This window comes from Cibotium barometz, chromosome 36 (genome assembly GCF_041138505.1).
Source record: "Cibotium barometz isolate CiBa-2024 chromosome 36, ASM4113850v1, whole genome shotgun sequence".
Taxonomy (NCBI): Eukaryota; Viridiplantae; Streptophyta; class Polypodiopsida; order Cyatheales; family Cibotiaceae; genus Cibotium; species Cibotium barometz.
The window spans coordinates 33,398,772-33,542,950 of NC_141081.1; the positions used below are offsets into that span (position 1 = coordinate 33,398,772).

Sequence of the window (144,179 nt, forward strand, 5' to 3'; positions counted from 1 at the left end):
TCGAAGAAGAGTAGCATTTGGTGGAATCATTCTTGCGTTATCGCTAGGGTCAATGGTTTCCACCGATTCTTGGTCTGTGCATGTATCTCACATTGATGTATGGTGAATTTTTGTACAGCCCCCATTATGAGGAGAAGCAATTGGTACACACATCTTTAGTGGGAACCCGAGCTTAGATGCTAGAAGGGGTTGTATCTGTGATCATTGATGATTAGGAGATGATGAGGGGTACAAGCGTTAGCTGGGGTCCAAAAAGGTATAAGGAATATTCCTTAAAATATTCCCTTAGATACTAATTTTATCATTAGTGGGCAGTGGTCAGTTGGGATGCATTATGAATACGTGTGCAGTGAGCCATATCAATGCAGCATAGCCGTCCATATCTTGGATGTGTTCACTGCACTACCTGCAATACTATAAATGGACATAGTTGGCAGCACAAGCTAAGGCATCCAATGCTTGTGAGCATATATTCCCTATATTTGTAGTATGCCCTCCATCAAGAGTCTGTCTAGATCACCACATCTAAGATCTACATTAGAGTGCACGGGTGGACAACACCATCATATTGTACCTATCTCTTGTTTGGAATAATCAAAATTTTAAAATTCTCTCTATTGCATTGTCTAGTGTACTTTCTCTTACTGTATCTTTTTTTGCTGTGCCATATTCTTGCATGGTATCAAAGCTATTGATTCTCTTAGCAGCAATAGTATATAAAGTCTACTCTTTCTTTGCATAGAAGTAGATTGGAGTGATGTATGGTTTAGGGTCCTGTGGTGCTGCGCTGTTGTGCTGTTATTCCAGTGTTGCACATCCGCCCAGGCAGGCATTGAACATATACTAACAAGCTTGAGTTCCTTGTTGTTTGCAAGAAAAACACACACACACAAGAGAGAGCAAGACACAAGATAGACATGGTTGGTTGAATTTTCTTCTATCTTCTTCTCTTCTCTACAACCATATAACTAAAAATATAAGAGTACATACTATAAGGGAAAGTACTCTCCTATAATAATATACAATGGTCGGTCTATAGTGTAAACTCAACTATATGAGCTGACGCTATAACTATGCCATAAATCTAGTACTTCAAAGTGGCTATCACATAGACTGTCATCCACTAGTGTCATATCAACCATAATATCACCAACAATGCTAGTGGCAGAAGTGCAGAAGCTATCACCTAGGAGGGTCATCAATGTCTACCCACGCAGTACTAGTTGAGCTTGATATCTCAGCAAAGAGCCCTGCTCTCTTGCTATGCATGTGGTGGACCTCATCTTAAACATGAGTATCCAAGTATGATTTAAAAAGATTCCCCAGTGGGCTACAAACCCTATTCCTTTAGAAAGATGCCCCAATGGCTACAAATCCTATTCCTTTGGAAAGATGCCCTAATGGCTATAAACCCTATTCCTTTGAAAGATGCCCTAATGGCTATAAACCATGTTCCTTTTGAAAGATGGTGTAATATGATATTTCTCAAAGATTGCCCCTACTATTCCATTCCACCATCAAGAAGTGGACCTTTGGGACCAACAATGGCTTTGAACATGTTTAGTGTCTTGCAAGGAAAAAAGATGGATTCTATATTTCACCTATTAAATCTATTAATGACAAGAACACAAGCCAAGAATAAGAAATAAAAGCATGACAAAACTAAATACTTATAAGCCCAAGAATGCAAAAATAAGGTTGAAACAAAAGAAGAAGAGCATCCAAATTGGAAAAAGGGATGACAAAGTCAAAATCTTAGATGGAAAAAATTCTTCTTCCTCAAGATCTCTGCCTTTCTATTCTTTATAGGATGAAACACTATGCTACACTAAGAAACATTGTATATGAAAACACTATGCTACACTAAGAAAGGAATAGAAGGGAATCTCAAGGAAAACCCTAGAGCACTGTATAAGAAAAGTTAGAGCAATATCCCAACCCAATTTTGGAGAAAGATCTCCTTTTTGTGTCTCCAAAATTAGTTAGACAAACTCATATAGAAGTAGAGGGTGTATTAGGACTATTCAACATGATGCTTAAGACTTTTCCTCTAGCACCTCTCTCCTATCACACTAGAGGTTGACAATGAATCCTTAATTATACTAGACTTTGAGATAAGATCCATTGGTAAGGAAGAAGATAAAACTAGGTACTTTAGAGGAAATGATGTAGTGATTAAGAACTTTTTCAACAATTCCAAGGAAGCACATCCTCTAGAGGAACTTGAGTCTCTTCCTTATGGTTTCTTTGGACCCTAACACTAAAGATCTTGGGCAAACTATGAATCCTAAATCTCCATCGAGATCTATAATTTCATCTGTTATTGATATTTTTTTGTTGAGATATCGAGCTCACCTAGTGTTGCTGCGGATGACCCACCTAGGTGATAGCTTTTACACTTATGCCACTAGCATGGTTGGTGAGATTACGGTTGATATGCCACCAATGGATGACAGGCTGTTTGATAGCCAGACACAAGTTCATAGTAGCATTGGTAAGTGCCCTACGATAGTTGTGTTCTATTGTTGTAAGACCCCTACCCTATAGTTTAACTGAAAGATAGGCAGCGGAATAACGACTATGTAGGGTAGAGCAACTTAATCGGGGCCTCGCCCCCACAAATGTCTGGGCAAGGGACTAGTCCGGCGGCTCTTCCAAATCCAAACCCGAAAAAACTTTCCTCGCCTAGAAAGCATAGGCAATTCCTCCAGGAAAATCTTCTAACAAAAATTTATCTAACAGCGTCAAGAGCCTTAAATATCCTTTGTATTCCAACCGAACCAGCGGGTCACATGGCCAAATCAAAGGAGGAACTTGCACTTGGTTCATAGAGATCAATGCTTTTTTCCCCTCAAGTGAGACACAACCATTGATTCTTTCCCATAGAATAAGAATTATCCCGTGATTTACTTCAACTATCGTAACTTGAATAGAATTGAACTTTATTGTAGGAATCCACCAGTCCAGCCTAACCCCAACCGCGGCCCATGGGTTAACCAACCGCCCAACCACTGTATTGCGGGGATCCCTCTTTATAAACATTTGGTTGTTTTTTGTCCCAGGTACCAGGGAGACGAGTTCCCAGGCCCCCTAGCCGGCACTCATGCAAAAATATTAACCACTTATGCACCCAATATAAAATTGCCTTTTTTCTTATTCAACTATTTTCAAGACAGAATTGCAATAAAACCATAGTGTTTCCATCATAATCCTCAGTATTCCAGTTCCAGGGTCACAGTTCCAAATTTTCCAATTTCCAACCATAAAATCCAAATTCTATTCATACCTTCCTCACCATACCTATGGCATCATCGCGGCAACCAGAGCGTCCACCACCTGGTCAATCCCTCTAGGTTCATCTAGTACTTCACTTAGGGGCCATTTCATGGTTCCTAACTCATAGTACCCATGAGTATGATCTCTTTTATCCATAAAATCCATAAGGACTCTTCGTTGAAGATCAACTAGATCAACCAAGGAGATCCAGTTTACCAAAAAGGAGCCATGGACTCATCCGTTGAAGACCAGCAAGGTCAACCAACCACCAGATCTAGGCCTGTGTTCAGAAAACAACTCCAACTCAATGTTCCATTCTTCCTCGACGCATACACCTCCACGGCATACATTTCTTTTTTCCAAAAACCTCCACAGCATACATTTCTTTTTTCCAAAAACTAGCATTTAATTTAAAACTTTTATACATCAAAATGTACTGAAAAACATATATACTGAAGATCATATTGAAACTTTGAGTACCATCATCTAACTATTAGATAAAACAATGTCACATATATCCAAAATATCTCCTCGTGCCACACCTCTACTCCTTGGACTAGGAAGATATACACCACTGAGCTCAAGTACTCCAACTTGTGCAATCGTTCTCGGCGAGGAATCCCTATGTCTCGCATCCCAAATCGTTCTCGACGAGGAATCCCTATGTCTCGCATCCCAAATCGACATGAGCCACTTTTGATGGCTAAACCATTTCCAAGGCATGAACACTCTAGGTCATGATTGCACTAGAGTCTAAAGACAAATGTGTACATCTAGCCAAGAGTATGCTTGGCCCAATGACACTCAAGAGCCACCTATGTTCTCACACTAGGCATGTCAAGAGCACACCCACATTCGTTGAGATGGGTCAACAAGAACTCAAATGACCATCTTCATGATAAGAATAACCACTCGGATGACATCCACTGCATCACATCAGCTTGTGTGGTACCTTCACAAGATCCACCTCAAAAAGTATTAAATAGTATCTCAAAAAGTCTTAAACATGATTAAAGAACCATGCATCACACATGTATCACAAAATGAGGTAAACCATCGTAAGCTCTGATAAAACAATCTCGAAGCTCTATTAAATCTTTGAATGCATATCCTAAGCTGATGACTCCTTGATCAGTTGTTTTTGGTTGAATAAACCCAGGTTGAAGATATAAAATGGGAGAAAATATAAGCTAATCTTAATCATAAACTTTTCCTCTATAGGACGATGAGGCCATATAAGGAGTTCTTGGTAAGATTGTCCAAAGTAATAATCTCTAAAACTCGAGAAAATACATAGCCATCCTTACTTTATCATTTAACATATATTAGAAAGTGATGCTAATAGCTTGATACTCACCAATCAATGATCAATTAATCATGAATTGATGTTATGTCACATAGCTATATGTTTAATATTGTGAATTTAAAAACAATTCCCAATAAAAGAAAAAGCTTTATTTATATATCAATCTTATTTTTGTATAACACTGTCAACACTATCTTTTGCTTCCTCAGATATATCTTGGGCTTAGTACTCCATTTCTTGCACGATGAGTCTAATAATTCCATTTATTTCTTGCTTCCTCAGATATATCTTGGGCTTAGTACTCCATTTCTTGCATGATGAGTCTAATAATTCCATCTATGGTTACTAAAATTAGGAGAAGTAAGGATCTCGAATCTGAGGATAAAGAAGTTAATAGCTCTAAAAGGTATACCAAATATGTATTGTATACCGAGAAGAAGAGCTCTACAAAATGATCCTTTTGCATCGAGATTACATAAAGATAAAAGATGTTCAAAAACAAATGCGATCCTATCATCTTCTCGGGATAATCCTTGTATATACCAGACAGGTATGGTTGGGTCATCTATTATGCCATTCTCCAATTATCATTTACTCAATTTAACTTAACAAGATAATTTTAAAATAAGATAGAAGACAAAATGAAGATGTTTTTTACAATTAAAAAAACAATGTGTGTGTGTGTGTGTGTGTGTATATATATATATATATATATATATATATATATATATATATATATATATAAAGATTATTTATGTGCAATAATGTGGAGTTGACTATAAATTCAATCCCCTCACACAAAGTGTGCATCCTCCCCAAGGATAACTATCCTTATAGGGTTACTTAATCCCTAAGCAGTCTATAAAATTTGTGCCTAAGGATGTGATCTAGAGTAAGGGTAGAGCATAACACTAGTTCACGTATAACTCCCAGTCTCATGAGTACCATCGTCAATGTAACATTCTCCTAAAATCTCGAAGTTATGGTGCAATAGGTGTAGACTCGCCCTCGCTCGCCATAGTATCAAAAGTAGTATATCGATCCTCTTGAGTCGAGATCAGTATAAAGGTAGTTGGTAATACGATCCACCTCCTCGATAATATGGGGTACTCTGGTAATCTAAATGGCAAAGATTTGCTGAGCCATCTCAAAAAAGAAGAAACTATATAAGTTTACATTCCTTTTTCTAATCTAGCTAGCTAAAATAATCATATTGACTAAATCTATACTCTACTCCACACTCTAATCTCTCAAAAAACTACCTACATGATGCTGATACCATCTGTCGTCGACTCCCACCCCCTCTATAGAATAAAATACATCTTCCCAAAGTATGGTAATGATGTTGTGTGGTGGCTGGGTGATGGCCTCTACTACACCACCAACAAGCACACAAGAAGAAGACACAATGGGATCAAAACTAGGGGACACCAGAAACCCAACTCCATACACCATATTCTTCACAGAAACAAACAAACAATCTCAACATCCCTGAGACTTTGGGCTTCAAGAAAATTGAAGAAAACACAAGAAAATGTTAAGGGCCCTCCTGAGACCTCAACATAAACTCTACAAGATTCAGCACTCAGATTTGAATTAGATCAAGTGTCTAACAAAGGTGCTATACACAAGCCCAAGGGAACACGCATCCTTGTTGAATCTTTTCTGTGGCCCTTCCTCTACTCTGACCCAAACAAGCCTTCTCACTCTATGTTGTTCTCTATGACCTTCAACATCTTCGAATTCTATAGGATCACCAACCTGCAACCTCAACCAAGAAATTGGAACTCTAGGAGTCCACTCCACTACCATCTATGACTCACCCTCTTCTCTAGTGGTGTCTCGCCCCACTGTCACTTGGAGAGTCCTCGAAAACAATCTTGATTCTCCCTCTTGAACCCTATTGCACCACCTTGACTTCCTTCCAGAAAACTACACCGCCTGGTCCTTAGATCTCCCATGTTCTTGCTATTTTGATTTCATGCATCTACGCCTTATCCACTTAGTCATCACGTTGCTTTCGCCATCTAGGATACGCACCACACCACTATATACACTTTACATCTATCTACACATTGTTTTTTGGGTGAGCTCGAGATTCCCCTCACATATAGCCCAACCCCCCTACATGAAAACATTCATGTTTTTGTATCCTATTTATTGCAAGTCTCCTTCTTGGCAACTTACATTTCCATCTTTCCAAGACCATATGCCAAAATGTCACTAGTAACACAATTTCCAACCATACACAAAGAACCTTTGTTGCGGCCCATCCCCAAAGGACAAATGGCATCATCTTGCCAACCTAAGGCACACATCAGTGAAAAAAATCACACTAATTTTCCTCTTCATCATGGCCCACCACCACCTGCTCTCTTTATACCTCTAAATCCTCATAGGTACCCACACCCCGATCACCACTGTGTTTTTACCATTATTACACAAAAATAAATCCTTTAAGCTCTCTATTGCAATCACACCCTGACAATCCATCATGGGGCACATCTGCAAACTCTTCATTCACCACACCATCCCCGGCATCATCCTTACACACCAAATATGGCCCATATGAGTCAACAATTTTACAACACTCACCTCACGCTCAACATACTCTGCGTAATCATCCTCCATACTCTCTCTTTCAAAGAAATCACCTCTCAAAATACCCAAATCGTTAACATCACATAAAGAAGGAAAATCCACAAAACACCTGTCAACCATGTCCACATCTACATCGCTCTCTACACTTTCAAACACTTCTATGTCTTCTCTACCACTTTCTGGCATCCTCATCTCCAAAACCTTAGGTTGTTTTTCAATCTATCCAGGCTCTCTTAACTTGACTCTACATCAACATATGCACCATCTCCCACATCAGGTAGCTGGTCATCATCGCTCTCAACAAAGCCTTGACTCCCTTCACACTTAAATTATGTACTAGCATCAACTTCCTCATCATCAAAATTCAAATCGCATGTCTCTGCATCCAAGCTCACAAATACAAGAGGCACAACCTGATCCTCCACCACATCTGGAATTCCAATTTTTCCCTATATCTGCAAATATTTCGACTCCAACACTCTATTACAAGCTGCATCCATAGACTCTAAATCTTGAATAACTGGCGAGAGCGACTCAAACCTGCACAGAATCTCAACTTTTTCTCCTTCTTGCAAGAAATCTTAAGAGCTTCTTTCAAACTCTAAGGTCCCTTATTGTTATATGTACATTATGTGTGCTATGTTATATGCACATTATGTGTGCATATACTAGGAGGCTAACCCACATTAGGCTTGTGAGCATGGGAGCATGGGAACAAGCTCTAGTGGAGCATGGATTAGGACTAACCTTAAGGGTTAAGGTTAGGGTCATGCATCCAAGGATCACACATGGGAAATAGAGAGTCAAGAGTCACTTGAGGGCCCTCCTATAATAGGGGCATGGGGCACACTCAAGGGAGGCTTGGAGGCTTGGGCTTATGAGGCCAAGGCTATGTTATGCTCTCTTGTGTAGAGGTTCATATCTACTCATCTACCATTTCACACTATAGCTACATGCTATTGGATTGTGTTATACCTCTTGATAGTATGGGACATCAAGGTAGAGGTATGATGTATTTCATTTATAATTCATGTGTGCATCCCTTGGGCTCGGGGGTGGTTGGGTGGTTGAGTTTATGCCTGATTTATGCATGTCTATGCATAACAATTATCTAGAGAGATCTTAGGATTTTAACAGTGATATCAGAGCAATCTTTATTTAATTGTAGTGTAGCATGGGTTAGGACTAACCTTAAGGGTTAAGGTTAGGGTCAAGCATCCCCAAGGGTCACACATGGGAAATGGAGAGTCAAGAGTCACTTGAGGGCCCTCCTATATAATAGGGGCATTACTAACAAAAATGTTATTTTGTTGATTTGTGTTGATGAATTGCAGGTGGATCGTCGATATGGCGATTGGAATGCATGTTACTTCAATTCAATGGACGAATCGACGTTGCGGGGGAATTCCGTGAGTTTAATGCTATTTTTCTCTATTTTTTATGGTTTAAAATAAGCATTAATAGAATTTTTTACAAAAATACCACATATTTTATGGTGGATATTTTTGGTAGAATGGATTCCCTAAATTTTTAGAATTTTTGAGAATTTTTAGGAATTTTTTCCTAAATTTTTAGGAATTTTTCCCTAAATTTTTAAGAATTTTTTGAGCATTTTTATGATTAAAAATGTATTTTTTAATACATTTTTCCGGGTTTTTTCGCGGGTTTACGATCAAATTTCTATCGATTTTCTACTGAAATTCAGTAGGGGACAGCGTGTTGATGCATGAAATGCTCCCCTGTGTGTGTGGGGTTCTCTCCGCCTCTCAAATTTGATTTTTTCTTCTTTTTTCCGTGAGAAATTCTCTTAAAAATGATTTTTTTAAACATTAATTATAATTAATGTTAATTATGATTAAGTATTGTTTAATTGAAAACTTTAATCAAAGATTAAAGATAATCCCCTCTTAACAGAGAGAGAGAGAGGGGGGAGGAAAGAGAATGGAAGGGAGAAGAAGGAGGGGAAAGAAAGGAGAAGAAGGAGAGGAGGGAGTTTTTTTTTAATCCCTCCCTCTCTCCTTCCTTGTGCGCAGACGGTGGGGGTGAGGGGCTGCGCAGCAGCAGCAGCCGGCGGGGAAAAAAACAGCCCCCCTTAAAAAAATCAAAATCAATATAAGCTAATATTTTTTATTTTTTTAAAAAATGAGTTTTTTATTATTTAAAAAAAGCGTTTGAAATCTTTTTTCAAAAAAAGCTTGGAAAAAAGCCAGAAAATGTGAAATTTGAGATAAAAATTCTGAAAATTTCTTCTTGAAACTTTTTGGCTTTTCATCTTCCGGAAAACTTTTGACTTTTCGTTTTCTCGAAACCTTTCGGCTTTTCGAATTCCGGAAAAACTTTTGACATTCCGTATTCCGGAAACTTTTGACCTTTCACATTTCGATTTTTTTTGTCTTTTCATTTTCGCAAGAAACTTTTGGCTTTCCATATTCCGGGAAAACCATTGGAATTCCGAATTTTTTTGACTGTTCGTATTCTAATGCGTTCGGGGTTGATTAAAATTTTTGAAAAATTCTTAAAAATTAGTGGAAAATTAGACAAAGGTTATTTTAAATTTTGAAAAAATGTGGGGTTGGTCTTTGGCATGTGGTGTGTCCATTCGGGCGCCTGTGACCATTCAAATTCCTTTAAAATATATTTTTTGACCCAGAAAATTAAAAAATCCATTAAAATTAAAAATTTTCATTGGATTTGAGAATTGTCGGGCAGAATTGGAAATTTTGTGAACGATGGGATTCTCAAGAAAAATTAGGAATATTCTAGATATTATTTTTAGAAATCCTAAAAATTGGTATTTTTAAAATATCAATGGTATTTTGACAAATTTAATTGCTATTTTTTTTTTGAAAAAATATAGGTTTGGAATGCCATAAGATAGGTTTGGTGGAATTCAAAATTATCATATTTTGAGGCCCTATAAAATTAGAAAAAATTAGGAAAAAATCATGATAATTCTTTTTCTCGAGAATTCAATATTTTCAAGGATTATTTAATGTTGAAGTACATTTTCTCATGCTGACATTAGATAGATGCGGGTTATTCGCATATTATTAATACGATTATATCTCGTATTAATGGATATTTATGTTTGGACTAATTCTAAACGATGCGGGTTATTCGCATATTATTAATACGATTATATCTCGTATTAATGGATATTTATGTTTGGATTAATTCTAAACGATGTATTCATGATTTTTTACCATTGTTTAGCCATTCTTTTTGGACATGTTCCTTAATTTCTTTTGATGGCTATAATTTGCGTTCAAAGTGTGTTTCACCTTTGACACTTTTCTATGATAATATTTTGCACTTATTTAAGTGTGGATTGTGCTTAATTTCTTAAGCCTAAGACAAATTCTATCATGGGTTAGTTGATCGGTTTGTTTTGGTGGATTTTTATTGGATGTTTTCCAAGTTTTATATGGACTCATCAGGTGCTGCCTAGATCACTTGTGTCTAGGGGTTTTTTATTGAGTGCTACACACATGTGTTTCACTTGTTTACTTTGGAGTTTTTCTTGAACGACACCACATTCATATACTCTGGGGATTGATGAGTTGGCCACCAATTTTAATGCTTCTTTTGGCATGATTAATGTCCATTAGATGGTATGCATTGATTTTTATGATCAACTATGGTCTTTATGGATTCGAGGAGCTTCTATGCTTTTATCCATGGTTTTATAAGGATCTTTTGATCTTTTGGATAATTACATGTGCTTTGAAGGTAGCATTTGCCTTCATTTTTTGCACGTAATTTTGGAGTATATTTCTTGTACTCTTGTACATATTCTAACTCGGGTACCTAGTTGCTTATATATCTAGGTGAGTTATTTTTCTACCCTAACTTTATTGTGTTTTGGGTAGTTATCATTAAAAAGGCGCCAATAATTCAATTTCTTTTCTAATGATGTACTCAGAAGGAGTTATTCCTTGATGTAGTCTCAAGTATACAAACACAGGTTTAGTATGTGAAAGTCTGGATAAGGCCATCTTATTTCTTTTATACAGGATTTTATTCATATTTCCTAGACGGCATCCTAGGGAGTTTCAAATTGTTAAGGTATGTATGGGTGGTATCAGGGTGGTATGGGACGCTAGTGATCCCTCACATATATTATCTCATGGGATAATTCGGGCTCAAGATTTTATCTTTAGCCTGCATGTTTTGATGAGGGGAATCTCGTTGGCATTTTCACTTGTTGAAATCTCTTTCTTTAGAGTTCAAACAAGTTTATCTTGTTGTGTTGTTCGGATAAGGAAATTTGGATTCTTCCTTTGTTGGCATTTCTTTCTCTAGTTCCGTACTTTAGGTGATTTATACAGTCAACTTGATGGTTTACTGATGGACATAGGATTTCTTGTGAGATATGCAGGAAATACTGACCGAAGCTCGGGATTCTATCAGGAGTGCTCAAGATAGGGCACGTTTTTATGCTGATAGGGGACGCTCATCTCGGTCTTTTGAACCAGGAGTGTTGGTTTATTTTAATGTTCCTAAAGATTTTCAGACTTTGTCAAAGGAAAAATGCTCGAGTTTATATCCTAAATATTGTGGTCCATTTTCGAGTTATACATCGGATTGGCATGGTTGCGTTTGAACTTAAAACTACCTCCACATGTTAGATTTCATCTAGTCTTTCATATTAATAGATTGAAAGGGAAACTGGGAGGTGAGGATAACACGGTTACTCCTCAAGAACTCCAAGAACTCGTTGTGAAGTCGAAGATTCATCCTATGATCCACATAATCCTGATAAGGTTCTTGAATTCAGGGAAAGGAAACTTTCTAGTTGACTAATCCCTGAGGTTAAAATTAGGTGGAAAGATAAGGAAATTGAGGATTCGACTTGGGAGTCGGTTGAGATTGTTCAGCGCAGTTCTCCTTCTTTTCATTGTTGCAAGAGTGCAATGTTTTGAGAGAGGGGAAGTATGTTATATGTACATTATGTGTGCTATGTTATATGCACATTATGTGTGCATATACTAGGAGGCTAACCCACATTAGGCTTGTGAGCATGGGAACAAGCTCTAGTGGAGCATGGGTTAGGACTAACCTTAAGGGTTAAGGTTAGGTTCAGGCATCCAAGGGTCACACATGGGAAATGGAGAGTCAAGAGTCACTTGAGGGCCCTCCTATATAATAGGGGCATGGGGCACACTCAAGGGAGGCTTGGAGGCTTGGGCTTATGAGGCCAAGGCTATGTTATGCTCTCTTGTGTAGAGGTTCATATCTACTCATCTACCATTTCACACTATGTCATATGAGGCCAAGGCTATGTTATGCTCTCTTGTGTAGAGAGTCAAGAGTCACTTGAGGGCCCTCCTATATAATAGGGGCATGGGGCACACTCAAGGGAGGCTTGGAGGCTTGGGCTTATGAGGCCAAGGCTATGTTATGCTCTCTTGTGTAGAGGTTCATATCTACTCATCTACCATTTCACACTATAGCTACATGCTATTGGATTGTGTTATACCTCTTGATGGTATGGGACATCAAGGTAGAGGTATGATGTATTTCATTTATAATTCATGTGTGCATCCCTTAGGCTCGGGGGTGGTTGTGTGGTTGAGTTTATGCCTGATTTATGCATGTTTATGCATAACAATTATCTAGAGAGATCTTAGGGTTTTAACACTTATACTCCAGCTTCTCCCTCAGAACTAGACTCATCTAAATGATCAAAGTCTGTATCTTGATGTTATGGCTCACCCTGGCCCTCATTGAAACACATCCAAAAGAGATTACCTAGTGAACCGCAAGTGTCGTGGAGGATCTTTCCAATGGCTGAGCTCATAACCCTTGAGGTCTCCAAGCTCTACAACTCCTTAAGAAGTAATTCCACCACGCCTCCCGCGAGCATTGTCACACCGTCACATTGCACTATGGGTACTTGTCCCTTCTCTCACCTCACTTCACTCACACACACTCACTAGCATGCATTAGGGAGAGACATTAGCAAGAGCAAGACTCAATTGCACAATGGGAGAGTCCCCTGTATTATGAGAGATATTCACTTATATACATGGCCATAAGTGTTCATACTCACTTAAATTGTGGCTGGTCAGGCACTTTAGGCTCATAAGAGGCCTAATGCTATTATAATGACTAATGCTATTATAATGACTACTCTCATAATATATCCATGAAGTACATCACGTAGGCCTAATGCTATTATAATGACTACTCTCATACTATATCCATGAAGTACATCACGTAGGACTTTAGCCTAACTTGCTACCACATGCTCTTGAAGTAAGAGTCGCCATAAATACTCCGTCACACCATTACGGGCACCCGTCCCAAGTTGTAGCTTTGGACACTATTGCTTCATATCTTGAATGTGTGACCCTTTGGTGTATCTATCGTCGTGACTCCTTGATGTAAGATAATGGCGGTAGATCTTGTTAACCCTAGGAATGGGTTAACATCCTCCCCTTCTTGATGGCGATCGTGTCCTCCGTGATCGTGTTGAAGACCTTTGTGTGGGGAGAATGGAGAAGCTTTGTCGATGGCTTTGATGTTGATTGACGCTCAATGGTCTTTGTCCCTCCGGCAGGAATAGGAAAAGCTAGTTAGTGAATAAAAAGTTTAGTGATTTATTGGGAATTCCTAACATGGTGTGGGGTTGGGTTTTTTGTGAATAATTGCATTTTTATATTTGTGCGAGCATATTTTTTTTGTGGCTTTTTATTCACTTTGTTTTTGGCAATCATAAGCAATGTTACATGTGCTTTGTGTTAGTGGGTATGATAAGAGATGTTAATACTGTGAGAGAAGAGAGGGAATGATCCACAAGAATGTGAACTTAATCATCAGAATGAGATGGTGATTCTCAGTTCCTCATTTGATTCGTTGAAGTGGCATTCATCATTTGAAGAAATTGGCCTTTGATGATGTCCCTTTGTGTGGCAGGATTCTTGTCAAATGTTGTTGAGTAGGATCTGTTCCTGCTTTCTTCTACCCATGTGCTTTTTATGTTTTTATGTATATTTAAGTGTTCTTATGAAGTAGATATACATGAAGTACAAGAATTGAGTCATATAGACTCTTATTGAACTGCTCTGTGTTGAAGTAGCCATTGTTGGTGAGGATTGGAAGAATTATGTCGACTTACGGCTAGTATAAATATCTTCACTAAGGATTGAAGATCATTGATTTGTGAAGATAATAGCATCGTTTGGAGAGGTTTGTAATTTGAAGGAAAATTTTAGATGATGGTTTGTACCATTGACCAGGCTTTCGCCCACCATGGCCCCCCATCGAGAGATATACCTAGAAGTTATCGATGGTGAGGCTTTGGTGCGAATGTTCTCCAGTGCATGAGTATGGATATGTACTCATGGAGTAGCTGCTACATTAATTTAGCCAAAAGAATATGTACTCATGGAGTAGCTGCTACATTAATTTAGCCAAAAGAATATGTACTCATGGAGTAGCTGCTACATGAGTATGGATATGTACTCATGGAGTAGCTGCTACATTAATTTAGCCAAAAGAATAGTAAGCAATCATCTTAACAATATATAATGGCAATTGAAGATCGTCTCTAGAAGGTGTTAATGTGTGAGATGGCTTAATTCGTGATATGGCGTAAATCATGAAAGTGTAGGTTCTTAAGCCGTGAAACTATGAACTCGTGAGATTGCAGGGTTTTTTTATCGTGAAGGGATATTCCGTGAAGCGGCCTAAACTTGTGAAAGTTATTCTCGTGAAATGGTGTTTTTGTGAAATTACAGGCCATGAAATGATCTAATCCCATGAGATTGCTGGTTTTTTGGCCGTGAAGGGATATTGCATGAAATTGCAGGTCGTGAAATGGAATTTCGTGAAGTAATTCCGTGAGATGGAATTCCGTGAGGGTAATTTTGTGAGATGGAACTCCGTGAAATTGTAGGATTTGACCTCGTGAAGTTACAGGTTTGACCTCGATGGTTTTTTTATTATAATTGATTTTATGGGTCAGCTAGGACATGACTTGCGAGCAACAGGTTCTTGTACACTTATTTCTTACATCCAGTTAGGTGACAAGTGCATTGTTATTTTGTCCTTGATGGGCTCATAAGTCTCCGTTGCAAACGTGGGTATTGATTCTTGAATTTGTTGCTCAAGTGTTGTTGAGGCAGTAGGTAAGACTACTGGTTGTTTGCTTAAACACACAAGCTCATGTTAGTGCTGAATGCATGAGAGTGGTTGAGTGATTTGCTTGTTGTTTCTTGGGCCTCCATTCTTGTCAAACTTTAGGTGAAGCTATTGGGGCTGAAGTTGGTGGTGAGGCTTTCTTCACAGTGTTTGATTTTGGCAATGATGGGATTACCATCATAGTATCCTTGTTATTGAAGCACATGCACATGCACCCATCTTTGATAAACATTATAGACAGGTGGTGGATGTGCTTGGTGCTGAGGCTTTCTTTCTTTGTGCAAGCTTAGGGGACTTTGGGATGCGCTTATGGATCCAAGCTTTGGTATTTCTTTGGTAGTACCCTTGTGCTGGCAACAATGTTTTTGGTATCCACACTTTGTTGACTCGATGGAGTTCTTTGAGGAACTCGCATAGGCTTTAGTGGACGGTGTTGTGGAGTACTTTTCTTTTCCCTTGGACTCTGAATGTTGCGTTGAGGAAGAGACTTTGACTGTCGAGGCACCCAAATTTGATTGGCACCCTCATAGTAGCCTTGAGCTACAAGTAGTTGTTTCTCCACCCACATCTTGATACTATTAAGATACCTCGATTGTGGTTGTCTTGGTGGAGTTTTCTTTTGGGTTGATGTGGAAGATTTGGGGCCCTCCTTGACTTTGGTTGGTGCGGAGGCTACAGGTTTAAGACTCATGGGCATTGTTGACGATGATGAGGCTACAGTCTCTTGTGGAGTGGCTGTCCCAACCTTCAAGCATGTGGTTGTCTCCTTTGGTGAGGTTTGTCTTTGAGTCCCTTGTTAGAGATAGATGGTTGAGCTGTGGGAACTTCTTTAGGAATAGCTGTTAATTGCAAGTTTTGGCATCAAACTTCATAGGTGAGGATGGGGTTGAAGGAGTAGATGCTCTAACGGAGTTGGTTGTAGACTCAAATGGTAGGCATTGTATAGAGGGGCTTCTATGGAAGAGACTTGTAACTTTTTGCTATCAGCATCGTAGAAATCCATTAAAGTTGGATGGGGTTGAAGGAGTAGATGCTCTAACAGAGTTGGTTGTAGATGCAAATGGTAGGCATTGTATAGAGGGGCTTCTATGGAAGAGGCTTGTAACTTTTTTGCTGTCAGCATCATAGAAATCCATTAAAGTTGGATCCTCTTCCTTCTTGCAGTATGGTATTGTCAACTTTTGGTCGTTGACCATCATGATGACTCTATTGCTAGCAAAGCACAGTGGTGTTTAGGCATCAATAGTCCATTTATGTCCCAAGGTCAAATCTGCTTCCAACACATAACCAAAAAAAACTTGCAAGTAAGGGGGTTAGTTTCAATATACATTGTATGTTCAAAGTACCCCAAACATGGTATGTTCTTGTGTAAAGGGAATTCTTTCAGGATGTGCCATGAGTGTTGGTTGACCTAACAAATCCCATAGCTCGAGGGTCATGAGATTGTGCTCTTGTGTTGGATAAAGCTGAGCTTGAGGTGTGGTGACTTTATTTGAAATATCCAATCCAACTAGAATCCTAGGAATCTTTTCAGTAAGATATGTTGGAAGTTCCAGCTCCTCTATGGTCTCGTTCTCCCGTAAAAGCAATTGTACAATGTCTACAGGAGTGTTTAAGGTGATTGTTTACATGGATTGATCTATTGAATACAATGATTCACCTATCCAAGTCCCACCAAGGATAACATCATACTCAAGGGAATCGAAGATAACATGGAATGTAGATTCCATATCGCCACCGATTGTGTGAGTAGTGTAGCTAAAGTAACCTAGAACTTCAATATATTGTTCATTGGCTCCTCTTTGCAAGACTATTGTCTATAGGGGTGAGTTTAGGTTGTCCCAATGACACCCAAGTGTCTATTATCATGATGTTATGACTAGCTCAAGAGCTAAGCAATGTGCGTTTGCGCTTAACATCATTGCCTGTAGGGAAATCTAACCATACTAGGATAGAATCTTCCAAAGAACCATGGATGTTTTAGTGTTTGTTTCATTTTCAGATCCTGTTTCTGTTTCATATTCCCATTCACTTTCATCCCCTCTATTTGACTCTCAGCTTTTTCAAGAGTATCCAATGTATACACTGGCACACTTGGTCCTCTGACAATTTTTAATGAGGTCTGTTTGGAAACTTGCGAATCCTCCCAATCCTGTTCTATGGAGTTCTTTATGTCTTGATATAACTCATGTTGAGCCCTTAAAAGGTACAAGTGCTGATGTTATGCTGGCTTCATCTCATGAGATAAGAGCATTCCTCCAAATGAGGTTTTGAGAGATTGCTTTAATCTTGTAAGGGAATTATCGAATTCCTCACGTGCTTTCTCAAGCATATAGTTTGTGCAATCTGTAGAGAGTATGTCTTCCTCTTGAAAGGGAAAGTGGTACTCCTTTGGGCTTTGCATTTTGGTCAACCGGTGACCCTGTAAGACATTCAACCAAGCTAAGCATGCTCTTCTGAGCTTGCTTTTTGCGTTCCATGTCATATGATCATAATTTTCTATTTGGGGTAGTTGGGTGGGTTCTAGTTTCTTGATTGGTCTATGAGGTGCACTAAGTGAAGAGTCAAAACTTGTTTCATCCTCATTAAGTGACGTACTAGAACTTGTTTCATTTTCTGACTTTCTTTGGATTGTCAGTTTTTCATTATGGTTGCCCATGCCCCGACGAGATCAAAATTTCTTTTGGGCTTTTGTACCCTGTGTCACACCTATGGGTTTGTGGTTTGTGTGGTAGCCTTTGAGGTGGATGCTTCTGCATCATGTGTAGCTTTTGGCTCTTTTGGGTTTATGTCCCCTTTTGGTTTTATGTCCTCCACCACAGGCTCCTTTTCCCTATCTTTTAATTCAACCTTGGTTTCGAAAGTTTGTTGTCCCTTGTCTTTCTTGTGTTAGAAGGTTTTGTTTTTTGTTTTGGGTTATGTTTTAAAGCATGTTCTTCTACCCATGTTGAGGTATAGTCTTTTGTGTTCTTTTTTACTATCTCTTGTGCCTTAGCTTGTAAGCGTGTACGCACATTCAAGAGTACCGTGAATAGTTGCTCGTTTTGTACACTTAAGATGTTAAGAGTTGTATTGAAGCAACTGATCTTGGACAATCTTGGAACATATAATCAATGCCACATCGTTCACACATGGGTCGTAAAGTGTCAATGACTATGGGCATGGACATATTCCAAACTGTGCAGTCTGCCACTTTGTGAGGTCCACGACAATAGAAACACTAAAGTGTTTAATTAACTTCTTCCTAAGAAATTTCTACCCTTTGGACTGTTTCTATTTGGTACACGAGAGATGGAAGTTTTGAGTCAATTGTGGATGAAGTGGGACACTTTTTAGTATCATGGTCAAAGGTTTTACAATATATGCAGTATAGAAAAACAGGTGCCTTGTATGCACAATGGGGGTTGGGATGGTCGTGTGATTACATTCAACATAAGGCATTTCGTTCCTCACATGTAGAGGCATAAGGGATGTTTGGTTTTGAAGGAGCTCATCTTCTCTTAGAGAGATGTCAACTGAAAGGTTTTAAGCAAGGCTGCATAGAATTCGAGGAATGACAATTCCGAGATTGATCGGTCTTTAGCCATTGCTTCACTCTGTTAAGGAACATCTCGTAGCGTGATCATCTTCCAGCATGTCATCTAAACATATTGCTTCGTTACAAAATTAATCGAATGTTTCCGGATTAGATACAATGATCAAGTTATGTAAGCTGTTATTCTTCAGGCCCAACATGAAACATCTTTTCAATTGAATATCATTTAATTTTTCCCATGACTCACATCATGAGTCCAAGAGTTTTATCCGAAGGATAAAGTCTCTAATGGATTCATTTGGTTGACGCTCAATTGAATAGATTTTTGTTGTTGCACTCCACCAATCACCTTGTCTGGAAAAGCCATGTATAAAGGTTAATTTCAAGGTTTTGAAGTTGTGATCGTCGACATCAATGTGATGAACCATCGACTAACTTTTTCCTCTAATAAGCATAGGTTCAATGCATGTACCTTAGTGGGGAGGTTGGGAACAAAGGCTTCACATCTCTGTTCAAACATTTGAATGAATTGAATAGGGTCTATTGTTCCATCGTATTTGCCTATAATTTTGGAAATTTGTACGGCCGTATTTCGTATGAGTCACTGAGGTCGTATGTGAGTGCTTTTGTTAGTAGGAGAGACTCATTGAGTCCTTGGGCTACCCCCTTCTTAGAGTAGTCAGTATGTCCAAGGTGTGGGCATCTAGGAAAGGGTTGGTCTTGGGGGGCTCACCTCAAAAAATGTTAGTGTACCACGTGAGTTCAGTCGGAGGGGTTTTTTAATTAGATACATTGAGAAAATTTAACAGGATTACATTAACAGGAGGGGTTTTTTTATTCAACTTAAGAAAAAAATCCATTGTTCATAAGTAAAGAGGAGTTTTTTTATCAGGAGAAATTTTTTAGTTAAGGGGTTTTTTAGGAATCGAAGTGACAGGGGGTGTAAAACTCGATGACACACTTGTTATAGGCATGGCCAATGACATTGGGAGGTGCATTTGTGGCATACATTTCAAACAAGGCCTTCATCGGATATATGGTTTAGGAGATACGGGCCTCCAAACAGGGGTGTTTTCCAGAGTCGTGAACTAGCAGGGTGCAGTTCACGCCGTGAACCGAAATTGATTAAAAAATTTATTTTTTATTTTTGGTCACGTGAACGAAGAGTCTCACGCCGTGAACCCTTAACGGTCCACATCGTGAACCGAACTTCAGGAAAAAGTTAAATTCGATTTTTTTTTCCTGATGCGGGTTCCTAGGGTGTGAACCCTTAGGCCGTGAATTTACAAAAATGGTTCACGACGTGACCATTTTTTTGTTTTTTTTTTACGCGGGCTCCTAGGGCGTGAACCCTTAGGTCGTGAAGTTGCAGAAATGGTTCACGGTGTGAACCATTTTTCGAAAAAAAAATTGTCTAGTGGGGGGAAATACAAATTTCCCTTTTTGGGGGGAATATTTTTTGAATGTAAAATTAAAGGGATATAGGCATTTTCCCGAAAAGGTAAGTGGGAATCAAAAAAGTCAACCTTTTTATGATACCCCTTACACCCTTCATAAATGACACCCAAAATGGACAATTTGACAACTCATGAGCATCTACTCATTGAATGCTCATTAGCCTTAATGAGTTATGTTAAAAAGTGATTAAGAATTAATCCAAGATTAATACTTTCACTAAATTTTCTCTCTTTTATACTAATCAAGGACTCTAATTAACCACTAATCCCTAATTAATTCACACAGACGAATCATTGGATAGAGCAACGGAATGCTAATCTTTGTACATCAACAAATGTGTAAATTAATCTAAAATAGGAGATTAATTAGATTCTTAATTGTGGTCCCCTCTTTTAAGGTAAAATTAAGCAAAGATTAATGAAAAATTTGATATAATTAGTTGTTTTTGAGACTTTGGGCTTCAAGAAAATTGAAGAAAACACAAGAAAACTTTAGGTGCCCTTCTTAGATAGACCTCAGCATAAAGTTTACAATATTCAGCACTCTGCTGCTGCTGCTGCTGCTGCTGCTGCTGATAGAAAACAGCCAGTTGAAGTAGATTTGAACTAGATCAAGTGTCTAATAGAGGTTCTATACAGAAGCCCAAGGGAACACACATCCTTGCTGATTCTGGTCTCTAACCCTTCCTCTAATTTGACCCAAACAAGCCTTCTCACTCTGCGCTGTTCTCCGTGACCTTCAACGTCTTCGAATCCTGCAAGATCACCAACTTGCAACCTCAACCAAGAAATTGGAACTCCAGGAGTCCACTCCACTGCAGTCTGAGACTCACCCTCTTCTCTAGTGTTCTCTCGCCAGTGTCACTTGGAGAGTCCTTAAAAACAATCTCAATTCTCCCTCTTGAACCCCGTCGTTACCTTGACTTCCTTCCAGAAAACTACACCACCCGGTTCTTTAGATCTCCCATGTTCTTGCTATTTTGATTTCATGCATCTGCACCTTATCCACTTAGCCATCACATTGCTTTCGCCACCTAGGATACACACCACACCATCATATACACTTTACATCTATCTACACATTGTTCTTTGGGTGGGCTCAAGATTCCCCTCAAAACATCTACACGTATCGAGTAAAGAGTCCCACCTAGGGATGTCATACACAATGGCCTAGTGTTTGGCTAACTAACAACATGTATCTCGTATCTGCCAAAAAATTCTTATACCAGGAAATGCATATGAATCCTCCTACAACATGTGTCCGTTCATGATTCGCACAAGTAAGAGGCCATTGACGGCTACATACAGCACACACATTGATGTCTTACTCCTCAATAATGAAGCAAACGGCCTCTACACCTCTAGACTGAGAATCCATCGTTTCCTAAAGTCAAATTTCTTCGTTTATGCATTTTTTTCTAAGTTTTTCAAATAGATTTTGTTTTTTTTTGGAAAGCACCTGCTTATTTAGGTCCACCATGCCACTCACTTTTCAATGGTGTATCCATTTTCTACTTCGACCACATTCATATAGGCACAGCCCAAACCCCATCTAGGTCAGCCTGACACCTTATCACATTGGGGGCCTATGGAGGTGGCATGAACTCACGCACCCATAATTGATATTCCTGATTCATTACTCACACACCCAACTAAAGCAATGAAAAATAGTTCACACATGCACTCCATGGCATGCATTTCCTTTTAAAAAAAACTAGCATTTAACTTAAAACTTTTATACATCAAAATGTATTGAAAAACATACATATTGAAGATCATACTTAAACTCTGAATACCATCCTACTATCAGATAAAACAATGTCACATATATCCAAAATAACTCCTCACATCACACCTCTGCCCCTCAGACCATGAAGATATGCACCATTAAGCCCAAGCACTCAAAATTATGCAGCATTGATCCCAAGCACTCAAAATTATGTTGCCGTTTGGCGAGGAGCCTCTATGTCTCGCATCTGAGATTGGTAAGAGCCACTATGTCTATAATGAAGGGATTTTAGTGTGCACATACATATGGGGATGGGTCTAGGCACATGGGGGCTTAGGGGCATTTACACATATGTTGTGTAGGTCATATGGGGCCTTGGGAGTATAAAAGGCACCATCCCTAGGATATTGTACCTTTTTATGACCTTTGATATCTTTTATGATATACATTACCTTGATGCCTATGGCTCAAGCTTCCATCGTGACCTTCATGTTAACAATCCTAATATGGGATTGATCATGGTGTTAGACACAAAATTAAGCATAAGAATTAAGGTGGATTAAACCACACAAGAAACTCCATGACTAGAGAGAGAGAGAGATTGCACACTCAACAATAGCTCTATTGCATTCCCTAATGAACCATACAATGAGGGTTCTAATATAGATAGCCCTCATCTCACTTTACATGTGTGCATCCATGTGGACACTCTTTTCCACTCTTTTGGTCGACACTCACACACCATACAATATCACATGTGACATTCTTATCTTACCACAATATCTTGTACCTCTAGGGTGCTTTCCCACACACTCAAACACCAAAGATTACATCTCTCAACACCCCCTCTTAATCGAGGTGTTCTACAATTCACTCATCACCCAGGCGATAATAGGCATTGCGCCTTTCTACACTCCCCCTCAATGCTATCGGAGTGCATGGGGAAAAATGTTTTACAAGTCCATTTTGACCGCAGACAGGGCAAGGGACCCATGTGTGAACACATATGTTTGTCTTTACATTTTCCAAAACAAATTTGATCACTTATTATTAAGGTTCTCAGTTGCCTTTGGAGCATGTGAACAAGGTTTAATTTTCAATGGTGTGAATGCACCCTTATAATAAATAAGGATATTTAAAATTTTGCAGGTCGTGCTAGCTTAAAAGTTCCATAAATGCTCGTCTCGTGGTGGCTGCATTTGCATCACTTGCTCTATAAAAGGTCTTTTACTCTCCTGCTGCCTACTATTGGGACCGGTCTTCTTATTAACGCTTGACATTAAACTTGATAAGGACCTTTGATGAGAACACATTGTCATCCACCTAGAACACACAGGTGTAGCTTGCTTGCCTCACCATCAGAGACGCGGTCTTTCCCTTGGCCTAAGTGGTGTGGCATCGACCCTACACCAGTAAGGTCTGACCACTCAAGCTTGCATCCAGCTGAGAGACCTTGGTCCAACCGTCCATACCCACCATCTGATCTCCTTGGACTATAGCACCTCCAAACACATCACCTTTGTAATTTGTTGCCTGCTTTGTCACACACTTGCCACTATTATCAACTGTCGATTCAACATTCTTTCAACTTTCTTCGTGGCCTTCTGGGATGCCTTCTTGCTCACCATCGCCTGCCTCCTTGCTAACCATCGGTGCCTTCTTGCTTACCATAAAATTACGCATGGCTGCTCTTTCCTTGATTCATTTGTTGTGGCTGCCATCTTCTATGGTCCTTTGGACTCTTGTCGTCTCTTAGAAGACTCCTTCTCTTTTACATAACCTTTCAGGTTTCTCATCAGAAGACTCTTTTTTCTTCTTGCATTGGAACACCCATACCTCTATTGTTGTCTTTTTATAACTGTAGTCTCTACTAAATGCAATTCCTTTTTTAATGCCGACTCGACTTTCATTTCTAACCTAGCAATGTCGGGCTCATTTGTAGCTGTATTTCTGTAAGCTACTTAAATTGTTGCAATTTTATTGTCATGGACTTGGTGGTGCTGGCTCTTTCCAGCTCTACATCTAATTCCCTTGCCTTAACCTAACCTTCCTATAGTGAGGTTTCCACAGCCATGTGCATGGCTATCAAAAGATCCTAATTTAGATTCTAACTTGCATGCTCCATTTGCTTGCATGCTCCACTCTAAAGGGTGCTTCTCCATTTTGGTTTCTCTCAAGAAACCACAACAAGTGCAAACCTTGTGAAAGCCCCAATTACTTTCACCCAACATTGCCCATACTTCATGAGCATAACAATGAGCATCATTCCTTTCCAATGTGCTCAACCATGGACTTCTTCTAAGCCCATAGCCACTTTTCCCCTTGGACAAGCATTCCACCTACTTATGATCTTTGCCCAAGTGTAAAGAACCATGGGATCCTCTTATCCAATAAATCAGCAACCCTTATTTTCATTGAGCATTCTTTCGTGCTCTCAAACCAAAAACTAATGAGGCAAATAATCACAAAATACCTTCTTTGGTAATCTTCTTGGCACACCGAAGACTCCATAGCCTTCATACTTGCAAAAAATCCTTATTTCAGCTTCTTTGATGATGAGCAAGCTCTCCATGTTGCAAAACTCCCATTTGCAACTCTCTTGGGTAGCTTCTTTGATTTTGATGTAAAGACTTCATAGTCTTTATATTGTTGAAATCTTCATTTTCAACTTCCATGGCAGCTTCAAGACTCTCTTCAATCATGTGAGCAACATAATCTCTCTCCAAATGCAATACTAATGGCAATGAGTGTGCTAATTTTTTTTATAATAGAATGAAAATAATGTTTAATCAAATGAACACATAATCAAGAAACTATATATAAGTATTCACCATAACCAAGAAACTATATATAAGTATTCACCACATGACCAAGAGCCCACCCTAGCTCTGATACCATGTTAACAATCCTAATATGGGATTGATCATGGTGTTAGACACAAGATAAAGCATAATAATTAAGGTTGATTAAACCACACAAGAAATTCCATGACTAGAGAGAGAGAGATTGCACACTCAACAATATTTCTATTGTATGAACCATACAATGAAGCTTCTAATATAGATAGCCCTCATCTCACTTTACATGTGTGCATCCATGTGGCACACTCTTTTCCACTCTTTTGTCAACACTTACATACCATACAATACCACATGTGGCATTCTTATCTTACCACAATATCTTGCACCTCTAGGGTGCTTTCCCACACACTTAAACATTGCTTTCCCACACACTTAAACATTGAAGATTGCATCTCTCAACACTTCACCCATGTCCTTAGACTCCATGTAAATGATGTCTAATGTGTCTAGACTCCACATTAATGGGTCCCTCCTCCCTCCTTTATTTCATTGATATCAGATCTCTTAGCTTAGATCTTGATGCTTTGATTAAGAGATGATCATTTTTAGATTACTTCTATTTTTTCACAATGCATTATCTTGAGCATGATTAGTGTTAATCATTTTTGAAATTGATTCAGGTTTGCTAATTTCTTAACTTAAGATTAGTAATAAAATTTATGGTAATTATTTTTAAATTTGTATTAATCACTATTTATTGTTTGATTTCTTGAAGTTATTGATGTTCTTGATCTTGATTTCTTGAAATTTTCTTGATTTTCAAAATTAAGGTTTACAAAAGTTTAAGCTCTAGTTTTGAGTGATTTCTTACATTATCTTGCTTAGGGGGACCATCCTTTTATTTCCTCAAGATTGAAACCCTAGATTGCCAAATCTTTGAGTTCTTATGAAGGAATATTACAAGAAAAAGGTTGCTATGCAGCAAAAATTTAGTACAATTTCAAGAAAGTGAGTAGAATCTTGCTATAGTTTCAAGAAAGTTTGCCGAATGCAGTTGCAAAATACAATTCTTATGCAGATTTAAGTGTATAGTTGAAGAATAGTGTAGATTTGCAAGATCAATCCAAAATTAAAGATTATAGTGCATAATATTATTCTACAGTGCAAAACAAAGCAGTTTACAGATTATGCAAAGTTTATTGTGCTGAGATCAAATCTTGATGCTGAACATTAATAGTAGTAAGTGATTCTTGATCAAATCTTTCTAATCTTGTCACTTTCTTGAAAAGAAATTGGACAAAGATTACAAATCAATTGGATTGGTACAAATCTATATAGATTAGTATAAATCTTGATGTACTGCAAGTAAAGAGAGCAAGAAAAGTGTTGAGAAAATACTATTTGTAAGCACACATTCTGGATTACATCATTTTAGTACATTTTTATCAAGAAATATATAGCATGCTGCTCTATTACAGATCTAGACATCAATTTTATTCAGAGAGCATGTTGATGAATAATTGATGCAAAAGTGTGCAAGTTTAACCATTTCAAGTACAATTCAAAAACTTAGCTTGCTAACAACTCTGTTTGCAAGTATGGCCCTGCTAGGAATTGAACCTAGTCCATTAGTGTGAGCCAGTGTGCCCCATACACCACAAGGTTCTCCCAACTTGCATATAAGGCTTCTTAAGTGCAAAGATCCCTTGCAAATTATTATAGACCTTCAATCTATATAACTTGGTGTGCAAGTGATAATGCAAAGATTCATTGAGAAGGCAAACAATTGGTAGCTGAGATCTTGGCATCTTAAATCCTTGATTGGCCAGCTCTGTAGAACATCATCGTGGACAAGACAAGTGAGCAATCTACTCAGCATCAATACAAGCAAAAGATATTTGAACCTTGACAAGGACAATAAATGTAACAACATTCTACAAGTTAGCAATAAAAGGAAGTTCAAGCAAACCTATAGCTTATGCCTTACAAAATCATCAATAGGGATGGCGACCCTTACATCCAAGTCAAGAAGATCAAAATGAAGGAAACAATTAAAGATAACAGTGGTCATTAATTCAGCCTTTTTGAATGATACTTAATGGCAAGTCACCAAGGATGTGTATAAGAACATATAGTCTATCCTAGGATGTTTGCATCTTTGCTAAGATATGAAGTGGAGGCATAAATCAATTATTTGGTGTCAATTGAAAGCTATTTAAGATCATGGCTATGGACATGATCTGAATGGCTATAGTGATTTCCAGTGCAATTCAGACCCCAAACAAGCTTTAAGTTTTGACAGAAACATGTAGAAGGATTTGCAAGTGGAGCATCAGTATAAGGGTGCACTGAAGAAAATACTCAAGATGTTGGAGCTTATATTAGATTCGCTGCTCCAAATAGCTAGGATGGAAGGCATAATGGCTTCAACGTTTATCGTGAGCTAACACCATGATGCAATGCTTCATCACACTTTTCTCTATCAACTTTGCCTCAGTAGAGCAAGGTTCAAGGAAGGAAAGTTGATAACACCTAGCAGTGTTGTGCCTACAATGCAGTTACATCCTCTCAAAGGTTCATCATGTGTAGCGGGGAAAAATTTGAGAAGTCGCCAAACCATTAGTGTGAGGAAGAAAAAGAGAAGAGTTATTATTATTATTTTTTAAAACTTTAGTTCTAGGGTTTTACTCATCTTCTTTTCACACCCCTTGTCCAGCCACACTTTATCCAACCCATTTTCTTTGGCCCGTACTCCAATTGTCCACACCTAATTTCTTTTGGCCCATCCACACTCCATCCCATTATTTTGTCCAACCTCTTTACCTTTCCACATTCTCTTGAGGATTTGGGTTGCTTCACACACACACAAACCACTTGGTTTATTGGAGATCGCTTATACACAACATAGTTTTTGTGTTGTGGGGTTTCTTTTATTCTCACTTGGGGTGTTTACGAGGGATGATCATTTGCAGTGTGATCTAGTGCATTGTGGAGAGCATTCACACGCTTCATGTTTTTATGGGCTTGTTCACATACTTTAGCACATTGGGGGCATGTGACACACATTTGGGGATTTGGTGAGTTTGTTCACGCACACTTCATACTTTGGGCATTGTTAGGACTTGTGCACTCCTAGCCTTTACCAGATTGTGCTTTAGCACATTGTGGGCTTGTTTCACACACTTGGGGGTTTTTAGCCTTTGTTCACATGCTTAGTGCTTTGTGAGTGTGTGTACACATATTGTATACTTTGTGGGGAGTGCTTGCTCATAGCTATGGGTGTTTCTTACTACCTCTATCCCTCTTATGACCGACACTATACACACCATCATCGTCATTGACATTACTATGTTACCATATCATATCCCGATTTTAGGGGAGTTCCTCATGCGTTGTTTTCATGGCCTCACGCTCGTTATTTTGAGTTGCCACTTTGTGTCGTGGAGCACTTTTGGCACTACGAGACTTCAACCTCTTGATTCTTGTTTGCTGATCTCTTTTGCTATCATGAGGTGTCATACTCAGGCCATAGATGGATGTTCGATCTCGAGGATTTGCTACTGAGTCATTTCCTTGTTGATGCCTATGGCTCGAGCTTCCATGGTGACCTTCACCCATGTCCTTAGACTCTATAAAAACGATGTCTAATGTGTCTAGACTCCACATTAACAAGTCCTTCCTCCCTCCTTTCTTTCAATGTCTCGCATCCGAGGTTGGTAGGAGCTGCTTTTGATGGCCATACCATTCCCAAGGCATAGACACTCCAAGTCACAATCATACCAGAGTCTAGAGACCGACGCATATATCTAGACCACTCCATGTCAAGCCCAATGACACTTAGGAGCTACCTCTATCCTTACACCAGGTGTGTCATAAGCACATCTATTCATAAGATGGGTCAAGGTCTTAGACGACCATCTTCACGAAAAGATTCACCACTTAAATGTCATCTACCCTACATCATGTCAGCTTATGTGATACCTTCACAAGCTCCACCTTAAACAGTATTTCAATAAACAATATCCGAATAGGTCTCAAACATGATCAAGTAACCATGCATCATGCATGCATCACAAAACAAGGTAAACCATTGTAAGCTCCAATGAAATAATCTCGGTCCTCCATCAAATCTCTGAATTTCTCGAGTTCACAAGTCCTTCGTCATGATTTCTTGGTCCTTTGAATAAACATTCAAATTCTCTAATTCATTCTTTCCTTAAATCATGGGCACTAGGTCTCTAAGGGTCATTTCCAACTATAGCCCTTAATCAATCCTAAGACATTTCCTCTGAAGCCATAGGTCACCTAGACCCTAAGTTCTATTTAAAAATTCATATTTAAACCTTATTCTAAAGTCTTGATCTAGGATCATAGTTATATTCTTAATGATAAAGCTTCTAACTTTCCAGATGAGTTTGATTTCCAGAGATTCATTATGGTAGTCTCAAGTTTCAACAACCCCTTTTCAATGGTCTTTCCCTTACATAACATTATTCTTTAGCATTAGAAAAGGATCTGTGTAACCTTAAGATGAACTCTATTCAGTCTAACCAATATCAATGCTTGGGTTAATTTCTATTCAAAATTTATAGAGCATTTTTTGGTACTTTGGTTTATGTTCCTATCCTTTCCACAAGGATCTAATTCATTTAATTTCCTTCTAAGCAGAAGTCCTCCTTAAGCTTAATTTTACATAATCATTGATTATCAACACTAGCTTTTCTATCTCTAGGTCTACACTAACTCTCTTTAGAATCCTACTAGAATTCTAAGTCCTTCACTTACTATAGTCTTCTCCAAATTTGGCTTCTTTCATGTACATATCTACCCTTTCTCTTTAAGTCTATCTTTAATCCTGTTCCTATGGAGCTAAAATCCAATTATGAAGACATTCTCTCTCTAGAATGTTAAGGTCTTTTTCAAAGTTATGACCATTTCCACATAGCATCCTTTACCATAAGTTGCTAGATGATCTAGGGTGATTAATCCAACTTTTCACTAATTTTCCTACAGGTTCTTATGGTTAAAATGTGTTCTTATGCACAAGGGTGCGGCTGGGGTTTACACAATTTAAATAAATTTAGCCCTACTCCTTGGCTTAACTTAAATTATTTTCCCATATATCTTGCTAATTTTAAGACTAATTCTAAGGCTCTTTTCACCCTATAATTTACACATTCTAGGTTAGAAAAAAATCTAAGATTCTACGTGCGAAAATTACATCTAGGTACAATTCTTGTGGTGCCCAATCCCTACATAGCTTCCTAATCTTAATCTCCTGTATTTATTCTATCTTTAATGTAGGGCTCGAAAAAATAATTTATATTCATTCTCAAGACCATTCCTATAGTCGTCTAAGAGAATTGCTAAAGTACAATTAAAGGCTTTTTACCCTATGGTTGCTGCATTTATTTATTATTAGGTACATTACTAATGTGAAATGCCAATTGCTAAGGTTATACTTAAAGTTTAATCAAACACCCTATCCTAAGGTTAATTGTACTAATTTACAGAGAGGTTAATTTTCCTAGTTGGCCTATTTAATGGTTTCTAGAGTCATAAAATACATGCTTATTAATTTAATTCTTATTTCTATTTATTGTTAATTTTAACAGAAAGCTAGAAAAGAATAAAAATGAAAAACAAGGATTCGAATGCACCAAAAAAGGACATGTACTTGCATAAATTCAAAAAATTAACACAAGGTTTGATCACCTACTAGTAAATAGGCAAAAGCTTGTTGTAGATGTGCTATATAGGGTACCAAAGAAGCCTCCAAATTCTAAGAATAAAACTCTTGCCTAGAATTTCTTTTTGTGTACCAAAGGTAGGGATACTCTATGGTAGTATGAGTATGGTCGGAGATTTGGCAAGGGAGCATGTGAAGCGACCCATAGTTAAAGCCTCCTTGAAGTTCATTACAGTGAGTGGTGTGTGTAAAAACCTATTTACTTATTATTGGTCAGCCAATCAAAAACCAGCTTTATTACTAAAATGTATATGAACATTATTTATTTTAAAATAACAAGGGCTACAATAATTCATAGAATCATAGCCGCTTTGGGAGATATAATAATTATAATATGATATAATATTCCTAAAAAACACTATAATGACGCTTTTTTTCTAGGCTCTAGGACGTGATTAGAGGCATCACGTAGAGACGGTCAACGCACAACACATTTTGCCTGAAAAAACATTAGGATAAAAAACATTAGGCTAAGTGGGGCCTGATCGTGTCGTGTGCTCATAAATACTACCTTAGTCTCACAGTTTAAATCAAGCAAATTAAGGAGGATAAATCATAGGGTAAAGCTTATGAAATCATAGGGTAAAGCTTATGAAATCAATAAACAAGAACGATTAACATATTAATGACAGATTAAAAGAAAGCTTATAAAGGTAGCTTGAACAGATCTGATAGTGAGGTTAATTAGTGAGTTAACGACAAGCTTAAGCATCAGCAGATCAGGAGACAGCGCGCGCGCGCGCGCGCGTACGCAGAGAAAGATTCCGCTTATCGCCTGCCCTGTAAAGCTTCTCTTTTTGTCCTTCACAGTACATCCTTTTGCAGCCTGCAGGCAACCGTACCGGCAGCAGTCGCAACAGTGCTCCATGATGCCGCCATCTCAAACAACAAAGCTTCCTTCTTTTTCTTTCCTGTCCCTCCGATTTTTGTCTTCATGATGAAAAAGAGGACCTAAGCTTTTGCTCTAAGCTTTTCTTGTTTTTGGTTTGGCGTTCTGCCCTAAGCTGTCGTTTTTGTTCCAAGATCCCACAATTTGTCTTTGCTTCACGTTTTTCTGTTGTAAAAAGCCTGCACCAGCCTCTTCAAAATCCTATCAGGTGGTCTTAGCTTTCCTGCTTTCCTAAACTAAGATTTTGTTATTGAAAATCCCTTCCACGATGAGCCTTCAGAGTATTCGTACCTGCGTTGGTAAATACGAGCTTGGCCGCACCCTCGGAGAGGGAACTTTTGCCAAGGTCAAGTTTGCCAGAAACACAGAGACCGGGGACAGTGTTGCCATCAAGATCGTCAACAAGGAGAAGATCCTCAAGCACAAAATGGTGGAGCAGGTACTCTTCTTCTCTGCTGATGTTTAAAAATATGTTAAGTTCTTGTGCCAAGTTGCACGATGGCAAATCCTTGTGATACCCCAGGATTTCAGATCTATGTACCGAATGCGGTCTCAGTGGGATGGACATTCCACAAAAACTGGACCTTCTTTAAAGTCATCAATTTCTATCTGGCTTCAACACCTAAGTAGCAAGACAAAATTTTGTCTAGTGGTGGCTGATGTGAAAATTTTTTGTTGCTCACACAAGTATGTCCTTCCGAGGTGGTTCTTTTAAGTACTAACTTGGCACTTGGGCAGATCAAGCGAGAGATTTCGACAATGAAGCTTATCAAGCATCCGAATGTTGTACAGCTATATGAGGTATGCTTACAATTTTGGCAACAGTACCTACATTAGAGTACTACAAGGGCTTTGTGAGTGCACGTGTGTGTCTGTGCGCCTTTTTTTTTTTGGGGGGGGGGAGGGGGGGTTTGTGTCTATGCTTTGGCTTTTCGAAAAGTACGTTGTCAACTCATTTCAACTGTTCTCATTGTGGTCTTCAACAGTGGGCTGGTTTATCTTTTCCTCTTTTTTCGCAGGTTATGGCTAGCAAGACAAAGATATATATCGTGCTGGAGTTTGTGACTGGAGGCGAGCTGTTTGACAAAATTGTATTCAATCTAATAGACCTTCTTTTTCCCTCAATTTCAATAGGTGCTAAGTAATATTATTTTCCATGTGGTTTAAGAACTTATCTAGTATTGGCCACCTGTGACACTCTCTTTTGAAGGAGACTTGTGTCTTCTCTAGGTTCATCAAGGCAAACTCAAAGAAGATGAGGCAAGGAGGTATTTTCAGCAACTTATCAATGCCGTAGACTTCTGCCACAGCCGGGGAGTTTATCACAGAGACCTGAAGGTTGGTGGTTAGGCTTTTTATAAGGTTCTATAGGAAGGTCTTGTCTTGTTACTGTTGGCTTGTCCCTGCAATTTCAGCTCTTAGTGTATGACTTAGAGAAGTAACATCAAATATTGCTCTGGATTTGCATTCTGGTTAACTGTGTTATTGCTTTCGCTTGCTTACAGCCAGAAAATTTACTTCTCGATGCACAGGGGAACCTTAAAATATCTGATTTTGGACTGAGTGCTCTACCACACCAAGTTCGGGTGAGGATTATCTTTCAATAATTGATTTTCTTCATGGAAGTTTTGTTCTAGCATAGGATATAATAGGAAATAAGTTTTTGTGTAGTGGGGCTTGAGAGTCCTTGTCACTTGGAATACATTTGGGTTTGTAAAAGTCTACAAAATGAGGAAAGATGGGGTTACTCTTTCCTCCCTCTCGTTCTCTCACATGTATCTACGTGTGCATGACAGTTTGGGGTCTGTAGGACCACATATAGATTGCACATGGCTGTTTGGAATTGGAATGGCATGATGTCATCATATCTGGGCAACTTTAGTGAAACATACACAGGAAGATGCCATTTGTAGGACTAATGCTGCAATGCAGTTTGAATACAGAAAGAATGAATAGTGGAAGACTTCGACACACAAGCATTCACAAGTAACCTACTCTTTATCTTATATTATGGACAATGGAAAGAAATGCAATGAATTCTTTCTCTGTACAAAAGGTTTTATTGCCATTTATTTCCACACATGGGTACATACTTGGCCACCCATCAATGTATAGTGTCTGGCCAATCACTCTACTCTTGTTTGTCCCTATCCTACTGGTGTGGCCGCCAAAACGCTGCCCACAGCAATGCGAAAGTGGTCGGTCAAATCTCTAGAGGTCATAGGTGTCTCACTTCTCCCTTTTTAAAATCAGTATCTAGATAAGTGTGTAATGTGGTGGTGGCGATGGGTTCATGGGCATGTTCATATGTAGGGCTTGGTGCCTAGGCTTATGGGTGTGAAATGGGCCAAGGTATATAAGACAATGGCTCATAGTTGGAAGGTATCTTTTTGATATCTTTCATGAATATACATTACCTTGATGCCTATGGCTCAAGAATCCATGGTGAGCTTCTTCCATATGAGATTTGCGGTTTTTTTAGTGACGGACGAAACCTTTCGTAAAAAAACCTTCAAAACCTCGAAACTTTCAAAACCTCGAAACGTTTCTTGTGACTATGGCCCAAACCCTTGCTGTTCGATTTCAAACTTGAGTAAGGGGGTTGGAAGAGCTTGGCCGGGAGATCGGCAAGTTTCAACACGCTTCTTTGACTTCGCTTCATCGACTACCAATTGTGTATTCTCATTGAGCAAAGTGTTGACACGTTGGTTAGTTGATGCATTGCAAAAGGACAAAGTGTTATGCATTGGATGCAATTGGGGACATTAATTGGATGATCTTGGATGCTTATTGATGCATTCCGAATACCTTATGATTGCCATTGCAAGAGGAGTTGTTGGGAATCAATAATTTGGTTTGCTTATATTGAGATTTGATTCAAAAAGCAAATAGGATGTTGCCAAAATTTTTAAATTCCCCTGCATATTTGTAACCTAAACCCTAAATTCAGTTATAGGGGTTTTTAGGTCTTGCCTAGGGCTTTATACCTTCTTGTAATATTTCATAAGTACTTTGCATCGAGCCTTAAAGATCTTGATTCCGACATCATTGAGGGGGGGATTAGGGTTTTCCAAAAATTACCAAACCACTAATTTAGTGGTTCATAATCATGGTAACTCTCCTCAAAGTCTTGGCAATCATTGAAGATCTCAGTCTCTTTCTCATTATCATCATCCAAGACTTCGGAGTACACCATATTAAGCTTGATATTCCTTGTTTTGCAAACTTTGTAATGATCCTTATTTCATTTCTCTCATTTTATCCTCAATTCATTCATGCGATCGTCCCTTATGAACTTGCTCTTGGTAGCACCATTAGGAGGCTTCCCATCAACACTTGTAGACTTTTAAAGAGCATGAGAAGTATTGCTAAATCTGTAATTTGATTCTCCTCTACTTTTATACACCGTTGGAAACTTGGAGAGAAAAGAAGTGGAGTGTAGATAGTGTAGTTTTTCTTGGCCTCTCTCTGTGGTGTTCTTCTTGTGGGCTACAAGAGGATACTCAGTGGTCTACAATGTTTTTTTATGGGTGGTTGGACATACAAAAAGTGTTGGATCAGGCAGAAGTTGGGCTTCCGTACTATATTGAATACTGAACTAGCAGTAGTGCTCCATCCATCACACCCCCCCACTAGCTCAGTACTTTCATAGTTTATTTCATGTTCATTTTGTCCTTTTCTTCTGGACATCCGGAGTACATCGACAGTTGCACATTGATTTGTCTCATAGGTCGAGTTCGGCGTGTAGTAGACGTTAATACAGCTTTCTTTCTCTCTTCTCTCTCTTCTGAATGCATTTTGCATCAAGCATGTTCCAGGATGGTGTTTAGTGCTAAAAGAAGACTCCCAGAGCTTCCACATGTGACATTGGTATCAAAGTATCAAGATTAGCAAGGCTAAACATTGATTCTGTCCCAGATAAAGATCCGCTGGTGTTTAGTGCTAAAAGAAGACTCCCAGAGCTTCTGCATGTGACATTGGTATCAAAGCATCAAGATTAGCAAGGCTAAACATTGATTCTGTCCCAGATAAAGGTCCGTAGGTTGAAGGGATAGGAAAGTGCATAGGTACGAGGCCCAAGGAAAGAAACACAAGACATGGAAGAAGCTATAAAGAAAAAACGTGAGCGAACTAGCGTGCGCAAGCTCCCCCCCGTTGCACCCCCGCCTCCCCCCCCCCCCCTTCGTGTTTTTCACTTCGCTACCCGCCTGTAACACGCGGAAGCTCTGAGAGTCTTCTTTCAGCCCTAAACACTACTGAGAACATGCTGATGCAAAACGTAGACAGAAGGGAGAGTAGAGAGAGAGAAATGCTGGAAATTCAGTATATTTATATGGTACAAAAAGGTACCTAATTCTACAGCCCTAGGCTGCCTTCATGAAAAGGTGGTATACACCCAAAACAGTCCTAGTCTAAGACCCTTTCCATGAGGGAATGAATGATTAACTCAATGAGCACCTACGCCTATTTATAGGCTTCTTGAACCTTAGGAATGCTGGCCGACTGCTGGTCGGCCAGCCGACTGGCATACTTCTCCATTAAACGCTGAGCGCTTGCAGCCGCCTTCATCAGGTACAGCCGACTCCACTTTGTTCAGCCGACAGCCCCTTGTCTTCCATGCCTTGTACCAAGTCCAACACTGCCTCTTCTGCAGTTTGTGCTCAAAATCCTAGCTCTAATCTGTTTTTCTGGTTGCCCCTTCAGGATTAGTTCCAGGAAATGTCCATGGGCAAGCATGCACATGACATCCCCCTCTGCTAAACTTGATGACGGGATTCCAACTTGTTCTTGGATGACTGTCATCATCCCATTCTTTTTCGCGAAGTCCCTCTGTCATCCATCCATCTCTGGCAAACCTTTTCTTTGAAAACCCGGCCCCGGTTTCCAAAACCACTCTGACTCTGAATAAGATCTATGCATCTATTCCATTTAGTCCCCCATCTGTTCCTGCCCTGACTCTAAATACTGTCTTGGTCTTCATTCCTGAGAAATGAGTTTGGCACTCTCACATCACTCCCTCCCTTGGGACCGTTGCCCGAGAACCTATCTGGCTCACAGGACTGCCATCCCCTCTGGCTTTGTGGAACACCACCAACAAACCTCCTGGGAGCTCTCCCGCTCATGTGTTCCTTGCCTTGGCCTTCGTACCCGTGTACTTTCCTGTACCTTGGACCTGTACACCATCATATGGGACTGAATCAATGTTTAGCTTTGCTGAGCCTGATGCTCTGATACCAATGTAACACGCGGAAGCTCTGAGAGTCTTCTTTCAGCCCTAAACACTACTGAGAACATGCTGATGCAAAACGCAGATAGAAGGGAGAGTAGAGAGAGAAATGCTGGAAATTTAGTAAATTTATATGGTACATAAAGGTACCTAATTCTACAGCCCTAGGCTGCCTTCATGAAAAGGTGGTATACACCCAAAACAGTCCTAGTCTAAGACCCATTCCATGAGGGAATGAATGATTAACTCAATGAGCACCTACGCCTATTTATAGGCTTCTTGAACCTTAGGAATGCTGGCCGACTGCTGGTCGGCCAGCCGACTAGCATACTTCTCCATTAAACGCTGAGTGCCTGCAGCTGCCTTCATCAGGTACAGCCGACTCCACTTTGTTCAGCCGACAGCCCCTTGTCTTGCAGTCGACAGCCTCTTCCAAGTCTTCCATGCCTTGTACCAAGTCCAACACTGCCTCTTCTGCACTTTGTGCTCAAAATCCTAGCTCTAATCTGTTTTTCTGGTTGCCCCTTTAGGATTAGTTCCAGGAAATGTCCATGGGCAAGCATGCACATGACCCCCCCCCCCTCCCTTCTTCGCTTTGCTACCCGCCTCCCCTCCCCTTCGTCGATCTGCTCCCCCATCCCCCCCCCCCCTTCTCACTGCCCCCGTTCGCTGTTGTGCCCACCCGTTCTCTGCACTATCCTCCTCCTTCCTTCTGCCCTCCGTCCGCCTTTGGCTCACTTGCCCCCCCTCTTCGCTTTCCGCCCCCGCTTCCCCTTCTTCTTTTTTGAGGTCACCCCCTCCCCTATCCTCCTTTTTGTTCCCCGTCCCTCTCCTCTCCACTTCATTGCAAGTTGGTGCTTTCTTTTTGGGGTTTTCAGCTTTTTCTGCTAGCTTCGACCTTTTCTGGTCTTCACTCTAAGGAGGACTCCATGGCAACCGCTCTGTCATCCCCGACCAAGTCCGCCATTGCTTGCATTACCTTCTCTGAAGCGGATCTACAGGTTCTTGACACGAGTTGCCTCACTTGGGTCTCCACCTTGGTCTGCAAAGTTGTTGGTAGCTGCCCTGCACGGGGACTGCTCAGGGATCTTTTTCAGGCCAGCCTCATCGGTGAACCTGCAAAGATCATTAATATTCACCCTCTGGGGTGTAGATACTACCAGGTGGAGTTCGACTCGCCATCGACGTCAGACCGAGTCATGCAGCTGAGTCCCCTTGCACTGCTTACGGCGTAGGCCTTCTTTGCACGGTGGCAGCACGGCTGCGATCCAACGTTTGACCCATTGGCTGGCGTTTCGGGCTTCCCAGTGACAGTTTGCTTCCCATGTCTCAGGAAGGAGTACCTTCCTCTTCTCCTGGTGATTGGTGGTGCCATCAGGAGAGTGATGGAGTCCCCCCCCCACCATTGCCTCGGCCCTCGCAAGGGCAGCGGGGATCCCATCCCTCCGCATTTGTGTAGCCTTGCCAGAGTCTGTACCGCATTGTATATCTATTGAATATTTCTACCCTCCGAGGCGACCCCCTAGAGCAGCGTGTGGAGTATTCTAGTCTTCCAAGCCAATGCATTATTTGCACATAGATGTGTCATTTAGCTAGAGCTTGCCCTTGACGATAGTCCAGGAGACTGCCTCTAGTGGTTCCTCCCCCCGGTTCTCGTGCTGACCCTCACCAGGGGGTAGAGAGAGAGAGGTAGGCCCTTAGACAATAGAGCACTAGGCCCTAACCTCGGGTGACCTAGCGGACGACGAGTGGAAGACGATTGGCAAGCCGATAGACGACCACTAGAGCCGTGCGTCGCCGTCGTGCGCACCAGGCTGGCAGATCTCAGGAGGATTCCGTTTTGTTAGAGAATCGTTATGAGCATTTATCTCAGCATTCTCCCATTGGTGACGCGCACTCTCGAATCCGGAGCGGCCCCCCCCGGCCCCACCAGTTTGGCGACCAATTCCTTGTCGAGATTCCCACCTCGACCCCTAGTGTTCAGAGAGGCTGGCCGACCTCTTCAAGCCCCTGATGGGTCCCTCTCCTCAACTTTCCTCTTCGATGGATCCCTCACAATAGCACCCCTCCTCGGCCTCTCTGTCCCTTCGCCCTCTCTCGCCGCCCCCCCCCCTCCCCTAGTCTCGACACCGAGTATACCCACCGTAGCACTTTTGCCTTGCCTTTATCATCCGAGCCTTGCCTCCCCCCTCTTCTGCCTCTCCAGAGCACTCTTGTCGCCCCCTAGTAGCCTCTGACTCGGAGCAGAGGTAGCCGACGGGATCTGTCCGTCGCTTGATTCACCCCTTTCTCGAGCGGGTAGAGATGACCATTGCTGCCTCTTGGGTGAGGGCTCTCCTGCCAGAGTCCCCAAGAGGGGGGGGGGCAGGATCCTAGGACAGCCTGTCGATTACAGTTTCTTCCGATAGTTGCTGACAGAAGGGACCGTCATTTTTGAGGAGGTAGTAGCCCCTGTTCAGGTTTGTGTCATTACTATTGTAGAGGATAGTGTTGTCTTCCTCAACGTTTACGCTCTGAATGCTGTTGCAGGTAGAGTCCTCTTTCGGAGCTCAGTACGGCATGCCCGCTCTCAGGCTGACTTTTGGTGCTTGGGCGGTGACTTTAACATGATAGAGGCAACAGAGGACAGGCTTGGAGGTGGCACGGCCATAGTTTAAGGAGCAGAGTACTCAGCCTGGGAGGAGATGATTCTTGCGGTAAGGGGATAGGACCCTTGGCATCTTCCAGAGTTTGGGCGTAGCCCCGCGAGCCTTTGCTTCTCGAGATCGGATAGGAGGAGCACTGGCCCCAATCTCTCTAGACTTGACAGATTTTATGTTGATGAGTGGGCTTGCAGCCTAGGGGGTATGATTGGTATTTTGGTAGGCACTTGACCACGCCCCGGTTATTTTGTCCTTAGAAGACCCCTGGAGGCATGCATGTGAGCTCGAGGATTCCGGATAGCCTCATTCAGGACCTCGAGATTTGCAGATATGGGCGGGATTCGATTTTCTTTCAGGCTCTGTTGCGCGCACATTGGATGAGGGCTTAGGAGAGAGAAGCTATTTCTTACAGGAGGCAGCCCAGAGCTGCCTAGAGGGTTTCCGAGAGCAGGAGAGGAGTTTGAGGAGGAGTCTTGCCTCTTTACAACAGCTTCAGGAGAGGTTCCCGCATAGCTAGTGGATTGAGAGTCAGCTTGCCGCCGCTCGCACGGAGATTAGATCCATAGAGGATAGGAGGGTGGAGTACAGGTATCATGCTAGGGCCTCTTTCTGGACTCAGGCAGGCAATAGAGTCACAGGGGATTTCTTTGAGATAGTCGGCACCCACAGGAGGAGAGACGGTATTCGTAGGTTGCGTGGCCAGGATGGAGCTATTGTTTCAGATCCCCCCCCCCCCCCCCAAGGTGAGAGCCATCGCCACGGACTTTTTTCGATCCCTCCTCACTGGTGTCCTAGCATCTCCTCAGGTGGTGGAAGCACACGAGAGGGTCTGGCATACGAGGGAGGTGGTTCCCCTTTCTCTTCCATCGTTCTTATTGACACCATTCACTGCTGAGTAGTTGGCGGAGGCAGTGACAACACTTCCTAGGGGCAAATGACCGGGGGTGGACGGGCTTCCAGTCTCCTTTCTTTGCCATTGGGACCTCATGGAAGGTGGCCTTCAAGCTGCCTTCAATGAGATTATGATCATAGGTGCCATGCCAGAGAGGCTCTCAGAGGGCTTGATTCACTTGATTCCCAAGGAGGGTGGTGGCAGATTGGAGATCCGGCAGTGGAGACCCATTGCTCTTCTAGGGACAGCCTATAAGATCTTGGCCAAGGCCATCAGTAGGAGACTTCAGCCGTTTCTCCCAGACTTGATACACGACACTCAGACCGGCTTTGTTCAGGATCGAAGCATTCTGGACAACATCTTTATCTTCTGTGAGGCGACAAGCTTGGGCTAGGATGCGGCAGCAGGACCTCATTGTGCTACTCCTAGACTTTGAGAAAGCTTATGATAGGGTGGATTGGAGCTTTCTGGAGGGCACTATGTGCCGGATGGGATTTCCCATGGAGTGGATTTGTGGAGTCTCAGGACTTTACTCAGCCTCACACAGCAAGGTTCTCATCAGGGAGCGCGTGGCGACAGATTCCCCCTCTCCTGCTGAGTTAGATAGGGCTGTCCTCTGGCACCTTACCTCTTCCTATTCGTCGCCGAGGCCATCAGTAGTTTTCTCTCTGCCCAGGAGACCGGGCTTCAGGGATTGCGTCTTCCCCTCTGCACGCAAGAGAAGCTGATGGATTGGCACAAGTCATGTGGTTTTTGGGTAGGCTTAGCACCCGACCCGACTTGGCGACCAATTGAGGATTTCCAGTGGATCTCGAGGGGCACTCCAGTTCGATATCTTGGCGGCCAGGTTGGCATTGATATCTCTCCCGAGCAGCAGCTTGTCCCGCCTCTTCTGAGTATTCGGAAGAAGTTTCTTTATTGGAGCTCGGCGAGGCTATCCCAGCAGGCAAGGTGGTGGTGGCGAACCAAGTACTTCTCGCCACCATGTGGTAAATCACTTCGTGCTGGGCCTTTTCTCGGGCTTGTATTGTTGAGGTACAACGATTGATCCGGAATTTCTTATGGGCCGGAAGTGATGGGCCAGCTAGGGCCAAGGTGGCATGGAGAGTGATTATTCAGCCTCGTCTCGCAGAGGGGGGCTAGGCCTCATTGACCCGGCTATTCAGAGTCGCGCCTTGCTGGGCAAGTTGATTGTTAGAGGCCTCCTTCCCGGTGGTGAGCCCTAGAAGGATTTTTTGTTGGCCCACATTTCAACCCGTACTCACTAGATGGATCTTCACAGAGATGCGAGCCCGTGGTTTTAGCTTGGCTTTTGAGGACAGATTTGCAGCCAGCTTACTTCGTGCTTGGGAGCACCTTAGGCCCGGCCTTAGACAGATAGCTCCAGTAGCATCAAAGGAGCAGCTTCGGCAGCCTTTGGTCTGGAACCCCTTGATCCGTTTTCCCAGTGGCCACATGCTAGGGGCCCGACCGCACGTTTTCTTGGGGTGCTTGAGCATGGGACCAGCCAAGTCTCTTGGAGATTGGATCGCCCAAAGGCCGTTACCCCCAGAGGTGCAGGAGAGAGGTCTAACTGGGATCCGGGGCAGAGATAGGCTCAGCATCGACATCAACTCAGCTATCCCTCAGGAGTGGTTGACTCCCCTAGTGTGGCTACGCATGTTTACTTGGCACGATATCCTATTGGCGGTCCACAGAGCAGATGAGGACAGTGGTTTGCCCACTTTCTCTATCTGAGCTTCCTTTGGAGGGTTTTAGTGGCTGCACCTCGCAGAGGGTGAGGGTGATTGGTTTTCGGGCACGGGAATGGCATATTGATCCAACACCGGCCAAGGTGGCCAGGGAGAGATTATGGCGGCTATGGATATTGGAGTGCCACTCTCTCACGCGCCTGCAGTGGGATTCGGGAGAGTGGGATTGGCATGATCCAGCAGATCGGGAGGAGACTTTGGATGCCCCCTTCTTTGCATATACTGTGCGTCTAGGCCGCAGGATCGAGATGCCTGAGATAGATGGCACACCAGCAGCAGTAGCACATTGGCAGTCTTAGGGCCTCTCACAGCGTTTCCTTTCAGATTTCTGGGGCTGGTAGTTGGTGGTCGACCAGTGGTGCGGCCATTCCTAGGAGACTCAAAGACATTGCCTTTGGGATTGCCCGAAGGCTCAGTAGATTTGGTAGAGGATTCTCCGCATCTTTGCTATGGACAGGGCATTGACCCGGATCATCACATGGGGCACTGTTGCTTGGGCCACAGAGGCTGGAGTGGTCAGGGCTTATGAGGAGGATGGGGGAGGGCTAGGCCTTCAGATCTCTCACCATCGTATTGCAGCAGTACTAGTCACAGTCCCACCTACACGCGACTGGCAGCCAGGCTCATGCCAGAGATGAGAGATTTGCGGTAGCATAGCAGCTTGGCACATTTGGCGTGCTAGATGCAGTGAGGCTATCGAGGGTACCCACACTCCGCTTGCGGAGACCATTGGGAGTGTATGGCTTGATATCATTCACCCCCTCCACGGTCTGTGGGGGGGGTTACAAGGAGGTTCAGACCGCATGCGGAAGCGGCGGGAAGCTTTCTTGCGACTTTGGAGGCCCGGCCCTTTCCTCACAGATAGAGAAGGAGATCCCATTTGGCACTACAGATCACATGTGTGGTTGTTTCCCCCCCATGAGATAGCCTTCTCCTCACATAGCAGCGAGCCGGAGGAGAAGCGTCTCTTCCCCTCATGATCATTTGACTCCCGCCCTTAAATGAGGTGAGTTTGTATGTAGCCCATGGTGGTTGTATCTAGCCCTTTGTGGCTGTTTTTTCTTTAACTACTTGAAGGATCTTTTTCCCGAGAAAAAAATAGGACATGGAAGAAGCTCCCAGGAGGTTGGTTGGTGGTGTTCCACAACACCTAAGGGGAATGGTGGGTGAAACTTGGGGCACAATAGGAAAGGCTTTCAGGCAACGGTTCCAAGGGAGGATGATCTTCCAAGGGGTGGAGTGAGTGCTAGACTCAATACTCAAGAAAAGAAGACTGGAGAAAGTGTTTACGGACAAGGCATGAAGAGATAGGGGACATGATGGAATAGATGCACAGATCTTCATCAGAGTTAGAGTGGATTTGGGGAGGGGGTCGGATTTTCAGTGAAAAGGTTGCCAAGAAGGGAGGGATGACAGGTTGGGACTTTGTGAATAGACAATGGGATGTGACAGTCATGGAAGAACAGAATTTGGAATCCAGTCATCAAGTTTAGCATAGGGGGCTGTCATGTGCAAGACATGTGCAGGTTGCTAGTCCAGATGGGCTTTTTCTTGGCTATAAACAGCATTGGCGAGTTCTTGTTGGGCATTCAATCCCTCCTTGGGATTGGGTCACTAGATTAGGCTTAGATTAGGTCAAGTACACCTTTTCAAGGCAGCCTATGGCTGCAGCTATCTCTCTCTTTCTCTTCTCTCTCCTCTGTATGCATTTTGCATCAAGCATGTTCCAGGATGGTGTTTAGGGCTGAACAGAAGACTCCCAAGCTTCCACATGTGACAAAGTGTTCAAGATCTTGGGTACCTTTGATGAGCTTTGCTTGGATCTTTTTCTTTTATGGAACGGCACTTTATTTGGACACCATGCAATTGAGGACAGCTGCAAAATGCAAGTGGGGGAGAATGTGACTCACCTCACGTGTTGCACACAGAAGATGGGCCCATGGGCAGGCGTAGGTGCCACATGGCAGGTCGTGGACCTGGCAGATAGCAGTAAAACAAACCAACCAGCGTATGGATGCATATATATACACGTGGGTAGCCAAACTGTCATCTGCTCACACAGCGTTTCCTGTAGGCGAAGTGCTAGCCAAGAGTGTACAGCAGGTCACAAGGCTGCAATTGACGTTTCCAGTCAGCCATATCCATTGTACTAGAGATTCAGTTGATTTACTTCCTTCTTGTACATAATACAGACAATAGTTTAGGACTCTTTGTTGGATCAGAGGACTCCTAGCTGTGGAGGCTATGGAGGTTGTGGCAAGAAGAATGCCATGGCAAGATGAAGCTGTACGAGAGAGAGAGAGAGAGAGAGAGAGAGAGAGAGAGAGAGAGAGGGGGGGGATGATGATGATAGAGAGTGAAGTACAGTGATTGGACACAAAGTACTAGTTTTCTTGATTGTAAAACGAGTACAATGAAGTCCCTTTTATGGGCTGAAAGTACAACCTCTTCTTTGACCTTATTAAATGAGGTGTGACATCATTGCTTACCTCAAGGGAAGATTCCTAGGCTAGTTCCCACACTTAACTCCGATTTCCCAACAAACCTCCCCTTCGGAGTGAACGAGTGGTGAGACCCTTGCGCAAAAAAGTTTCATTACCTACTCTGCTTTCCAGTCTCCACTCAGTTGATTCACCACTCAACACCTCCCATGTTGTGGTAACAAAATCCCGAGTAAACCTAGGCAGAGTATAGCAACTAATCTTTGTCACCCCCCTTACTCATGGCTAGGATTTATGAAATCTTAGTTTGGAACATACAAAATAAAGGAAGAAATACACATTTTGGGGGACAACCTGGGCAGAGGACCCTTATTGACTCAAAAGGAAAGATTCTAGAGGGCATAATCTTCATCTAGCGAGTACTCTTTTGCAACGAAAGAGACACGCGCAACATTTGCTGGAACTGTGTCGATGGAGATATCAACTTCTTATCTTCTTTAGGGTCTTCAATAGTTACGAAGTTGGCGTGGTGCTGCACTTTTTCTTTTTCAAGTTTTTTGTAGCATCGAGAGGCTTTGTGCCCCATACGGCCACAATATCGACATTTTGTATGCTTGTTGGTCTTCCATGGTGGAGTTGCGGTGGTTTTCTTGTGTTCTCCAGCAAAGGCTTTGTCTTCATAGATTTGCTGTTGCTTGACGTTGCCTCTTTGTGATCTTTTTTGATGAGCAAAGCAACCATGTCGTCGAAGGTAGTAGAAGCGACTCGAAGGATCTCCAAGGAAGGTAGTAGAAGCAACCATGTCGTCGAAGGTAGTAGAAGCGACTCGAAGGATCTCCAAGGAAGGCTCAAAGCGGCTGATGCTCTGCATACTCTTTGTTAACACCACCATCTTGTCTTCATCACTAGGTGCACGTTTTAGATTGCCGAGTTGTTGCACCAGTGAATAAAAACTGGCAAGATGCTCACTAAGCTCCTGGTCTTCACGCATCTTTAAATCATAAAACTTTAATTTGAGAAAGACCTTAGAGGTTGTTATTCCTTTCTAGGTTTTCCTAGTTCTGGCGTGCTGTGGTGGTAAAGTCGATGTGATGCACCAAGTTGCTCTTCCAGAATTTGTATTCAATAGCCGTTGTCGCAGGTTGCTCTTCATCACCGGAGACTACCGTCCATAAATCATCCTTCATGAGAAGGAGCTTGAAGCCGTTGGTGCCGTCGAAGCGTTCCGTGAGCGGGAGGAGACCCGATGTAGGAGATGCCATGATGAGCATTTAAGACAATGTGGCCAAGAAACTGGGGTTTTAACTGATTTAGGGTTTCAGCTCAAAATAGGTTATGCAAGTAAAATCAGGATTGTAATCATGTTGCAAAACCACACATGCCATACCTTATTTGGTTAAAGAAGCACAGGTGAGCTGAATGGCTGCAGTACATAGACACAGGAAACGCCCGTTTCCAAGGGTGGAAATGTGAAAACGTCGTTTTTGGGGGCCGTGATGCATGAAACGTTGAAGAAACGCTAATCGACTAGCAATGGGCGTTTCTCACAAGGATCGCATGAATAGGCGGTTGGAAACGGGTGGAAACGTGCAAAGTGTGGCTGTTTTTAAAAAACCGTTTGAAGCCTGTTTTTTTTAAAACGTTTGAAGCCCGTTTTTTTTAATAGAAAAGCATAGCCAGTTTTTTTTCAATAAAAAACGTGCTAAGATAGAAAAGCGCAGCCCATTTTTTTTAATAGACAAGCGCAGCCCGTTTTTTTCCCAAAAAAAAAGTGCAGCACGTTTTATTTCCTTTCGTTTTTTTTCTAAACGTTGGGCATAAGCTCATTTTCTTATGTACGTTGGGCTGTGGGCTGCTTTTTTATATACGTTTTTTTTTTATACGTTGGGCTGTGGACCTGTGGTTGCAGAATCTGTATAAAAAATAGAGCAGCTTGTACTCTCTCACAAGAGTCTCTCTCTCTCTCTACATCAACCATAGTGCAGCCAGTTCCTCTTTCTTTCTCTCTCTACATCAGCCCTGGCCCCTTTCTCTTGTATCCTTCCTACTCTCTCTCTCTCTCTCTCTCTCTCTCAAAGGCTGGTTCTTTCAATTCCTACCTGTAATATTTTGGTGATTAGTGAGGCCTTTTCATGTGGGTGTGCTTGCTAGTATGACGTTCTATGAGCAAACTGTTTGCTTTTGTCGACCATGTGTGGCGGAACGACAATATATCGAAACTGTCGGATGTCGCTGCCCTTTGCCATTAAGGGAAAACCTAGATTTGGTTGATGTGATTCGAAAGAGGGCCCAGCGTTGTCGGTGCATGCCTCTATGGTTTTGGCTTGGCGACGACTGCTTAAAAAAGAAAGAAGAATATGTCCGAAAATGTCATCGTCGTCGGGCCCCTATGTGGCAAGATGTGCTGCTTGCACAAGCACCTTCTCCTACTGAGGGACTTCCTCTAGGAGGAGTTAGCGCCATTCCAAATGTTGAAAACTCACCTTGAATTAAGGCAGTTGCCTTGTATTTGTATCGTGAACTTATCCTACGGAAATATTAATGGAAAAATAATGCTCGCTTTGTCGCTTGCTCATTAATTTGCACAATGTAGTCCAAATGTTTTTTTTCATTTCTTATTGAAACCTACTATGTAATATTGGCAACGTCAATTATGGCTCCAAAGAGCACCGTCGTGTCTAGCTCGAGGAGGCCCAAATCCTCCTCGTGGACTTGGTGGGATGAGGTCGTGGAGGAGTACGCTTACAAAACGGGCGACACTAAGCGTTGGAAATGCAAATACTGCAGTCAAAGTAAGAGCGGGAGTGCATCTCGCATTCGATCGCATTTGCTTCATGTCTCGGGGCAGGACATAGCATTTTGTACCTCCATTACTAGTGAGAGGCGGGAGGAAAGGGAGCTTCAATGAGGCAGAGCACTCTTCCAGGTCGGTGGGATCCTAAGAAGGAGGAGGAGGTGGATGTAGCAATTAGTTGTTTCTTCTACCATGATGCCATGGCCTTCCAAGCAGCCCGGAGCTTCTATTTCAAGGATATGGTGAGAAAAATTGTAGAGTTTGGACCCACCTACACTCCCCCTGCTTCTAAGGCCTTGAGGACCACTATCTTGTCAAAGGAGGACACAGTGCATGCAGCGACGGAGGTTGTGAGGGCCTCTTGGGAGCGGAACGGCATCACTCTAATTACAGATGGATGGAGTGACACGCGGTCTAGGTCGATTCATGGAGTCATTGCCTATTCTAGGTGGCAAGCATACTTCGTCAGTGCACATGACGCATCTATGACAGGGAAGAGTGCAGAGACATTATTCAAAGAGTGGTCCGAAAGTAGTTGGTCCAGAGAAGGTGATACAGCTTGTGACCGATGGGGAGCCAGCAAACAGGGCAGTTGGTAGATTGTTGGAGGAGCGATATCCACATATCACTTTCTCTGTGTGCATGGCCCATTGTTTGAACAACCTGCTCAAAGACCTAGGACACATAAAGTGGGTAGCAGATACCATAGAGAAGGGCAACCAGATTGTGTCCTTCATTTACAGGCACACTTTCTTGTTGGCTGAGTTCAGGAAGAGGTCGCAAAGAGATCTTCGAAAGTATTCGAACACTCGTTTTGGATACAACTTCTTGATGATGGAGTCCATACAGAAGAGCTCTAGTGCTCTAAAGCAACTCATGGTGAGTGATGAGTTTTAGAAACATCATCTAGCACGCACAAAAGCAGGGAAGGATTGCAAGACAAACATCGCAGACTCAGAATTTTGACATATGCTTCGTAGCCATGCATTGGTCGAATTTATGAAGCAATAGACAGGATGATAGAGAAGCTGGTGCAAATAGAGACAAATAAAGTCTTGTATACGGAGATGAGGAACATATGCACTGACAGGTGGAGTGAGTACCATTCTCCTATGCATGCAGCAGCTCTTGTGGTCGACCCGTATTTCCAATCAAGGAAGCAGTATGCAGATGGGGAGGTGTCAGTTGGGTGGGACAAGATGCTCGACAAACTTGTGCTGGATCCCACTCTACAAAGAACCATCAGGAATCAACTAGCTGACTATAGGGCCCTCAAGAAGAGGTTTGGTAAAGCGAATGCTTTGCTGGATCGAATGACCACTGATCCATGTGTGTGGTGGGAAGATTATGGAGCAGATTCACCAGAGTTACAAGGGCTTGCCATCAAGATTCTAAGCCAAGCTGTTAGTTCGTCTTGCTTAGAGCAACTATGGAGCTCATTCAGCCATGTCACTTCAAAGAAGCGTAACCGTCTTGGCACTCTAAAAGCCAATGACTTGGTTTATGTGAGTGCCAATCTACGTCTTCTTGAGCACTTGGAGTTTCGAGATGCTTGGAAGCATTGGTCCGAGGAGGACGAAGAGGATTTGGAGCGGATGGAGCATCCCTCTACTCCACCCGACATGGTTGCTAGTTCTTCTACTACAGCAACAGGAGATTGTGGCTCCAACGAGCTTGATGATCATGACTTTTTCGAGCCGGAAGGTTTTTATTCCGGTTTTTGAGCTAGCCTCTCACTTATGAGACTTTTGTAACTTGTATCCCGATGTAATTTCATTGATTATAAATCAAGGGGTCTCAAATTCCTATTGTTATTCGTTATTTACATTTTTCTATGTTTTTCATGGTTGTTCGTTATCTATTCCAATAATTTATACTTAGCCGACTCCACCAGCCGGTTCCTGTTGTCCCGATTCCTACTGACAAGCGTTTCACGTTTCGACATGTTCATCGTTTCCGTTCCCGTTTCCGGTTTCCCGTCTCTGGTGACTATGCTGCAGTAGCTGGATTGAGTTGACTTGGCAGTCAGCGCACAGGTGGACAACTCGGATGTGGGATGCAGATGCTGTGGTGCACAGCTCAGCTAGAGCGAATGTCACCATTTGGTTCCCTCACCCGCCTCGACCAGTGTTTTATACACTAGGTGGAACCAAGGTGTGAACGAGGATCTTTCCACAAAAGAAAGTGGGAACATTAACCGGCAAGCTTTTAGTCTGAAAGATGGCATCTGGGCAAAAGTACCATGGGATTTTCGTCATTAAAGAGAGGAGATAGTGTTTTCACACCCTATTAACAAAGGGGTGGACAGGTCTATGTGGACAAAACAGGGCGCCTAGCTCAGCAAGTTTTGGGGAAAAAGCTTAAAAGTGGGGTATTTGAAGCAAGCAAGGCCACTTTTGGCAAAAAGGGGATATTTTAAGCAACCAAGGCTACTTTTGGCCAAAAAAAAAAGGAAAAGTATTTTTGTTCATTGAGGTTTTCTGCATGTTTTGATGCCATTTTCAAGCCAATATTGGCTTGTGCTTCATTTTCTGTGCTGATCACGAGCGTTTTTGTAACACTTTGATGGCTCTTACTTTTGACCTTTATTTTACTTGTGCCCCAAAAAAAGCACGCGCACACACACAGATCTTCCAAGCTTATGTTTCTGATGCTTCATTGTTTTATCTACAGGAAGATGGGCTCCTGCACACTACCTGTGGGACTCCAAATTATGTGGCTCCGGAGGTGATGTTAGAACTAGTAATTTTTAGTGGCTTTAGTGCATCAAAAGATGAAATCCTGATTCAGTTTCTTCCTTCAGGTTATAAATGACAAAGGTTACAGCGGTGCAACTGCAGATTTGTGGTCATGTGGTGTTATTCTTTACGTGTTGATGGCGGGCTACTTACCCTTTGATGAACAGAATCTTATGATTCTATATAAAAAGGTACCATTGACATATACTGCTCTGCTTGAACCTGTACGTGCTCTTGATGACGTGATTGGGGATGTCATAGCACAGTGTGCTGTGCGTGGTGGAGTTGATGAGTTTCTTTGTGAGTAGACTCTCATGGAGTTAAGATAGGACTTCGGTTTTTGTTTAGTTTCAGAAATAACCAGGGGGTGGGTACAATAGCCGGGTGGATAAGGCGTAGACCTTTCTCCCCCCCCGGACGTAGGTTTGATTCTGGCCCTTCCCCCTCAGTTCACAAAGGGGTGAGAAAAGGAACAGGTTCCTCCTTGCAAAAATAAAAAGTTTGAGAAATTACCTGAACTTTTCATTGATATATAACATTGACATATACTCCTTCCCTTGACGCCCTTGGAAAGCGTTGTGGAATCGGTGTGTTAATATACGTGCTACCTTAAGCTTGTGACTTAGATTGGCTGACTTCAGTATCCATATGAATGCATGTGTGCATGGCTGGTTATAAATAATGTTTTCTGATGTTGTACATGCACAGATTCACAAAGCTGATTTTACATGTCCTGCGTGGTTCTCATCTGGAGCACGCAAGTTGATACTGAGAATAATGGATCCCAACCCAGAAACTGTAAGCGCAAATCTTTTTTTTTTTGGGATGCTACTTGTGGCTAGTTGTATGCATGAGCACGTGTGTGATGTCCCCCCCATGGTGATGGACCCCCCCCCCCCAAAAAAAAATAAAAAATAAAAAATAAAATAAAATAAAAACCAAAAGAGAGGAAAAAAACATCCGTGCTCCACCTGTTTGTGTGTGTCCTTACGCGCTTGTGTATTCTAGATCCGTAAAAGTTTTCATGGCAGGATTACGTATCTGAACTTATCATAGCTTGTGGTTTTCCACAGCGAATTACCATACCCGAGATTTTAGAGAATGAATGGTTTAAAAAGGGGTACACACCCGCCAAATTTCATGAAGAGGAAGACATTACTCTAGAGGATGTTGATGCCGTCTTCAATGATTCGGCAGTAGGTTTTGCATTCCTTTTTTATCATTCAAAGCTCTTCATTTTTGTACAAAATTCACAATCCCGTTTGTATTGCACCCTTGTATTGAAAGCCTAGATGACTATCTTCACCATATCTGTTGCTGCAGGAACACTTGGTCACTGAGGAAAAAGAAACGAAGCCTGTGATGATGAATGCATTTGAATTGATCTCCATGTCACAAGGGCTCAACCTTTCTAACCTATTTGAGAAAAAGAAGGTACATTTTCTCTGAGACACTTTCAACCCCCCCCAATACACAACAAAAAAAACACGCCCAGTTCACAAGCATCTGCCACCCATGGCTGCTGCCTCGTGCAACAGGCAGGTGGCTGTCTGCATGGTTGTTCACAAATGTGGACACATTAAATATCTTTGCAAAGACTAATAACGAATCATTGTAGCCCTTATGTAAAGGACGGCTGGTGGCCTTCTGACGCGGGTTCAATTCCTGCCAGCTGCTGTATTTGTTAGATATTGGCCTGATGCAGTTTTGCTAAAGCATGTCCGCAGTCAACATCCTTGTGAATGAGGGTTCCGTTTTCTGTCCAACCTGGTGCCAGCTCACTGACCAGAAAGGATGGGCACCTTCTTCTTGTGAACCGGACCTTAGTTTTCCTTCTAGAATTAGACTATAATTGATGTCGGTGGCTGCAGGGTTTAGTGAAACGAGAGACAAGATTTACGTCAAAGCATCCTGCCAAGGAAATCATCTCCAAGATTGAAGAAACAGCCAAGCCCTTGGGGTTCAATGTACAGAAAAAGAACTACAAGGTACAGTGGATTATGTTGTTTGACATATGCTCTCATCAAGTCTTGTTTCATAATGGCACATAGCACTTTGAAGTAGCCAAAAGGCCTTAGCATATGTCACATTGGGGATATCCTAAATCCATTCCACACTGTTCTTGTTTTTACAAACAAAACAAGAAGATTTTGTTGGGTTGCTTACTAATAGGTGGCATGCTAGAGCCGTCCCACGGGGAGGTAACAGCACTGTCAGCATGATTGATTTCCCTAATCTCACTCTTATCGCTGAAAATCTTTTATTACCATCAAAATTTTATCTTCTATGTTTTCTTTGTGGTGGTTACGCACTTTCATAATCTCTAGTTTGGAATTGTCTATCATGGGACACTAGATTCTTCCAGGGTTCTGCCAGTGTAGCAAAATGCATCGGGTCATTGTTCAGGATTAATCACTTAGCAGAATCAGTTATTACTTCATGCTGAACCATGAAAAACACATCATCTATGCTGGTCATGATAGGTATTCACATCACTTTGTTTCCAGGCTAAGATAAGGTCGGCTGTGGGTGGTACCTCATTTCCTTGGTCAGTTTTTGTTGGAGCATGAACATCAACCTTAATGGTAGTAATGAGTGGATGTGACGTCCTTCCCAAAATCTGCCCTAAACACAGTTGAAAACAAGTTAGTTCTAAACCAAATCATGAGGTAGCAGGCTAGCTCACCTCCCAATTGCGACCAGCATCCACCAATCTCCGTGTCTAACTCTGGCGTCCCATATCAGCCTGAAGGCCTTTGACATACCAACCTGCGTACTCGCCATTTGCATGGCATGAGCATGTCTACTCTCTTGGTCGAAGTTAGACCCTTATTGGTGCATCCGCACAAGTATGTCTTATAATAACCCAACCTCTCCTTATATAGTGATAAATGCGCCATAAATAGCTAACTTACTATAAACAATCATTAAGCCTGTTTTTTCAATCCAAGAATCCTAGCCAAGTATCTGCTTTTTAATGCCTAATCTCGGGACTCCCTAATCCCATTGGATTAAGTCCCTAATTCGTAGATTAGTGTCCAGGTATATAACATGCTTCCCCTCTGTCCCAATGCACCAAGGGTGTGTTCACACGGGGAAAAAATCCAAGCCAACACTTTGTAAAAAGTGCCCGTGTAAGTGTGTGTTCACACCAGAACTTCCGAGAGCCAACGGCTGACAAACCCCCCAAGAAGTGAATGATGTGAACGTGTACAGGGTGTAGCAGACTATCTTGGAAGAGGCAATAAGTTTAAAGCTTTGCAAAAATCTTCAAACTTCTCTCTCAAAAGAGACTTTGTAAAGCCGTCTGCCACATTGGCCTGTGTAGGCACGTAGGTCAAGTTAATCTCTCCAGCATGGAGCTTCTCCTTGACATAATGATAATGTATCTCTGTGTGCTTTGTACGCGCATGAAAAACTGGATTCCATGCAATTGCCAAAGCACTCTGATTGTCAATGTAGAGGGTGATAGAAGACGGTTGTCTAATACCAAGATCGGTCAATAGACATCAGAGCCATACACACTCGTGACTCCATAGTAGCTGAAAAAGCTGCCTTGTACTCAGCTTCACAGCTAGAAGTGGCCACTGTAGGCTGCTTCTTGTTGAGCCATGAAATGCATGAGCCACCAAGAAGAAAACAGTGTCCACTTGTAGACACCCTTGTGTCATAGCATCCAACCCGGTCACTACATGTATACGCAATCAAGCATAGTGAAGAGTCATTGCCATAGAACAAGGCCAAGTACATCGTGCCGTTAAGGTAGCGAAAAACACGCTTGCATGCCTGCCAGTGCGTAGTGCCGGGACTATGCATGGACTTGCTCAACTGTGAAACAACAAACTGAATGTCCAATCTAGTAGTGTATAAAAAGATTAAGCATCCAACTGCATGTTGATAGGTAGAGGCATCAAAAGGCTCACCAGCGTTTGCAAGGGATAGTTTTAGGCCCGGTTCCATAGGAGTGGAAACAGGCTTACAATCTGTCATTTGAAAGTGCTCAAGAAGTTGCTGTATGTATCTTTCTTTGCTGAGATGGCATAATGTCCCCCTCAACAAGTATGAACTGTATGCCCAAATAATAACGCAATAAACCCAGATTTGTGACCTCAAAATCATGCTGCAATTCAGCTTTGAAAGTTGAAATTTCATCCTCATCAAGACCAGTCATGAGCATGTCGTCTACATAAAGAATAAGGATCAACACTTTGTCCCTGTCGCGGTGGACATAGAGTGTACTTTCAGTTCGACTGTTACGGAACTTTTTTGTAGTCGAGTATGCATGTATTTTCTGGCACCAAGCACGTGCATGTGCTTAAGGCCATAAAGTGCTTTATGTAACCGGCATACTTTATGTTTTGCAACTTTCTGAACAAAGCCAGGAGGCTGTCTAACACACACCTCCTCCTGTAAGGCGCCATTCAGAAAGGCGGTTTGAACATCCAGCTGATGTATATTCCAACCCTTACCTGCAGCTATAGCAGTGACAATACGAATGGGAGTCATACGAGACGTGGGTGCAAAAGTTGTTAAAATTGTGCATCTCAGTGTTTTGGGGCTTTACTATTTATCTGGGATTTTATTGGATTTTCTCCTATTTATTTGTCCAAGGCCAGTCGGCCAGCCCTAGAGGCAGTCGGCCAGGTCTCTACTCCACTATATAAGGAGTTCCACATTATTCACTCATTCATCCACTTCCCTTGCACATAGTTCAACACTCAGTTGCTGGCCATTGCCATTGTAAAGCTTTACTGCTATTATAAGAGTGATCTTGTCCAACTCTCTCAATCTCCTTTGCACTCTCTCATGTGTTTACTGTTTATGCTTCTGCTTGTGCTATCTCCTTCATGGTATCATATGCTTAGGTCTAGGCTGCTCCAAACTTTGCAAATCTGCCCACTTTGCTGTGCGTTTTGCTTCCATCACTTCTTCGGCTACAGTTTAGTCCCATACAGTAGTACCTTGTTGCGTTTTTGGTCCAGCTCTCTTCTGGTTCCTGTCGGCCAGCCCTATAGGCTGTCTCTTCAGAGGCAGTTTTTGAAGTGTTTTTGGCTGTGTTTTCTTCTTCAGCATCTGTTGGTGGTGCATTTCTTGCTCGTGGTGCTGCTAAACAAGTGGCTCTACACTGTCTTCTTCCTCCACGAGTCCCTTCCCTTCCGGTAGGAGGGTCCCGGTGGATCTTGGACTGTTTTGCTGTTGTCCCGCCTCTTTCTCTCTACGGTTTGAGAGGGGGCTGATTGTTCCTGGTGCCTCGCTTCGTTGGAAAGCACTTGAGAGAAGTGTTTGAGAGTTGAGATTTGTTCTTTGTTGTTGTGGATATGGCTCTTCCCTGTACGAACAAGGATGACAAGTTGAAAGGACCGAACTACGCTCATTGGAAGCTTCAGATGTGGGTCTGGTTCATCCACAAGGGTTTGTGGGACATTGTTCAGGGCACTGAAAGGAAGCCGAGCGTCCTTAAAACGCTAGGCGGTGGACTCAGGATCAAGAGGATGAATTTGTTGTGAAATTACAAGACTGGGAGAATCGGGACTCGAAGGTGCATTCTGTGCTTTGTGCGTACCATCATCAAGGAGGTCGCACCGGCAGTGCAAACTCTCACCAGTGCTCATCAAGTTTGGTCAAAATTGGAGGATCTCTTTGCTCGAGATTCATCGATGAGGGTAGTTACCTTGCAGGGGCAGCTCTATGGCTTGTTATTTCTTGAAAACAATTCCATGGAGTCTTTTCTCATGAAGGCCAAGGTTATCCATGACCAGTTACTGGCTATGGGTGCTGCTTTGTCCTCTTCTCTGCTGGCTGCTCTTATCCTCACCAAGCTTTCTCTGGACTATGACGCGATTTCTCGATCTTTGCGGTGCCAGGTCACATCCACTCAGTTGGATTTTTATGATCTTAGCTCCCTACTTTTGGAGGAGGAGTCCGTTCTCATCTCACAGGGTAAATTGAAGGTGTTAGTCTATAGTTCTGACCAGGCTTTTTCCTCAGTTCATAAGAAAGGTCGAAGTCATTGCTTTTCTTGTGGAAAAAGAGGCCATTTGTCCAAAGATTGTTTGCCCAAGAAGAAGGACAAGACCAATGGCAAGGCTTCATCTCAGAGAAAAGGCAAAGACACGACACACGATAGTGATACAGATTCTAGTACCACTTCTAGGGCTCCCAGGGCGCTTCCGGCTCAGGAGACCCCAGATGGTGTGCTTCTCTACTAGTACACATGCGGTTTCCCCCCATGTGCTTCCAGCCAGAAGAGGCTTGTGGGCGGGAGAGGGGGTTGAGTACAACTCCACCTACTGGTGCATGGGGACCGTGATTCGGAGTTCCAAGCATTAGACATCTGGTAGGACATGGTTATCTTTGGTACAGCAAAGATTATGAACTGGATCTGTTCCAAGTTCATTGTTCGAGGCTTTTGGGATGTGATGTGTTCCGTCCACTGTTGGGGATTATGGGCATGGTGTGTCCAGCAGCTCATCATCTATTTTTGGAGTTCACTGCACACTTGTGTAGGAATTCATGGCCAAGCAAAGTTCCTTGCTATTTGTGGTGGCATCTTGTTTTCGAAGAAACGCAGGTGCTCTCTCCGAGGTGATTTCAGTATTCGCGGTGCTGGAGGGTCCATGGTTGCATCTTCATTGACTTATCTTCTTCCGACTCTTGCACACTATGAGCTGCAAAGGGGGTGTTAGAATTGTGCATCTTAGTGTTTTGGGGCTTTACTATTTATCTAGGATTTTATTGGATTTTCTCCTATTTATTTGTCTAGGGCCAGTCGGCCAACCCTAGAGGCAATCAACTAGGTCTCTACTCCACTATATAAGGAGTTCCCCATTATTCACTCATTCATCCACTTCCCTTGCATATACTTCAACACTCAGTTGTTGGCCATTGCCATTGTAAAGCTTTACTGCTGTTATAAAAGGTGATCTTGTCCAACTCTCTCAATCTCCTTTGCACTCTCTCGTATGTTTACTGTTTATGCTTCCGCTTGTGCTATCTCCTTCAAAAGTTTCCTCATAATCAATGCCCTTTTGCTCGGCATAACCTTTGGCAACCAAGCGGGCCTTATGGCGATCCAGAGTGCCATTAGGGTTACGCTTCAATTTGAAAACCCACTTCGTGCCTACAGCACATTTGCGTGCAAGCAAGTCACACAACTCTCAAGTAATGATTCTTTTCAATAGAATCTAACTTTGAACACATGGCTGCTACCCAATTGTCATTAGCCAATGCATCAACATGAGAAATGGGCTCCTCATTATATGCGGTAGCAACAAGGGCATGATCAATAAACTGAGCTGATGCATGGCGAGAAGCAGAACGAGTGCGCTACTTGGCATGAACCGAGACTGTTTGCTCTCTCACACAGTCTCGAGCACCCAGCGAGGCAAATGCTTTGAAACATGATTTTTTGCCATTTCTTTACCCAATGCATCTTCCACGACATCCTGGTCAACATGTGGCACACCAGGGTTAATATGGGGCTGATTTGCAGGTTGAAAACAGCAAGTATTGAGGGCTGATTATGAGCCAAATCAGGCTGTAAATCATTGGCACCTGTGACAAAAAGAATCAAACACATCCATGGGCCCAATAGTCGGCTGTTCTTGACATAAAAGCATAGGCTGAGATGCAAATTCATCAAAGATTACATCCCATGATGCGATGGTTTTACCTGTACCAAGCACATAAAGTCTATAGCCTTTACTATCTGAACTATAATCCACAAAAATTGCATTTACTGGCCTTTGCATCAAGTTTTGTTCTCTGAGAGATAAGCATATAGTGTCATCATTAGTAGCATCAGAATCTATGTCATCATCTTCATCATCGTGGTCTACAGCATAGGATCAACAACATTGTCATCATTATCACCATCTCCATCATTTATAGTTCTAGAGGCTATGGGATACCACTCGGCAGCCATAGCATGTCTTTGGGTAGCAGTCGACAGCCATCTCCAGGGCCCAAGCACGTGGTAGCATGGGTTGAAGGCCAGCATCCATTTGAAGCACATCATTTAATGAAGATTTTTGTGAATATTTGTCTAGAGCCACTGGCCGACCAGCACCTCAGTGAATTATATAAGCATCAAGACATAAATCATTTCATGGATTCAGTCATTCAGTTCATAAATTATTATTCATTCATAGCCTCAGTAGAGCATATGTAGAAGGCGCCTAGGTCACCCCTATGGTATTGACCATAGGCCTACATCATGTACAAGCATCAAGTTACCTTTTTGTACCATAGTAATACAAGAAAACTCGACACCTAATCTCTATCTTCTTCTCTCTCCTCTGTCTTATCTCATTTATTAGCATCAATGTTCTTAATCATGTTTAGGCTTTGGATCAGTACAACAAGGCTTCCGTGCAGCTACATTTTCAGACTCTGTAGTAGAAACTGCAATACAACGTTGTTTCTTGCTAGCCCAAGTTTTGATAAAGAAGCAATTACCACTGGTGGATGGCATGGACAAGTTAGAGCTTGCCCAATCAGCATTTGAATAACCCAAAAGATTAAGAGAAGTTGATGAAGATATGTCTTCTTGACGGGGATATACAAGTCCGAAATCTGCAGTGCCCTTCAAGTACTTCAAAACACGTTTAGCTTGAGACCAATGTCTTGTAGATGGAGAGGACAAGTATTGTCCTAACAGATTTGCTGCAAACAGAATATCAGGACGAGTGCTCATGTCCACAAATTGAAGATAACCAACAAGATTAGCATAGGGTTGATTTAAAGCTAACGATTCAGCCTCAATATTTGCAGAAGTACTTCTAGTAGAGCTTGCAAGACAAGGAGTGTTTGCCGAATGTGCAGTAGCCAATTCAAACTTTTGAACAATATTTTGGATAAACTTTGTTTGACGAAGAAGCAAACTACCATTGTAACGATACCTTTGAACTTGAATACCAAGGCATGAATGGATGTCGCCAAGATCCACCATATCAAAGGTTGAGGATAAAATCTTTTTTACTTGTTGCATGAAAGATAGTTATTAGACACAAGTATAGTGTCATCAACATAAAGGGCCAATATCACAAAATGGTTATCCACATTGCGCTTGATATAAAGATTTGGATTAGAGAAGCAAGAAATAAACCCCTGAGATGTGAGAAATTGATCAATCTTGATGTATCATGATCGTGAAGCTTGTTTTAGTCCATACAAAGCACGGTGGAGTTGGCATACAAGATGTTCCTTTCCAGGAATTGTAAATCCTTCAGCTGGCTCTATATATATTTCCTCCTTTAAGTCTCCATTAAGAAAAGCCGTCTTAACATCCATTTGATGTATTTCCAAATCAAACCTGCAAAAGCTAGTAGTACTCGAATGCTTGTACTACGAACTACGGGTGAAAAAGTGTCATGATAGTCAATCCTTGCAATTTGTGAGTATTCCCTTTACAACTAAACGAGCTTTGAATTTATCAAAGGATCCGTCTGCCTTTGTTTTAGTCTTGTAAACCCACTTACATTTGATAGGAGTACGATCAGAAGGTAGATTGGTAAGAACCCATGTACCTTTCGAGATCAAAGACTCATATTCAGCTTCCATGGCTTCCTTCCATTGTTCTTTTTGTGGAGAGGACATAGCTTCTGCATAAGTTGAAGAATCTTCACAAACAGCCAATACGTGATTAAAGGTTTCAAGATCATCATCATATACATGATTTGTACCGTGCTCAAGTTCAATAGGAAGATCAACATAGATATCAAGATCTGTAGCAGTCTCCTTTGAAACCGTAGGATGAACATCAATAGACTTGTCTCCAATATCCATCAAAAGAGTGTTGTCATCATGCAAATCATTGTCCAAAAGTAGAAAAGGAAAAGAAGTGAGTAATGTTTTTGTATCATCAGCATCATCTGTGGACCACGAATCTCCCATCAATTGCTCATTGAATATAGCATCTCGACTAACAATTACCTTTTAAGAACTTGGATCGTAAAACTTGTAACCCTTTGAGTTGTCAGAATAACCAATAAAAATAACCTTCAAACCTGAAGGTTCTAGCTTGTGTCGTGTCTCTTTTGGGACATGAATATAAGCAATACACCCAAAGACTTTGAAATGTGCAACAGAAGGAGTTTGGCCTGTCCAAGCTGTGATTGGAATCTTACCAGAAGGTGCAGTAGTTGGAAGATGATTTTGAACAAAAATGACTGTCAATACTGCTTCTGTTCAAAAAGAGTGAGATAATCCAGAATGAATAAGCATGCATTTGATTGCATTCAAAATTGTACGATTCTTTCGCTCTGCAACTCCATTCTGTTGGAGAGAATATGGAATGGTATACTCATGGTGGATGCCGTGGTTGATACAATGATCATAAAATAAGTTGGAAATATATTCACCACCATTATCACTTCGAAGAATTTCGACTCTTCGACCAGTGTGATTCTCCACAGATATTTGGTACCTCTTAAATGTGTCCAATGCTTCTGATTTATGTCGTAGTAAAAAGACATTTGTATACTGTGAATAGTCATCAATAAAAGTAATGAAGTAACGGTAGCAAGACTTGGATGGAGGAAAGGGTCCACAAATACTAGTATGAATGAGATCCAAAAGATTATTTGAATGAATATTTGTAGACATTGGAAATGGCTTACGATGATGTTTGCCTAGAGCACAATGTTCATATATCCCCATATGCGGGTGAGATTTGAGGTCCATACCTCTCACAAGATCATGACGATGAATATCAAGAAGCTTTGAGAAATTTGAGTGAGCAAACCGATGATGCCATAGCTTACAATCCAGATCTCCTAGAGCTGTAACAACATTTGCAACATCCTCGTTCAATGAAAGTTCAAAGAGATTACCATGTCGAGGAGCAACCGCAATAGTGGTGCCATAATTTTCGATGCGACACTTTGTATTATCAAATCCAACAAATAGACCAAGATCCACAAGCCGCGCAATAGAAAGTAAGTTTCTTTGTAAATCAGGAACATATAAAACTCCTCGCAGTATTTTGGTTGAGGAAGAAGTTCCCAAATACAAGTCGTCAATACCCATTACTTGGCAAGTTGTATTATCAGCAAGATAAACCACTTTCTTGATAGGAATTGGATGATAATTGTGTAACCATTGCAATTGATATGTCATGTTGCCAGTAGCACCAGAATTAACAATAAAGAGAGAACCATCACGAACATGTAGTACCTTTTCTGGAGAGACATTATAATGAACCAAATTAGCCTCTTGATGAACATTGTCTTCATCATGAGGATTTTGTTGAGTAGCATAAGCTTGATTTCGAGCTTCACCATAACGCCTCTTGAAGCATCGACTAGATGAATGCCTTATGCTCCCACAATATTCACAGGTTGCAGAAGAGGAAGAACCCCTTGATAAACGAGGTTGCTTATTTGTAATACCGTGTTCTTCATCGTGCTCTCGTGCCCAACATTCAGATACCAAGTGACCAGTTTTGTCACAATAAGAACAACGCTTTTGAGGAAATCTCCGAGAAGAAGCATTGGACACATTTAAGAGGTACCAAATATCTGTGGAGAATCACACTGGTCGAAGAGTCAAAATTCTTTGAAGTGATAATGGTGGTGAATATATTTCCAACTTATTTCATGATCATTGCATCAACCACGGCATTCACCATGAGTATACCATTCCATATTCTCTCCAACAGAATGGAGTTGCAGAGCGAAAGAATCGTACAATTTTGAATGCAATCAGATGCATGCTTATTCATTTTGGATTATCTCGCTCTTTTTGGGCAGAAGCAGTATTGACAGCCGTTTTTGCTCAAAATCATCTTCCAACTATTGCACCTTCTGGTAAGATTCCAATCATAGCTTGGACAGGCCAAACTCCTCCTGTTGCACATTTCAAAGTCTTTGGGTGTATTGCTTATATTCATGTCCCACAAAAGACACGATACAAGCTAGAACCTTCAGGTTTGAAGGTTATTTTTATTGGTTATTCTGACAACTCAAAGGGTTATCAGTTTTACGATCCAAGTTCTCAAAAGGCAATTGTTAGTTGAGATGCTATATTCAATGAGCAATTGATGGGAGGTTCGTGGTCCACAGATGATGCTGATGATACAAAAACGTTACTCACTTCTTTTTCTTTTCTACTTTTGGACAATGATTTGCATGATGACAACACTCTTTTGATGGATATTGGAGACAAGTCTATTGATGTTCATCCTACGGTTTCAAAGGAGACTGCTACAGATCTTGATATCTATGTTGATCTTCCTATTGAACTTGAGCACAGTGCAAATCATGTATATGATGATGATCTTGAAACCTTTAATCACGTATTGGCTGTTTGTGAAGATCCTTCAACTTATGCAGAAGCTATGTCCTCTCCACAAAAGGAACAATGGAAGAAAGCCATGGAAGCTAAATATGAGTCTTTGATCTCGAAAGTTTCATGGGTTCTTACTAGTCTACCTTCTGATCGTACTCCTATCAAATGTAAGTGGGTTTACAAGACTAAAACAAAGGCAGATGGATCCTTTGATAAATTCAAAGCTCGTTTAGTTGCAAAGGGATACTCACAAATCGCAGGGATTGACTATCATGACACTTTTTCACCCGTAGTTCGTAGTACAAGCATTCGAGTACTACTAGCTTTTGTAACTCAGTTTGATTTGGAAATACATCAAATGGATGTTAAGACGGCTTTTCTTAATGGAGACTTAAAGGAGGAAATATATATGGAGCAAGCTGAAGATTTACAATTCCCGGAAAGGAACATCTTGTATGCCAACTCCACCGTGCTTTGTATGGACTAAAACAAGCTTCACGATCATGGTACATCAAGATTGATCAATTTCTCACATCTCAGGGGTCTGTTTCTTGCTTCTCTGATCCAAATCTTTATATTAAGCGCAATGTGGATAACCATTTTGTGATATTGGTCCTTTATGTTGATGACACTATACTTGTGTCTAATAATCTATCTTTCATGCAACAAGTAAAAAAGGTTTTATCCTCAGCCTTTGATATGGTGGATCTTGGCGACATCCATTCATGCCTTGGTAATCAAGTTCAAAGGTATCGTCACAATGGTAGTTTGCTTCTTCGTCAAACAAAGTTTATCCAAGATATTGTTCAAAAGTTTGGATTGGCTACTGTACATTCGGTAAACACTCCTTGTCTTGCAAGCTCTACTAGGAGTTCTTCTGCAAATATTGAGGCTGAATCGTTAGCTTTAAATTAACCCTATGCTAATCTTGTTGGTTGTCTTCAATTTGTGGACATGAGCACTCGTCCTGATATTCTGTTTGCAGCAAATCTGTTAGGACAATACTTGTCCTCTCCATCTACAAGACATTGGTCTCAAGCTAAACGTGTTTTGAAGTACTTGAAGGGCACTGCAAATTTCGGACTTGTATATCGCCGTCAAGAAGACATATCTTCATCAACTTCTCTTAATCTTTTGGGTTATTCAGATGCTGATTGGGCAAGCTCTAACTTGTCCATGCGATCCACCAGTGGTAATTGCTTCTTTATCAATGGCTGTTTGGTATCTTGGGCTAGCAAGAAATAACGCTGTATTGCAGTTTTTACTATAGAGTTTGAATATGTAGCTGCATCTTTAGCAGCTCGTGAATTGGTTTGGCTTCAACAATGGCTTGCTGATATTGGTCATTCTCCTTCCTCAAGCACTCCTCTTAGATGTGACAACCAAAGTGCTATTAGTCTAGCCAAGGACTACGTGCAACATAGCATGTCCAGGCATATTGCAGTTCATTATCACTATGTTCGACATGAAGTAAGGAAAGGAGCAATAATGGTAGAACATTGTCCAGTTGATCAAATGATTGCAGACATTCTCACCAAAGGACTCCATGAAGCTCGGTTTACACTTTTGCGATCAGAACTTGGAGTTGCGGCGGCCTCTCTTTTTGGAGATTAGCACATCTCACGTCATGTCAATTTTGTCTAGACTTGTACATAGCCTATAAACTTTAGGACACTTCACACATTACTTCACATCATGCACATTTATTCTTTGTACTTTGTATATAGAAGCACATTGCACATGGACTTTAAGGTGGCATTGTACATTTATATGTAGGAGCTCGGGTTTTTCCCTTGTGCTTCTAAGGGTTTTGGAGACCTTTATTTGAGTGGGGGTGTTGGAGCTATATATAGCTAGCCCTAACTCACTCTAGGTCTTGCCTATATATATGTGACTTGTGACTAATATGATTCATTCTTGTGGAGCGTATGTGGTGTCTCTTGTCTCGTCTCTCTGGCAATCAAAGAAGAGATCACCAAAACCCTCACCCACACAATCGAGGGAAAAATGGAGGCGGCCCGCGAAGGATGGGTAGAAGTGATGAAGAAGAACATCAAAAAGGAGGTGCAAGAAGATGTAGAAGTGATGAAGAAGAACATCAAGAAGGAGGTACAAGAAGATGTACACATGATGCAGTCTACTCTTGATGAAGAGAAGATGCGACGTATCCGGCGCCTCAACATCCGAGTCACAGGGATACCAGAGAGCACTACCTCCACGCCCGAGATCGACTGGCGGAACCTATGTACCAAGCTAGGACTAAAGGAGGATGAGCCGCTCCCATTCACTAGAGTATGGAGGACAACCCCAAAGGACTCCACCAAAGGCAAGGCCTTAGTGCTACAGTTCCCGGATGAGGAGAGTAGGATGAGCTTTATGAGAAGACGGGCTATCTTGAGGAGCTTGCCAGGGGTCCCCATCTACTTCGATGATGACCTCACATGGATGCAACTGGAGCACAGAAGATTATGCATGCCGAAGATCAAGGCGGCACGCAAAGAAGGGAAGAAGGCACATTATAGGGATGGTCACATCTACATTGATGGGAAGAGGGTCGAATAGCGCCATCTGGCCTATGAGACACGGAGGAAACAACACGAAGACAAAGAGATACACATAGCAATCTGGAATTGTAATGGAGTCCTATGGACACATCCAGGGAGACTTGAGGAGGTGATGGAGGGCCGGGATATCATCTTGATGACAGAGACACATGAGAGCCCGGAGAGGGGCTTACCACGGGTTGAGGGTTATCAGTGGGAGTCAGCTCACCGACAGGGGATGAGACAGGCCACCTCCCGAGGTTCAGGAGGTATTGCAGTGCTTTTCAGACATGGGTTACATGAGCATGTTCGAGTCGTAGCACGAGACTCGGAGGCGAGATACATGTGGATTAGCTTACGCCTCTCGGAGACTAGATGGATTTATATCGCCCTTTGCTACTTTCCTCCGAAGGGGTCGCGGTTTGCCACCACCGAGGAGCCGGGTGGAGGAGAGGCTAGTGAGTCTCCATACTCTGTCTTATCTGAGGAGATCTTACACTATTCGACACTGGGAGAAGTCTTCTTGATGGGGGACTTCAATGCACGGACTCAGAGCAGACAGTGCGAGATCTATGACTTTGAGGATCCCTTGAGACTAGAGCCGCTAGCCACAGAGGATACAGGGACCACTCGGATCCCCGTTGATGGAGGAGCTGACAGCACTGGATATGGGCAACATTTGCTGGAGCTTGGGGCCCGACACCATCTCGTTATTTATAACGGGATGACTCAGTGGCCAGATTCAAGTGGGTTGACTTGCTTTCCAGTGGGAGGCGGCAGTAGTACAGTGGATTATGTGATGGGATCCCGGGAGGCAGCAGATATGGTGTCTCACTTCACCGTACCACCATGCCCCATTGGGGCGGATCATACATACCTATCCCTCACTTTCAGGAGCTTACTGGAGACCCACCCACCTATCATACAGCCACCACGCACTATCTTTCACTTCACTCAGGACCTAGTCGAGGTGTACGACTATCATGTTCATGATCAGCTATTTGCCTTAGATCCATCGGTACCCATGGCCATGCTCACCTCCCAGCTCTCACATGTACTGCACTCCGCAGCCGCGAGGAGTTTCCCATACCACATACAGACAGGACGACCACCTACATCTGGGAGCATGCCCCAGAACCGATGGTATGATGACGAGTGCAGAAACCTTTACCGCTGTCTCCGAGTGCAGAGGGCTCGCGGGGAGATCACCCAGAGGCAGGCAGGCAGGAGGATGCATACTCTCACCCGCCGTAAGCGGTGAGCTTATGAGGAGGCTCAGTACTGGGACACATATCACATGCTCATGAGCAGAGATGCTGCTGCTGCTTGGAGGAGACTCAGAGAGCCCCGTCCTCCCACACCTATTGCCGATCCTCAGACCTGGCAGACATATGCAGAGAGACTTTATGATGTGCCTGCACAGCCCCCTATACCACAGCCCACAGAGCCATGCTCCACAGTCTCCACCTTCTTCACCCCACCTATGGTTAGGAGGGCCATATGCCGACTCCAACATGGACGGGCGAATCATACAGGATTACAGGGAGAGCATCTCATCTATGCTATTGATACATTGGCACCATTTCTTGCTCATCTCTTTAACAGAGCTCTGTCAGAGGGGTTTCCAGCTGAGTGGACGATGCACACTATTGTGCCGATCCATAAAGCGGGAGATGTACTAGACCCCGGGTACTACAGGACCATCATGATTGGCCATATATTGGCCAAACTATACGGGGCAGTTTTGGAGGCAGAGCTGAGCACTCATGCAGAGGTTGGGGGATTGAGAGCAGCAGGCTAGGCAGGCTTCCGTCGAGCCTTCTCGACCATCGACCACATTTTTACATTGAGGTGCCTGATTGATCAGGCCAAGGCACGGAGGCAACGGCTTTGTTGGGGTAAAGGCATTATGCCCACCCTTATAGTGTGTACTAGCCCATTTGTTTATAGTACATAGTACACTTAGTACTTTTAATGTACTAAGTGCACTATGTGTACTAGTGCAATATACATGTGTGACAGGGGAGTCACACACTCAATTCTCTTGAGTTGACTTATCCCCACATATGTCTCTCTTTCTCTCTCCCTTCTTCTCTCTGTGTATGTCTCCCACATGAAAACCTAACCCTAATTCTCCCATTCAACTGGTATCAGAGCCACGGTTGTGTCCATGTGTGTGCGGGTGTGCGGAGTCATCTTCAGCGCGAAGAAGAAGCTCGGCTATGGAGCCTTGAGCTTGGCACGAGCAGAGGAACTTTCTGGCCAGTGTGAGCAAGGCACAGGTGCTGCAAAGCAGCGCACAGCAGGTAGCGAACCATCTACAGCATCACAGCAGTCGTAGGCATTGTGAGCAAAGCAAGGCACTTGTGGCCACAAGGCGTAATAAAGAAGCGAGGCAGGAAGTCACCGCTCGTGCGCTTGCAGCAAACGAGTTGGGTGTTAGACGGCGTAAAACCACCGAGCGGAGTTTACATTTGCGCCCAAACCTCCATACGGTGGCGTGCGTGGCCGAGAAGCCTTCGTCGTTTGTCTCCGAAATCACAACCCAATTCGTCGAAATCCTCCAGGGGGGCATCGGTGTGGTACCCGGATTCGAGTGGTGGCCCATCAAAGCCTACCGCCCCTTCTCTCGCGTCGCCGCTTGCTCTCTGCCAGCAAGCTCGTCCCTTGTGCAGTTCAAGGTTGCCCAGCCAACCAGGCAATGTGTTGATGCCTGTCAAGCACTCAATGTGCCTGTAAATCAAGGGGCTTTTATGTATTGGATGTATACGTGGCCAGGGGGAAGCATTGTGAATACTCTGGATGCCTTCATGTGCGTTAATGTACCATGTATGATCAGAAATTGATCTTAAATCAAGGGGCTTTTCAAGATTTTATGCTTGTTGAGCTTGGCAAAGCAGCAGGCAAGACTTTTATGCCTTGAATCCTCAGAAATCAGCTTGCAGTCAAGGGGCTTTTGCCCAATTTCTGTTCGGGACTGTTGTATGCAGTAATCGGGACTGTAAAAGCCTGATTTTCACTCATTTGGACAGCCAGGAGAGCATTTATTGCTACTGTACCTGCTGGTACAGATTTGGTACAGCTTTGTACAAGTTTTGGCATGGCTGCACATTGATTTGAGTGAGCAAAAATCTCAATTTCAGCTGCTGTACTTGCCGGTACAGGTTTGGTACATCATTGGTGAGCACTTAGTACTGCTGTACAGTACTTTGGAAGGGGAACAGAGCACATTTAAGGTGCTGTCCTAAATCTGCAGCAACCAGATTTTGGTGATTTCATCACATACAGTGGGAGTAGAGTTGCATTCGTGCTTCCGCAGTGGGAGATAAACTTTGGGAGAACAACTGTGAGCACTTTGTGTGCTTTTGGTGCAGTGTTTGCACATTTTGCAGGGAGTCAGGCATTGACAGGTTGCATATTGCTATGGCAACCACAGGTGAGAGCTCTTCATTGCTTCACATCAAGAAGCTTGAAGGCTCACATAACTATGACATTTGGCAAACCCAATGCTATAATGTGTTGCTCCAGAAGAAGCAGCACAAACCCATCAAAGAAAGGGGTGTAATGCCCGCTTCTCTTACTGCTGAAGAGTGGGAAGATATGGATGAGCTCATTCACTTCTTACAGGAGATGGTCATGGTATGCACTCATGGATCATTGATTCAGGTGCCTCCTTTCATGTCACAGGTTGCAGAGACTTGTTTGTCAGGTATACTGCTGGCAATGAAGGAGTAGTTTATTTGGGTGACAACCATGCATGCAAGATTCTTGGTAGAGGTGATGTGAGGCTTGTGTTTTAAGATGGCTCACAGCTTATGCTCCATGATGTCAGGCATGTGCCTGAGATCAAGAAGAACCTGCTTTCTACTGGACAACTTGATGATGCTGATTATGTTACCACATTTGGTCGTGGAAAGTGGAAGATTAGTAAGGGCTCACTGGTTGTTGCCCGAGCTCCCGGAAATCTCTATGTGGCATAGCCGGTTGGGACACATGAGTGTCAAAGGAATGGAGCAATTGTCTCGTTTGGGTTACTTGCCTTCTCTAAAGTTCTCAAGTTTTCAGTTTTGTGAGCATTGTATATATGGTAGGCAACTACAGTGTCCCCACAAGAAAGCTCTTGGACAGAAAGATGCTCAGTTAGAGCTTGTGCATACAGATGTATATGAGATGCCTTAGCTTTCTTTGGGAGGGGCAAAATATTTTGTGTCTTTTATAGATGATGCCACACGCAAGGTTTATCCTCTTCGTTTGAAGAGTGATACATTCGCAGTGTTTTAGAAGTTTGTTGCTCATGTTGAGAATCAAACTGGCAAAACACTGAAGGCTTTGCGTTCCGACAATGGTAGAGAGTATATGTCCAAACAGTTTCAGGACTTTTGTGATGCTAAAGGCATCAAGAGGGAGCTCTCTACTCCTTATGATCCTCCACAAAACGGGACAGCAGAGAGGATGAACAGGACCATACAGGAGAAGGAGGTCACCTAACACGAGGCTTGGTGGGAAAGTGCCAGAGGAAGTATGGACAGGGAAGCCTCCGTCCTACAAGCACTTGAGAGTGTTTGGTTGCGTTGCGTACGTGCACATACGCAGGGAAATGCGTACCAAACTTGATCCTAAGTCTCACAAATGCATATTCCTAGGATATGGTGACAGAGGTGAAATGGGGTATAGACTTTGGGATCCAGTGAATAGAAAGATTATAGGCAGCAATGATGTCATTTTTGATGAAACATGCATGTATAAGGAGCTTGCAAGGCAACAGGAGCCTGGTAGAGTCATCTTTGATGATGATGGACATCATGGACAACAACCAAGGGCTGTAAATCAGCCATTACAGCAGCAAAACCAGCCCTTAAATGGTGCTGAAAATGGTCCAAATGGACAGCCAGAAATGGCAGAAGATATCCCTATGGATATACCACAGTTAGAGGAGATACCGGGCATGATATTTCAGCCTTATGGCATGGAACAGGAGCCACCAATAGGTGATATGCAGGCTGGACAGCAACCTGCAAATGATGGTCATTGGGTACGGAGGTCCACAAGACCCTCCAGAGCCCCTGACAGGTTTGTTCCAGGGGTTGACTACTTGATGCTCACTGACTGTGGGGAGCCCTCATGTTATAAGGAGGCTTTACAGAGGGCAGACAAGGCTCTTTGGGAGCGTGCCATGAAGTCAGAGATGGATTCTATGCACAAAAATGGAACATGGAAGTTGGTGCATTTGCCTACAGGCAAGAAGGTTTTGCCATGCAAGTGGGTTTACAGGCTCAAAGTTGCACCTGATGCAAAGCCAAGATACAAAGCCAGGTTAGTGGCTAAGGGCTTCAAGCAGGAATATGGTGTGGACTTTGATGAGATCTTCTCTCCAGTGGTCAAAATGACCACACTTAGAGCTGTATTAGCTTTGGTTGCTCATGATGATCTGGATTTGATTCAGATGGATGTGAAGACTGCTTTTCTTCACGGTGATCTCCATGAGGAGATATATATGCAACAGCCAGAGAGTTATGCAGTAAATGGAAAGGAGAAGCTTGTATGCAAGCTGAAAAAGAGTCTTTATGGGCTCAAACAGGCACCAAGGGAATGGTATCATAAATTTGATACATTCATGAAATCCCAGGACTTCAGGAGGAGTGACATAGATCACTGCCTATACACCAAGAAAGCTTTGGATGGCAGTCTATTGATTCTCATCTTGTATGTTGATGATATGTTGATTGCTGGAAAATCTCGTAAAGAGATGGATGCCTTGAAAAAGAGGCTGCATCAGACCTTTGATATGAAGGATTTGGGTGATGCAAATCACATTTTGGGTATGCGGATACTTCGGGACAGAAATCAGCATGTGTTGTATTTGTCTCAGAAGGAATACATTGGCAAAGTTTTGCAGAGGTTCAATATGGACGGGGGGGAAGAAGACTAGTCCTCCTTTGCCTCCATATGTGAAACTCAGTGCTATGGACAGCCCACAGTCAAATAGTGGCAGGGTTGATATGGCCAAGATTCCGTATGCTTCAGCTTGTGGCAGTCTCATGTATGCCATGGTTGCTACTAGGCCGGACATTGCATTTGCAGTGTGAGTGGTTTCTAGATACATGGCCAACCCTGGCAAGAAGCATTGGGAAGCAGTGAAAGGTGTCATGAGATACCTGAAGGGCACACAGGATATGTGCATATGCTTTGGCAAACAGGATGCATTAGTGTTGGGGTAAAGGCGTTATGCCCACCCTTATAGTGTGTACAAGCCCATAAGTTATAGTACATAGTACACTTAGTACTTTTAATGTACTAAGTGCACTATGTGTACTAGTGCAATATACATGTGTGATAGGGGAGTCACACACTCATGCTTTTCATGAGTTGACTTATCCCCACAACTCTCTCTCTCTCTCTCCCTTGCTTCTCTGTGTATGTCTCCCATGAATGAACTCTAAACCCTAATTCAGGTTTCTCCCCATCAACTGGTATCAGAGCCCTTAGTGATCCCTCCCTTCCTCTTCTCCTTGATGATTTCTGTCCACAGTCTGCTGGTCGCCTGCTTCAATCAACTGTTATCATCCTGCGTTTTTCTTCTGTGTGAGCTCCGCTGCCCCAAAGCCTACTGCTGCCAGTACAGATAAGCGCTTGGCTTGGCCGGAGGCGCCCCAAGCGCAGGCAGGTTGCTGGTGGTCACTGGGCCCGTCAACAGAGGCCAGCTAGTGGCCCTGCATGAAAGCGCATTAGCACTGAAGGTAGCGAGCGAAGGCACGCAGGCGAAGGCTAGTAGCAACCGTCGATCGTGGAGGCAGCAGCCGTAGGCTGGGCGTCGAAGGCTACTAAGCGTATGAACGTGTGCGCTAGGCGAAGGAGACAGCGAAGGCGTAAATCAGGAGGCAACGTTTCTCCACTGCGCTCCAAGGATGGTGCGAACCTACACTTTTGCTGCCATGGTCGGGGTTGCTTACTTCGCCGTTTCCTTGCTAGACCGTGTTTTCGAATGTATGTCTGATCGCAAGGAGAAGAAGTAGCGAAGCTGGTATCTCTTGAAGCCCTTCAGCAGAGGTGAAACCAGCCGTCCTCCCTACCTGCACAGCTGCAGGATCATCAGCATCTGCATCAAGAAAGCACCAGCATTAGAAGTGCCTCCCCCCCACCTGAAAAGAAGCCTGCAAGCAGCAGCATCAACAGCAAAATCGACGCTCTCCTTTCCTGCAAGAAAAATCAGAAATTTCAGAGGTATTTTTGCCTCTAATTTTTTTGCGAATTTCTTATCAATTTAATCAATTGAGCAGGTACAGGTGCCCAATTGCTCAATTTTTGAGCAAAATTGGCAAAATTGGGTGACATTGGTCACAATCAGGATCAATTTGCAGGAAATTGGTCACAATCAGGATAAATTTGCAGGAAATTGGTCAAATCAGGATCAATTTGCAGGAAATTGGATGTCAAAATTTGGGGCTTTTGATGTAATTGTGCAATTAAGCACTCATACATGCTGTATGATGTGAGAAATCGCACATTTGGGCAAAATTGCAGCAAATTGCAGTGCAAATCAAGGGGCTTTTGTGCCGATTGAGTTGATTTGCATGCAGGCAATCGCATTTGATGCTGTGGATAATGTGCTGATGCCTTACAAGCACTCAATGTGCCTGTAAATCAAGGGGCTTTCATGTATTTGATGTATATGTGGCCAGGGGGAAGCATCGTGAACATTCTGGATGCCTTCATGTGCGCCAATGTACCATGCATGATCAGAAATTGATCTCAAATCAAGGGGCTTTTCAAGTTTGTATGCTTGTTGAGCTTGGCAAAGCAGCAGGCAAGACATTTATGCCTTGAATCCTCAAAAATCAGCTTGCAGTCAAGGGGCTTTTGCCCAATTTCTGTTCGGGACTGTTGTATGCAGTGTTCGTGACTGTAAAAATCTGATTTTCACTCATTTGGACAGCCAGGAGAGCATTTATTGCTACTGTACCTGCTGGTACAGATTTGGCACAGCTTTGTGCATGTTTTGGCATGGCTGTACACTGTTTTGAGTGACCAAAAGGTTCAATTTCAGCTGCTGAAATTGCCGGTACAGGTTTGGTACATCATTTGTGAGCAATTGGTACTGTTGTACAGTACTTTGGAAGGGCAAAAGAGCACATTTAAGGTGCTGTCCAAAATCTGCAGCAACCAGATTTTGGTGTTTTCATCACAAAAAGTGGGAGAAAAGTTGCATTCTTGCTTCCGCAGTGGGAGATAAAGCTTGGGAGATAAACTGTGAGCACTTTGTGTGCTCTGGGTGCAGTGTTTGCACATTTTGGGTGCAGTGTTTGCACATTTGCAGGGAGTCAGGCATTGACAGGTTGCATTTTGTTATGGCAACCACAGGTGAGAGCTCTTCATTGCTTCACATCAAGAAGCTTGAAGGCTCGCATAATTATGATATTTGGCAAACCCAGTGCTACAATGTGTTGCTCCAGAAAAAGCAGCACAAGCCTATCAAAGAAAGGGGTGTGATGCCCGCTTCTCTTACGGCTGAAGAGTGGGAAGATATGGCTGAGCTGGCAAGATCTACTATCATGTTGTCTGTGTCAGACTCATTACTTTTCAGCATTCGTGAAGAGAAGACAGCTTGGGGAATGTGGCAGAGATTGCAGGACTTGTATGCCCAACAAAGTGCCTCAAGCAAAGTGTATTGGTTGAAGAAACTCATAGGTCTTCAGATGAAGGAAGGGGCATCTATGACAGCCCATCTAAATGAGTTTAATGGTATTGTCAGCCAGGTCATTAATCAAAAGTTGGCAATGGACGATGAGTTCAAAGCCACTTTTTTGTTATGCACTTTGCCAGAGAGTTGGGACACATTTAGGACAGCCACTAGCAATTCGAATGCTATGCTGTCATATGCAGATGTTGAGGGTGCTCTTCTTCAAGAAGAGAAGAACAGGAAAAACAACTCTGTTGGAAAGTCCAATGCAATGAATGCACGTGGGAGATCCCAGCAAAGGGGGAAAAGCCAAGAAAGGGGAAGGAGCAAGTCTCGCTCCAAAAAGGATTTGGAATGCCATTATTGTGGCAAGAAGGGACACATTAAAAAGCAATGCTACAAATGGAAAAATGATCAAAAAGAAAAGGGAAAAGGCAAAGACAAAGAGAAAGATGAAGCCAAAGATGTAAAGCCAAAGGGCAAAAGTGGAGTCAAGATCGAAGAAATCAATGTGTCACATGCAGGTGGCAGTGAGGATGAGGTCCTCTTTACGTCTTCACTTGATGCCCATTCACTTCTTACAGGTGGTCATGGTATGCACTCATGGATCATTGATTCAGGTGCCTCCTTTCATGTCACAGGTTGCAGAGACTTGTTTGTCAGGTATACTGCTGGCAATGAAGGAGTGGTTTATTTGGGTGATAACCATGCATGCAAGATTCTTGGCAGAGGTGATGTGAGGCTTGTATTTTCAGATGGCTCACAGCTTATGCTCCATGATGTCAGGCATGTGCCTGAGATCAAGAAGAATCTGCTTTCTACTGGACAGCTTGATGATGCTGATTATGTTACCACATTTGGTAGTGGAAAGTGGAAGATTAGTAAGGGCTCACTGGTTGTTGCCAGAGGCTCTAAAGTGGACACTCTTTATTTCATGCATGCAGGTGTTTGTCACCATGCTAATGTAAATGCAACCGAGCTGCCGGAAATTTCTATGTGGCATAGCCGGTTGGGACACATGAGTGTCAAGGGAATGGAGCAATTGTCTCGTTTGGGTTACTTGCCTTCTCTAAAGTTTTCAAGTTTTCAGTTTTGTGAGCATTGTATATATGGTAGGCAACTACAGTGCCCCCACAAGAAAGCTCTTGGACAGAAAGATGCTCAGTTAGAGCTTGTGCATACAGATGTATGTGAGATGCCTCAGCTTTCTTTGGGAGGGGCAAAATATTTTGTGTCTTTTATTGATGATGCCACACGCAAGGTGTGGGTCTATCCTCTTCGTTTGAAGAGTGATACATTCTCAGTGTTTCAGAAGTTTGTTGCTCATGTTGAGAATCAAACTGGCAAAACACTGAAGGCTTTGCGTTCCGACAATGGTGGAGAGTATACGTCCAAACAGTTTCAGGACTTTTGTGATGCTAAAGGCATCAAGAGGGAGCTCTCTACTCCTTATGATCCTCCACAAAACGGAACAGCAGAGAGGATGAACAGGACCATTCAGGAGAAGGTCCGTTCTATGTTGTCACATGCTGCATTACCTCATGGTTTTTGGGCTGAAGCTGTTATGACAGCCGTTCACCTTATAAACAGGTCACCTAACACGAGGCTTGGTGGGAAAGTGCCAGAAGAAGTATGGACAGGGAAGCCTCCGTCATACAAGCACTTGAGAGTGTTTGGTTGCGTTGCGTACGTGCACATACGCAGGGAAATGCGCACCAAACTTGATCCTAAGTCTCACAAATGCATATTCCTAGGATATGGTGACAGAGGTGAAATGGGGTATAGACTTTGGGATCCCATGAATAGAAAGATTATACGCAGCAATGATATCATTTTTGATGAAACATGCATGTATAAGGAGCCTGCAAGGCAACAGGAGCCTGGCAGAGTCATCTTTGATGATGATGGACATCATGGACAACAACAAAGGGCTGTAAATCAGCCATTACAGCAGGAAAACCAGCCCTTAAATGGTGCTGAAAATGGTCCAAATGGACAGCCAGAGATGGCAGAAGATATCCCTATGGATATACCACAGTTAGAGGAGATACCGGGCATGATTTTTCAGCCTTATGGCATGGAACAGGAGCCACCAATGGGTGATATGCAGGCTGGACAGCAACCTGCAAATGATGGTCATTGGGTACGGAGGTCCACTAGACCCTCCAGAGCCCCTGACAGGTTTGTTCCAGGGGTTGACTACTTGATGCTCACTGACTGTGGGGAGCCCTCATGTTATAAAGAGGCTTTACAGAGGGCAGACAAGGCTCTATGGGAGCGTGCCATGAAGTCAGAGATGGATTCTCTGCATAAAAATGAAACATGGAAATTGGTGCATTTGCCTGCAGGCAAGAAGGTTTTGCCATGCAAGTGGGTATACAGGCTCAAAGTTGCACCAGATGCAAAGCCAAGATACAAAGCCAGGTTAGTGGCTAAGGGCTTTAAGCAGGAATATGGTGTGGACTTTGAGGAGATCTTCTCTCCAGTGGTCAAAATGACCACACTTAGAGCTGTGTTGGCTTTGGTTGCGCATGATGATCTGGACATGATTCAGATGGATGTGAAGACTGCTTTTCTTCACGGTGATCTCCATGAGGAGATATATATGCAGCAGCCAGAGGGTTATGCAGTAAGTGGAAAGGAGAAGCTTGTATGCAAGCTGAAAAAGAGTCTTTATGGGCTCAAACAGGCACCAAGGGAATGGTATCATAAATTTGATACATTCATGAAATCTCAGAAATTCAGGAGAAGTGACATAGATCACTGCTTGTACACCAAGAAAGCTTTGGATGGCAGTCTATTGATCCTCATCTTGTATGTTGATGATATGTTGATTGCCGGGAAATCTCGTAAAGAGATGGATGCCTTGAAGAAGAGGCTGCATGAGACCTTTGATATGAAGGATCTGGGTGATGCAAATCACATCTTGGGTATGCGGATACTTCGGGACAGAAATCAGCATGTGTTGTATTTGTCTCAGAAGGAATACATTGGCAAAGTCTTGCAGAGGTTCAATATGGACGGGGGGAAGAAAGCTAGTACTCCTTTGCCTCCATATGTGAAACTCAGTGCTATGGACAGCCCACAGTCAGATAGAGACAGGGCTGATATGGCCAAGATTCCGTATGCTTCAGCTTGTGGCAGTCTCATGTATGCCATGGTTGCTACTAGGCCGGACATTGCATTTGCAGTGGGAGTGGTTTCTAGATACATGGCCAACCCTGGCAAGAAGCATTGGGAAGCAGTGAAAGGTGTCATGAGATACCTGAAGGGCACACAGGATATGTGCATATGTTTTGGCAAACAGGATGCATTAGTGCATGGTTACACGGATTCGGATTATGCCGGTCATCCAGATAACCGGAAGTCTACTACCGGTTATGTATTTACATTCACAGGAGGTGCTGTGTCATGGATATCCAGGATGCAGAAGTGCACAGCCTTATCTACTACGGAGGCCGAGTATATTGCAGCCACGGAGGCTTGCAAGGAGGCATTATGGCTATCTCGGTTAGTGGTTGATTTGGGTTATACAGGGGATATTCCATTGTTGCATTGTGACAGTCAGAGTGCCATTCAGTTGGCAAAGAACCCTGTTTTTCATGCAAAGACGAAGCATGTGGATGTGAAGTATCACTTCATCAGAGAGGTGATAGAGAACAAGCAAATTCAGCTTGTTAAGATTCATACGGATGACAACCCGGCTGATCTGTTGACGAAGAGTTTGCCTCCGGAGCGGTTTGCTCATTGCAGACACTTGATGGGCATTGGATGAGGCCAGTTTCAGCCTTGATATGGCCTTGTATATTATCATGTACATGCTGATTTTTTCTTTTCCTTTACTTAAGGGCACTTTGCCTTTAAGTGGGAGGTTGTTGGGGTAAAGGCGTTATGCCCACCCTTATAGTGTGTACAAGCCCATAAGTTATAGTACATAGTACACTTAGTACTTTTAATGTACTAAGTGCACTATGTGTACTAGTGCAATATACATGTGTGATAGGGGAGTCACACACTCATGCTTTTCATGAGTTGACTTATCCCCACAACTCTCTCTCTCTCTCTCCCTTGCTTCTCTGTGTATGTCTCCCATGAATGAACTCTAAACCCTAATTCAGGTTTCTCCCCATCAATTAGTGTATGGTTACACGGATTCGGATTATGCCAGTCATCCAGATAACCGGAAGTCTACTACCGGTTATGTGTTTACATTCACAGGAGGTGCTGTGTCATGGATATCCAAGATGCAGAAGTGCACTGTCTTATCTACTACAGAGGCGGAGTATATTGCAGCCACAGAGGCTTGCAAGGAGGCATTATGGCTATCTCGGTTAGTGGTTGATTTGGGCTATACAAGGGATATTCCATTGTTGCATTGTGACAGTCAGAGTGCCATCCAATTGGCAAAGAACCCTGTCTTTCATGCAAAGACGAAGCATGTGGATGTGAAGTATCACTTCATCAGAGAGGTGATAGAGAACAAGCAAATTCAGCTTGTTAAGATTCATACGGATGACAACCCGGCTGATCTGTTGACAAAGAAATTGCCTCCGGAACGGTTTGCTCATTGCAGACACTTGATGGGCATTGGATGAGGCCAGTTTCAGCCTTGATATGGTCTTGTATATTATCATGTACATGCTGATTTTTCTTTTCCTTCATTTAAGGGCACTTTGCCTTTAAGTGGGAGGTTGTTGGGGTAAAGGCATTATGTCCACCCTTATAGTGTGTACTAGCCCATTTGTTTATAGTACATAGTACACTTAGTACTTTTAATGTACTAAGTGCACTATGTGTACTAGTGCAATATACATGTGTGATAGGGGCGTCACACACTCAATTCTCTTGAGTTGACTTATCCCCACATATGTCTCTCTCTCTCTCTCCCTTCTTCTCTCTGTGTATGTCTCCCACATGAAAACCTAACTCTAATTCTCCCATTCAGGCTCTATTGTTGCTTTGTGGATTTCCGCAAGGCAGTTGATACTGTGCCCAGAGAGCGCCTCTTTCGGCGACTACAGACACTAGGCATACCTTCAGACATGATGTGGGGCATATACAGGCTATATGGGCAGGTCTTTGGGAGAGTCCGATGCCTAGGAGGCTTGTCCGACATATTTGCTAGCACCATTGGTGTGAAGCAGGGGTGCCCGCTCTCCCCCACGCTCTTTGGGCTCTATATTGATGAGGTGGTCGATTACATCACACAGGGAGGAGGCTCTGGGGTTGAGCTATCAGGTATTACTGTCCATGTTATGCTTTATGCTGATGACATCATCTTGGTATCCGACACGCAAGTTGGGCTTCAAAGACACCTTGTGGCTCTTGATGACTTCTGCGCACAGCAGGGGCTCACAGTGAACCTTGGGAAAACCAAGGTTATGATCTTCCACACCTCACCCGCAGTCAGGAGCCACACTACTCTCACATTAGCAGGAGGGCGGGTCGAGGTGGTGAGCTCTTATGTTTACCTTGGCATCACATTTACTAGCTCTGCTGGACGCTTCTCCATGGCTCAGGCAGTCCGAGACAGAGTGACCCGGGGGTATGCTCTTGCTGGCCTTGAGCATCAGTGTCATCAGGCACATTTTCAGGAACCCCGCACGAAAGGGTGGCTCTTTGATACATTAGTGACACCAGCCTTGATGTATGCAACAGCGGTTTGGGCACCAGGGCTTGCAGCCTCCACATGGGTACAGCTGGAGAGACCACAGATCTTGATGCTCTCGAGGATGATACGTAGCAAACCATCCATCCCGCACGACATTGTTCGAGCTAAGTTTGTTGCACCACCTATGGCAGTGGAGGCATTGTTCCAGACGATCTCCTTTATATACAAGATGAGGGAGATGCCCACGGAGAGATTATCCCGCCGAGCTTTTGAGGCATCCAGACAGATGGCCGAGGCCGGACACACTGGATCTTGGTATGCACAGATGCTACAGTGGTTCTCACATCATGGGATAGACATTGAGCGGTTGCCACCTTTTCAGTATGATCAGTTTGCTCCACGGGGTTACCTCTCTCTCAATGAGAGGAACATAGTGATGAGACAAGACATATGGTAGCACTACATACAGGAGACATGGACAGCACCAGAGAGCCCACTACCACCGAAGATGTTGTATTACAGAGACCACTTTATGAGCATCTCAGGGGATGGGTTTATACATCGACCGCGGTACATGGATGTATACATGCCACACAACTCTCGCGTTGCTATTGGCCAGCTACTACGAGTCTCATCACATCAGCTAGAGATAGAGGCTGGGAGAGCGGCACGGGTTCCCAGAGCTGAGTGGATATGCAGATTGTGCCGCGAGGAGGTGGAGACCGAGGATCACTTTGTATGTAGATGTAGAGCCCACCAGGGGGTCAAAGATAGATATGCAGGATTGTTTGAGGAGCACTCTTCACTACATCAGTTGATGGAGGCCTCGGACTAGCGACAGTTTGGCAGACTACTACTAGAGCTTCATAGTTCTCGAGAGAGACTCCTCCAGACACCCGCTCCCACTAGGGGTGGGAGACAATCCCAGCTCACAGATTTCTTCCAGAGAGCTATGCCAGTGCCAGCTGATGTACCACGTGGGGTGACCGCACAGAGAGCAGAGGAATTGAGAGCCAGGAGGAGACCTAGACAGACTGGACATAGAGCACCCCGACTCCGTCACCGAGAGATAGCAGCTATCCGAATGAGACACCAGATGGAGACACAGGAGAGGCTAGCTCGCTTTCATTCAGACTCAGGGTACATGCTCACGCCATTCACAGCCTCAGCATCGGCGATGTATGATATCTTATATCCCTCTTATGGCACTGGATGGAGTTAGACATAGATCTGCATAGCATGCTTGTACTACCCCTTCAGCATATAGAGATGCATCTTGCCTTAGCACTCCATCCACATCCCCACCCCCCCTTATATTGTTTGTATATGGGCTCCACCGATCCATGATGATTCACAGTTGTATCCAGACACATGCACACTTTTTCTTTTCTTTCTTTTCTTCCGATGACCGGAAGAACACAGTTGTATTATTTTTTTGTCTCATAGGCCGACTTTGGCCTCTCGTAGACGTTAATATATCTTTCTTTCTTTCTTTCTTTCTCTCTCTCGCAACATTCCGTGCATGCAACAACGATTATGACGCTCTGCAACACCATTCTGCTGCGGAGTTGAAGGTGTAGTACACTGATGTGAGATGCCCATGGACTGCAAAAAAGCTGTGAACTCATTAGATAAATACTCCTCCCCTTGGTGTGTATGCATAGTGACCAGTTTATGTCCTGAAGCATTTTCAGCCAAGTGAAGAAATGCTTTGAAAGCTGAAAATACATCTGATTTGGCCTTCAAGCCATAAACCCAAGTATGCATGGTGAAGTCATCAATGAATGTAACAAAATACAATTGACCACCAAAGGATGGTGCCCTCATGGGACCGCATACATCATTGTGAATGAGTTGCAATGGCCGTGCAGCTCGCACAATACCATCCTTGGGAAAAGAGTGCCGATGCATTTTTCCCAGTACACAACCCTCGCATACATGCTTCGGAGGTAGCTGCAACGGTGGCAGCTCATGAACCATATTATTTTTCTGCAAGCGCACTAGAGAAGGGAAGTTCAAGTGACCAAACCGAGCATGCCACAACTGGGTGTCACGTAACATAGATGAAGTGGAGATAGCCATAGCATCATGAGAGAGACCTTGTCATAAGCATCCAATTTGTACAATCCACTGCATAATGGTCTACATCTCGACGGTCATAGACTGCGCAACAATGATCAATAAACTGCTGAACCTTAAAGCCCTTCCTTTTATACCTGAAGTTCAAGCTGTCTTGCTTCTAAACTTTTTTTGTTAGAAAAAAACTAATGTGTTTCTACTTGACTTATAGCTTTCGCCTCTTTTAAAAAAAGGAACCATCGAATATTTATAGTGAAAAAACATCTACGATGAAGGTTTTTCTAAAACCAACCATAGCAAAAAAACATTTGCTTTTTCACACTCAAGCTTTTCTGGAAAAAACAGCATGCTTATCTGCTGCTGCTTTCTTGCACCCTGCTGGTTTTTCTGTGCATACAGCCTGCGCACAGCAGTTGAGCTCTCCTCCACCATGGATCTGCGCCCTAGTCAGCCTGTTCTAGGCGATTACAGTCAGGCTGTGCGCTGAGTTTCCTGGACTGTATGCTGGCTGGCTGGCTGCTGCCGTCATTGCTAGGCTAAGGCCATAGCCGGGCTGCTGAGGGTAGCGCCCATGGGCGGCAGCCCAGCCTCCTGTACCCTCAGCCCTCTCTCGGGTACTCGCTCTAATCCCAAACACCAAAAAAACAGCGCTTTTTTTCCCATCTCTTTCACACACAGCAACACGGATGCCAACAAATCGTTGGGTTTGATAGTCTGGTTTATAGCCTACCCATCTCTCTTAGCATGTCCACTATGGCCTGCGCAAGGGGAGATGCCAGAAACTTGACCAGAGCGTTCTTAACTCGTTTTTTTGTTGCAACTCATGTTACAGATGAAACTGCAGGGTGAGAAAACAGGAAGGAAAGGTCATCTTTCTGTGGCAACAGAGGTGTGCAATCGTTTCTTTTACGTACCAGGGCATGGCAGGTGTATGAGTTGAAATGTGAGTTTGTGGACTCATTTTGGGAATGAATGATGTAGGTTTTTGAGGTAGCCCCATCGCTTTTTATGGTGGAGCTACGCAAAGCGGGCGGTGACACCTTGGAATTCCACAAGGTATTCTTTCTCCTCCTGTCTCAATGTGTGCTTATTGTCATCAACCTAATGGTCAGAAAACTCAGCTCTCACTTCATCTGCTTTGAGTGTAGTTCTACAATAACTTGTCAACCGGGATTAAAGACATAGTTTGGAAATCAGAGGTGGATATGGGGGAGAAGAGATAACCTTCGGCAAGGACAGGTTTATGTTTTGTGAAAGCAGTTTCAACTTCATAAAATGTAAGTAGCACAAAATTGGGGGGACATTACTTTGATTATTTTTTTTGTTCTATTTGTTGTCATTCAGATGCAGCATTCACAATTGTGTTGATCATACACAACATAGCTCTATGTGAATACCAACAACCACAGTAACCGTGCATGAGCAGTTTTATCAAGGGAGCTTAACCCGCTGCTCTGCTAGTCGCCTGGATGACTCCAATACGAGCCTTGGGAAGAGGGTAAACTTTGTACTCTTCAAGGATATCTAACTACAAGAAGGGTTGAAAGACTAAAAATTCTGTCCTCCAGAAAATATGGTCTATCCTTACTATTTAGTCTTAAATTTGTACTAACAACTGTAACTATTGTGGTATATTCTACAATCTTAGAGTTCACATAAAAAAATGCAAGGACTTGAAGATTTCTATTTTAGAATATTTTCTTGTGATGATTTAGCTTGAAAATTGTAAATTAAGAAAAACTTGTAAACTTATGGTTTGTTGAAAGAACAAAAATATTTTCTATAAATAGTTGATTCCTTTTTTGCATATATATATATATATATATATATATATATATACTTGAGCAAGACTATTTGAGAGCTAGTGCTTGAAATCACGTATGTTTGCATAATGTATGGTAAAGAAGTAAGAACCAAAAATATGTCACCATCTCCGTGTCTCACATGTGGCATTAATTAAATAGCTCATATGAATCTTAGGTTGGTGGAATGAATTTTCTAGTACAATCTTCTTTTAAATTTTTTTTTGGCTGAATTAGAAATTACAACACACACACACACCCCATCTTTACAAAGCACAACCTCAAGCAACTAGTTGGGTTTCATGAGGTCTTCAAACACACCAACAACTTGGCTATGTGCTTGGTGGTACGTCTTTAATTTTCGAAGGCTTCTAGTGGGTGAGGAAATCTCCGTCTGTCGGGTACAAACTCTCTCTTTGTCTTTGTCTTTGTGTGTGTCTCTATTTAATCTTCCTAAGCTCTGTGTTGTCTTAAGGATGGCGAGATGGTGGAAGAAAGCGGAGGATCACAATACTTCTCTCTCTCTCTCTCTCTCTCTCTCTCTCTCTCTCTCTCTCCATGTGTTTTGCCTATCTGCTTTTGTCTCCATACGTCTTTGTAGATGGAGGACTCAACTGTGTGGATGCAGGGGGACAAGACTCTGTCAAGGATGAGGATGTGGAGGAGGAGGATTGCGTCGTAGCAGGGAGCTGTGAGGGTGATGAGTAGTGTGTGTAGGCGAGCGAGGGGCAAGAGCCATCGCTCTGACGGGAGGCATGCTAGGGATGGCGTGGACGAGACCTATGGGGGATGTTAGTTGAAGTTGCCATAGGCACTTAAACTAATTTCATCATTAAAAAAAAAGTTTGACTAATCTATTATTTTTATTACAACCCAGATATGTTGGTTACAACACACCTCCATCATCCGGCAAGTTACAAGGACATCTCCACTAGTATGAATCAAACCCACAACTTGGAGAATAACACAATCGCTCTATCCACTTAAACTATTGTTGTGTTGACAAACTAAATCCACTATCAATGTTCTTTTTTTTTTCTTTTTTTTTTCTTTTTTTAGTAATGCGAGATTTTTATTTGTACCAAGCAGTGTCTTAAGAGCTGGAAGTAAGACTCAATCACGAGACCTTACCCCAAACACACACGCTTCACCAATTGCTCTACCGCACTGTTGGTATCAATGTTCATATTTGGTAGTTTAGACGCATGTGTGTTGTCCATACCATGTTTGAAGCCGGGTGGAATCCCTCTCACACAACCTAGAGAGTAATATCTACGGTTGCTCTGCAAAAATCGTGCATCTTTGTGGCCGGACTATTGTGTGCAGAAAACCCAACTAAATCAGCTCAGTGAGTCTTTGTGAGCTTTGTGCGAGTTGGTTCAAATTTGAGTTCCAAGATTAGAAAGAGCTCATTTACAGCAGCAGCAAGAAGGTGGATTTTTGTGCGTTTCTGCAGCAACAGAAGACACCATTTTTTCCCTTGGTGGTGCGCAACGGGAAGATCCCTTGGGCAGTGGGGCATCGGGCAGCCTATTTTCAATGCAAAAATCAAAGAAAACGTATTCTCCCCCCTTTTTCCTCGGTTTTGGTGCAAAAATCAAGGGAACTTTATCCCCCCTTTTTACTCCTCAAAAAGAGAGAAGACTCTTTCAAGTTTGTATTAACCTTCGTGAAAGCCTTTAACCTTTGTGTGATCATTTACATTGTGGTTCCCCTTTGTAATGCCCTAATGCTATAGGAGGGCTTTGTGTGATGATTCAACTAAGCTTGTTGTGATTTGTGTTGAGTATACCGTCTTCTATACGACCATGTACTGCTTTGTGAGCATCATGCTTCCTTGTGTGAGATGGCATGCGTTCCTTGCTATGTGTACATTTCATGTGATATCTTTTGTGTCCATATACACTTGGTGGCAATCCCTCTTTGTGATCCATGTATGCAACCCATGTGTGAAATGGGTGTGTACATCCTTGGTCGTATTGTTGACATGTGAGATCTCATCTCCTTTGGACATGTTACTTGACATGACACGTGAGTTCCATACTACTTGGTGATTATATTGGTGGCATTTCTTCTCTTGGTGATTCTTGGTGGTGGTACCAAAACCCTTGTGGTTTTTACATCGACTTTGTGATGTTTTTTTTTTTTTGGTGGACCTTCTCTTCATTGGCATGAGTAGCCACATGTTATTTGAGGATGTATCATCAACCTATAGGCTTGTGATTGTACACATCCCCATTCCTATTTGTGATAACATTTGGTGGATTTTTTATTTTTGGTATCATTTATCCTTGTTGGATTCTTTATGACTTCGTGGTTGTGTCGTTGAGATGGCATGAGTAGCAATGTGCTTATTTTCAAACTCTATGTGACTTTGTCCTTGACATGACATGAGTGGCAACATGTCATTAAAGTTCTATGTGGGTTCTTTATCGATGTGGTGTATATGTGATCTACTATAGGTAGTACTCCTTGGAAGAGTAGCTAGATCTTGTTCTTGGTGAACTTTGTGATACCTAATTTGGTAATGGTTTTATCTTGTGTGGTTCTCCCTACCTTTCACATCCCTACTATATGTGAAGGAAGAGTTTTGGTGTTATCTAGACTAAACAACATTCTTCGATTTAACATTTATAGCTAGTGGGCATTTTGTTCTATGCGAGTCTTATACCTTAGATCAAGAGAATTTCAATGTGATCTAGCATCTATACATAGGGGTGTATCCATGGTTGGGACACATTAATACCTTACGTATTACATTTGTCCGAGGGTTAGTCCCTAGCTTGATGGGCTTAGGTAGGTAGTATCTCCTAAGATCAAGTCACACAACCCTTAATGTATGGAGGTGGAGATAACGAAGGGAGGTGGAAAGATTCATGGAGAGTAGGTGTGTTGAGCACTCTCTCGCTATGCATCTTTGTGATGACAGAGCTATGTGATTACTTTGTGGATATGTCGTGTCAAGCTCCAAAGTTATGATTATTCTCACTCTTGATTAGTGTTGCTTAGTGTTTTTATTAGTCTTTGCTTAAGGTGCATCGATGTGAGAGCTTAGCTGAATGCTAATCATCTTAACTTTGTGGTAATCTCTTTGTGCGAGTGTTGCTCTCTGTAAACCCTAATTTTAATGAAGATTGATGACATTAGAAACTTTAGAAAGGCTCAACAATAACGTGCAGAAAATTTTAGACCAAGTTGTCAAAGGCGTAATTAAGAGGAATGGGATTTCATTAATTAATACACACTTACGGAATTTCCTGAATGTGTCCCCTCAATGTTCTTTTTATTAGTTAATTAAGGATTGACCTTAGTAAATTTATATGCTGAAGGAACATTCGCTACAAAGCCTAGGAGACGAGGGGGAATCGTGTTCTGTGTGTGTGTCGTGTGGGCGAGGGTAAGGAGCTGCAGATTACATTTCAAGGTTAGTAAGAACCTTCGAATTATAAGGTTTTTACTAAATATACACCATAAAGTATTCTCCATATATGCAAACATTAATTACCGAATTTCTTTAATATGCAAACATTAAGTAAAAGTCATGTATGGAAGTAAGAATCATCTCCATATCTCTATATCTACATATTATATAAAGGAAGAGCTTCACAAAGCTTCCATGTGGCAAGAATTTGAAGGTTTGGGAAGAGGAGGAGGAGGTTCTAGAAAGTTGGGGTTAAATTTGAATTTGGAAGTTTGAAAAGATGTGCGAAGCATGGACCAGCCCACTAGTGTGTATAAGTTATTTATGGAAGTACGAACCATATGTATGTACATATGATCAAAGCTATTTTTAGTCATGTGGTCTTTATTTTTTAGTTAATGCGCCCAACGCGTTAATTTTAGCCCTTTTCTTGGTAAAAGAAAAGGAAATCACATTTGTGTGCTCCCTTTCATAGCGACTATGCATTGGTTTCATTTGTCAATTGTATGAACCATATGTATATAGTGACTATACATTGGTTTCTTTAGTCAATGGTATGAACCATATGTATTAAGTTAAGTATGGAAGTAAGAACCATATGAATGCATGTATAATCAAAGCTATTTTTTTAAATTAAGAGTCGTGTGGCCCTTAACTTTTAGTTCGTTTGTTTGGTGCATTAATTCTTGGTAAAAGAAAAGGAAAATCATATTTGTGTACTCCCTTTCAGTGTCTAAATTGGTTGCTTTTGTCAAGTGTATGAATCAAGTTGTCATGTGTACGTTGTATTGGTCATTTGATTTCATCTCATGTCTCTTATGGTTTGATGGTTAGCATGAGTATGTCTCTTAGAAAACCTCCTCCCCAAAAGTGCGCACAAGAACACGCACACACAAATCCGTGCACACACACACACACACACACACACACACAAATCCCCTTATAGTGTGACATTCAAGTGCATATGCAAACAAATTTAGCAGAGTAATAATGCCAAGATGACAAGAAAGCCCATCATATTGGTCATTTGATTTCATATCACAAGTCTCTTATATTTTGATGCTAAGCACAACAAAGTCTTCTCTTGAATATTGCAATAATGATTGAGCTTAAATATACTCCTTTGGATGCTCTCTAAAAGACCTCCTTTGAAAAGACTTTGCAGGAGCCTTATGAACATTATAATGTTACACTCAAGTGCACAAGCAAACAAACTTAGTGAAGTGATAATGGAAAGATGACAAGAAGCCCATGAAATACACAATATACATGTGTAGAATGGTGACAACACAATACTTAATGAAATTGATGCTAAAGGTGCAATTGCTTCTCCTTCTCTCTAGTGTCATTTGGTATTGGTTATAGCTTTTGAGTTTGCAATGCACAAAAATGAAGGATGCTTACTATCATTTTGTTTAACAAAAGACAAAATTTAAATGGAAATGCAACATGAAGTAAGCACATTTAAATGTCACTTGGATGTGAGACCTTGTTGATTTTTCTTATATACTCCTTTTTCCTCTTATAGAATTGCGTGTTGTTTCTTTGCAAAGGGAGTGGGGTTTCTTAATTGGTTGAGGGTTTGTATGACGATCCTTTGGGCAAATACATTTCCAATTTTCTTTGAATGAATGGATTGGTTGTTGGTCATTGGGCCCTTAGGAATAGCTCGTTGTGCGGAGGTTGAAAAGGAACAAAGGCACCCATGTGTCTCCTCTTGTTGAGAACCCATGTATCTCCTCTTGTTAATGTCATGGAGGAACAATGTCAACAATGTCATGGAGGAATAATTTGGCTTTCTTTTCCTTGTCTTTTTTGGCCTCTCATGAGTCTATCTCTATGCCTTTATATGTCTTGCAACATAACAATGCCACACATTTTTTATCCTCATATTTTATAATCTATTGGATAGGCCCGAATCTCTCTCATACAAGGCTATAGAACTAGCCTCTAATTTCATACTATGCTCAACATCAACATGAAGCATAACATGCTTGACATTCTTGAGGTTTATTTGGAATAATGACACCCCAAAAGTCTTGGATCTTCCCCCTTTTATAATTTCAAGAATTAGTTTTCAATTGGATTTTTCATGGCCTCTAAGATAAAAAAACCATTTGGCCTCATCCTAAAAAATGTTATGTCTCTATTATATTGTCTCTTGTAGGAACATTTGAGGGTTTATGAGGCGATATGGACGATACTTGTGTATATCTAGAATGTCACATGTTGACACCTTGGGTATCACACTAACTTGGGCTTGGGACCACTCTATCTTCCTTGGGTAATCAGGTTTTGTCTTCCTATTACTTAGAGTGAGTAATCCAGATCGTCTATTCATGATTGTCGTTCTAACATTCAAATCACTCCAGATCGCTTGTCTATATTCACTAGTACTCTAGAGCACTACTTGTTATTAGTTGTCACGCTATAGACAGTAATACCAAGCAATAAATGTATACATTTAATATCTATATTGTATTTATTTTATCTGTAATAACGATTAATAATAATTACAATGTGCAAGAAATGTATTGAACTGTAGCTACTTCAAATTGTGTGGTGTGCTAATGAATTTATGATCCAAAAATAATAATAATCTTATAGCATCAACAAATGACTAAGCATGTTAAAGGATTGGGCCGCTTGCCTATATTAACTAGTACTCTAGAGCACTACTTGTTATCACTTGTCACACTATAGACATTAATACCAAGAAATAAATGTATACATTTAATATCTACACAAGTTGACCATTGGCAAAACCAATATTGTATTTATTCTATTTGTAATGATTAACAATAATTACAATGTGCAAGAAATGTATTGAAATGTAGCTACTTCAAATTGTGTGGTGTGCTAATGAATTTATGATCCAAAATAAACAATAATCTCAGAGCATCAACAACAACTAACTAAGCGTGTTAAAGGATCCGGCCGCTATGCCCAATTTATAGATATATAAATGCCATGTGGCACTTCATCTTCTGATTTCTCCTTTCTTTCAAGAATCCCAATAACTTTGGTTCTCAACACTAATTCGCTTGCGGTCACAGCCTAAGATGGACAGTCCTCTTTTTGAAGGGGATCCAAGAAATTGGTTGTACCATGGACCAAGATTTAGCCCATGGCCCCCACTAGAAATGTACCTAGTTGGATCTTGGTTATACCACTGCTTGGTTTTGATAGTAGCAATATACTCTATGTGTTCACCAAGGAATAATTTAGTACCCTTGCATGAGGGGAAGCAAGGGTCAATGAGGGAACTATGCATTGATAGTTCAACATTCTTCTAGGGCTCTCTTAATGTCTCACCAAGATTTTTTTTAATAAAAAAAGAGTCATCTGTGCAGCATGACAACGGATCCAATGGCCTGGTTGGGCCACAACCTACAGCCCCACACACAGGCTAAGGTCTGGTGCAACGAGGTGCGACACAGGCAATGGGTGGCGTGACAGCATGTCAGGTGAGATAGTTCAAAAAAACGCATCAATGTATTTAGCCACACATTCCCTCCCCTCCCTCTTCTTATTCATTGAGTCTTGTTTTTGCTATGTCTAATTCTCTTTCTTGCATTGCAGTTCACATAAACCAATTGTGTGCATACCAAGCATCAAGAGCAAGAACCATGGTGGATGATGCCACTTCCACCTCATCTCCACTCCATCACGAACCCACGTCATCATCACACGCGGTTTCTCGATCTTCCTAATCCTTTTGCCAAAATAGGATTAAGGACGATTCATGCTCCCTCTACCTAGAAATGCTCTGTAAGGTCCAAGAAGCCCTCATTCATGCACATGCAAAGATCACCCTCAAAAATCCCTATAGAAATGCTTTGTAAGATCTAAGGAGCCCTCATTCATGCACACGTTAAGACCACCCTCAAAAATCACAATAGGTTCACCTATACATCATTAGAATTTCATGCCCTCTTCCAACTGCCTGAAATAGCCCCTACCTCGATAAGGTTGGTCCCAATGCCTTCCGAACATAACCATCATGGGGCTTGAATTTCCCTTTCACCCTGCACTTCATTGAGTCCTACCACAACACTGATAACTTGAGGGAGGTAGAGCTGTTAGATAGGTCATTAAAGATCTTAGAAGATCCCTACACCTCCTAGTAATCTCAACAAAATTGCACAATGGGAAATAAGCCATGGCTGGAGCTCGGCATGTGATAACCATTTAAGGCCTCCAATAATGGGGTGAAGTTTGAAGACATCATAGTCCCACATATGGTGCCCCCAGTGATAGTGCTCACTTTCCTCGCTCTCACCACACCAAAAGGCTCCCATCATAGTCCCACATATATGGTGCCCCCCGACTGTGTGCATCTCCTCTCAACAACGAGATTTGTGTATTTTCAACAACCGATATAACTTTGTTACAAGCTAGGCCAACTACAGCATTCAGCTCTAATCCTCGCTAATTTAGAGAGAACACAATCTTACATAAGGGAGGGCAATATGTTAGCATATTGGTTAGCATGTTAACATGACTTTTGTATGCATGGACATGCTTTTATCTCAGTATCCACAATAAGTGCTTCCATTGTAATAGATTATGGGATCTAGTCAAGCTTATGTGTAACACTAGCTATTATAATTTTTATGTATACATATATAGCCTAGGAATAGCCTTTCTAGTTTTAGGCCCCTTAGTGGTGGACATTCCATGGTGGTCGAATATTGTAAATATGAGGCCATGTATATAAGACCTTTTAGAATAATGAGAAACAAGCAATCCCATAATCACAATTGAGTTTTTGTGTTCTCTCGTGGTGATAGCTTTCATGTTTGCCTCTCTCTCTCTCTCTCCCCAACTTGTGAGAAATACAAGGCATTTAATTAGAGGTTGAGCTTCTCCATAGATCTCACCTCCTTTTCTCATTACCCACCCTTGCAAGACTTCCATGGTGTGACAACATGGGTTGAGAGAGAGAGAGAGAGAGAGAGAGAGAGAGGATTTTAAAAGGGGAAGGAGTTGAAGATTTAAAAAGGAGGGGGGAGGGGTGGGCATGAAAATTAAGGGCGAGGAAGGGGCATGCAAGTGTGTGTGTGTTGTTTTTTTCCCTCAAAGGAAAAAGGGGGTTGGGGTCGTTTTCAAATGTATGGTGTGTGTGTGTGTGTGTGTGTGTGTGTGTGTGTGTGTGTGTGTGTGTGGACGTGCGCGTGTGCATGTGTATGTGTGTGTATATGTGCAAGTGTGTAAATAGAGGGGGTTATGCACGTGCATGTATTTTATGTGTGCATGGATAGCAGGGAGTATGCACATGGGTATTTTATGTGTGCATGGAGGGGTATGCACGTGCAGGTATTTTATATGTACAAGGATAGAGGGAGGTGTACAAGTGCCAGTATTTTGTGTGTGGATGGATAGTAGGGTGTGTGCACATATGCGGGTATTTTATGTGTGCATGGATAATAGCGGGGGTCACCATGTACTAACCTGGCAATTCTCACGCATCATGGCTAACGATGCCATATCCACATTGCCATCCCTATGTAGGTAGGGAGCCTAGAAAGTGGCTTCTAAATCTATAAAGTCTGCGCCCTAGTTGGGAGAAGGGGATCCTTTTGATAGGTGGCTTAGTCCATTGGTCTCCGATTAACGACACCTCTCTCAAAAATATAAGAATATCAGCAAATGGAGGGACCTAACTCTATCTCGCAGGGAAAACGTAGTCACTCTAACAGGAGTTTATTCCATCAATCGAACGGCACTCATGTGCGTGATCAAGGATGGAACAAGTTCGCACTTGGTTCATAGAAGCCAATGCCTTTTTTCCCTTTTCTTTACGAGGCACGACTGCTGGCTCGGTCCCCTAAAGCGGAATATGTTCTAGGCCCTAATTTTACTCCATATTATAAGTAAATAAATCTATTGGAAAGTTACCCAACTCATCAGGTCCACCCATCCAGAGGATGGTGCCATCGAGGCATCCATCCACCCACTCACCCAATTCATTTTTGTTATCTAATTAGGTCCTATCACACTGTGAAACACATAAAAATAAGTCCTTTAATTAAAAGTTTGCACAATGTTCCTTAAAGTAGCCTTCACATAGCGCACAATTGGGAAGCAATAATATTTACATTAAAACAATATTTACAAACAAAATATTTACAAGTGAGACTCTGAAACTAGGTCAGCAGCCATATTTAGGTTTCCATGTCCATAAGCATATCCAAAACCAAACCAAACTAAACTAAACCACCGATGATCTAGAATTCAGTCTTCCAACCTCAAACAGCTGGGAAAAACCCCACATACCATACTCTCTCGTCTCATTGACCAGTCAGCAAGGGACAAGCCAACCTATTGCCCCCTCAAGCACTATCACTTGTACCAAACCCTCTCGCTTCTCAGAGGGGACGTCTACTCATGAGGTGGGCTAATTCACTGCACTAGCCTGGGCCTGCAGAACTATGCAGTATCCATAATCACATGTCCACCCTTGCGGGGTGAAAATCCAATTCCAGTGGCATAAGAGGGGGATTACCCTAGGCCAACTCCCGGGTTGGCTACTACCTCCACCTACCCGACAATGCAAGAAAGAGTGGAGTTACATAAGTAGGGGAGAAGATGTACTTACAAATTAGCTATGAAACCAATAAACATATCCATTGAAACAAGGAAAAATATTCTCTTCTTTTCAATAATTCATTGAGAAATAAGGAAACAATGTAGGACATTGACATTGATAATCTTCTTAGCTACAATCCTTGTCTCAACAAGAAAAGAGCCATAAAGTATTTTGGAGTAAGATTTTCCACTCACAATTTTGTTTACTAGCCTTACTTAAGGACATATACGACGTAATTGTTATAAGTTTATCTAATAGGAACGTAACCTTGCTAGGCCTAAGAATCTTAATCTTAAGACCTAAAAGAAAGAAGTTTCTTATATTTAAGAGAATTAAAAATAAGGCCAACCTGGTTGTTATCTGTATGATGATTCGTTATGGAAGTGCTGAAGTCGCTTGCATGGATCCGTGTTTCCTCATTTCCACCTCAAATGATGCGAGGTTCTTCAATTCGGCGGTGTTTCGGTGCCTTAGTAAGGCCCTTATTAGAAGAGAGTGGGGGTGGATATGAAATGCTAGAGATCACTAGGAGAGAGAGAGAGAGAGCATTCTAACGGATCAAATGGATTTGGAAACGGACATCGTTCGGGCTTCCAAAAGCTTGTATGAAATTCTAAAAAGATAAGTCTTAAGCTCACCTTTAAGTCTATTCACATGGGGGAGGGGTTTTGGAGAGGGTGTCCTTAGCCAAAGAACTCACAAGAGAGAGTGAGGCTTGGGTACGTCTAGCCTTGGCTGGGAGAGGCTAAGAGGGTGCCTTTAAGTTTATTCACATGTCGGGAGAGAGAGAGAGAGAGAGAGAGAGAGAGAAGAGTGTAGGACATGCCCTAAGAGCTAGAGCCTAGCCATTACATGAGTGCTTACCTCCAAGAGGGGGAGGGGAGGGGGCTTATATACGTGCGGGGAGGGGTTGCCTGCATGCACAAAGGAAGTGCCAGCAGGGGGGCAACTGCGTTCGGGTGGGAGCACCATATCTGGGCTAGTTGCATGGACGATAGGTGTGTCGAGAGAGAGCACCACCTGCAGGAGGGGTCGTGAAGGGGGGAGAGGTGGTAGGTGGAGGAGGTACGTGCACGGCCTATCTAGGAAGGGTCTAGAGGGGGTGGCAAGGGGTACATGTAGGTAGGCATGCCCTGGGGGGAGGATGGTGGCCATTGTTCGAGCGGGTTGGTGGGGGCGCCCATGGGGGGAGGATGGTGGCCATTGTTCGAGCAGGTTGGTGGGGGCGCCCGTGGATCCGAGGTGTTGGTTGGTGGCGGTGCTCTTGGATACGTGCATGTATAATTTAGCGAGAAATGAGCTCTAGGATGTTCGGGGAAGGCATTCGTAGGCATCATATGTCACCGGGGATCGTGGTGGTGCCCATCGTGCGTGTGCCCAAGGGCATCCGTCAGGCTGTCATGAATTTTTTAGAAAAATTGTTCGGGACTGTCTTGGGATCCTGTGGGCACTTTCCGTCCATCATTTGGACATCCAAAATGCTGCTAATTTTGGTCTTAGGTTCCTAGATTTCAAAACTTCATGGGTTGTTTTAGGCCACTTTGGTTGTTTGAATCCCGAAAAATGCCTTACCCAAGGTATTGTCATGCTTAAGATTTCAAATTTGAATTAAATTTTCTCATTTCTTGAGTAAAGAGTGCTTAATTTGCAATCGCCTCAAAATAGCATCTTCTCAGGGATAAAAATTAACATTTAAATGCAACCATAATGAATTGCCTAAACTATATCCATATTGTGCTTAATGTGCTATATTTACAATGGGTATGTTATATCCTTCCCTCCTTTAAAAAAAATGAGATGTCCTCATCTCGACATAAACTCTGGGTGATCTTTAAAGAGGGTAGATTCATCTTCCCAAGTTGCATCCTCTTCATGGCGGTGATCTTTCCATTGTACTAAGTGTTCTCTGAGGATTTTTTTTCGAAGGGTTATTTCCTTGGTATTTAAGATCTTATCTGGTTGCAACTCAAGGACTCCTTGAGTTGGCATTACAACTTGTTCATCATCAAGAATGTGATCAGAACTAGGCACATAAGGTTTCAATAGGCTTACATGAAATACATCATGGATCTTGAGATGATCTGGAAGTCAAAGTTTGTAAGCATTGCTTGTCTAGACACTGATGATTTCATAAGGTCCACAATATCTAGGGCTAAACGTTTTCTACTTTCCAAGGGACAGAGAACTTCTCTTGGCTCGCACTCAAAGAAAGACCTCAGTGTCTCCTTCTTTGAAGGTTCTTTTTCAGATCTCTTTGCATCTGCATAATGCTTTTGTCGATCCTAAATAGCCTTAATGTCCTTGTGGATGGCTTTTGTTTGCTCTTCCATTTCTTCAAGTATCTTCCTAGAAGCCTCAACCTTTGAGGTGGGGTCAGAGAAATTCAAAGGAAACAAATATTCCTGACCATAAAGGGTTTTGAATGGTGACTGGTAATCCAATTCTAGGATTAACAAGATCTACCGCTATTATCTTACATCAAGGAGTCATGGTAGATACACCAAAGGGTCATACATTCAAGATATGAAGCAATAGTGTCCAAAGCTATAGCTTGGACGGGCACCCGTAATGGTGTGACGGAGTATTTATGGCAATTCTTGCTTCAAGAGCATGTGGTAGCAAGTTAGGATGAAGTCCTAAGTGATGTACTTCATGGATATATTATGAGAGTAGTCATTGTAATAGCATTAGGTCTCTTATGAGTCTAAAGTGCCCGGCCGGCCACAGTTTAAGTGAGTGTGAACACTTATGCCCATGTATATAAGTGAATTTCTCTCATAATACAACATACTCTCCCATTGTGCAATTGAGTCTTGCTCTTGGCTAATATCTCTTCCTAATGCATGCTAGTGAGTGTGTGTGAGTGAAGTGAGGTGAGAGGAGGGACGAGAACCCGTAGTGCAATGTGGTGGTGTGACAACACTTGCAGAAGATGCGGTGGAATTGCTTCTCAAGGAGTTGTGGAGCTTGGAGACCTCAAGGATTACAAACTTGGCCATTGGAAAGATCCTCTCACGACAGTTTGCAGTTCACCAGGTAATCTCTTTTTGGACGTGTTTCAACAAGGAGGGTTAGGGTGAGCCATAACATTTTGTTGCTGGGGAGCCATCCCTTGGCTTTTTCCATCGTTTTGCCTCTAATCTATGCATAACCCATTGTCCATTATCTTGATTAGTGGTTTCCCATGAAAAAGATGTGGATTTGATGGTGATTTGTGAGATTTGCTGTAGAATAGCTCTCTTTTTTATTTTTTAAAAGAATTCTTTTTACTTAATTTTTAGATTAATTTATGTTTTTGTTGTTATTTTTGTGGTTTTTCATGTTCTTAGGGTTTGCACATAGTTTGTTTTTGGCTTAGTTTGCATCCATTGCATCAAACAATGCAAGATAATGCATTTCTTAGTGTATGTTAGTTCTCTTTAGTTTAAACATAGATCTAAGATCATTAATTTTAGTTTAATTGTGTAGTTTTTGCTGAAATTATTTGGATTAGAGTGTTAGTAAGCATTAGGAGTAGCTTAATCTTTCAAAAAATTTCTTAAAGCCATCAAAAAACTCTTGAATTTGACTAATTTCTCTTAATGGACTGATTTTTGTCATTAAGGGTGATTAATCTTATTTAAGAGGCTAAAAATTTAGAAAATATATTATTAGGGTCAAAATTGAAGTTTTTGAGTGTTTTGAGAGTATCTAGATGCATCAAAACATCTAATCACATCAATTTTTTGATCAATTTGAGAAATTTCACTCTCTTTGCTTAATTTTGCCTTAAAGAGGAGACTATAATTAAGAGTCTAATTAATCCTCTAATTTAGTTAATTAGAGTCCTTGATTAGTATAAAAAAGGAAAAGATTAGTGAAAGAATTAATTTTGGATTAATATTTAATCACTGTTTTACATAACTCATTAAGGCTAATGAGCATTCAATGAGAAGATGCTCATGAATTATCAATTTGTCCATTTTGGGGGTCATTTATGAAGAGTGTAAGGGGTGTCATTAAAAGGTTGACTTTTTTGATCCCACTTACCTTATTTGGGAAAATGCACATATCCCTTTCATTTTAAATTCAAAAAATATCCCCCCCAAAGGGAAATTCGTGTTTCCCACTAGATTCTAAAAATTAAAAAATAAAAAAATAAAATTTAATTTCCACATGAAGTCCGGTTCACGTGTGAAAACTGTTTCACGGCATGAAACACTAGTTCACGGTGGTAAAAAAAGATGAAAAAAATGACGTGAACGGAAATCCGACGTAAACAAAAATCTGACATGAACAAAAATTTGACGTGAACGGAAAAATGACATGAGCGAAAATCTAACGTGAATGAAAAAATGACGTGAACGAAAAAATTACGTGAATGGAAATCTGACGTGAACGGAAATCTGACTTGAACGAAAAAATGATGTGAACGAAAATCGGACGTGAACGAAAATATGACGTGAACGGAAAAATGACGTAAACGGAAATTCGACGTTAAAAAAAAACCAAATTTAATTTTTCATGAAGTCCGACGTGCTCACGTGAAACACGTGGGGGAAAAAAAATACTCCTGTTTGGAGGCCCATATCTCCTAAATCGTATATTCGATGAAGGCACTCTAGGGCTCATCCAAAAGCTGACATCGAGCTCTTCGACTTTGGAGTTGGTCGTCCGAAGTCAAAATCGATCATTTTGGCCTTCGACCAACAGCCTCAAATATCGACCCAGAAATCGAGACAAAAAATAGCCCAAAAACAACAAAAAATCACAAAAAACAACGCGAAAACAATGACGAGCCATATTCGGGCTACTTTTTGAGGGTCTAAACGACAAAATCACGGACAACTCAAGGAAACAAAGTTGTAGTACTCCAAAAATACTACAAGTCCCTCATATAGAGTTTTTCAAAATTCTTTTTGGAACACCTCAAAAACATGTTGCAAAACATGGAAAAAAAATTTAAATTTTGTTTTCATCTTGAGACAGTGATGGAGAATAGGTTTTAGGACCTCCTCTTCCATCTCGAAAATTCCTAGCATACGCTTTTTCTGGAAAAATATCACATGTATAGTGCCTAAGCTAATTAGGGCAAACGGATACCCGTTTGATCCAATGAAGAGTATGCCAAGCCTCTTGAGGCTGTAAAACGGGCCGAGGAAAAGTATAAAAAGCAAAAAAAAAAACTATGATTGCTCATTAAGGAGCATTTAGGCACTCTGACATGGCCGCGATAGAGGGATTTCCAGGGATCACACAAGGACTCAACCCAATGGTGGCTAACATCTTCGAGCCATTGAGATCTATGCCACCGATTCACCTCCCCATGCCATTGGCCATGCCTATAACAAGCGTGTCATCGGGTTTTACACCCCTGTCACTTTGATTCAACCGGGCTTTGGTCCCTTGCCTAACATTCCTGCAAATCCTATAAGTACCAACCCTTTCCTCGATGCCCACACCTTGGACATACTGACTAGTCTAGGAAGGGGGTTGGCCCAAGGACTCACTGAGTGTCTTCCAACAAGAGCACGCACATATGGTCTCAATGATTCATACAGAAATACGACCGTACAAATTTTTAAAATTATGGGCAAATATGACGGAACAACTGACCTTGTTCAATTCTTCAAATGTTTAAATAGAGATTTGAAGCCTTTGGAAATCCCAACTGCCCCACTAAGGTACATGCGTTAAACTTATGCTTAGAGGGAAAAGCTAGTCGATGGTTCATCACATTAATGCCAGCGATCAAGAACAACTTCAAAACCTTGAAATCAGCCTTTATACATGGCTTTTCTAGACAAGGTGATCGATGGAGTGTAATAACATAACTCTATTCAATTGAGCGTCAACCAAATGAATCCATTAGAGACTTTATCCTTCGGATAAAACTCGCATTAATCGCATTAATGCTGACGATCAAGAACAACTTCAAAACCTTGAAATCAGCCTTTATACATGGCTTTTCCAGACAAGGTGATCGATGGAGTGCAATAACGGAACTCTATTCAATTGAGCGTCAACCAAATGAATCCATTAGAGACTTTATCCTTCGGATAAAACTCTTGGACTCACATTGTGAGTCATGGGAAAAATTAAATGATGTTTAATTGAGGAGATATTTCATGATGGGCTTGAAAAATAACAGCTTACACAACTTGATCATTGTATCCAATCCGGAAACATTCGATCAATGTTGTAAAGAAGCAATACGTTTAGATGACAACATGCTAGAAGATGATCATGCTACGAGATGTTCCTCATCTGAACCAAGTGAAGCAATGGCAACAACAGAAAGATCGATCTCGGATTTGACATTCCTAGAATTTTACACAGCCTTGTTTAAAACCTTATAGCCAACCTCTAAGAGAGGATGAAAACCTTCAAAACCAAACATCCTTAATGCCTATAAAAGTGACAAGCGAAATGCCTTGTGTCGAATGCAATCACTACGACCATCCCAATCCTCATTATGCATACAAGGCACCTGTCCTTCTATACTGCATATATGATACTAAAAAGTGTCCCACTTCATCCATAATGGACTCAAAACCTCCATCTCCTGTGTACCAAACAGAAACAGTCCAAAGGGTAGAAACTACTCAGGAGGCAATTAAACGAACACTTCAGTGTTTCTATTGTCGTGGACCTCACAAGGTGGCAGACTGCACAGTTTGGAATACTTCCATGCCCATAGTCATTGACACCTTGCGAGACCAATGTGTGAATGATGTGGCATTGATCACATGTTTCAAGATTACCCAAGACGAGTTACTTCAATGCAACTTGTCTTCCAAAATACAACTCTTAATATCTTAAGTGTACAAAATGGGCAATTGTCCCCACCCCCACCACGATGTCCTTGAATGTGCTTTCATGCTTACAAGCCAAGGCACGACAAACAGTCAAAAAGATCGTAAAAGAAAATACCTCAACATGAATAGAAGAACATGTTTTAAAATAGAACCTAAAAACAAAAACAAAACCTTCTAAAACCAAGAAAAACAAAGGACAACAAACTGTCGAAACCAAGGTCTAGTTAAAAGATAGGAAAAAGGAGCCTGCAAAGAACATAAACCCAAAAGGGGACATAAACACAAAACAGCCAAAAGCTATACAGGATGCAGAAGCATCCACATCAAAGACCACCACACAAACCTCAACACCCATATATACGACATAAGATACAAAAACCCAAAAGAAAATTCGATCTCGTCGCATGGGTAAACATAATGAAAAACTAATAAACCCAAGAAAGTCAAAAAATGAAACAAGTTCTAGTACATTACTAAGTGAGGATGAGACAAGTTCTTACTCTTTGCTCAATGCACTACATAGACCAATCAAGAAACTAGAACCCACCCAACCACCCCAAATGGACAATGATAATCACATGACATATGCAAAACGCAAAAAGCAAGCTCAGGAGAGCATGCTTAGCTTGGTTGAATGTCTTACAGGGTCACCGGTTGTGATTGAACCTCATAATGCCAAACCTAAAACAGCAACCAAGATATAAACCCTAGAGGAGTACCGCTTTCCCTTTCAAGAGAAAGACATACTCTCTACAGAAGAGTCAATTGAAACAAACTATACAAATTATAGGCTTGAAAAAGCATGTAAGGAATTTGATAATTCCCTTACAAGATTAAAACAATCTCTCAAAACCTCATTCGGATGAATGCTCTTCTCTCATGATAAAGCCAGCATCACATCAACACTTGCACCTTTAATGGCTCAACCTGAGTTATATAAGGACATAATGAACTACATAAAATAGGAATGTCAGGATTCACAAGTTTCCAAACAGTTCTCATTAAGAATTGTCAGAGCGCCAAGTGTGCCATTGTACGCATTGGATACTCTTGAAAAAGCTGAGACCCAAACAGAGAATGAAAGTGAATGGGAATATGAAACAAACAAAGGATCTGAAGCTGAAACAATAACCGAAACACCCATGGTTCCTTATGAAGATTCTATCATGGTATGGTTGTATTTCCCTACAGGCAATGATGTTCAGCACAAGCACGCATTGATTAGCCCTTGAGCAAGTCATAACATCATGAAAATAGACACTTGGGTGTCATTGGGATAACCTAAACTACCTCGACAAGCAATAGTCTTGCAAAGGGAACCAATGAACAAAATATTGAAGTTCCAGGTTACTTTTTAGATACACTACTTGAACAATTGATGTGATATGGAATTTACATTTCATGTCACCCTAGATTCCCTTGAGTATGATGTCATCATTGGCGAACCTTGGATAAGTGAATCGTTGTATTTACTAGATGAATCCATGCAAATAGTCACCTTGAACACTCCTGCATGCAATGTACAATTGCTATTTATTATGGGAGGAAGAAACCTTTCAGGAGTTGGAACTTCCAACATATCTTACTGAAAAGATCTCTAGGATTTTGGTTAGATTGGAAATTGCAAATAAAATCACCACAGCTCAAGCACAACTTTATCCAACATGAGAACACAATCTCATGACCCTCGAGCTATGGGGTTTGTTAGGTCAACCACACTCATGGCACATCTTGAAAGAATACACTTACACAAGACTTGAACATGCCATGTTTGGGGTACTTTAAACATACAATGTATATTGAAACTAACCCCCTCACTTGCAAGTTTTTTGGACATCATTTTCGCTCAACAAATTCAAGATCAAATATGGAGACTTAGGAGCACATCAAGAATAAAATAACAATGCTCTTGTCACCCCTCTGGTAGTGAGAAATGAGCACACAAGAAGCTTTTGCAAGTCATGACCTAGATGACCCATTTTTAAAAAAATTTAAAAAAAAACCTAGAGGTCAAAACCTGCAAATTAACGGAATTCCATCTCACGGAATTACAATTCACGGAGTTCCATCTCACGGCTTAAGAACCTGCACTTTCACATTTAAGCCTCATCATGGATTAAGCCATATCACACAATAGCCACTATATATTTGTTAAGCTTATTGCTTACTATTCTTTTGGCTAAATTAATGTAGTAGCTGCTCTGTGAGTACATATCCATACTCATGCACTGGAGAACATTTACATTAAAGCCTCACCATCGACAACTTCCAAGTAAATCTCTGGATAGGGGGGCCATGGTGGGCGAAAACCTGGTCAATGGTACAACCCATCACCTGGAATTTTCCTTCAAATTACAAACCTCTCCAAAAGACGCCATCATCTTCACAAATCAATGATCTTCAATTCTTAGCGAAGATATCTATATTAGCCTCGCAAGTCGACGTAATTCTTTCAATCCTCACCCAACAAGTGGCTACTTTAACACACAAAGCAGTTCAATAAGAGTCTATATGACTCAATTCTTGTACATCATGAAAATCTGCTTCTAAGAGCCTTAATTATGCATAAAAACATAAAAAGCACATGGGCAGAAGAAGATAGAATCAGGTCCTACTCAACAACATTTGACAAGAATCCTGCCACACAAAGGGACATCATCACAAGCCAATTACTTCAAATAATGAATGTCGCTTTAATGAATCAAATGAAAAACTGAGAATCATCATCTCATTCTGATGATTAAGTCTACATTCCTCCGGATCCTTCTCTCTCTTCTCTCCCATTATTAACATCTGTTAGTGTCCCCACCATTAACAAAAATCACATGTAACCTTGCCGATGATTGCCAACAACAAATTGAGCCAAAAAGAAAAAGAAAAAGAAAAAAAAAGCTCACACAAATATAAAAATGCAATCATTCGCAAAAAACCCCACCCCGTTAGGAATTCCCAAAACACCACTAACCTCTTCATTTATTAACTATCTTTTCTTATTCCTTCTGGAGGAACACAGACCATTGAACGTCATTCAACATCAAACCCATCGACAAGCTTTTTCATTCTCCCCATACAAAGGTCTTCAACACGATCACACAGGCACAATCGCCATCAGGAAGGGGGAAATGTTAATCCAATTCCAGGATTAACAAGATCTACCACCATTATCTTACATCAAGGAGTCATGGTAGATACACCAAAGGGTCATACATTCAAGATATGAAGCAATAGTATCCAAAGCTATAACTTGGATGGGTGCCCGTAATGGTGTGATGGAGTATTTATGGCAATTCCAGCTTCAAGAGCGTGTAGTAGCAAGTTAGGATGAAGTCCTAAGAGATGTACTTCATGGATATATTATGAGAGTAGTCATTGTAATAGCATTAGGTCTCTTATGAGCCTAAAGTGCTCGGCTGGCCACAGTTTAAGTGAGTGTGAACACTTATGGCCATGTATATAAGTGAATTTCTCTCATAATACAACATACTCTCCCATTGTGCAATTGAGTCTTGCTCTTGCTAATCCTCTTGCTAATCTCTCTCCTTAATGCATACTTATTAGTGAGTGTGTGTGAGTGAAGTGAGGTGAGGTGAGAGGAGGGACGAGGACCTATAGTGCAACACGGCGGTGTGACAATGCTCACGGCAGGAGACGTGGTGGAATTGCTTTTCAAGGAGCTGTGGAGCTTGGAGACCTCAAGGGTTACGAGCTCAGCCATTGGAAAGATCCTCACGACAGTTGCGGTTCACCAGGTAATCTCTTTTTGGATGTGTTTCAAGGAAGGTTAGGGTGAGCCATAATAGTGACATACCTATGATATGGTGATAAGATGTATTGTAAGTGAACTCCACCAGAGGAAGGTGCTAAATCCACTTTCACGGTTCATGCCCACAATGAGCCCTAAGGATGTCTTCTATAAGTTGATTAACTCTCTCGGTTTGGCTATCTGTTTTTGGATGGTAAGCGTGCTAAAATAGAGCTGTGTTCTTATAGCTTGAAATAGGGATGTCCAAAACTTTGAAGTGAAGTGAGAGTCCTGGTCACTGACTATTCTCTTAAGCAATCCATGAAGCCTAAAGATCTCCTTGATGAACAAGCGAGCGAACAAGCGGGCAATATCAAAAGATTTAAATGTTTTCTTTACTAGGATGATATGGGCTACTTTGGTAGGCATATCCACAACTATAAGAATGAAATCATGGCCTCCTTGTACTATGGGAAGACTTGTGACAAAGTCCATGTTGATGCACTCCCACTTCATAATTCTCTCATGTTTAATCCCTTGACAAGAAAGACATTACCTGACATGACATCTCTCTTCATTCTTGGCTAAAAGTAAATTTATCTAAGTAGGGTCGGAATATATCGTGCATCAAGCGGTTGAAGGTAGCTGGGGCCTTGGTTAACCGAATGGCATTACTGTAAATTCATAGTGGCCATGGGGGAATTGAAAGCGGTTTCGAAAATATCTACTTCTTTGATCCTAATCTAATAGTAGCTAGACCTTAAATCTACCTTGGAGAAAATCTTGGACCCATAAAGCATGTCAAGAAGTTTGTGGATGTGAGGAATGGGATGTGAGGAATGGGGTACTTGTTTTTGATAGTGACTTGGTTTAGCCCTCTGTATAGTCGATACAAAAATGAAGCATACCATCCTTCTTTTTTTTTAAAAGGACAGGCACTCCCCATAGAGAATTACTAGGGAAAATAAATCCTTGCTCAATGAGCTGACAAAGTTGTTCCTTGAGCTCAATGGCTTTAGGAAGGGACATCTTGTAGGGTCTCTTTGAGATTGGTTCGACCCCAAGGATCAAATCAATCCCATGATTTACTTCACGAGATGATGGGAGCTCTGTAAGTTCCTTAGGGAATACATCAAAAAATTCTTAGAGCCATGAGGATCCTAATTTTGAACTAGATTCCTCTACCTTATTGAGTTTGACAACAAGAAAGATATGTTGTCTCTTACGCACTCCCTTAAGAAGGCGATTGGCTTTGTCTAACTAAGATTTAGGTTTAGCCATTTTTCCTTGGGATAACACTACTTGGCCTTGGCTACTCTTAAAAGTGATATTACAATAAATGTCGGCAATATTTCTAGCTAACCAATCCATCCCAAGGATTCCATCATAGATTCCTAGTGGCAAGACTTTGAAGTGGCCATGAGTTAATTCACCACCCAATTCAAACTCAAGATCACCCACATAGTGATGGGATACTTCCTCCTTCCCACTGGCTAACTCTACCATCATTTTATGGGCTAGTTTCTGACTTAACTATAATTTTTGCAAGAATTTTGATGGTGCACAATGGAAGCCCAAGGGACACAAAAGTAGGCGCCCCCTTCTAGGGGTAGTTGAAGAGGCATTGGACAAGGAAAAGGCAATGTCTAGACAATGAAAAGGTCAAGGGGTTGAAGTTAGAAGGTCATGCACCACTAAGGCCTAATATAACCATAAGTTTAGGGACTATTTAGGATATGGTTGGGTGGAGAATCAAGGAACTAGTCTTACTTGTTCTCAAGCTTATAATGCAAGGAGAATTACATTGGTATTAGAGCCAAGTTCTTTCACTTCCATGTTTCCATTGAGCTACTCATTGTTAACTCTAATCTCTAATCCTTAATCTCTTTTCTATTCATTTTCATAAGCTAATCTCTATATTTCTCAAATCTTCTTCATACAAAATACCTCTTACCTAATAAATTGGGCATACCTCTTGCCTAATAAAATTGGGCATACTTTAGAGTTCTACATGGAGCAAGTGGAGTACAAGACAACCTTAAAGGATCTTTATCAACAAGGAGGAATCAACGGAATTGTTCTTCACATCATTGGGGACAATTCATAATTACCCAACCAAGTAAGGTCATTGTGTTGCTGTAAGGTTCCCCCCTTTCCAAAATAGGGAAAACACTTAAGATAGTCTACTAAGTCTTAATTTGGAGAAAATTTCCTACTTGTCGACACCTTGACCATGCAAAGATTCAAGGATACGATTGGTAGGTAAGACCTGGTTCTATCTCGCAGGGGGAGCATGGTCTTTTAAAAATCAAATCACCCATAGGGTAATTGATCATAATTTGGGCAACTACTAATCTTGATTCCTAGAGATAACGCTTTTTTCCTCATCCTCCATGCAAGGCACAGCCGGCGCTGGCCTAGTCTTCTAGAATAGAGTTTCCCGAGAACCTATTTATATAGCATAGGGCTTTCACTTAATCTGTTGGAAAGCTACCCAACTAATCGGGTCCACTCGTGCGTAGGATGGTGCCGTTGGGACATTTCATCCTCCCACTTTCCATCCTACTTACGTGCCAATTTGTTTTCTAATTAATCCTACCACACTATTTGACATAAATAAACATGTTCCTTAATTAAGGCCCTTTCACAAGGTTCATTAAAATAGCCTCTTTCCACAACATAATAATGCCAAAGATAAGATTTATAGAAAAAAAGTTTATACAAGAATCAATTCCATACAAGCCAAACCGGCTCTCTTATTATTTTCCTTTATACTGATGATCTAGAATTCGGCCTTCCAGCCTCTATATGCTGGGCAAAACCCTATCGGACCATACACTGTCGGCCGCTGTGGCAAGGACTCAAGCCGGCTTGTTACCCCCTCAGGCTCCATTGCTCGATCCTCCCGCCCCTTAGAGGGATGTCTAAGCGCTAGGGTGGGCTTATTCACCGCACTAGCTTAGGCCCTCAGAACTAGACAGCATCACAATCACTCGCCTCACTCGGCGAACCTCATTCTCCCAGTGGTATGAGGGGGGATACCATGGGTCAATCTCGGGCTTTGCTATAACGACGTCACCCAGCTACACAAGCACGGAAATGGAGTTAGCGTATCGAAGCCAGGAGAAAAAATACATGTACTCTTTCTCTTAAAGATAGCAATTTCAATACAAACCATTAATTACAAAATATAACATCACTTCAAATAGTAACTTCATAGAATTTCTAACATTTTTCAATTGAAAATTTCACATCTTCTTTCTTGATTTATTGATATTAATATTAAAGAATAATTTAAAACTCTTTTTAAAAGATAACCAAGCTAACCTGGCCATTGTTCCCTTGCGGAGCTTGCAACGGGAGGGTTGGAGCTGCATTAGGAGCATTTTCTCTAATCTCATTTGTTGCGTGCTTCTCCCGAGGTGACATTTTGGTGTTTTCGAGATAGGGCTATCTTGATCATCAACTTGTAGTGCTCAACGCTGTGATCGCAATGCTTTAATCGGATCTCGATTTCGAGATCGTTTGCTCACTCTATGAGCAAAAAACTGCAACATGTGAACCTTCTCTAAGCTCAAAAACCTCTTGCTTTATAAAGTCTACGCAACTGGGGCCGCGCGCGCAGGGGGCGGGGGAGGGAGGGGGGAGAGAATAGTTAAGGACACCCTCTCCTCCCTCACAAGGGTGGGGTGACTGAAAATGGGCTTATCTGAGAGATGGCTAATTAGGGGGTGCTAAGAGAGGAAGGCTGTAAAAGGGACGACTGGAGGTACAACAAGTATAGTGTGTAGGCACAGAGTGGCGGTACGGCCTTGTGCAGGGTGTAGCCTAGGGGTGTACTCTACGCAATGAGCTATTGGCCATGGAGCACCTGAGGGTTTATATAGGTGTAGGGTACGGTCGCGGTACTGAGCAAAGTACGGGTGAAAGGGATGGTGTACCATCAAAGTGTGCCAATCACTGGTCTGTATGAGCCTAGGGAAAGGTATGGTGGTGGTGCACAAGCAAAGGTGTGGTACGCATGTACCCTTTTGGTTAGAGGCAGCATGGATGTCCACATGGCGGTACGTGTGGACCATACAATGGGTGGTCGGCCTTTGGTTCTTACGCGACCATTGTATGGGTGCCCGGGTGTGCGTGTACGGTCCTTTTTGGGGTGGAGTCTCCAAATTTGGGACGCTGGCCTCAATTTGCATGCCAAAGCACACGGGGGGTGAATTTTTTTTCCCGGTAAAAATGTATGGGATGTTCCCCTGGTCGTTGAGGTGCAGACCGTCCGTCAATCGGACACTCGATCGTGCATTTATTAAGGTTTAAAGGTCATCATTTTTAAAACTAAAAATAACTAAAATTCACGTATAAGCTTGATCCGATGTCAGTGGATGCTGTAAAATCCTATATTAGGGTAAAATCGCACGCAAATTCCAAATCAAGACTTGGAATTTTGAAGATTTTAAGTAAAAATGGCTTGTTTAATAAAATCACTGATTTTTACACCATAAAAACTCATAAATTTATCTACTATAGGGACATTTCTTTATTAATGAAGATGGGCATGTTACAGTTGCATTGTGAGAAATTTTCCATTTTGTTTAGTGTTAGAGTAAATGGCTGGTGTTGAGAAAGGGGAAAGCCCAATGTCCTCTTTCCACATGGAAGAGGATATTATAAAACCAAATGAAATAGATATGCAAGATTTATACCTTAATGACTATGAGGATATAGAAATGAATGAAAAAATCTCTAATATAGAAAATAAACTTGAGAAAATGATGGGTCTTCTTAGCTCCTTGATGGGAGGGGAAGGAAGGATTGGGAGTAAAAGAAATATCTAAAAAGATTGGGAGGGAAGGGAAAAAAACTCTAGAAAAAGGGTTGAATGAAACCATAATTGAAGAAGGTCCCAAAACTAGAGACCAGGGTATTCAAAGATTTAAAGGCACCCACTTTTAGTGGAGAAGAGAAGGAGAGAAATAAAGATGCGGTCCATATTTTCTATAAAAATGGCAAGATTTGCATCTTTTAAGAAATGTGCCCGATCATACCCGCCCCATTGAAGCTAGCCTATCCTTACAAGGCAAAGCTTATAAGTGGTAAATGAGTTTAGCGAAAGTTAAACAAGTACCAGATTCTTGGGATTCATTCAAGGAATTATTCTTAAAGGAATATCTTCCTAAAAATGAAGAAGATAGAAATTGGGAGGAGTGGGATAGTTGTTCTAAGGAACAAAAGAATTTAAATCTCACTCAATATATAGCTTGGTATAGAGAAATTATCTTAAAGCTTAAGGGAATAGACAATTTTCAAAAAGTGAGAGGCTTCATTAGAGACCTAAAAAGGGAGTACAAGAAGGAAGTTCACTCCAAAGAGCCAAAGAACTTAGATGAAGCTATAAGATTTACAAAAAAATTTGACGATACCATGGGCAATGGTAATTATAAAGAAAAAGGTAAAAAAAATTTATATAAGCCTCATGGAGAAAATTTTGGCTCTCAAAAAAGGGTTTTTTTCTTTAAAAAGGAAGAACCTTTTAAAAAGCAAAAATCCAGTCCTAGTAAGTTTCTAAAAAAAGTAATATTTTGAGAGAGCGGTTAAAGAAAAACTTTGTTTCTCTTGTCTTGAGCCGGGACATAATAAAAATCATTGTCCTAAGTCCCAAGGACAAGAACTTAATTGGAATAGTAATGATAAACCTAAAGAAAAATTAGTGCACACTATTCAAGTGTTAACACTTTAAGGATTCTCCTAAATATAAATCAGAGGTTTGTCATTTTGTGTTTTTTTTAAACATAAATTATCAAAATACAAATTAAAACTAGATCAAAAATTTTAGATATTTTTTAAAAAATATATATATAAAAAGTATTTTTTTACATTTTTATAAATTTTAAAAAAAAGAAGTAACTTTTATTTGCACGCGAATGACAAGTTCACTCACGCGGGCTCGTGGTATTGCATGTGTCATTAGGTACAATGGAAGCGTTGCCTCTCTCACTACACGCCCATGAATAAATTGTAGTTTGTATTGCTCCTATAATTTGTCTATGGACATGCATAATAAACCGGAATGGAGCTTTCTATGTACTCACTTGTATCTAAATGAAGAAGGCAGTGACCTTATGAATGCAATTGAAAATAGTTTTTTTTTCACCCCCTCTTCCAAGCTGCACAATGCACACATGCACGCACCCATTACAGTGCAATGTTTTTGATAATTAAAGAACACATCCAATTAAAGTACATAAATTCTTCACTCTTATTCCTTGAGCCTGCCACTAATCTCCCACACATAGAAGCTCTCTCTCTCTCTCTCTCTCTCTCTCTCTCTCATACACACATATGCACACACATACACACACACACACACTCTCTCTCTCTCTCTCTTTCTCTCTCTCGCACACACACACATACACACATGTAAATATATATTATATACCATATTATGTTTTAGATACATATACCTATACCTATAAATATATAGTATATACCATATTATGTTTTAGATACATATACCTATACCTATACACATATACTTATACATACATGTGTAACTAAAAGATGGTGTGTTGTAGCCCATTTTGGACTACGATGTACAAAGGTACAATCCAGAAGTCCTGGTGGCTCATCCGGAAGTGCCGATAAATGAAGAAAGTGTAGAGGAAGAGAAGGAGGACACAAAGGATAGTGTGGTAGAAAGGCTCTCTTCGAAAGAATCAGAGGTGCATCGGCATAGTCCATATTGGCAATGTTAATTCTCTTTCATTTCACCAAAATTCCATAAAAATTTCTAGAATGAGATGGTTTACTTCCATCAAAATGCAAAAACAAAGTCTCTTATAGCCCATGTTGACATGGTCTACTTTGGCAAACTTACATAAACACACACACACACACACACACACACACACACACACACACATACTTATCAGAGACCAAGAAAATTAGGCCAAATCACCATAATTCCATTAAAATGCAAAATGAGAGATTTTTATTCAATAATTCGTTCGACACGGTCCGTATTAGCCATATTAAATTTCACCAAAATACACAGAATAATTTCATCAAAAAGATAAAAAGTGAGAGTTTAATTCTATTATAAGGAAAAAATAAAGTGCCTTTGATAGCCCATGTCAGCACGGTCCATATTGGCAATGTTAATGCTAGAATGTTTATCCATCATCTATACAGATTATATGGATTACGAGCAGATATAGTAAGCGACCGAGATACAAAGTTTACAAGCCATTTTTGGAATGAAGTGTTCAAAAAGTTGGACACCAAACTTAGTATGAGTATGTTTGAATATCCACAAAGTAGACAGACATAAAGGGTCAATTAATTCCTAGAAGACATGCTTCGAGCATATATTAATCATAAGCAAAACAATTGGGATGAGTATCTTCCATTATTAGAATTTGCTTATAATAGTGCTAAACATTCGGCTACCGGTTTCAGTCCATTCATGCTGCTAATGTATGGATTTTCATCCTAGAGCACCCATAGCAGTTGGGTTACAAAAAGAAAAATTGCAGAGTGTAAAAGACTTTCTCAAAGACATGCAAGACATGTTAAACATTGTAAGAAGCAACGTTAAAAAAGCACAAGATTGTTCTATTAGTTATGAGAAGACCAATTAATTTTGGGGAAGGTGGTTTAGTTTATGTAAAGGTTTCTGAAAAGTCAAAAACTTTAGAAAGTGAAAAAGTTCCAAAGTTAAGTCCAAGGTATTGTGGTCCTTATGCAATACTCAAAAAAATTGGACATGTAGCTTACACGGTAGCTTTACATGAAGGATCCGGAGTACATCCTGTATTTCATGTTAGTAGACTAAAATGCAAGATGGGAAACAATGATAACATCATTGGAAAAGAAGCAATAGTTGATTTTATAGAACCACCTATTCTTCCACCATGAGTCTGAAAAGATTCTCAAATATCAAGAAAAGAAAACTAGGCATTTTGTGTTTAAAGAATGTTTAGTAAAGTGGAAAGATAGACCAGAAGAAGGATCAACTTGGGAAAGAGTGGCTACACTAAAGAAAAGGTTTCCTGAGTTCGTTTAGTTTTCAAGGACAAAAACTTTTCTTTCAAGGGAGAGGAAATATTATGAGACTGACATGAAACACTAAGGTAAGACTAGGAAAGATTATTTATATGTAAAAGGTTGCATATAAATAAGGTTCATGGGATTTAAAATAGGAAATACTTAAGCAATGGTTAAATAGGCATTAAAGTTAAAGCAAAAAGGGAAGTAGATGGTGCACAAAGCCCAAGGGACACAAAAGTAGGTGCCCCCTTCTAGGGGTAGTTGAAGAGGCATCGGACACAAAAGTAGGTGCCCCCTTCTAGGGGTAGTTGAAGAGGCATCGGACAAGGAAAAGGCAATGTCTAGCTAATGAAAGGTCAAGGGACTGAAGTTGGAAGGTCATGCACCACTTAAGCCTATACAACCATGAGTTTAGGGACTATTTGGAATATGGTTGGGTGGAGAATCCAAGTACTAGTCTTATAAGTTCTCAAGATTATAATGCAAGGAGCGTTACAAACCCTGATGCTCCTTCTTCCTCATGTCCGATAGTCTTATAAGTACCCTGGGATGGGAAGGTATGTGAATAGAGGAAATTTTTCAGGGAGAAGAGGCCAAGGATGTTCCAGAGGAACCACTAACTTTACATGCTACTATTTTCAACAGCCTAGACATATCAAAGCAGAATGTGCCATGAAGAAAAAGCATGATGAAGAAAGACAAGTAGAATTGATGCAGCTCAAGGAGAATCCGCCAAGTGCCAACATGATGTAGGTAAATGATATGCAATTAGAGGTTCATGACATCCTAGCAGTGACAAGGGCTAAGGCAAGTGAATCGGGTGTGGTGATAACTCCGCTTGGTGATCAAAACTCACCCAAAGGCTGCAAAAAGGCAGTTGTGGACTGGGAACAATAGGAGAAGGTGAGAATTCAATCTGCTAGGGAAATAGAAAGAAGGCAAGGCAAGCAAAAGGAGGATGACTAAAGAGAAATCAATGTAGATTTTCCAGAAGCAAGCATGCAGAGCACTTTGACAACAAGGAATGCATGGAAGAAAACCATAAAAATGTTGACTGGTTGCAAACAAACCTGATGTCAGTGCTACTGGATATATAGGTTCGGCTAAAACAAGTATTGGATTTATGTACAAGGTTCAAGGCCAAAATTTTGATGGTAGGCATTAAAGGACTAAGTAAAGAACCAAAGCACACGGTAGAGGAAGAAACCTCAAAATATGGCAATATGCAAGCAAAAGAAGCACCAGTATCTAGAGATGAGGAAGTGGCCAAAGTCACAATTCAACTCAACAATGTTCTCATTAATGATGCAGTGCTAGATGGAGGGTCCGGAGTGAATGTTGTCATTGAATAAACCACATTGAATTGGGCCTCAAGGGAACCCATTTAGTTCAACATAAGAACAACAGGGTGGTGGTACCAAAAGGAATCATAAAAAATGTCTTAATGAGGATCAAACAAGTTGACTTCAAGGTCAACTTAGTAGTTATCACCACAAAAAACCATACCGGGTCTTACTAGGTATTATTAGGAAGGCCCTAGCTGAGACATGGTAAGGTAAAGCAGGACTGGGGCAAGAACAGAATCACCATCAGAAGGGGAAAGCAGAAGGTGCATGTGGATCTCACTAATGCAAAGAAACTAGTGAAACTTGCTCAGAGGCCAGTCCATGCCGAAACTTTCAATATGTCAGAAGGCTTTGATGATGATGAAGAGACCAAAATACTTAGCGAACATCCAGACCTGGTTCCCTTGTACATGATAAATGTGGGGGAAGCAATAAGGCATCATGCAGAAACAAAGGGCAAAAACACAAAAGTAGAAGATGATCAAATAAAGAATGCAGAAGTAGATTCTGGGAAAATAGAAAACTCAAAACTAAGCGAAACATTGCAGGAGAAGGCCTTGGAAGAAATTGAGTGGGCCAGGAATCTAGAGCAAGTGGAAGAGATCTAGGAAATTCGAGAATGGGTGCAAAAGCAAAAGGAGAACCAGGAAAACAACACCACAAAAGTCAGCCTGGACAAGTTACAAAAGGTGAATCTAGGGGAAGAAAAAGATGAAAAGCATGTGAAAATCAATCTCGAGGTGGAAGAAGAATTCAAACAGGAGCTGGTATCCTTAACTGAAGGAATACCAAGTCGTCTTTGCATGGTTGTATGAAGACATGGAAGGCATCGACCCTAAATTTTTCCAGCACATCAGCAACCTAAAAGAGGGAGTTATACCTGTCAGAGACAACAGAGGTACAGAATGAACCCAAACTATGCAAAGCAAGTCAAAGAAGAAATTGATAAGCTATTGAGGGTGGGTTTCATCGTACCAGTAGAAAAAACCACCTGGATATCTCCCATTGTCGTAGAACCCAAAAAGAATATGAAGATCAGAATATGTGTGGATTACCGCAAGCTGAATGCAGCAACAAACTCAGATCCCTTTTCACTTCCATTTACAGACTCCTTGCTTAATGAAGTAGCCAGAAAACAGATGTACTCATTTTTGGATGGTTTTAGCGCAACGAGTAAAACCAAGTCAAGATGGCCCTGGAAGACAGGGATCAAACAGCCTTCATCACAGAGTGGGGTGTCTTTGTGGCAACAACTGTTATGATGTTTGGCTTAAAAAATGCACCTGCCACCTTCCAAAGAATGGTGTAGGAAATCTATTATGAGTACCTATGATAGATTTCATGAAAGCTTTTGTGGATGATTTCAATGTGTCCAGAGATAAAGTTAAACACGTCTATCATCTGAGGTTATGTTTGCAGAGATGCAGAGATACAAGGCTGAAGTTGAATCATCCTGCCAAATGTGCATTTGCAGTAAAGTCTAGAACACCCTTAGGACACATCGTGTCAGCCCAAGGATTGGCCATAGATCCAGCTAAAGGCGGAGGCCATATCCAAAATGTCCGCTCCCCAGAACATAAAGCAGCTTGAAATATTCCTTGGCAAGGTGAAGTGGCATTTAAGGTTTTTGAAATACTTAGTACATCTAACTTATCCATTATATGCACTAACAAAAAAGGATGCCAAATATGAATGGAGCACGGAATGTCCAAAGGCATTCCATTGGCTAAAGAACATGGTATTATCTACACCAGTAATGATCAATCCGGAATGGAATCTAATATTCCATGTTTATGTAGATGCTTCAGATATAGGGTAGTGGGTAGCGCGCTCATGCAGGAGAAACAAAAAGGGTACATGCAACCTATACATTATGCTAGCAAATCTCTCACAAGAGCGGAAAGAAACTATAGTACAACAGAACAGGAGGCTCTCTCCATGATCTTTGTTGTGAACAAGTTCTGGCACTATCTTTTGGGAAACAAATTTGTTTTCCATGTGGATCATCAAGCTCTCATCTATTTGGTGAACAAATCCTTCTTGGTGGGGAAAATGGCAAGATGGATGCTTTTACTTCAAGAATTTGAGTTCACCATTTAGCACACACCCGGAAAAGAAAACGCAGTGGTAGACTTTTTGTCGAGAGTAGATTCTAGAGAACCAACTATGGGGGTGTGGAAGATCAACTCCCAGATGCTAACTTGTTCATAGTAGCATCAACCGGAGTGGAAGAAAACTGGTATTATGACATGATGTAATTTTTTAAAGATGGGTCTTTTTCAAAAGGATATACTACAAACAGGAAGAAGAGAATCGCTCTAAGGAGAAAAAATGTCGCTATGATTGCTGGTGGGCAACTCTACAAAAGAAGCATAGACCATATTCTATGCAGATGTGTTCCGGACCATGAGCAGCAAAAACAAGTAGTGTTAAGAGAAGCACACCACAACATCACTAGAGGACACATGGGCGGTGAAATAACATCCCGAAAAATTTTACAAGTAGGCCTGTGGTGGCCGACTATCATGAGAGATGACAACATAGAAGCAAAGAACTGTGATGTCTATCAACGCATGGGTCAACCCGGAGATTCTGATTTTGTGGGACCAATCAAGCCACCCACAAAAGGCACCAGATGTGAATGCATCATTGTAACAACAGATTATTTTACTAAGTGGCTGGAAGCTAAGGCTATGAGAAGAAACTCCGCAGAAGAGGTGGTGAAGTTCCTCTTTAAAGACATCATTGCTAGGCATGGGTTGCCACTGGAAATACTTAGTGATCAGGGGACACATTTCATGAATAAAGTGATGAAGGGATTAATGAAAAGATACCTGATCAATCACAAGAAGTCCTCACCTCTGAGTACCCATAGTGTAATGGCCAGGCGGAATCTACCAACAGTGTTGACCAAAATTCTAAAGAAAATCTTAGATGCCAACAAAAATGATTGGGACTAGAAGTTATATGCTACCCTATGGGCATTCATGACATCATTTAAGGTCCTATGGGCATTCAGGACATCATTCAAACTACCCTATGTCCTGAATGCCCTATGGGCATTCAGGACATCATTCAAGGTCCCTAACTAGGCAAACACCATTCAAATTAGTCTATGGTTCGGAAGTAGTCATGCCAATGGAGTATATGGTACCCAGTCTGAGAGTGGTCATTCAGGAGACGCTTCCAATGTAAGAATCCAGGGAGCATAGAATACACGAACTCCTAGCCTTAGAGGAGGAAAGGCAAATCAGCTCTTTAAAAGCAGAGATAGTACAACGAAGAAGAAAGGCTTGGAATGATAGGAATCTCAAGTACATAAATTTTGTAAAAGGGGACCTTGTATTAGTCTACAACGCCAAGTTGGGACCTCATCCCAGAAAATTCAAGATTTGGTGGATAGGACCACTCATAGTGAAAGACTCGATCAGCCAAAACGCTTTCACCTTAGAAAACTTGGATGGTACACCCTTTCCAAAAGTAGTCAATGGCTTCAGGATGAGGAAATACAAAGGCCAACTAGTGGAAACCCCACTGAAAAAAGAAGAAAGCGGAAGAGCAGGAGCCGGTCCGGAGCATATGCTATGGCATGATCTCATCAGTAGAGGTGGACACGGAAGATTCAAAAAAGCACAAAGCTACGGAAGGGTGGCCAGACCTCAAGGATGTCAAGACCATAAAAGCCTTGATTGCTGCTGCAACCAATCAAAGCCCAGATATGCGCTAGCTCGAGCCATGTCAACAATACAAAAGGCCACATAAGCAACTAATTGCATGAAGGGCATGTGTCACAGCATCATTAAAAATCTACTCACAATTGCAAGGAGGAAAAACAACAAAAATGCTTTAATAGTATTAAACCAAGGCGACGGGCATGATGTAAATCGAGGGTCACATCACATTGAAAATGAAGAAGCCAAAAACACCTCAAAAAAGGAAGCTAAAAGGAGAAAACATCATAAAAGAGAACACAAACGCTCACATTCACATTTTGCTCTCTTGCTTGACACACTCTGCAGCACTCTTTCAAAAAATAGCACCATGTCGAAGATCAACAGGATGCTCAGGCCCGATAAAAGACCAGAGAAAAGTCTCTGCATGCCCATGTTCATACCGGACATGAGGAAGAAGAAGCATCAGGAGTGGGCAAGGAGGTTTGAGTTTGACAAATTTCTTGACCAATAGTGGGAGCAGCTCTGCAGGACCCAGAGAATGAGGGAATATTGATTAATCAATTTTTAGAAACCAACACTGTGCATGTGGAGGGGAAGGAGCCGAAAAACATCTTAGAAAACATAGTACACCACGTGCTAGGATTGCCCTTGGATGGAGCTCTCGACACCAACTTGAAGCCAAGGGTGGATGAAGAAATCCCTAAAACAGGTAACATGCCCTTAGTGAAAGATGTGGCAGATGAAACCCGGCGGGAACAATTTATCTTCTTCCTGCATAACATCATGTTCATGGGGAAGCCGGAAGACATGTCTAACAAAAACTATAGACTGCTCAAAGCAGCGGAGGCAAGAGAGAAAATAAATTGGGTGGTAATTTACAAGGAAAATCTAGCCACGAGAGTAGCCACTTGGGCTAAAGAGAAACAGCCCACTATGGTACATGCACACCTGAGGGCAATTACCCAAGCTGTAAGATCGGTGGATCGAAGGACAAGAGACATATCTGACAAGCAATAACATAAAGAAGCTGCAGGATCCTCGAGAGCTGCCAAAGTAACCTTCAGTTTATTTGAGGATGATGTGGATGACGAAGAGGAATGGCAAAAGGTCGCCCAAAAAGCCAACAAAAAGAGGAAGAACAAGGTGGATGAAGAAACGTTGCCCGACCTTGAAGAGGCCAAGAAAAAGAGGACATAAGAAGAAAGGAAAAGGGAACGGGAAGAGAAAAAGAAACAAGAAGCCACTACGAAAACTAAGAGGAAAAAGAAATCTGAAGAAGTGGAGAAGAAAAAGGAGGAAGAAGAAAAGAAAAGAAAGGAGGAAGAAGAGAAGAAGAGGAGAGAAGGGGAACAACAGGAAAAGAAAGAAGAAGCAGCTCAAAAGGAGAAGATGCTCGCAAGAACAGAGCTGATCATACCAGCAGAATTGCAGCCTTGGGTGGCAACACTGGCGCAAAAGGCACAAGAAGGCCCAAGTCATAAGGACAAATTACCTGAAAAATTGGAAGCGGAACTTCCCAGCCAGCAGATGCACATGGATAAAGCACTAATGACTATGGCCCAGAAAATTCTCTCTCACACTCTCTCTTCAATGGAGGAGTATGAAACAAAGACCCGGAGTGCAATTTATCAAATGAGTGCACTAAATCATAAATAGTATGGAATGCTAATGAGTGCCACAACAAAAGCCAAGGAATTGGAGTGCAAATCACAGTTAATGGCGCAGCAAAACGAGGAGTTGCAGAAGAAGATGGCCATGGCTGAAAGGGCGCTAGTAGATAAAAAAGAGCTAAGTGAGAGAAAAATCAGAACTCTCATTAGCGAGAGGAAATTTCTCCACGCACAGATAGAAAGGCTTCGAGCAGAATTGGAAGAGGCAAGGAAGCCAACAAAAGTCTAGGCCAACGAAATCCAAGGATTAAAGGATGAAGTGCTGGATAGCACAACAGATTTGGCACTCGCCCAGTCTGAAATACAAGCCTTGAAAACCCAGGAAGAAGTGGAAGTCACATGCCTTTCGCTAGATGCCAAAGCAGTGATAATTAACACAGCAAAGGTGAAACTGAGCAAAGTATGGGATCAGGTGCTGTAAGCTATGGTAGAAATCCATGAGCAGTTGTCTTGCAAACCCCAATAGGTCATCTATGATTTGGACGACAATGATGATGGAGATGGGGAGTACCAAACCGTAGTAGCAACAACGAGTGGGCCATGAATCCTCCAAGACCAGTGCTTCCAAAAAAAGGAGAAACAAACAGAAAGTGAAGACCAGAGTCTGATGCAGGTATTAAAGGCCACCACCTGGAAAGCAAAGCATTGGGAAAAAGAAGCAAGGCAGTTAACTAAAAGGAACAAAGTGTTGCAGCAGTAGTTGCAAGAGGCCACACCCACAAAAGAATATGCAAACATATTTTGCGGAGAGGAAATTGGCCTTGTCTCCACTAGGCGAGTTTGAGGGAGTGTGTGTGTTGGAGCTATGTCTCACCCTATCTTAACCTAAATCTCAAAATTCAATGGATAGGCATTGGTGCCATACTTGGGGGAGGAGATTCAAATTTAAATTCATATTGAAAATAAGGAGGGAGAGTGGGGATAATGGTGATTGTAATTTCACTAGTGTCGATTACACACACACACTCGCCTTTACACGTCCACAATGATGAAAATACAACCATGGCTAATATAGAATCACAAACTGTCATGAAGAATCAAGACTACATCAACATCTTGCAGCATCTTTGAGCACAATGGATGGCATTTGGAGGGCCACCAAAGCTACCATAAGGCTTAGTAAAAGGTCACAAAGATCGACTAAATTGGGATGTAAGTAAAAACCTTGCTGTATCAATATTTTGATAACTTTTCTTTTTTATAAAGTGATTTCCTCTCCCATGAATGTAAGAATGGTATGAAGGGAGAATGGCTCCACTAGCATTCTCCCTTAGTAAGAATGGCTCCACTAGTATTCTCCCTTAGTAAGAATGGTTTGAGAGGAGTCACACCACTGCCATTTCCAAGTGATGTATTGTGGAAGAATGACACCACTGCCATTCTTCTCCCCTCTTGCCATTCTTACCAAGGGAATGGCAGTGGTGCCATTCTCCCTTCCAACCAATGTAGGCAAGGGGGATGGTAGTGGTATTATTCTCTACTTAAGTTATATATATATATATATATATATATATATATATATATATATAAAACTTAAGTAGATATATTATTCTCTACTTAAGTTATATATATATATATATAACTTAAGTAGAGAATAATATATATATATATATATATATATATATTATTCTCTACTTGCCATTCTCCCTTCCAACCAATGTAGGCAAGGGGGATGGTAGTGGTATTATTCTCTACTTAAGTTATATATATATATATATATATATATAACTTAAGTAGAGAATAATATATATAACCAATGTAGGCAAGGGGGATGGTAGTGGTATTATTCTCTACTTAAGTTTTATATATATATATATATATATATATATATATATATATATATATAACTTAAGTAGAGAATAATATATATATATATATATAAAACTTAAGTAGAGAATAATATATATATATATATTATTCTCTACTTAAGTTATATATATATATATATGTATGTATGTATATAACTTAAGTAGAGAATAATACCACTACCATCCCCCTTGCCTACATTGGTTGGAAGGGAGAATGGCACCACTGCCATTCCCTTGGTAAGAATGGTATGAGGGGAGAATGGCACCATTGCCATTCTCCCTTCCAAGCAATGTATTGTGGCACCACTACCATTCTTACTAAGGAAGAATTGAAGTGGTGCCATTTTCTACTTAACTTATTATTGCTAAAGGATAATGGCACCACTGCCATTCTCTCTTAGTAAGAATGCCATTCTTCCTTGGTAAGAATGCAATGACGGGAGAATGGCACCACTAACATTCTTACTAAGGTATTGTAGAAGAGTGGCACCACTACCATTCTTACTAAGGAATGTATTGTAGAAGAGTGGCACCACTACCATTCTTACTACGGAAGAATTGAAGTGGTGCCATTTTCTACTTAACTTATTATTGCTAAAGGATAATGGCACCACTGCCATTCTCTCTTAGTAAGAATGCCATTCTTCCTTGGTGACGGGAGAATGGCACCACTAACATTCTCTCTTAGTAAGAATGGTATGAGAGGAGACTGGCACCACTATCATTCTATCTTCCAAGAAATGTATTGTGGAAGAGTGGCACCACTGCCATTCTTCCCCCAAACCATTCCTAAGGGAGAATGACAGTGGTGCCATTCTCCTCTCACACCATTCTTACCAAGGGAGAATGGGATTCTTACTGAAGGAGACTGTCAGTGTTGCCATTCTCCCCTCATATCATTCTTATCAAGGGAGAATGACATTCTCACTAAGGGATAATGGAAATGGTGCCATTCTCCCATCCAAACAATGTAGGCATAGGTAATGGCAGTGATGCTATTCTCCTTTAGCAATGGCACTACTGCCATTTCCCTTGCCTACATTGTTTGGATGGGAGAATGGCACCACTGCCATTCTCCCTTAGTGAGAATGGTATGAGGAAAGAATGGCACCACTGTCATTCTCCCTTAGTAAGAATGGTTTAAGGAGAGAATGGCATCACTACCATTCCCCTTGCCTACATTGTTTGCATGGTTTAAGGGGAGAATGGCATCACTACCATTCCCCTTGCCTACATTGTTTGGATGGTTTAAGGAGAGAATGGTATCACTACCATTACCCTTGTTTAGATGGGAGAATGGCACCACTACCATTCTCTCTTAGTAGGAATGCCATTCTCCCTTGGTAAGAATGGTATGAGGGGGGAATGGCAGTGGTGCCATTCTCCCTTTGTAAGAATGGTTTGAGGAGAGAATGGCACCACTGCCATTCTATCTTCCAAGCAATGTATTATGGAAGAGTGGCACCACTATCATTCTTCCCCCAAACCATTACTACGGGAGAATGACAATGGTGCCATTCTCTCCTCGTACCATTGGGATTCTTACTAAGGGAGAATGGTGTTGAAATATACAAGTGAATAGGGTGTGTGTGCAGGAACAAGCCCTTATGGTAAGAGGCTATAAAAGAGAATCTGTAAATGTGAGAGAACCTATGAAAAGGTGAGAAGTATCTACTGGGAGAGAATAAAGGGTAGCATGAGGAGATTTAGGAGGTGTGGAGATATTCTGGGAAGAGGTGGAGAGAATCAAGCAAAAGAGGTGGAGTGAATCAAGGAGAAATCAGTGGGATTATATGCTTGGAAGTAAACTCTATAAATTGAGGCATTGGCCTAATGAGAATTTGCTGGTTTTTTATTATCCATGCCTACATTAAGTTATCAGTTAATTTCTCACTAATCACATCTTAATTATCATCTAATCTCTTTGTTAATGATGTTGATTCTAGCATTTGATCCACCATAGCTCATCACATTGTTGCAAATTTAACATGGTATCAGAGCCTAGCCTAGAATCCATCAAATTTATGAGCCCATTATCTTGCTAATTAGGATTAGTAGATGATTAAGACTGGTGGATCTACATCGACATGTCTTTTTAGTGATAGGCTATTTTTAGCCTATGATGCAAATATTGGTGCTTCATATAGATTCTTATGTTTCAGTGCTCTTTGAGTGTGGATCTCATTATTGATTCGTATTATATGATATACCTTGGTATTGTAAAAAGAAAGTTATGTCATATACAAAAAAACTATTAGCAAGATTATCAACTAATGCGAAAGAACAAAAAAATAAAGCTATGCTAGATCGTTATTCACAAGAAAGAGGTTTATGACTTTAAATCAAGCTAAAAGGATTACTTATAATCTCAAGTTAAGATAAACAAGCATATAGAAGATATACTCACTATGTGGGCTTACGAGAGAACTTAAACTCTTAATCAAAAGCTCTTTTTAATACTAAGAAAAAGCTATTGCAAGAGAACTCAAGCAAAAGCTCTTACAAGATAACTTAGACTCTTGAGAAAAATCTCTTTTCATTACTAAGTAAGAAATCAAGTAAAAGCTTATGTGAAAAAGCTCTTAATTACTAATAAGTAAGTAAGCAATCAAGTAAAAGGTTATGTGCAAACACTAAGCAAGCTAGAACGCAACACATAGAAGCTTATACAAGGATTTAATAAACTTTAAAAGAAAGAAAATCATACATGGAGAAGAGAAAATTTAGACAAGCTTCACATACAACACCAGAGAGAGAGAGAGAGAGAGAGAGAGAGAGAGAGAGAGAGCAACCTTTCATTATTCAAGAGATTATGAATCTTAAGCTTTTTTATCAACTTAATCCTCTTAGTGACAAGATTTTACAAAAAAAATGGCATGCACCCTAAACATTAAAAAAACAAGCAAACATGAAGAAGTTTGAGCAACACTTCATGTAAACATTTGAGGCAACCTGTTGTTTAGACTTCTCGCACTCAATGTTCTTATGATTGTTGTGAGGTCAGAAAGCCCAAGTGCTATGATTCTAAACTTAATCTCGTATTGATAACCCTTCTTCCTCCTAATGCATTATACACAGATACATAGGAGAAGAAGCTCCTCCTTAAACAAATGTAGCCTCCCTCATTCAATGGGGCAGGCTCAAAGATAAAGTAGAGTATACTGTAATAAGTAAAAAATACAATGATGTTACACTCCACACTTATGCACTCCTTGGAGGGGACCTTAGATGGTTGCTACTGTTATAAGCGTGTTGCCTAAAAATAAGGACATAAAACACACATGGATGAGTGATGAACTATATAAAGAGACAAGGATGATTGACTATCTAAAGACGCTCGTAATGTGTCTAGTGTGTCTATATGGGCCTAGAGATGTGGGATGTCTATGACTAGATTGCATATTATGTAATTATAGTTGGTGCCACCATCCATGGTGTAGATACAACACACAGAAAACTACAAGAAGTTGCTATCATCTATGGTGTGGATGCAACACATAAAAAACTACAAGAAGTTGCTACATATAATTATCCCACCTCGCATCACCATCTAGGCTCATATGAGACCCCATTTAGGCCCTGCACAGGGTGTCCAAGAGTAATGTCTACCTACCTCAATGTATCCCATTTTTTGGCTAATGGTTACCTGTGTAGCTTATTTAGTAATGGTGTAAACCCATTAATACCATATGGTCACTAAGGCCACTGTGTATCCCGTTTTTTGGCTAATACTTGTGTAGCTTATTTATTAATGGTGTGAACCAATTAATACCATATGGTCACTAAGGCCACTGTTCGGTGTCTAAACTAAGCATATGTGTCAAGTTGCTCAAACATGGTTTCTTGTCACATAATGGGAGCCTTACCAAACATGAGGTAACAAAACCCATTACAAAATAGAGTGAGGGTGGACATTGATATCCAACATTTAGCTCACATGTGTGAGAAAAAGCTTGAGGCATAACATACGAGGGAAAGCTTATTATTATGAGTTATTAGCAAGATGATAAGAAGGCATGAGGAAAGCTTTCTCTTGTACTTGAGAAAATTGGACACATGAGCTAAGAGGTGATTTTTAAAAATTGAAAACAAGGGATGCGAGTGATATCTTTTCATAGACAAAGATACGAGTTAATAATGAGTGTCAAAAAAGTTTCCTTACACACAGTAGTGTTTGCTCATGGCATGAGAAAATTCCAAACATGAGAAAAGTCCAAACATGAGAAGACTTAGCTCATGCCACATATGTGAGAAAACAATTTTTTTAACAACGTGAGTTAAGGACTTTCTGACAATTTTTAGACATTTTCTTCTCCTCTTATTAACTTTCTTTGACATTTGGCAAGACCTACTCTCCTATGCTTAACTACATTCTTCTATTTTCTGTATGTATTTTTTATTCTTATCTCACGACATGAGTTAAGGACTTTTTGACCATTTTTTGACATTTTCTTCTCAACTTATTAACTTTCTTTGACATTTGGCAAGACCGAATCTCCTATGCTCAACTAGATTCTTCTATTTTTTGTATACATTTTTTCTTCTTATTATCTTGCTTTCTTTAGCATTACTTGTTTGTTTAGTTTTTTTCATTTTTTATAGTTTATTTGGCACTCCCTAATATACGCTACATGCACTTGTGTTTAAAATGCTACATTACAATGTATGCACCTAAAGATGGCTGGTACCTGGTGTGATCACTCTATCTTCACAAAATATGTCCTTTTAAATTGTGAGATTAGTGAACAATAGTAGAGTACCACTTACTCAGCCATGATGACACCTTGGAGACCACTTTAGATATATTAGTAGGTTGAGTTGGAAGTGCTTTGGACTTCTAACTAGAAAGTTAATGTTGTGGTATTGCAAGGTTGCTATTAAGACAATATTTTTTAGCAGGTTGAGGTGGAAGTCATTTGGACTTCCAACTAGAAAAAATTAATGTTGTGATATTGGAAGGTTGTGATTAAGATGGTACTTCAAGTTTTTAAGGTGAAGGCGTGAAGGTTATGGTATTCTCAAAACTTCACATAGTGGCTTCTTGTTTGGGGGTTCCAATGATTTACGAGCTACTGTTAGGACCTCTTCATCTTCATGATGGGGGTTTCTTGGCTAACCTTGTGTACTATTTGGATTTTTGGGCTAAAAGGTTTTACCAAGACTAAGATGTTTACTTTTCACTCCCGTTTGGGTAGTACCTTCTTATGCTTGGGAACCCATATCCAACATGGATTACCTATACAGCATCTTAGTGCTTTAAGAAGCCTCTTCTTGGAGTCCAACATGACTTCTTTTATGTAGGGAGTTATCTTTTTAGGTACCAATTGAGGAGTTTTTGGCTTTGTTGCTTGTAAGTTTGTGATAATGGTTTTGGCAATCCTTGGTGCCCCCACTAGATTAAACTTTCCTTGGGTTGCCACTAAAAAACTTTTAGGTATCCACTCTTGTGTAGTGGTCACATGTAGGGAGTTAGCTTTTAGGGCCCAATTGAGGAGTTTTTGGCTTTGTTGCTTGTAAGTTTGTGACAATGGCTTTGGCAATCCTTGGCTCCCCCACAAGATTAAACTTTCCTTGGGTTGCCAAATTTTTTTTAGGTATCCACTCTTGTGTAGTGGTCATGTGTAGTAATCACACTTGCTGGTATTGTGGGGGATTCTTCTTTGTCTTTATTGGCAAGATCTTAGGCATGATTGAGAGTTGGTAGGGATAGCCAACTTAACAAGGCTAGAGGTTTGTTTAGGTTGGGAAGTTACCTAAGCTAAGGTATATTCCCCATTTTGACGATGAGGCTTGGGATGTTAGAGATTTGGGGTGCCCTCAAGAATTAGCAACACTATGTAACGGCTCTAAAGTTCCAAGTAAAATCATTATAAGGAAAGGAATCACTTAGCATGATAAAAGTCCAAACATATAGATAAAAACTAAATTAAAATCATTATAAGGAAAGGAATCACTTAACATGATAAAAGGCCAAACGCATATATAAAAACTAAATTCATGAATATGTTAACCCTATAGGTTAATAATGACCATGAGTGAAGAAAACTATCATGAATCTAGAAATTATACACGCGTGAGTGTACACTAATACTCATGTCATGAGTCATGTTTTCAATCATGACTGTGGACAGTCTTTGTAAGTCTAAATTACCCATTTTCTAGAATACGTATGTTTGTGAGTCAAAATTCAATCGCATTTGTTAGTCACGACTTAGCTCACATGAGGTGTTAACTCTTGATCAAAGTGTAGATCTACAATATTATGCGTGTGGATACTCACAAACAAAGTTTAGTCATGATGATTGTTACTCATGAAAACTACTAACTCACAATGTCTTCTTACACTCACATTTATGAGTGTGCTTAGTCCTTAGCCATGGGTCTTGGAATCCTCATGGTTAGGGGTATGTGTTGATGTACGAAGACACCTCTTAATAAGTAGCTAGACACTTAATCTGCCATTTTTTAAAAGATAGAGGAAACTAATCTACTAATTTTTATGGATTTTTGGTGCTTGAAGAAAGTTAAACTATCATTGGAAGAAAACACACTTATCTAACACAAAACATTGAACTATCACACGAAGAAATGCACTTATCTAACACAAAAGCTAAATTTCTAACTAAAACAAGGAAATTAAACTTAAAAGCCTAATCTAAATCCTTTGCTAATATATGTTTTTAAAATTGAATTACTACTCTAGTTAAACAAAGACTTTAACCCTAATGCCTATTCTAACATGTTTCTAGTATCTAATTAACTATCTTGATTGATATAGAATTATCTAGCCTAATCTATGCTCTAAACCAAGACAAAATATTATGCAAGGGAGATGTGTAGACATACTTTTAGACACTTCAACATCAAAGATACTTGTATAATATATATATATTAGTGACATGATGAATACATATTTGGTGAAATTAAGTCTCACACTAGCCAACCTAGGGTGTAAGCTGGGTGGGTGGGGAGGGTCATGTGTTAACTGCCCATCACTAGGGCACATTCAAGGGCAAGATCATTTGAGGTGTCCCATCTGTCTCAAGAAAGAAAAAATTGCTTGGGGAAGCTAGATAACAAGATCCTCCTCTACACAAAGTGAAATCCATCTAGGTGAGGGATCAAGAGGTGCTTTAGAAGGTTCTCCAAGCAAGGGATGAGAACTTGTATGGTTAGGAGACCCACCATTCATGTTACAACCAATCATTATTGTAGTACAGAGGTCTCAAAAACTTAATTGACAAGGGCATGCTTGATCATCAAGAACCTAATCAAGGGAATGCTTGATCATCAAGAGAACCTTGTGGTGCTTTTTTAGTAGCCTTGAAATATAGACTATGATTGGGAAGTCAATCATGGCTATAAGTGAGCCATGATTGACTTCCATCTAGGTGGGGGATCAAGAGGTGATTTAAAAAGCAAGGGATGAGCACTTTTATGGTTAGGAGACCCCACCATTCATGCTACAATTATTACTATAGTTAGGGAGGTCTCAAAAACCTAATCAACAAGGGCATACTTAATCATCAAGGAGGTCTTAAGAACCTAATCAAGGGCATGCTTTGATCATCAAGTGAACCTTGTGGTACTCTTTTAGCAGCCTTAAAATATAGACTATGATTGGGAAGTCAGTTCTATGCTGCTAGACTTTCTTCATGATGGTTAGCTGCTTAAGATTCTACCTCTCACAAAAGAGAGAAAAATTAAGCAATGAAAGCATCCAAAATATAATGGGAAAAAATAAACAATAAGAAAAACTCATAATAGAGATAGAGCTCAAGCTTGCTGTCATATGTTTCCACAAAGGGCACCTTCGATCACCTAATATGCAAGAAACCATATTTCCATCTAGAAAAGTATGCAAGGCACCAAAAGTTTACACCTTCAATATAGAGCTCACAAATAGCATTTCAAGTCATTAAGCCCTCATTCATTGCCTCACCTATACTCTAATCAAGGAATGTCCTATAATCATGAAACCTTTAAATTCACAAGGGTTTGTTCCTATGCACTAAAATCTCACTGTTAAATCCCTAAGATCTCTCTAGATAATCATCATACATAAACATGTATAAACTAGGCATAAACTCGTCCACCCAACCACCCCGAGCCCAAGGGTGCACACATAAATAAAATGAAGTACCACACCTTACCTTGGTGTCCCATACCACCAAGAGATATGACATCATTCTAGCAGCACATAGCTCTAGTGTGAAATGGCATAAGAGTAGATACAATCCTCTACACAAGAGGACATCCCTTGAGTGTGCCCCATGCCCCTATTATATAGGAGGGCCCTCAAGTGACTCTTGACTCTCCATTTCTCATGTGTGACCCTTGGATGCCTGACCCTAACCTCAACCCCTAAGGTTAGCCCTAATCCATGCTCCATTGGAGCTTATTCCCATGCCAATCATGTAGAGTGTGCTAATTAAAATTCACATAGATGAACATAAAGTTGCTTTCAGTTAGTTGAATACATGCCACATAGGGCATCACTTAGACTCTCCTAGTCAGCTATATAAAATTGCCATAAAATCTTGATAACCACGTAGAAGCCTTCTTACATAACTAATGTAGATACCTCTATGATGTCAATGAAGATGCCACATAAGCATTGAAGGAAAATCCACCAAGGATGCATGTTTGCTCCCATTAGACAAATAAATTTTCCAAATAATTGCTAAAGTCACCACAAAATTGGTCTTTCACGAGTGTAGGCTTGGTTTTGAGTGAAAACCTCCATAAAGAGGCTCATGAGAAAGCCAAAAACACAGGTGTCACATAGCCACCACCAAGGCACCATAAAAAAGTGAATGTACAAGGCATTTAGCAATACCATAGAGGTCAAAGAATCACTAAGAGCAAGGCAGTAGATTTGTTGAGACTATAATGCATTACTTGGCTTTAATGCAGCTCTCGTGCTACATTGATGTTGTCTCTGCATGCTACTTTTATCTAGAAGATGTCAAGCTAAAGATAGTCATCACCACCATATTGAATCTCACAAAGATACGTTAATTGGATCATATATGTAAAAAAAGGCTACAAATTGAATTTCTTAGACCGCCTAAAGGAAGTCCTTGCTTACACACATGGATTAACCCCTACCTTGTTACACAAAGATAGTAATTTGAGTTGGAGCTACAATTACACAAAATGGACATAGTTTGTGTAGGGCACAACCGAACTATGAAAAGTAGGGTTATTGCTACTCAAAGTGGTGTCTACATAGAAGCTTATGAGGCTTATTTTAAAAAGTTCCACATAGCCATTTCTACTATTGTCTTGTATAAAAGCCACTTGCACATAGCTACATGAACTTTTACTTTATTTCTTTGTAGAGCTAGCCACTTAGAGCTCTTGAAGGATCTCTCTCTCTCTCTCTCTCTCTCTCTCTCTCTCTCTCTCTCTCTCTCTCTCTCTCTCTCTCGGTAACCTCCCACAACTCTTCATCTCACCAAAAAACAAACATATACACACATAGATTATAGAGACTTTATTTCTCTCTCAACACTTATCACTCACATAGATTATAGAGACTTTATTTCTCTCTCAACACTTATCACTCACATAGAGTTGAAAATTATTCTCATAAAAAATCTTTTCTCACATAGAGTTAGAGATAACTTTATCTCAAATAATCTCTCTCTCTCTCTCTCTCTCTCTCTCTCTCTCTCTCTCTCTCTCTCACAGAGTATGGGACACATCTCTTGGCTTTGGGGAGTGCTCATGGGTTGCTTATTTATAATGGTTTTGTCCACGATGGCCCAATTCGGGTGTTTTTACATCCTGGAATAACAAGAAGGGCGCTAGTACAGTGGACTACTTGATGGGATCCCCTACTTTAATGCCAGATATCCAGAGTTTCTATATTTCTGACAGGCCGATTGGGATGGCGCAGATCATGCATACTTATGCTTCACAGTGATAAGACGGTTATCGGAATTACCTCTTTCTCGCCACCCTAGATACCATTTTACACGAGAGACTGCTGGAGTTTATTGCAGTGTAGTCTACGATGGCCTTTTCACTCTTAACCCAGATAGCCCTTTAGAGGAGCTTACGGGACGAGAGGCCAGAGGTACTACATACCTCGGTAGCATATGCTTTACCATATACTATAGCTGCCTCTAAGCCCTTGAGCAGTACTATTCCACAGAATAGCTGGTATGATGATGAATGCCGAGAGACCCGAGCTCAGCTGCTACAGAGAGATGTCGCCCTTGGGGCAAGTATACACAGACAGGCCAGGATGCTCTTCTAACGCTTTGTGTGAAAGAAGAAGCGGGATTACCTGGCAGAGCTCGAGGCAGAGTTGTACCAATTATTCTTGAGTCAAGATAGTAAGAGGGCTTGGAAAATGTTCCAAGAGAGGCAACCACCTACCCCGATCACGGCACCTGAGACTTGGCACACGAGTATGCGATGTCCCTATATAATGTACCTGGACAGCCTCCCATTCCGTGCCTGCCATCACCTCAACCAGATCATTGTGTTTTCTTCACTTTGCGGATGGTGCTAGATGTGATTAATAGACTACACATAGGGAGGGCACAAGATCATGAAGGTCTAGCAGCTGAACATTTCTCATATGCACACAGGATACTCTGGCACTGATCCTTGTACACATGTTTAATAGAGCTACATGTGAAGGTTTCCTAGCTAGTTGGACAGATAACACTATTGTGATTAATAGACTACACATAGGGAGGGCACAAGATCATGAAGGTCTAGCAGGCTGAACATTTCTCATATGCACACAGGATACTCTGGCACTGATCCTTGTACACATGTTTAATAGAGCTACATGTGAAGGTTTCCCAGCTAGTTGGACAGATAACACTATTGTGCCGTTGCTTAAGAGCGGGGATCCCATGATGCCTAGTAACTATTGTATGATCATGATTGGCCATTATCTAGCTAAGATATACGGATCCATCTTGGAGCATGAGATGAGCCGGTGGGTAGAGAGGCAGGGACATAGAGCAACTGGACAAGAGGACGGAGGATATAGTATTGTTTTGTGGACTTCCACAAAGCATTTGATAAGTACCACGTGCCAGGCTTATGAGGAGACTACAGGAAATTTTTGTCCCTGAGGAGATGCAATGGGGAGTATATACTTTGTATGAGTCAGTGATGATAGGCAGAGTACATGCCCCAAGGGGCTTGTCGGATGTAGTGAACAGTACTATTGGGGTGAAGCAGGGCTACCCACTTTCACCCACGCTCTTTGGGCTATACATTGATGAGGTCTCAGATTATGTGGATAGATTGGGTGGCCCACGAGCCTAGCTGGGGTGTTGATACCCATCCTACTATATGCAGATGACATTGTGCTTATCTCAGACACTCATGAGGGACTATAGAGACACTTGGATGCCTTGCAGTCTTTTTGTGTGGACAAAGATCTCACAGTGAACCTTGGTAAAACCAAGGTTATGACATTTAATACCACACAAGCATGGGTGACTAGAACACAGACGTAGTTTACGTTTAGAGGACAGCAAGTTGAGTATGTCAGATCCTATGTGTACCTGGGGATGACCTTCAGAGGGCCGCGGTTGCGGTTTTATATGAGGGAGGCAGCAGAGGCTAGACTAGCATGAGGATTTGCAGCTTTGGGGGCACTTGAGAGATAGTGCGCAGACATACAATTTCAGGAGCCACACACGAAACTATGGCTATTTGACACTCTGGTTACATCGACACTTCTCTATGGAGTGGAGATATGGGGGCCTAGCCTTTTCCATGAGAGGAGGGAGCCATTGGCAGGACAGGACGGACCAGAGAGAGACTATCAGAGCTGAATTGGGTGATCAGGATGAGACATTGTGAGACTAGATACAGAGAGGACATGGGTCAGGCCCCCGTAGCCCTTGGGCACGAAAATGGCACACTACCATAGTCATTTTCTACACCTCTCTTCGGACGGGTTTATTATACGCCATGCTTACATGGACACACACCTCTCACATGGTATTCGGAGTGCTATTGGATAGATTCGCACCTCTTCACACCGGCTGAGGATAGAGACAGGTCGATATGAGGATATATCACTAGAGGATCGCATATGCCAGCTTTGCCATTAGGAGGTGGAGTCACAGGAACACTATATATGTTGTTGTATTGTCTACTATGAGATCCGAGGGAGGTACCACTGCATGTTCCGTGAAGGCTTTGGACCTTTACGTCGGATCATGGACTTTGAGGACCAAAGGTGCTTAGGGATCTTCATACTTGAGCTTAGACACCACAAAGAGACCCTATTGAGGGACATGAGGGCAGTGGGACCAGAGCTGCCTAGATAAAGAGCCCTCATAGATTTTTTCAGAGCCAGCACTGTAACCCCACCAGTCTCTACTCCCCCATCTACTACAGGCCTACCTGGCAGACCACCCTCCAGAGGAGTCACCCAGGATAGAGCCATTGCCATCTGTAGAGCAAGACGCCCACCACGACCACGAGGATCGTGTCCACGACTCCCTCACCATCGGCAGATTCGAGCCATCATTGCTCGCCACCGGAGGAGTTTACCCGCCGTGACGATTCAGAAGTTTAGCTTTCAGCTCTTAGCTCTCTTAGGATGTTAATATTTTCATTCTTTCTTTCAAATTTGTTATGATGAGACTTCATCATCAGTAGTTGTACCTTGTTTTGGTCTCATGGGCCATTTCGGCAGGAGACATTAATATATCTTTCTCTCTCTCTCTCTCTCATCTAGGAAAGACAACTCACACATGAGATTTGGAATCCACTAAATTGCCACGTAGGTGAGCGCCCAAGAAAGGAGGCTTTGATATGATAAATGCTACATAATGGAAGCATTGTCATGTAAGAAAACGCAATAGTGGAAGCAGCCACAAAGAGACCCTATTGAGGGACATGAGGGCAGTGGGACCAGAGCCGCCTAGATAAAGAGCCCTCATAGATTTTTTCAGAGCCAGCACTGTAACCCCACCAACCTCTACTCCCCCATCTACAGGCCTACCTGGCAGACCACCCTCCAGAGGAGTCACCCAGGATAGAGCCATTGCCATCTGTAGAGCAAGACGCCCACCACGACAACGAGGATTGTGTCCACGACTCCCTCACCATCGGCAGATTCGAGCCATCATTGCTCGCCACCGGAGGAGTTTACCTACCGTGACGATTCAGAAGTTTAGCTTTTAGCTCTTAGCTCTCTTAGGATGTTACTATTTTCATTCTTTCTTTCAAATTTGTTATGATGAGACATCATCATCAGTAGTTGTACCTTGTTTTGGTCTCATGGGCCATTTCGGCCTTTAGGAGACGTTAATATATCTTTCTCTCTTCTCTTCTCTCTCTCTCTCTCTCTCTCTCTCTCTCTCACATCTAGGAAAGACAACTCACACATGAGATTTGGAATCCACTAAATTGCCACATAGGTGAGCGCCCAAGAAAGGAGGCTTTGATATGATAAATGCTACATAATGGAAGCATTGTCATGTAAGAAAACGCAATAGTGGAAGCAGGGTCAACACAATACAAAGCACTGAATTGCAAAAAGAAGTGGAGAGTAAACAATATTATTACTTGTTGCAAACAATATTATTACTTGTTGCAAACTTTGATTTACAAATTGATAGATGTCCACCCACTCGTGTGCTCTATTAAGGAGCTTTAATGGTTATATAAAGAGACTCTAGATGGAGGATGTCTTGATTACAAGAGTCCTTGAACACAATGAACTCGATGATGAACAAAGGATGCTAATCTAGTCTATGTATAGTGCCCAAGGTCAGCATGGATGTAGGTCGGCCATGTTAGCAGCCAAGGTCTATAATGACCAACTGACCATATCATCCGTCTAAGACCATATTAGACTATAACACCTATGGGACTATGTGCAGCTCCCATGGCCATCTGAGATCGTATGGACCCTCAAACGACCCCGTAAAACCTAAGAACAATATGTCTACTATCCAGCACACTCATTATTGTGGTCACATGGCCCGTACAAGCATGGATCCTACTTGGCAGAGTGCCAAGTCTACATAAGTCGTCTCCTAATCATTTGGCCACATTTGGCCTGGGATCTAATGCATGCCTGGGTGCTCATCACCACAATGTCTACTCCTCATATAGGGGACCTAACAAAATAGAGCACATTAATTACACTAGGGTGGAGCATTAAGAAAACAATTTTCCAATAGGTCAATTTAATAAGAAAGCATAAACATTTGAAAATAGCTCACAATGGAGATAAAGCTCAAGCTTGACACCATAAGTTTCACAAAATACCACTTAAGAGTCACTTAATTTGATGGGTGTGAAAAAACACAAACTATAATAACCCTCATTCTTTTCCTCTTAAATCAAGGAACCTCTCCTAATCAAGGAACCTTTACATAAAGTGGCTCATTCTTCTCCTCAAAGACTTAAAATGACCATGGTCATATGTTCACATTAGGTTGGACATCCATTGAAAGGACTTAAAATGACCATGACCATAAGTTCACAATAAGCACATCCATAAAAAGGACTTTTAAAATGACCATGGTTTTATATTACATTAGACTTTACATGGACTCCATGATCTAACAAAATAGACTCTTGGCATAAGCCTTGGACTTAGAGCATTTTACAAATGCCTTATGAGGGAACATTATAAAATGTGCACCGTCTTACAAAAGATTGGCTTTGTTATAAAAAGATGGTGTAATATCTCACAAGATTAGGACAAGGCAAGGCTATCTATAACCAAAGTGGTTAATATCTTTCCCACCTCTCTCTAATCCACCTTAATGGGCGTCATTGAAAGGCCATCATCTTGGTTTAAAAGTTTATTGACATCAAGCTTACATGGGGATAGATTCAGGATCTCTTGCAAGCTATCCTTGTTAGCAAGTAATTTGAGTATGGAATGCCTTTATAAAAGAAATTAAATAGTTAAATATGATCGTACAATGTGCTGTAAATAATGTGAACAAGCAAGTGAAAATTTTACAAGTTTTACAACTATTTCTTTAAGCAAGATAACCAACCTCCCAGAGATATTTACTACTTGCCATTTCTTGTGTTTAAAAAAAAGGCTATGTTAGGTACAATAGGTATAATAACTACAGTGTCATTGTAAGACGCATATAAAAATTTACAACTATTTTGAGGGGAAAAAAGATATCATTATACTTAACCAAACAATAAGTAATTCTTTTCAAAGTAATGTAAAGTATCTTCTTGCAACAACATGGACGATTCTTTTTGTATATAACTAACTATGAAATTATCTAACGGGACTACCATAGCTTGTATATATTTATGAAATTATCTAATGGGGCTACCATAATGAGTTTAGTATACCAAAACTAGCCATAGCCAAAGTTGAGAAACTTGATGTTTGGTTTGAGCAAAACCAAGGGAAAGTCCTATCTTTACATCACACAAAGAGTGTTCATTCAAAAAGTCTAATTTTAGGGCCTCAAATATGGAGGTTGATGTTCTAACTAACTATTTAAAACAATTTCCCTTGGTCATGCATGTCATTGCATTGGGGTGGGGCTTGTGAGATAGGTTGTTGGGTGGAAAGTTGGTCATGGTATAAAAGTACTCAAAGGCAATCTACTTAATTACTCTCATAAAAGGAAGTTAAGAATGAGGATGCTCACACAAGTTTTTGATCTATTTTGAAAAGACTCACAATCTTAATCTCTTTTTTTTGCAGCACGTGAATGAAGTGGGGTTGGAATGTCTAGGTGGGTGAGGACATTGAGTAGTTGAGTGATGAGAGTGGAGAGTGACTCATGTGAGTAAGGATTGATGACCCGAAATCTTGAAAGGTAGTGTGTGCATATGGTACACTGTTTGAATAAAGAAACTTTTGTTATGTCTAGATGTAAACTTGTACATTTTAGGTGGGAATGAACATGCCATTATAATCTATTAGATTTTACATGACAAAAATGGCGAGATAACTTCATCTAGCACACTTGCTATGGTCACACTGTTCAGGGCAAAAGAGGTTCTAAGCAATGTGTGATGCGAGGCTGACTTGGGCTAAGGGGGTTGCTTTAGGGTGATGAAGACCGGAGGATTCCCATGGGGCAGTTTGGTGAGGAGTTGTGCTCATAAAATGTGCTAGATGCGATGCAGAAAGCAGCGCTTTTTGGGAGAGGTCATTCGATTCCACTGGTTTCCAAGAGATGAATCATTTTTACATGCATTTGTCAAATGTGCCAAGGAAACCTTTTTTTTTTTTGGGGGGGGGGGGGGGGGGGGGGGGGGGTTCTAACAAGAGGGTGCCAAGAAAAGGAGGGGTGGACCCAAACGGCTAGTTTAATAACAGGGGTTTCAAAAAAGGAGGGGGGAGGTAAATCTCTAGGGATCATAACTTCATTTCATTTCGTTTCATTTGCATGTCATGTCCTAACTAGTTTTCTAGGGAACGTAAACTTCATTCCATTTCGTTTCATTTTCATGTCATGTGCGAACGAGACTGACGTCGTCTCCTTTGACATTCAAAACAGTAGAACAGAGCTTTTTTGGGTCACTCTGTGTGGCATGAAACCCCCCATCCTTCCTCGCTGTTACTCCATAGCCCCCGGCAGAGAGTCTCATCAGGCCTTTCTCTGCAACTATGATTGCTGCATGAAATGCCCTCTTGATAGAACAAACAGGAAGCTCGAAAGATCAACATCTGCGGAGTGAAGCGCTTTCAAAGTGCCTGCGTAACCCTAAATTTTCCATCTTAATGGTATGCTCCTTGCTCCGTAATTTTAGGTTTTTTTTCGTTGGTCGGCATTACAGCTTAGGGTTTTCCATATTCCTCTAGAACTTTAGAACATGATCTGTATAACATGTTTTGCCCCCATTTTCACATGTTTTCACTTCAAGTCAGCTGCACAGAAGGATAGCTTTTCGCTTTCATGGGGTTAGGTCTTTGTTTCTGGGGCAACTGCATATGAAATTGTCCAGGGCCGTTGTATATGGAGCTCCTGCAAATCTTGCTCTGTCTGAGCACAGAACCCATGCCCTCAGGTTGAGTTGATGGGCAGGGGACGATTGTAGTGCCCACCTGACTTTTTCTTCCCCACTTTCTTTGACAAAACACCAATATGTGCTTGAGAAAGGGCCAATATGTGCACACAGGACCTTGGTATCCATTTGATGGGCACCCATATAGTTTCAGTGGTGATGTGGAATGGCCGTCTAATTGCGATTCTCTTCCTCCATGAATACGTGGATGACTGTCTAGGTTATGAGTTACTGTCTAGATTCTGAGTTTCGATGGTTCCTATGGGATATATGTATAGTCATTTGAGGCTTTAGAGCTCAATCTATGTCATTGTGTTAGAAGACCATGAAAGGACTTACAAAGATTCTGCTGAAGATTCGCTCAAGATAACTTGAGAGCTTGAGTTACTGATACGTTGTAAGCATGCTGCAAGTTAATGATGCTTCTTTTGTTGAATTGTGAAGGCAACAAACGAGAACCTTCCGCCCAGAGTCATCAAGGAGCTTGCACGTCAGCTTAAGAGTCTTGACGAAAGCCCGCCTGAAGATATTCGAGTTCTAGTCAATGATGATAATTTCTCCACAATCTTTGCAGACATTGATGGACCCCGTGAGTAGTTGCAACTTCTGTTACTCTCTTCAAGAATCTCTTATACATGTCACATTGTAGGCTTGTTGCATGAAGGGAGGGAGTGCTTCTATGTTCATAGACTATTTTCACGTGTAGGTTTTGTCTACCATGCGTGGCTTCTCTTTTCAAAAACAAATAGAAGAATGGTAAAGCTGTTGCCTTATGCATTAATGGCCATAGTCTTTGTTTTTGCTTAGCCGGTACGCCATATGAGGGTGGAGTTTTTCGCATGAAGCTGGTTCTAAGCCAAGATTTTCCTCAAACACCTCCAAAAGGTGACAATTTCACGTTTACATGTGTTAATGCCCATGTTTTACTTGCTGTCAGAAAATATGCTGTGATGATGATTAAGTGGCTTGTTTTTACCTTGGCAACGTCTTTCAGTCATTTAGTCATTCATATTCCTGCAACCTTCAGTGCGTGTGTGATGAACAAGCTACAAATCGTTTGCATAACAGAGTTGTCTTTGTTTCACGTGAGGAAGATTACCGTCTTACAGATGGGCTGTCCATATACATGGTCCCAAGATTAAAATTGCAGTACCAGATGTTAGAATAGCATGTGCAACTGCCATGTCCTGCCCTCTGTCGAGGCCATTCTTTTATGTGTAATCTTGGAATGCGGAGCTTGCTGTCATGTGGGTTCTGTTGTGCGTTGGCTTACTATGTGAGCGGTGTCCTAAGATGAATGTGGTCTGGAAGGTAGAGAGGGCTCTCAAGGACTAAGCCCTCTAATAGCAAATCCCAAGATTGAACTTAGCAGAAAATGGAGTATGCTCTGGCAGGTATAGACTCTAAAGAGCTGAAGGACGAAAGCCATAGATAAACTCTGTGATAGCAATAGCATATGTATTCTAAGATAAAACATACTTGCTTTTACCTTGGCAACTTCTTTCAGTCATTTAGTCATTCATATTCCTGCAACCTTCAGTGTGTGTGATGAACAAGTTGCCATGTCTGGCCCTCTGCTGAGGCCATTCTTTTACATGTGATCTTGGAATGCGGAGTTTGCTGTCATGTGGGTTCTGTTATGAGTTGGCATACTATGTGAGTTGGTATCCTAAGATAAACGTGGTCTGGAAGGTAGTGAGGGCTCTCAAGGACTATTCCCTCTAATAGCAAATCCCAAGATTGAACTTAGCAGCAGATGGAATATGCTCTGGCAGATATAGAGAGCTGAAGGACAAAAGCCATAGATAAGCTCTGTGGCAGCAATAGCATATGTATCCTAAGATCAAACTTAGCATCAAAGGTAGAGAGCTCAATGGCATAGCTGTAGATAAACTCTGCATTAGCTATAGGAAAGTAGATGATGCAATTGACTGTGTCACAGTCTTTTATAGTACACGAATATCTACAAATTGACTTACAATCATTTAACAATGGCCCAGATCCCTCCCCTCCCATTTTCTTTCTATACCTGGTCCTTTTTCTTGCTTCTTTGTAGAGTATTTCCTTCACCCATATTATGATAAATCACTATTCAAAACCTTTTAGCCTTGTCTGAAAATTGGAGCAGACAAGTCTTCTTGTCTTCCCCTCCAAATCTTCTTGTACGTTGGTTGACATGAAGGCCCTGAAGATCTTCAAACTTACAGCAGGTTTTGTGCTGGTTCTGGGCTAGGGTTCACTGCTAAAATCTACTACTCAAAGGCTGAGGTCTAGAATGGGCTGAATGCTACAAAATACATAGCTGGTTGGCCTGCTGCAGGGGACCCCTAAAAGGAGCCTCTTCCGGGCCATTTCATGAAGCCTGTTTCTAAAATGCTTGGCAACTCTTTCTCATACACGACCAAGTAGAAAACCTTGTGCCAGCAACTTCTTCCTTGTTATCGCTGGAGTGCTTTATTGGATTCTTTGAACACACTTTTTTGATCAGATTTGTTGGCCTGTGGTAAGAGGGGGGGGGGGGGTCCTATGGACCCGTTCTGCACCATGCAGATGCATATCTGCACATTCTTGATCATGAGATCCGGGATCCCTCTTCAAAAAGTGACAGCTGCATGAAACGGAGACGAAAATGGAACTGGAATTGGCTGATGTCTATGCAATGAGTAGTTAATGGGCCTGTATGAAGCATTTTCTTGTGCTTGTTATTTCTTTGGGGTTAATCATGAGACTCTTGATGCAGGCTACTTCATGACGAAAATTTTTCATCCAAATATTGCCAAAAATGGAGAAATATGTGTCAACACCTTGAAGAAAGAATGGAAGCCCACTCTTGGGTTGCGGCATGTTCTTCTGGTAACTTCTCCTTTATTAAAGTTGAAGGTTGATAAAATAAATTTGCAGCTTAAAGCTCATATATTTAAAAGGTATGGATGCAATGCGCATGTGCTTTAGACACCTGCACACATGGAGAGGCTAAAAGGATTTGCAGTCTGAAAACGCACTCATAATTCTTATGAACAGGCGGTGAGGTGTTTGCTTATTGAGCCTTTTCCTGAGTCCGCTCTGAATGAAGAGGCTGGAAAGATGCTGATGGAAGACTACGAGGGATATGCTAGGCATGCCAGGTATGTTCCTTGCATTGAAAATATAGGTTTGCTATTGTTGGAAGGCTTGTACTGTCTTTGCCCATATACCAAAAGAGATTACAGCAATTTTGAGACTATGCTAGTTGTATATACAACTTTGCTGTGTTTTGAAAAAAGGTTATTGCTTGATGGGTTTTTTTCAGGTTATTGACCAGCATACATGCTATGAAACCCAAAGCCAAGAGCAAGGTGGTCATAGGTGAATCGACAACAATCAATGCGGGACCTGGTGACAGTCTAAGTTCCCAGAAGCTTCCCCTGCCTAGCAGTGTACTGCACAGAGACAGCAACCTAGATAGTGGGGTTGGGCTGAACACAGATACTCATGTATTGAGTCCAAAGAGAGTTGAAGGTGAGCTGAGCTCATCCAAAGTGCCACTAGACAAGAAGAAGCTTGAGGCAAGGAAGAAAAGCTTGAAAAGGTTGTAGGCTGTGTGCAAAACTAAGTGCATTTCATTGTGTTTGTGCATGCACTATCATTCAAAGTGCTCATCCATCTCTGAGGCTTGGGTTTCTTGGTCCACCTCTTTTAATATCAAGGACTGCATTTTGTGCATATTTGTTCAACGCTGAGAGAGTTAACAGGAGGGTTTGTTTTAGTATGTCATCCATGGTTTGCAAACAGTCCTTTTTGGAATTAAAGCATGGTTTGAGGCGTTGCTATAAGATTTAAGTAGGCGTATTGTGGCATGCATTTTATCCATACAAGGTAACAGGGTTGGGAATTAGTATAGGAACTATCCACATTGGGTAACCGGGCTGGGTTTACCATAGGATTGATCATGTACGAGATTCCCATTTAAGGCCTTTGCCAACAAGTGCAAATAACCCATTCTCATGTTTGGTCGCATCATTCTTTTCACAAGGGGCATTACAATGATTTTTGTCAGGTTGGATTCATGCTGGAAGTTAGTGAACATGACATGACGGAAATGGTGGCCCAAATTTAGAGGCATATCTATGTAAACCACTGAAAATCAAGTGCCCAGTTGTATTTTTATTTGAATCAAACATGATGAATATGGGAAAACATTTCTTTTTTTTCCTTCCCAGAAAGAGGTTTCTACAAAGTAAAAATGAGTCTCGCAAAGGGAGATCTCAAACCAAAAGGTAGTGGGGAATACACATTCTTTTCACAAGTATCATAAAATGTAAAGGGTAATGTTACCTGATTTACTGACCATTCATCAATGGTGACCATTCATCAACGGGAAAATTGCCGAGAAACTAATCCCTTTAGAAATGTGTTCTCTGATTTACTGACATTTCTTCTATAGTTGAATTCTTCTTGAATCAAACACGATGCATTTGGAAAAACATATATTTTCATAGAGTACCATAAATTGTGAAGGGTAAAAAGCTGCCAAGTGTAGCATCCCATTAGAAAGGTGTTAACTGACTTACTGTCATGTCATCTACAGTTCAAAAATTGCCATGAAAGAAAGTTTTCCTAGTAGGTCAAGACTCCTATTGAAGGGCTGCCTTGCATGTAATTCAGAGGCAATATACAAGCTGCAGCACCACCAATGCAGTTATGGTTGAGCCTTGATGTTACATTGGAGTCCTTGTTGTTAAAGAAGGATTTATCCAGCACTACTTCCCCCTCTATCTTGTGGAGGCCACCAAATGGTGGAAAGGCTTTTTGCTGGAGCTTGTATAGATCTTGCTTGAGTTATCAAGTGTCGTACCATGATTCCTGTAGGGGTCTGCCTTGGTAAAAATCAAGCTGTGTAAACATGCTCCGAGGGGCAGCCAAAGGCAAATAAATGAATTCAGTGGAAGTGATTTGTATAATCTGCTCGATCTTTGTACTGGTTTGAAGGCAGATATGGAAATTGCTTTGAACAACACCTAAGGCCATCAAGCTGATCATGACCCATGAAGTTGGAGGATGGAGAATCTCTCTTGTGAAGCCATTGAAAGAGATACATTGAGGAATCATTGGTGATGTAGGTTTGAAGGAAAGAAGACAAGCACCCTTGTAAGTTTATATGTAGAGAGGTAGGTGGTATGTCTACGGATAGGTGGTTTTGTAAGTAGCTCAAATGTTGCAGGTATGATATTAATGGTTTATTCTAAAAATTTTAATAGCCTGTACCATGATCATATGACCCAACCAAGGAGGGGTATACTTCCATTGAAACCTCTGTAAGATGAGTGATAACTGTAAACTAACTGCTTAATGCATGAGAAAGGCTTGATGGTAGGGAACAACTTAGTTTGAAAATCAGATCCAAGTCTTCTAACATAAAAGAGCCATAGATGGACATAGAGCATGTGGCCTTGCAACAAGCACAAGTCTCCCAATGCTTGAAGCTCTACAAAGCTACTTGGGATTTGGGTTTTGTTGGTATGTCATCTAAGAGGTGATTGTCCGAGCTCTGTTGGGATAGGGCTACTGAGCTTATTGCAAGCTAGTTGTCAACTGCATGCTAAGAGGTTTTGAATCCAAGTAGTGTATGAAGTCTATGTAGAAATGCAAGCTCGGTTGGTTTTGGGGTAATGAGCTTGTGAAGGCTTAGACGAGTAACATATTGTCATATGGACCCTTTATAACATTATTTTCTCAAGTGTGGTTTGTGTGCTATGATATTCTAGATTTTAGTATTGTATACTGTATACTTCTTACACTCTGAAAACTTGCAAGGTTGAGTTTGCATCAGCAGAGGTGGCACACTTCCTCTCCCAAAAATTATATGACCTAAGAATAGTAAATAATTGTTTGCCCTTCTTTGGTAGTGTACATGTAATTCTTTTTGCTTGTGTATGTCAACATTTTCGAAGTGTGTTTGATATTTTTCTTCTTCTATTCAAGTTGAAAGCTTACCTAGCCTTTCCAACACATATATCATTGGGGAACATTTGCCTTAGAGCTATGAAATTCAACTTCTCGGTTGTGGGTGTGTGCTAGCTCATCATCCGCATCCTCACTTTGCTGTCACAATGGAGTGCTCCATAGTCATGGGGTGTGGAGGAAGAGCTTTAACCACCTTCATCGAGGTGGTGAGAAGAAGGTTCATGTGCTATGGATCAATCCCATAAGTCGTGGTGAGAATAAGGTTTCTTTACTATGGATCTATCCTATAATGAGAGAGGAAGCTCATGTAAGAGAGATCTTACACAACCCTATCCATGTATAAGCTTTATAAATACTAGTACTCAACTTGCTCGTTGTTGCGGTATGTAAAAGACATTAAGAAGCAAAAAGCAAGAATAGAAGTCGGAATACAAAGGGTCAAATCAGGAATGGAAGTCGGAAGACAAAGGGTCAAATCGAAGGGATTTTTTTCTCCTATTTTTTAGAAATCCGGATTTCTTTTTTCTCTTCTCTCCTTGTGCCTTGGTTGTCCATGGTTGATATGTAATAGATTCAAAAGAACATGAGAAAGAGATAGGGATAAGAGGGTAGAGAGTAGGGAGAAGAGGGTAGAGAGTTGAAAGATATTCTATTGCAAGGGAAATGATTGTGTATTGCTTAATGCCAAAATTATTTTATATGCAAATGGTACTAGTGTTCACACGTGAACGACCATAAAAATAGTCCATAGCCACTATGTCTAGCCTTAAGCAATTTTATGGGGCTAGGGGTAGATGGCAAAATTATTTTATATGCAAATGGTACTAGTGTTCACACGTGAACAACCATAAAAATAGTCCATAGCCACTATGTCTAGCCTTAAGCAATTTTATGGGGCTAGGGGTAGATGGGCAAGGAAATTTCTGATGGGTAGATAGATGGGGGGGTGTGTAGGTTTAGTTAGGGGAGCCTAGTTATAAATGAAAGTAGACATAATTGGGGGGGGGGGGGGGGGAAGGATTTTAGGAGCAGGTTCGGTAGAAGGATAGGGGTTGGTTGGGCATAAGGGTAGGGGTGCGAAAAAAATTTAATGCATGGTGGATTTAAAATTGGGCGGGGGGGGGGGAGGAGTGGTTTGGGTAGAAGAGTTAGGTGGGTGAGCAGTGGGT

General features: G+C 41.5%; 3 protein-coding genes across 3 annotated transcripts; all 3 read left to right on the forward strand.

The window, feature by feature from the left end:
• The first annotated feature begins 31,275 nt into the window (after positions 1–31,275).
• Positions 31,276–82,958, forward strand: LOC147617833 (CBL-interacting protein kinase 23-like). Its single transcript, XM_086776092.1, has 15 exons — positions 31,276–31,927; positions 32,227–32,289; positions 32,508–32,579; positions 32,719–32,826; positions 32,994–33,074; positions 49,909–49,962; positions 50,039–50,164; positions 50,682–50,771; positions 51,047–51,169; positions 51,297–51,407; positions 51,845–51,961; positions 82,004–82,060; positions 82,153–82,227; positions 82,320–82,410; positions 82,516–82,958. Exons 1-14 carry the CDS (start codon positions 31,757–31,759, stop codon positions 82,392–82,394), a joined length of 1,323 nt encoding a protein of 440 aa, XP_086632218.1. The 5' UTR covers positions 31,276–31,756; the 3' UTR covers positions 82,395–82,410; positions 82,516–82,958.
• LOC147617834 (uncharacterized) lies at positions 47,346–49,037 on the forward strand. The gene is made up of 3 exons (XM_086775378.1): positions 47,346–47,582; positions 47,728–48,126; positions 48,216–49,037. Exons 1-3 carry the CDS (start codon positions 47,346–47,348, stop codon positions 48,957–48,959), a joined length of 1,380 nt encoding a protein of 459 aa, XP_086631504.1. The 3' UTR covers positions 48,960–49,037.
• Positions 82,959–136,574: 53,616 nt separating the features above from the next.
• Positions 136,575–140,817, forward strand: LOC147617835 (ubiquitin-conjugating enzyme E2 22-like). Its single transcript, XM_086776091.1, has 6 exons — positions 136,575–136,786; positions 137,512–137,656; positions 137,875–137,952; positions 139,808–139,920; positions 140,089–140,192; positions 140,357–140,817. The coding sequence occupies exons 1-6, from the start codon at positions 136,784–136,786 to the stop codon at positions 140,640–140,642; spliced, it is 729 nt and encodes a 242-aa protein (XP_086632217.1). The 5' UTR covers positions 136,575–136,783; the 3' UTR covers positions 140,643–140,817.
• Positions 140,818–144,179: the final 3,362 nt, after the last annotated feature.

What these genes read in the sequence shown, in the direction of transcription:
- LOC147617833 (XM_086776092.1), top strand. Translation starts at nt 31,757, where the DNA reads ATGAGCCTTCAGAGTATTCGTACCTGCGTTGGTAAATACGAGCTTGGC. An exon ending in GCGAGCTGTTTGACAAAATT is followed by an intron (nt 32,580 to 32,718) that starts GTATTCAATCTA and finishes TGTCTTCTCTAG; the next exon opens with GTTCATCAAGGCAAACTCAA. An exon ending in ATCTTTCTGTGGCAACAGAG is followed by an intron (nt 82,061 to 82,152) that starts GTGTGCAATCGT and finishes TGAATGATGTAG; the next exon opens with GTTTTTGAGGTAGCCCCATC.
- LOC147617834 (XM_086775378.1), top strand. Translation starts at nt 47,346, where the DNA reads ATGAGGCAGAGCACTCTTCCAGGTCGGTGGGATCCTAAGAAGGAGGAG. An exon ending in CAGTGCATGCAGCGACGGAG is followed by an intron (nt 47,583 to 47,727) that starts GTTGTGAGGGCC and finishes CATCTATGACAG; the next exon opens with GGAAGAGTGCAGAGACATTA. An exon ending in AACTCATGGTGAGTGATGAG is followed by an intron (nt 48,127 to 48,215) that starts TTTTAGAAACAT and finishes TATGCTTCGTAG; the next exon opens with CCATGCATTGGTCGAATTTA.
- LOC147617835 (XM_086776091.1), top strand. An exon ending in GGTTGCGGCATGTTCTTCTG is followed by an intron (nt 139,921 to 140,088) that starts GTAACTTCTCCT and finishes TCTTATGAACAG; the next exon opens with GCGGTGAGGTGTTTGCTTAT. An exon ending in GGATATGCTAGGCATGCCAG is followed by an intron (nt 140,193 to 140,356) that starts GTATGTTCCTTG and finishes GGTTTTTTTCAG; the next exon opens with GTTATTGACCAGCATACATG.